Genomic DNA, 105,161 nt, shown 5'->3' on the forward strand with positions numbered 1-105,161 from the left:
TGTATCATTCTAATCCAGTGTTTCTCAACCTTGGAAGCTTGAAGATGGGTGGACTTCAACTCCCAGAATCCCCCAGCCAGCAACGCTGGCTGGGGGATTCTGGGAGTTGAAGTCCACCCATCTTCAAGCTACCAAGGTTGAGAAACACTGTTCTAATCATTGCAGTTTGGCACCATGACTGATACGATTTTGTAAGTTAAGTGAACCAAGGGAATTGTACTTTATCCAATGAAAGACAGTGAAACAAGCCATCATTTAGCACTGTGGTATTCAAACTGCATTCCAGGAAATCCTGTTGGGATTCAACTACCGTTTCTGTTTATGCTGTATGAAATTATTGCAACATTAATTGTAACATTTTCTTCAAATATTTATTAAGGGTACTGATTTTTCAGGTGAGAAGGGTTCCTCAGGTATTTCAAATTTGAAGACTATTGGTTTATTTATTTTTATCCCAACTTCATTCTTTTTGTAAATAACTCAAGGTGGCGAATATATCTAATACTCCTTCCTCCTCTTCCAGTCATTTATTTTTTTTTATTTATTTAATTTGTCAAGTACGTACTAGATAATATATATAAGTATAAGCATGAATTGAATACATAAAATGAATACAATTAAAGGGACCATTAGGACAGGGACGGTAGGCACACCGGTGCTCTTATGCACGCCCCTTACAGACCTCTTAGGAATGGAGTGAGGTCAACAGTAGACAGTCTTAGGTTAAAATTTTGGGGGTTTTGGGATGAAACCAGAGTCAGGTAGTGCATTCCAGGCATTGATCACTCTGTTGCTGAAGTCATACTTTCTGCAATCAAGTTTGGAGCGGTTCACTTTAAGTTTGTATCTATTGTGTGCTCGTGTATTGTTGTGGTTGAAGCTGAAGTAGTCATTGACAGGTAGGACATTGTTATATTATTAGACTTTCATGCCAAAGGTAAAATGGATAATTTTGGGCCAATAATTCTCTCTCAACCCATCCTACCCCATACTCGGTGCATTCAGAAATTATTGTTTTATATAGTAAACTATGAGAGCAGGAACGTTCCCCCTCCCTGAAGATCTGGTCCAGAGGGAAAACTCTGGGCTTCTTCTCTCAAAACATGCTATCTTGATGAGCTCTGGAGCCATGGCTTCCCAGTGGCAGCATCTACCCTATGAAACAACAACACCACCACCCCCGCCCCCAGATTTAGATCCTATCTATTTGGATGGCTCCCAACTCTGTTAGCCTTTTGGCTGATTCCCCAGGCATTTGAGTCATGAGGTTAGATGTTGTCTCCTGTGGTGTGGTGGGTGCAAGGAGATGAACTGGATTATTATTTATCCTTGGGTGCTAGGAATTGTATGTTGTGGGTTTTTTGTGATATTAATTCTTGTGTACCATCCAGAGTCATTTGTGTGAGATAGGTAGCTATATAAATCTAATCCAATCCAAAAAGGTCCATGCACAATATATTTACCAATGGTACAGTTGTATTTTATTAGCTTCTTATTTATTTAAAAGATTCCTGTACTGCCTTGCCAGGTAAATACCTTTGTAGACATAGTACAGAAATACAGGTAGTCCTTAACTTACAGACACAATTGAGCCCAATTGCTAAGTGAGAAATTTGTTAAGTGGGTTTTTCCCAATTTTACGACTTTTCTTGCCACGGTTGTTAAGTGAATCACTGCGGTTGTTAAGTTAGTAACACAGTTGTGAATCAAGTGAATCTGGCTTCCCCATTGACTTTGCTTGTCAGAAGGTCACAAAAGGGGATCACATGATCCTGGGACACTGCCAGCGTCATAAATATGAAGCAGTTACCAAGCATCCAAATGTAAACCACATGACCATGGGGGATGCTGTAATGGTCATAAGTGTGAAAAATGGTCATAAATCACTTTTTTCAGTGCCGTTGTAACTTCAAATGGTCACTAAGCGAATTGTCGTAAGTAATTTGTAATCCAGTGGTGGGTTTCAAATTTTTTTTATTACCGGTTCTGTGGGTGTGGCTTGGTGGGCGTGGCATGGCTTGGTGGGCGTGGCAGGGGAAGGATACTCCATTCCCACCCCACTCCAAGGGAAGGTTACTGCAAAATCCCCATTTCCTCCCGATCAGCTGGTACTTGGGAGGCAGAGAATAGATGGTGGCGGGGCCAGTCAGAATTTTTACTACCGGTTCTCTGAACTACTCAAAATTTCCGCTACCGGTTCTGCAGAACTGGTCAGAACCTGGTGAAACCCACCTCTGCTGTAATGACACATTTCACTATATACTGTATAAATACCACATATAACAAAACATACAATAGAATAGTGGTCATAACTGATCGGTCAGCATAGTGAGCTTATGAAGATTTAGCTCAATAAGAACTGTTTTGGAATGCATCTAAACCAGGGGTCGGCAACCTTAAACACTCAAAGAGCCATTTGGACCTCTTTCCCACAGAAAAGAAAACACCGGGAGCCACAAACCTTCCTGTGCCTGAGTATTTCTTGAGCGGCCACAAAACTAGCATATGTAGTTGAATTAAACATTCTGTTTTCTTCTGAAACATTTCTTTTCTTGGATTTATCCATGGTTGGGCTACCGGGGGTCGAAAAGCTCAATAAATCGTGCGCCGGCAAATGTCGCACATTGATGGTTGTGACGCCTATTTTGAGCAACAGGGAGCTGCAGCAAAGGGATGAAAGAGCCACATGTGGCTCCAGAGCCGCAGGTTGCTGACCCCTGATCTAAACTGTAAGAATGTTAGCACATGCTTTATTTTGAAAGGGAGAATACTCAAATTGGAAAACTACTACCACCGCCATCTCATCCAATAGGGAAGTTCCTTGGAATTAAGCTGATGTATTGGTGACTTCATAAATAGGTCCACGCATTTTTCTTGGGATCAGTACAGAAGTGTCATGACTTTGCTTTCTTATGAATGTGCAACATGCATTTAACATGCAAAATCCACATATTTACAGGTATATACTGTATGATCTCTTATTCCTCCATAACAGGGACACAAATCCAAATTCACAACTTCACTACTATTTTCACTAAGATCAGGATGAACTAATAATACAGTATCACAGGATCTCACTTCTGGATATGCATTACTGAAATGTTTCATAAAGAAGGAATATTTCTTTCAAATTAATAGCAATAGAAAGAAAAGCTAGCAATTTCCCAGGGCTTTCTAAAAGCAGTCCCCAGGGCAAACCCATTCTTTAGAAAAGAAAATGATAAAAAAGCCATCATGAGAAGCAATAACATCTCAAGAGAACAAAGATACACATATTATTTTTTTTAAAAGCCAAGGATTTCTACCCATATAAAGCAAAGCTATTATTGAAATTAAAATATAACTAATACAACTATAACAATTGAGCTCTAGAAACAAATATTGTTAGATAAATCCTTGCCTTGCATTCTAAAACTTTTAATAGTTATATCAGCATTCAGTGTTTTATTTTCTTAAACCAATAAATTAGAAAGATTAGCTCTAAAATGTGATATTCCTACATCTAACGAGATTTAATTCACTCAAATGCAACACAAGTTTAAACCACAGAAATCTTTTGAAATTAGAGGTAAGCACTAATTAACAAATCAACACGGATCTGATTCAAATGTGTAGTAGGGTAAAAGTGTGTGTGTGTGTGCGCGTGTGTGTGCACGCGTACACACACATCTGCACAACCCTTCAAATCAATTTGAAGGCAATTGTAATATAGAATCAGTCAGATAAAGCTAAGTGCTTCAGATGACAATGAATGAGAAATGAAGGCACACAATTTTGCTTAAAGTTTGGCTGGGCAGGGAGCCATTTTTTTTCCCCTTTGTGGTATGCATAATTTGGTTACTGTTCTCTCCTTTGTACCCAAAATTGTAGCAGCACAGGATGAATGTTATGTCAGAAGCAATAGCAGCTCGAGAGGAACTGCAGAATAAGTAACATTAAGCAGTTCCTCGATATTGTATTCTTTTAGCCAAGATTTCTGTGATTCAAATCTGCTTTTCCTGGAATGGGGTGGGGGACAGATGGAGGATAAATTGAACAATAGAGGTAGTCCTCAACTTACAGGTCAACATTCAAGTGAATGAAGGGATTTACAACTGGTCCCCAAAGTTACTACCATTGCAGTGACCCCACGGTCATATGATCAAAATTCAGATGCTTGGCAACCCACCCATATTTGAAACCAAATGCTGCTTCAATTCCCCCCACCTGCCACTCTCCCCCCACAAATACACCACCTGCACAGCAGCACTCCTCAGCAACAACAGCAGGAGTGGGGATAAAATAGATGCATTCTCAGCTAGTTGACACCATCTCCAGGCCTCTTCAACCCCAGTGCCACCACTGCCATTGAGAAATGCCCCTCAAGTCCCACAACACAGCCAGCCACCCCCAGCCCGAGCACAAAGCCCCAGTTGCCTTTGCTGCCCTGTACTCCACAGGTCCTGCCAAGCCCAGCTGACCTTCCACATGAGGCCATCTTCCTCAGGTCTCATGAGAACAGGTGTGCTATATGGAGAATGGCGTGAGCAACCTCAAGGAGGCCTGGCCTGGCCAGAACTATGGGCCAAGTGCTCCTCTTCAGAAGTGGGAGGAAGATAGTGAAGGTCAGCCACAGCGTGCAGGAAGGCAAGGGATACTCCGCCTGGGCTTTGTGCCATCCTGTTGGAAGTACCTGGGATGCTGTGGCTTTTATGTCATGCTGCTGGGCCAGTGGTGAAATTCAAATTTTTTTTACTACCTGTTCTGTGGGTGTGGCTTGGTGGGCATGGCTTGGTGGGCATGGCAGGGGTAGCATACTGCAAAATCTCCATTCCCACCTCACCCCAGGGGAAGGATATTGCAAAGTCTCCATTCCCACCCCACTCTGGGACCAGCCAGAGGTGGTATTTGCCGGTTCTCTGAACTACTCAAAATTTCCACTACCAGTTCTCCGAACTACTAAAAAAATTCCGCTACCGATTCTCCAGAACTTGTCAGAAATTGCTGGATTTCACCCCTGTGCTGGGCCAACCTGGGGCAGCAGTAACTTCCATGGAGAGTTGCAGCTTCATAGTGCACTGCAGTTCAGGGTTTCTTACAGCCTGCTAAAAAAACCCCTGACCCACGGCGTGACAAGCAGCTTATGATCTTGGAGTTGCTTTGTGCCCTACAAGGCAGGGTGTAGGGCAGCCAAAAGGGAAGAGATGAAGAAAAATAAGACAGTTGAGGGAATTTGAAAATTGGAAAAACCGATGTTCAAGGTTGGGAGGGATCAAGCCCATAATGGCTTGGATTGGGGTGGGCCCTCACCTAAAGGTTTGCTACAGAATTCGCTTACCAACAGCAATGGGGAATGGTGGGACTGTCATTGTTAAGCAATGTGATTATGTGATATCAAGCCTTATGCTTAGCAATGGAAATTCTCTTCCTAAATATGGTCCTAAATCAAGGGCCACCTGTACAGCCAAAGACTGCTGACTTGTGAACTGTGGAACCCCAGAAATGGCTCAATTTATGTAACACATTAAGCCCTGAGAGAGCCAGTTTGGTCTAGCAGTTAAGGCCCCAGACTAGAAAGCAGGAGAACTGTGTGTTCAAGTCCCATTTTAGGTATGAAAGCTAGCTGGGTAACCTTGAGCTAGTCACTCTGTTTCAGTCCAACTTACCTCACAGAGTTGTTGTTGAGGGGAAACTAAGAAGAGCAAGGTATATTGGGTAGGTTCTCTGCCTTGAGTTATTTGTAAAAAAATAAAAATAAAGGCAGGATAGAAGTTAAATACAGTAAATACCGTATTTTTCAGAGTATAAGACGCACCTATCTTTTTGGGTTGTTGTTTTTTTTAAGTTTTTTTTTATTTTTTAGACAAACACACATACAAACATACAATGTATTTTCTTTGAACAGAGTATTTGGCCGGTTCACAAATTTAAACAGTATTTAGTCATTTCAATTAAATTTACAATTTCTATATTTCCTTTTTGCCATATTTATTCCTCATCAATTTTTTTAAAAAAAAAAATATTACCCTTCATTCTCATCTCTAATCTTAATCAAATTCAATTTTCCCCTTCTATTCTATATTATACCCCTTCCCATTGTCATCTATTTTTATATCCATCCACACATTGGTTAATTATTTAATATTACAATTGTTTAATACAAATTCAACATTTTTATATAAATCAATGAGTTATAACTATCTTTTTTGTATATTAATCAATATTTATTTATTTATTTATTTTAAAATAAATATGAACATGAATATTCCAATTATTTCCATGCAATCCAATTTCTTACAAATCAATTAATTATATTTACCAATAATAATAAACCAAATAATTTTCCCCATATATTCCTCTAAACCACAACTTAACCATTTCTGCTTTCAACACAATATACAATTAATAGTATCTCAATTATTACAATTCCCTAGTTAAATAGAGCTTTTTTTCTTTTGTGTTTTAAAATCTTGAACTCTGTTCTTTTGCCCTAAATTTCCCATTGTTTGTGCCTACCTTTTTTGGTGAGGAAAAAGAAAAAGAAATCTCTCTCTGCCTCATTTTGCAGGAAACAGCCTGCTTTACTTTCAGTTTCGTTTTTTCAGCATAGCTAGGAAAAAAAAAATCTGCTCCAGCACTCTTTGCAGCAAGCAGGAGAGCCCTGCGCAAAACAGTTGAGAGCAAATCAGCTGAGAGTCGGGAGGCCGATCTAATCAACTTGTGCTAATTAACCTATGCTGAAGCCGGAAGGGGCTGTTTTTTCTTGCTGTTTGCTTGCAAGAAGGTAACTGTTGCAAGGCACAGGCCAAAGGGTAGGGGCCAGTGGGTGGGCAGGGCTACATTTGGTGTTGTAGGAAGTTAGCACCCACCCCTTTCCTAGAGGAATAAAATATTTTTTGGGAAATATTAAAAAGGCAGAATATTATATTTCCCTGGATGAGAAATGGATAAGCATGTTTCGAAGCAGCTCCCATCTTCCTGCCCCTACCCTTTGTCAATGGGCCATTAAGGCCTGGGCCAGTGTATTCTACATAACAAAGATCTACCTCCTTCAGGCAGAGCCATAGTAGGAATTGCCAAAGATCCAACAAAGATAGGATTAGCCCTCTACACAATAGCAGCAGAAACTCACCACATGTAACCTGGGAAGCACATGTGACCATCAACCAACAAGGCTAGCTAAGACCCCCACCCCCTGGGAGTATGACAACCAATCAGGATACTCTTTCGGGGGCCCAGGAAATGTAAAGCCAGCATAAAAACCCGAGGATTTACTGTATCTGCCCTTTTCTGTTCAGGAACTCAAGCCATGTGATCCTGTCCACCATTAAACCCTCTTTCCAAGCAGTCTCCATGTTTCCAGTGTCTTTTTCCCCACTTGGAGCAGAACCCAGAAGGATATTTCTTCCAACAGTGTATAAGATGCACTTAAATTTTCACCCCCTTTTGGGGGGTAAAAAGGTGCTTCTTATACTCCGAAAAATACAGTAATCACAATTTATATCACACACACACACATATATATACACAGTATATATGTATTATACACTATATAGTATCACAGTAGTCTCAACATGTAATGATAAAGCCATGAACTAATGTGAGATCCATGAACCCCAAAAGTAAGACTACAAATAGTTTATCAGCCTGAACTAGGCAAAGGTCCTCCTGCTTACAGTTTCCCGCTGCCCATCCAGCAGTAGACATGAATCCAGGACAACTCTCAAGCAATAGTAGAAGTTCATTACAGTTTCCTGAAATGCAGTGGAAAAATACTAGGCCTGTCATGATTTTAGGGATAGTTTTCCATTCACCATAAGGGAGACCTATGAGGTGAAGATGGCAGTGAAATGACATTATGACTGTTGCAAGTGACCAATGAGACCAAGTCTGATTGGCTTAGGGGTTCATTCCTCACTTACGTTAAATATCAACTTGAACTTCAGACACAGCTCTATTTTTCTTTAATATTGATTGCAAAGCTTTGCAAAAATTATTACTGGCCCATTGCAAGCCTCCCCCCATACAATTCACAAAACAGATGCTATCATCTACTTCATAATCAAAAAGAGGAAAGAAAGTCAGAGGCAACTTTCTGTGTTACTGTTGTCCTAGAAGGGGTGAGGTCTATTCCATTCTTTTTTGCTTCAGATTTTGTAAAATTTAAACCTACAAAAAAAATCATGTCTACAAAAAAAATCATTATTTTTTCCCTTTGCTTTTGTTAGTTTGTTTTATCCATCACTACTATTTTTCAGTATTGTAACTTTTATCTGTGAATAGCCAAGTCCTGCCTTGTGGAAAACTAATTACTGAACCACTGAGAGCTTCATAATGTCCTGCATTAAAGTCCTGAGCATCATACATAATGCATAGGAAGCCTTCTCTGCACTCTGATTACAGCACACTGTCATTAAGTGAGCAAATTAAAGATGTGAATAATTCACTGGCTAGGCTTATTGTCAGTGCTGCATTGTGAAATTAGAATTTCTAATAAGTACTGCAATTTTTAACCCAATTAACACAGAGAACATCTTGAGTCTGATTAGTGCAATAAAATTTATTACCTTATTCGTTGGCTGCAAAACAGCCAGGCTAAATACTGTTTTTAATTATCCAGCATTTGGAGCTTCTATTCTAAAGTCATAGTTTAAAAAAAACACTGTGGTTTTAAACACAATTTCTAATATTTGAACTACAGTCAAAACATACCTTCTATAATACATCCAAATACAGCATTATCTACAGAACAGCATAGCCAACCATTTAAGAAAAGGAGGTTTTGGTACATATGCAGTAAAGCTTGGCATTCAATTTTTGCACTAAACATGATGTCACAAACCCTGCTAACTTGACTGCTTCGTTTTCTTTGAAAAGCTGAGAAGAATCCCTGACGAAGTATTGTTTACAAATCAGGCATTCCTAATGCAAATTAAATACAGGGATCCATGAAGCATATCTAAGGCATCCTTGATGCCGCTTCCTCTTAGCATTAAGGTTGAAAAAGAAAACATTTTCAAACCCAACAAGAACACGGAAACAGTTTGCTTACCTCTGATCTCTGCCTTCTACGAAGACACCAACCCACACCAACACCTTCTTTCCTACTAAATCCAACTCCAGCACGCTGCTCCCTAGCAGACACACTGGATCTGCTGTCTAGAAGAGAATATATCAGCCGGAATGCAGCCTTTCTGTCAATATTTTCTCCCCACTGGTGGTTTTTTTTTTTTATTTTATAATGTCAAAGAGCAACAAAAGTTCAACATATCTATTCCACCGCTGGCTGTTGATATGGATTCTGTTGTCTAGATTCATCATCCAGAGGAACTTTAAAAAGCTGAGTTGGAAAAGGGGGTAATAGGAACCACCAGCTACAGTTTAGATCTTTAAGAGGGCATTTCCTTCCCTCTCCCCGATTATGCCTGAAGCAATTACCTGGAATCTTTGCTTGGGAGGTGTTTTGGCTTCGTCATGCAGAAAAGAGAGAGAGAGAGGGAGGGAGGGAGGAAGGGAGAGAGAGAGAGAGAGAGAGAGAGAGAGAGAGAGAGAGAGAGAGAGAGAGAGAGAGAGAAAGAAAGAGAGAGAGAAGAAAGGTGGAATAAAAATCAGACCGACCCAAGGTGGGGGGGGGGGAGAGAAAAAGAAGCTGTCAGTGCAGAAAAATCTGCATATGGTAATCAGTTACCCCAGTACAGATTTATTTAACCATGGCAACTTACAAATTGAAAAAGAATAAAGAGAGACAGATTGCCTTACACTCTTAGAGCAAAAGCATCTACTTAACTGTAAAAAAAAAAAAGATGGTTTTCTGAGTTGCACAACTTATTTTACTTTCTGTTGTGGAAAGAAGTAATTATTATTATCTAATCATTATTAGAAGAACAGTTTTCTTTGGTATTATTTGTATCAGTATGCCAGAAGACAGAATTAGTATTTTGAAAAGTTTCAGGATAGAAGGATTATCAAATAATCACACTCTGCTCACTGGAAATCGGAAACTTTTGGATCGTTCACAGCATAATCCTAAACGAGAGGTACGAAAGGAGTGCAAGCAACAAAAATCTGCTACTTCTCATGTAGCCACCTCTAAGTTAGATAAGGGGGAGGAGGGTATTGCTTTCTTCTGATTCTTTTTGAACACTTTTTAAAAACTATTTAAAATTATTTTTACTTCCCCCAGAAAACAATGGCAAAATGAACAATTGAGAGAATATAAAGAATCCAGGGAATCCATCGATGTAGCAATCTGACTTTAGATTCTCAACAACTTTCTGAAGTACACCATTCCATTTTTGGAAGATGCACTCTGAAACATCTAGGTCATCCAAGCAGTAACAATACCATCAACATCAGTAGAGCTCAAAATATTTTATTGTGCGGGCTGGCTTTCTGCATTGTACTAAAGCATGCTTTATCTAAAGATGGTCTTATTAAATCAGTTGGCTTGGGCCACACATCATGCTAGAGGTCTTCCAACTTTTTAGATTGTGGAGCCAATCAGTTAACACACTCGAATTCCTAGAAGCCATAATGAAGAGAGAAAGCTCTATTGAAATTGGCTAACTTTGAGTGAACTTTCCGTTAAAATGTTAAGTCTAAGAGCCCCATCAAGTTCTCAGAACACAATTTGAAAACACATGCATTTTGCCCCAAACCAAGATTGTGTTTATAAACCACAATAAACTAAAATCAAATAATCCACATTAAGGCTTGTAGCAAAGTGCATAAATGCAATCTCTTAACCCATTCAACCTTCCAGAGATGTTATCTGTGTAGGATAATTTGCAACTTGAAAGTTTACACAATTTTTTACCAGTTTTTCGGGAGAGCTAGCTGTTTCCATCTGCTGATGTGATTATACTGACATATATAATAATCTCCTGAAATATGAGACCAAATACTCACATGGCTGGCAAAATAATCCCCATGCTTGTTCAGGAGAAATTTTTACCAGTTAGGTATGCATAAAATGAAGAACTTTTCCCTCTCTAGATTTAGATGCATGACTGCTGCAAGTCTCAACAATGATTGTGTTGGCTAAGGCTGCTGCAGGTTAGTTTTGCAACATCTGGAGAGCTACCTGTTCCTCACCCCTGGATATAACACCCATTTATAACATCACATTTTAAAAATTGAAAGGACAGTTACTTGTTGATTGCACACAATACTCTGAAACATTGTTTGGTATTGTTTTAAAACCATGTAGATATTTGGAAGGCCAGCAGTGCATCACTGGCTCTTGAGTGTTGCTTCCAGGTAGCCCTCAAATAAATGGGACCTGGATAATATCTAACTTTTCTATTTTTTCAATAAGATATAGTTTTAATCACATTTGGTATGGAAAAAGAGAAGTAGACAAAATTAAATCTAAAAGACAAAAACACCTTTTTACAACCCAGTATTCCTTTAATTCGGGGTAGAATCAGGGTGACTGGATGGAGCGGAGTGTTCACTGGCCGGATGTCCCTCCTGATTCCACGTGTAGTTTGCAGCAGATATTTTTTTCTTTGCATCCTAGGATTCCAAAAGACAAAGGACTCAAGAAAATCAGGTTTGGATTCAAGAAAGCAGGGATAACCAAAAAAAGGTTCATTGCACTATTTGCTTCAACCTATATAGCCTAATTTGCTATATTCACCATGGGTTTGCACAACCTAATTTTCCTAGTTGGCTTCACACATCCACATTTGAGTCTCAATCATATTTTAGCCTAGTGTATTGTACAGACAGACAGCACTGAAAGCTGTAAACCGTGAGACAATATATAGCTGAAATTAACAGCTGTACTCATACAAGCCAAGCTAAAAGCAAACAAACCTTATTACCTGTTGTTATGCTTTGTCAACTCACTCACTGTATCTGGAATTCAATCACTCCATATTCATCAGCAAACGCATGGACTTATGTTGTATGTACAATTGCAGGACCCATGGCCAGCTAGGCATCTTTATGTCATAATTTTCTACAGAACCACCACAATTGAGCCCAAAATTTCTGTTGTTAAGTGAGACATTTATTAAGTGAATTTTGCCTCATTTTACCTTTCTTGACTCAGTTAAGTGAATCACTGCAGTTGATAAATTTGCAAACTTGGTTATTAAGTGAATCTGGATTCCCCATTGACCTTGCTTGTCAGAAGTTTGCAAAAGGTGATCACATGACTCCGGGACACAGCAACGGTCATAAATATGAACCAGTTGCCAAGCATCTGAATTTTGATCACATGATCATGGGGATGCTGCACAGGTTATAACTGTGAAAAACAGTCATGTCACTTTTTTTCAGTGCCGTTGTAATCTTGATTGGTCACTAAATGAACTGTTGTAAATTGAGGACAACCTGTACTAGGGTCAGCTCAGCATGCATACAGGTCGTCCTTGACTTACAAACAGTTCACTTAGTGACCATTCAACGGGACTGAAAAAAGTGACTTATGACCATTTTCACACTTATGACCATTGCAGCATCCCCATGGTCACGTGATTTGCATTCAAATGCTTGACAACTGGTTCATAGTTATGACGGTTGCGGTGTCCTGGGGTCATGTGATCATATTTTGCTATCTCCTGACAAAGCAAATTCAATGGGGAAAACACTTAACAAACCATGTTACTAATTTTAAAACCGCAGCGATTCTCTTAACAAACGTGGCAAGGAAAGTCGTAAAATGGGGCAAAGCCCACTTCACAGATTTCTCACTTAGCAACATAAATACTGGGCTCAACCGCGATCCTAAGTCGAGGACTGCCTGTAGTCCGAAGCATCAACCCTACCTATGATTTCCACTTTGAGAGAACAGTGTAAAGCTTGATAAACTTAGCCCCGTGTTCGTATACATCAGGTCTCCAAACTTGGCGGCTTTAAGACTTGTGGACTTCAACTCCCAGAATTCTCCAGCCAGCTATGCCAAGTTTGGAGACCACTGGTATAAACGAACGGTGAACTAAACTAACCCAACTGCTGGGATTCACACGTTCTTACCAACTTAGCAAACCGGCTGGGATCACAACTGATCACCAGCCGACCGCAATTCTCTCTAGCGTGAAAACCGAGAAATCGCTTCTTCGTGGAACTCCCGGCATTTACTGATCAGCGGAGGGAAGGAGCCACTCGGTTTCAAAAGTAACCCAGCAAGTCACCCGCGACCGGCTCCACTCGGAAACTCCCACAGGCGGAAGACGCCCGCGAAGCGAGAAAAAAAGGGAAAAAGCTTCTGAATGGAAGCTCCTCTGTCCAGTGAGAACGTGATACGTCATAATGCTCCCTCTTCCTCTGAGCACGCGCAGTAGCGCGGAGCCGGTTCCGCGCGGGAATTACGGAGCGGCGGCGGGATATGCTGCTACAATTTATTCCGCGGAAGAAAGTGGGATGGTGGGGAAGGATCGGCGTTGTGCAACCTACTCCCCCGCCCCGTTAGCCTGTGAGCAGGTTAGAGGGCGCGCGCTTTTGCCCCAGGTACTTTCGTTTTGCATGCCCGGCTTTTAGAGCGGAGTTTCGGGGATTTGTCCTCCGCCAGCGATTATTTGCAGCCCCGATTCATGTATGCTGTTTTATGGAGTGTGGGGTATGTATTATTTGCCCTTCAGTTGTCATGGACTACAAGTTCTGTGGCTCCCGATTCATATGAGGAAATAATGACTAGCAGTGACGGGAGTAGGAATCCTGTGCAGCTGTACATATATATACATTCAGATACATACATATACTTATATTGATTGATTGATTGATTGATTGATTGAATTTCTATACCGCCCTTCTCCCGAAGGACTCAGCGCGATGAACAGATTAAGATTTCATATACATATAATATATATATATATATATATATATATATATATATATATATGTACAGTAAATAATAAATTGAGTCAACTTGGTGTATCTGCTAAGACCTTGGCATAGAATTTAGATGTTTATGCTGGCCCTGCTTGTTGAAACAGAAAGGTCTTCAGGGCACGTCGGAAAGTGCGAAGACCTGGGATTATTATCTATATATATTAGCTATATAGCTGTACAGCTAGTCCTTATATATACGAAAACACATACAGATGCATACAGATGCATTTATACAGCTATATAGCTGTACAGCTAGTCCTTGACTTTACAACAGTTCATTTAGTGACCATTCAAAGTTACAATATCACTGACTGAGTGACTGATGACCATTTTTCACACTTATGACCGTTGCAGCATCCCAATGGACATGTGGTCAAAATTCAGACAGTTGGCAACTGACTCACATTTATGATGATTGTCCCAAAGGTGCTTTTTTTTCAAGAGGCAATTGGACTTTCTGGTTTTTCTTTGAAGGCGTTTTTTCACTTCTCATCCAAGAAGCTTCTTCAGCTCTGACCAGATGGTGGGGAACGGAGTCAAAGCTGAAGAAGCTTCTTGGATGAGAAGTGAAAAAACTTCACCAAAATACATTTCCTGGGAATTTCTGTATTGAGTAAGGAGTATTTCTTTATAGATATATTGTATAGAATCATGGCTCAAAATATAGGGTCTGTAATCTGAAATTTAGATTAATCTCCGAATATAAACAAGGAGAAAAATTACCTTGCTTTGGACTTCATTTCCCATACTTTCTTGCAACAGCTTTGCTGACTGGGAATTTAGTGGGCATTACAGTAGTACTGAAAGTCACTCACTATCTAAAGTTACTTAAATGGATTTCATTTTTAACCTAACAGTTTTCTGTTTTCTTAAATAATAAAAGCCCATATAAATGTTCACTGTTAGCAGTATCAAATTGTGAATTATATTACAATCTACCCAATTTAAGACACATTTAAATTTAAGGGGATAGTTTTAATAAAATATCTAGAGGTATTTTGTTGCTTTTGTCATGGAGCAAAAAGAATTAGCAAAGATATGAATATACTTTTCTGATCAAATATGTATTTTGTTCTGGTACAGAGACACTCTAGTACAAATGTGTGTGACCTGTCAAATAATCATTGTTAGTAGATATAGTAGTAGTCTTGCTCTTGGGCTCTGAACTGACAGCTGAACTGAAATCCTATGTCAGTGAAGGTAGGCAGCTACATCTATGAATCTGAAATTTTTAGTTGTTAAAAGGCACACCCAGCTTTTCAGTGTCATAGAATCACTGCCTGGAAAGATTCCAGAATGAGACCCATTAGTTAAGAGTATATCAGTTTGAAGCCTATGTAAAGATTTTTGTTCTGATTAAAATAAATTGAGAAAGGAAATATGAACAGACACTCGAAACAAAAGCAAGGCTACCCCCACTGTCCCTTATCCTTTTCATGCTGAGATTTCACTTACACCGATGGGGGAAAATTAGCATAAGATGGAACTGGTGGAAAATTTGTCTTTTAATTCCATTTGCATGTTCACTTAGAATTGCTGTCTCCCTAAAAAATAATGCCACTTCTATATGTACATTCCTAGCGGAAAATATTTATAGGACTATTATCGGTTGTTCAAATTTACAAAAGCAGAATCATGACAAACTAGTTATTATTTATGCATGTATTAAAGTAATTTGAGATTTCCTGTCAATCAAGAGATTGACAAGAAAGAATAAAAATAAATGGTAAATTTTTAAAATGAATAAGAAATTAATAGGTAACAATCCCAATAATAGAAGAAAATGTATCGCCAAGATTAAATTTGTAATGAACAAACTTGAGAAAAATGAAATGTCTCTTAGGGACAGAAAAGACAGTCAGGTGGAACCTGACAGAACTAATTGAGAACTTTTCAAGTTGAGGAACCACTGAGGAAGCCTACCTTTTTTGTAGGTGTTATCATAATCTCTGATAATGGAGACATTCCAGCAGCTCCTCCTCAGAATGTCATATCTACCTCAGTGACATAACATAAATACTGAATTATGGCATTGTAAAGAACTTGCATTTGTTGGACTTGCTGATATAGTTGATACATAACATTAAGGGTTGACGTGTTAAATCATAGTTGATTTAAGGTAAAATTGGCTAGGCTCTAAATTTATTCATTATGGCAGAAAGTCAGGATATAAACTGAATAAAAAATCACACTAATCTCAAAGGACAAACAAAAGCTGCTCAATGGCGTGACAGAATATGTAAACGCTGCGAATTGATGCTCAACTGATTAATTAAAAAGGAAATAAATGCTCATAGTCTCATGGCTATGTAAAAAGAAAAGAAGGAAACACATAAGTGCTCAGCATCAATCTTATAATTATTATGACTGTTGTTTATTTGGTTTTCCCCAGCAAGATGCAGTATGTTGTGCTATAACCTCCATTACCCAGCTAACTTGATAATCAGTTGTGAATGATGAGATTTCTACTGCAATACATCTGGAAAACAACTGTAAATATTAATCTGCAGCTAGTTTAATGTTATGTTTGAGCTGACACAATGAATTTAGTTGATAGTTTTGGGATTCTGACGTACTCAGATGCTCAGCTGATTTGAAAACTTATTGTGCCTTGACATATTTCTAAGTCCTTGTGGAAAATCTATCACGTTCTACTTTAATAGGTAAGATTTAGTTCTGATAATTCAGAAAAATAAACATGTGGAAAAATGTATGCTGCATGTTTTTATTTTTCCAGGGAGAAGCGTGAACAATGGATGATGACTCCAGCACTCACTCCATGCCTTTTTCCTTTACTGAGAGTTTAGAGGCTGCAATGGAAATAGAAGGACATTACTCCCAAATTCTTTCTTTCTCCTGTGTCTCAGACCTTAAAAGTGAAGGAACAAGCTTTTCTCCTGATTCTTATTTAGCAAGTGGTTCTCTTAAGAGGTATGTAAAACCTAAAATGCTGCTCATGGGACTTTTATTTTGAACATACTATTAGACAAGCTGGATTTTACTAAGAATGTTCCAGTATCATAATTACTTGGAATAGTATTAAAATCCCTGGTGTGTGAGTATGTTCAGAACTGAGAATTTGGAATGTTTAATTAGCTTCTTCTAACAGCTGCTGTGTGCCACTATGATCCCATTAGTGTTTTCGGCTTTTGTTTGAATAGATCTTGGGGATAATTCTTTATATTGCTGTTATGGAATATCTCTACAATATTTCTTCTACTTAGTTTGGGTTATATGTTATATAAGGAACATATTTATAATGCTGATTCTATGTCTAGTACTAGTGATTCAGACAATTATAACATTCAGGCCATGAATTAGTTTTCCTGTAGATCAGGGGTGTCAAACTCGATTTCATTGAGGGTCGCATCAGGGTTGTGTTTGACCTGGGGGGCGGGCGGAGTGGGCATGGCCAGAGTGGGCGTGGCCAGCTTGACATCACTCGTGTCAGGGATACCTGTGGTGGCCCAAGCGCTCTGCCAGTGAAAACAGGCTCCCAAGCTTTGCTTTCATCTGGGATGGCCTCCTGCAACCCTCTGCAAGCAAAACAGAGCTTGGGGGGCCCTTGTGAGCTCTGTTTTCAGCTAGGACAGCCTCCTGCAATCCTCTGCCAGCGAAAATGGAGCACGTGGCCCTCCCGAGCTCCATTTTTGCTGGCAGTGACACCGCGGGCCACTCCTTCGCTATTTCCAGGGTGGCTCCATGGGCCAGATCTAAGCACCCCGTTGTCCAGATCCAGCCCCCGGGCCTTGAGTTTGACACCCGTACTGTAGATAATTTATGTGGTTGTTCTGTATATATGCCTCCTGTTGCTTTATAGTGAGATGGGCAGTATATAAATTTAATAATCTCATGATAAGGAGGACAAAGTTCTGTAGCAACAACACTTTGTATATTGAAATGTAGAATATATATATCATGCCTTAGACCACAGGTGTCAAACTTGTGGCATCACATTACTGTCACATGATGTATGCTTTTGCAATGTTTTTTCCCTTTGTGGATCTGGGGTGGGTGTGGCCTACGTGTGATGCATCAGACCCGCGGGCTGCCAGTTTGACACTCCTGCCTTAGACAGAGTTCTCTAGACTGAATACCTTTACAGGTAGTCCTTGACTTACAACAGTTCATTTAGTGACTGTTCAAAGTTACAACCACACTGGAAAAAGTGACTTATGATTGTTTTTCATACTTACAACTGTTGCAGCATCCCCATGGACCAATTTCGGACACTTGGCAACTGACTCATATTTATGACAGTTGCAATGTCCTGGGTTCATGTGATCACCTTTGGAGGCCTTCTGAGGGACAAAGTCAATGGGGAAGCCAGATTCACTTAACCACCATGTTCATAACTGCAGTGATTCACTTAACAACTATGGCAAGAAAGATCCTAAAATGGGGCAAAATTCACTTAACAAATGTTTCACTTAGGAGGCAGAAATATTGGACTCAATTGTGGTCGTACTTCGAGGACTACCTGTATACCAGTGATTCTCAAGCAGATCTGTGATGATCCATGAGGTGCTCTTAAGCCTTCTCATGGTCACTGCCAATTAGCTGCTGGAGTTCACTCACTCATTTAGCCTTTGCTTCTTCAAATTAGCTGACCATCAGTTCCTTCAGTGTCATATGCCCCTCCAAGGTAATGTCATGCAACTTGCATTTAAATTAAGAGATCCTTCTCTATGGGACTAACAAAGTGGTGGTACTTGATTAGATATTTTTCGTATCAGTATCTGGAAGCCCTGAGACAACGCTGCTAGCAGGAAAGGGGAAGAGAGTACAATATTTTCCCCCTTCCCAACTCATATGTTGTCTTCAGAGGGGTAGGCCAGTTGTTGTTTGTGCTTTTCTGGATTACATGAGTACTTTTATTTGTACTTGTGTACCTTACCTATGTTGGGCTGTTTTTGACTGATTTTTTAAAAACGAATTACTACCGAAAGCTAGTTTATTGAAGTATAGAAGTGATCATGCAATAGCAGGAAATGAGAATTGCAATAAAATACAGAAAATAACCAAAATGCCTTAAATATAGTTATCAACTGTGCAATCAGTGTGCTAGGCTGTAGAATTGTGATCTCCCATAACCAATCCAGAAAGAATACTGTGAGACATATGACATGATCTAAAAAAATCAAGATTCCCTGAGCTGGAGATCTACTTCCTGAGATCCCTATGCATTTCATGTTAAGAAATTTGATTATACAGTACTGCAAAGCTAATCATTTATGGGGTACATGAAGTAATTCAAGCAGCAAATAAATAGTTACATTTCGATTAGATTTTTTTAATATAGTACGCAGTTTGATTTTAAAGGGCCTTCTAAAATAGAGTGAATACAAAGACATACACCAGGGGGCATATAACAATTATCTTGGTCACCAATGAGCAAGGCTATGATATATTAATTAAATACAAATTGAATAGATGTGTGCAACCTTCCAGTTGGGACAAATATTGGAATTAGTTGTAAAATGAAGTCCCAGCTTACTTGGAGGGTGCCCAGTTAAAGAATGCCTATGGATGTTGCTTAAGGAAACAAACAATATTAACTTTGTTTCTTAGGAATTTACTGGGGCTGGATCCCTTTCCACTTGATTACGAAAAGGACATTGTGGAATTATTTGATTTTCAATGGGTTACTGAAATTGCTTTAGTTGAATCTTGTACATTTCTCTTTGGATTATTGAGGTATGATATTATTTATTTTATTCATTAAACATGAAACTCAGTCAACTGAACATTCAAAAATGCATCACAAATACCATTGACTGGTGCTAGTGGTTGTTGTTGTTGTTGTTGTTGTTGTTATTTACTTAATTCATTAAACATGAAACTCAGTTAACTGAATATTCAAAAATGCATCACAAATGACTGGTGCTAATGATTGATACGGGTTGTTGCCAGCATCCTAGGTATCAACCAAGTACTTTCTTAAGATGTAAATGTTCCAAGTAGCATTATTATTATTATTATTATTATTATTATTATTATTATTATTATTCCTGTAATATATTGTTGGTTATTATATTGCTCCATATTTCTTAAAACCTACACTATTTCGTTCCGAGTATTTGTTCTGAGGACTTTCACTAACTATATTATTGAAGTGCATTGTTACTGAACTTTAATGGAAGTTAAAGCTGTTTATAAAAGAAACTCCTAGTAAAGATTGAAGAATCCATCCTCCTCTGAAAAGATGCTTTACCTAGGCTGGCAAGCTTGTTGGCATGGATGATTTGCAGAGATAAATGTTTTTTAAAAGAAAGTCTAACAAGTATAATACGTGTGCATATGCGTGTGCTGTATGTACAGTATATATGGATATTAGAATTCTTTATTGGCCAAGTGTGATTGGACACACAAGGAATTTGTCTTCGGTGTATAAGCTCTCAGTGTACATAAAAGATATAAGTGATAAATCATGGTCATAGTCATCATAAATAAATTCATCATGAATCATATTATGATCATAACATATGGTATGTCTGTGTAGAGATACATGTATGGTTTTAATACAGTATTTGGGTATATACTTTTATTTTCAATAACATCTTTTTCTTTAAATTCTGACAGGCAATTTATATACAAATTAGAAAACCTTGTTCAGTCAAGTTCATCTGACTTTGGTAAATTTTAAAATATTTTTAATTTACATGTGCCTTACAAGAGTTTGTACAATAAAATTGTGTGTGTGTTTGTGTTTATGTACACAAAGATAAATACTTGGAGCCTATCCAAGACAGTCATACATGTACAGATATATATAGATATACATTTAATATGGTAAGGCAGTGGTCCCCAACCCTTAGTCCACAGACCACCACCGGGATGCGGCCTGTTGAGAACCGGGCCATGTAAGTGGCAGGTGAGCACATGAAGCTTCATTTGCGCATGCATGGGATCTAGGTTGCGCACGCAAAACCATCCCCCACCGCCACTGCCAGTCCATGGAGCTAGAAAGGTTGGGGACCACTTGCACAGTAATTGTTCTTGTAAGAATTCTTAGACCGTTATGATAAAAAAGTTGGCATCCTATACTGATTCTGGCAATCCAGCAAAATAATCGGATACATATTTATTTTTCACTCAACACTTAAATGTGGGAGACACATTTTGACCCAGGAATTTTGAGTTGTTTTTAAGAAATTATTTTTCTGGATATATTTTTAGTTACACTGTTTTTAGCTTATTATTTGCCACGTGTGTGTGGCAAATAATGCCTTAAGGTATAATGCCTTAATATTTCTTCTGGGACAGAAAGAGAGGAAGGAAAGCAAAAGAAATATCATCTTGATGCTGTGTGGTGTACATAACAAATTTCACATCCCTATTTTTTTTTTAAAAAAAGAAAAATCTTAAAAACAGTGCAGTTATCCAAATAATCTAACAGAAAATTTGACAGCTGATTTGGTACTTCATGTTTTCAACATTGGACAATGTGAACAAAATATTAGTCATTTAAATACAATTATACTTTTTGCTTGATAGATAAAGAGGTTGCCAGTTCCTTAAAACGCATAGCATATTCTGAGTGGGCAGCCATAAAGCAGAAGCTCCATAAATGCCTTTAAAGATACGTACAACATTGATAGGCTCTGAAATGAATATGAGATTAAGAAGCTGTGATGCTCCAGATGTTGCTGAATTAAAATTCCCATTAGTCTCCCACCAATGTGGCTAATAGTGAAAGATAAAGGAAACTGTAGGCAATGGGCTCCCCAATCCTGACACAAAAACTTATTTAAACAGCTTCATCGCAACCATCAGAGAAAAATTAATGTGTATGTGTAGGTTATATAGTGTTTAAGGAACTGGCCTAGAAACCAGGACATTGTGAGTTCTAGTCCTGCTTGGGGATGAAAAACTGGCTGGGTGACTGAACCAGTAACTCTTTAAGCCCAATTCACCTCAGTTAAGTTAAAGTTATTATTGTAACTTTACAATAGAGGAGGAAGGAGGAAAGAGTATTATATATGTTCACCACCTTGAGCTACTTAAAAAGTAATAAAGGCTGGATGGGTGGGTGGATGGATGGATAGATAGATGGATAGATACATCATCTTTTCCCTTCTGTGCCATCTGGTTGGATAGTAATACTCTCATGCATACCATGACACACCATTGAGGAATTCTGGGCACAGAATGACTGAACTGCACTGTAGTCCAACAAAACTGGATACTGCCAGATTGCGGAAAGGCTAGGTTATTTAACTTTTCATATTAGGCACTAAAACAAGAAAAACAAAAAGGGCATTTCTTTATTGATTCCCAAAGCCTGGAAGGAAAGGCTTAACCTCAGTGTCTTCTTGTCTCCTAGTTGATGCCTGCTTTGATCCACTTTGTAGGTATTTTTTTTTAAAAAAATTGATTTATATGCTGCCCTTCTCCGGAGACTCAGGGTGGCTGACAATGTGCTAAGCAATAGCCTTCATCCCTTTATATATTAATACAAAGTCAGCTTATTGCCCCCACAAACTGGGTCCTCAATTTACTTACCTTAGAAAGGATGGAAGGCTGAGTCAACCTTGAGCCTTGGCGAGATTCGAACCTGCAGTAATTGCAGGCAGCTGTGTTAATAACCAGCTTAATAACAGGGTGCCTTAGACCACTGTACTACCAAGGCTCTTATGTATGTAAGAGGTATGTGAAAATGTGTAAAGGAGCCATTTTCCCTCTGCCTCTGTCTTTTTCAGCTTCTGGCTTATAAAGCTTTTCCAGGAGTTGCACAATGTATAATATGGATTTTAACTGTCTTGCCTTGGGAAAGTGGGCTGCTTGGGTTCAGGCTCCCCACTTTGGCCAAGTGAGAGTATTGGGGAAAGGAAAAGCAGCCTTGGGCAAGAAAAGGGGAGACCAAACTTGAACTCTTTGCACAGAATGTAAAGGGAGCCCAGGGATGATCTGTGAAAATTTCCAGTGACAGGAGTTGTTGCTAAGGATGATTGCCTTGACTGACATCTTCCCCACCCCTCCATGTCCCCAAATTTTTCCTTCTCCCTCAGCACTTAAGAGAAGAGAGATACTCTCTCTCTCTTTTTAACCATTTGTACTCTTGTTTAGGAAAACCTAGACTAGTGGACAATAGTCCAGATATCGTTTCCCTAGGGAAAAACCTCAGCCAGTATGTCTAGGCAGAATGGGATTCACTTCTTTAAGAAGTTCAGGGTGGGTTTCTAGCTTCGGCACACGAGCCCTTCAAAATATGCCAATTTGTTCACAGGATCCTAAGAGGTCGCAATTCACAGTTAAAAACCCTAATTGTGTTATGTCGGTTGGTGACACCCAGGGGGAGGGCCTTCTCTGTGGGAGCCCCAGCCCTGTGGAACGAACTGCCCCCGGAAATACATAAGATCTCCGACCTCTGGGTGTTTCGTTGTGCACTCAAGATCCTGTTGTTCTGCCAGGCTGGTCTATCAACATAACAATTTTAAATTGGGTTTTAAATTTCTGGGGTTTTAAATCGAGCCGAATTTATTTAATAATTTTAAACTATTTTAACTGATGTTGTCTTGTGTTTTTAATAGGCTGTACATCGCCCTGAGTCCTTCGGGAGAAGGGCGGTATAGAAATAAAATTATTCTTATTCTTATTCTTCTAATTTATGAATTGGCTTATTCTTGATAACTGGTGTAGATGATTCAACTCAGGGAGTGAATTTGGGGATCCCCAATACACAGTTAGGATAATATGTGAGGGTGAAGGTTTGTTCTCCAAGCTTGTGAGGTGGTTTCTGAATATTTTGTTACCAGGCTAGGTAATATCTTCAGTGGAGTTTAGGGGATGTCAGTGTTCTTCTGTTTATAAGGGCTTCAGGTGTGGATGTGTCAGGTGAGGATCTTGTGATTGACACACCCACACCTGAAGCCCTTATAAACAGAAGAACACTGACATCCCTTAAACTCCGCTGAAGATGTTACCTAGCCTGGTAATGAAAGGTTCGGAAACCAACCCAGAAGCTCGGAGGACAAACCTTCACCCTCGTCTTATACCCGAGCTACAGATATTCACCACTATTGCAATGATAATATGTATTGTTGTTTACCCTTAAGATGAACATCAAGTAAAATTGTGTAGTGCATGAACTCCTTAAGAGTCCATCCTTAATTTCCAATTTATTTCAGGTCAAGCTGCAAACCGTCACTTAGAAGCGCATAATACGAGACAAAAATGTGTTGAGTTCCTGCAATATGTGAAAGTTTTCATCTTCAGGTGAGATGTCAAGCATAAGTCCTGTTTCATCCATTCTGTATATTTTATGTTGTGTGGTACTATGTCTCCATGAATTTTTTCAGGTATCTGGAGCCACGTGAAACAGAAGATGAGTTGTTCCATCCATATGAGAAACAAGAAGCACAACTCCCTTCCTTGATTGTTGAAGAACTCTATTCTTTGACACTGCATATTGGCCGCCTATATGACCTCCCTGCTTGCATTCTAGAAGGAAATACCATTCTGCCTCAATCAAAGGTGGTCTGACTTTTTTTTTTCCTTTATAAGTAATATTATCAAACATGAGGATCATACAGAAATATAGAGTATATTATTTGTAAATGTTGGGACATTGATGAGAAGCCACAGGGGAATGTGATAAAATATGGCACAAAGTCACCACCATTATCAAGTGATGACGTAAGAGATAATATTACTAGGGCTTATCTCTTGGAATAGATATGGAATATCTGTAACTTGTAGGCCAGCTCCCAGGAGGTTTCTCATCTAGCCTGTTGAACTTCATACACAGGTCCTGGTCTTTCTTCCCCATTAATTCTGAATTTGGGGAAAATTTTGTCTCTAATATGCACGTGTGTGAGATACTGTACATTAGGACAGGGGTCTCCAACCTTGGCAAGTTTAAGGCTTGTGGGCTTCAACTCCCAAAGTTCCTCAGCCAGCTTTGCAAAGCTGGTTGAGGAACTCTGGGAGTTGAAGCCCACAAGTCTTAAACTTGCCAAGGTTGGAGACCCCTGCATTAGGATGTCTGCCTTCTAGAATACATGTGTCTTTAGGAATGGGTGGATTGGGGGGGTTAATGTCTCTGCTCATTATTTTCATTCAATTCCCAAAGTCCCAATCCAAGTTCAGTTTGCTCTTTGTTTTCTTCTCCTCCACTATTTTAGGAAATTTTTCACAAGTTTCTCTGTGCCTAGTAAAATGGACAATCCTACTTCCATAGGACAGTATACTCGACCTGTATAAAAGTACCCAAAGTATTTTGTATCCCCACACTTTCCCTGAATTCAGAAGAGTTGAATTGCCCATCATTGTTTTCAAAAACAAGATGGTCTTGTAGTATATTAAACCATTACTATTGGATATATAGGAAATTCAAAATATTCTAGTTTATATGTATGCTGAGATAAAAATGAAAAACATTCCTGGGGGTAAAAAGGAGATAAAAATATACTACATATACAGGGAGTTCTCATTTAGCAACTGCCTTGTTTAGTGACTGCAGTTATAATGGTGTTTAAAATGTAATTTTGCAACCAGTTTTCGTATTTATGAGCTTCACAGGTCTATAAAGCAAAGGAAACAGAAGTAAGATTGTAAGCATAGTTGAAGTTTCACTTAGGGAAACTTGCTAGTCCTAGTTGTTACTAAATGAGGACTAACCTGTAGTGGTGCTATAATTTTTAAATAACTGGATACCTATTTACACTATCGTAGTAATAACAGGGCCTTATAGTTTTTGTTATTAAAGAATTGTCTTTTCTCTTTTGAGTTCGGTCAAAAGTAACAATATTTGGCATCATTTTAATATTACATGTACCCTACTACATTAATTATCAATCTGTTTCCAACACATGGAAGGCCAGTTCATTTTAAAATCTTTATATGTCACGGTGTATTCTGCATATATGAATTAAAATATAACATGCAGTATTTTTCTTGGATATTTTTAATGTAGTTATTTCCTCCATCATGGCACTTGCTGCATCTGTACATAGACATTCACTGGTCAGTGTTGGAAATCCTCCATCTTCTTGGTGAAAAGATGCAAAGTGAGTCATTTTGTTTATATCTTTTGTGTTATTTGGAAGGATAAATAAAACACATGCAAATAATTGCTAAAGCAATAGTCTTAAGAAGAGTTCATATTCTGTAGTCTTCATAAAGAAGTGTATTTAACATTATGAAATGTGCAGATCCCAGCAGTTGTTAGCCAAGGATCTTACCTGATCCAAACTACTCCTGATTTGGTCCCTCCCAGCCTCAAGCCGTGTTAAGATAAGGTATTGCCTTCTTTTCAACTCACTCATCTGCCTATGTTATAACCTAGACCCAAGTAGTATTACCAGACACAATCAGTCCTAAATAAACATATTTTATTAGAACAGCTAAGAATTACTTCATTCTCATCTTAGTCCAAATTAAGTCCAAAACAAATTCTTCATAAACAGTCTTTCAGCCTTATCACCTTTATCTACTTTGGCACCCTGCTTTGCCAAGGCTTTTCTTGGCAAAAGTTCAGAAGCAAGAGACGCCAACAAGAACAAATGTAGCAACGTTGCTTTCCTACAAAGATCCCAAGAGCCATTGCTGCTCTTTTAAGCCTTCTGGGAGGGCCAATCATCTCCTGGCCTTACTCCCGAGTCATCCTTTTTGCTTTAGCTGCTCTTGCCTTCTGGCAGCTCTTCGCATGCGTGCACTAGGAACAGGCTCCTCTTGTTCCTCTACCTCTCTGCTATCCGCCTTTGGAGGCTCCGGAGTCCACGCATTGCTCCCAGATGGCCCTGGCCCCATCTCTGCCTCAGATGCAGAGCCCTTATCCGGGACTTTCTCTGACTCCAGGACTGGCCCGTTGTCCTCCCCAGCCTCCTCACTGTCCGACTCCACTGCCAGCTCCATAGGCTGATGGCAGACCACAACAGTCTACGTCTCCCCATCGCTTCCCTTTTGGCCACCTTACACTCCACTGCCTCTGCCACCGCTGACCTGGCCAGCACAATCTGCTTTCCAAAACCTCTCCAATAGGCTATGCACAATTTGGACAAGAGGTCACCATGGCCTTGGGAAGAAGCCTGGCACGGTCAGCAGCTGCCTAAAGAAAGAGATTAGTTGTTATTTCAACAGTGGCAGGAAGAAGACAGTGAAGGTTATCTGAGGGTATAAGGGTGGCAGGGCCAGCAGATGTGGGGGGAGATAGGTAGATGGAAGTGCCTGTGGTCATAAATGCTGGAGGGCTGCCAAGTGGTCACATTTTGATTTTTGGAGATGCTGCAACGGCTGTACGTTTAGGGACTGGGTATAACCACCAGTCGTTCAGGGTCCCTGTAAATTTAGTCTGTGAACAAATAGTCATACCTCAAGAATTAACTGTACAATTTTCAATGAGAAAATTAAGCTTTGTTTTAATTAGTGAGTTCTGGCTCTTAACTCAGATTACAGAGTTTGCTCTTCCTTTTGTGTAGGGCAGGGTGGACAAACACAAGAAAAGTGATGCAATCTACAAAAGGAAGGGGAGAAGTTGTGGGTTGCATTACTGATATCAGGGATCTTCATCCTTGACTCACTCTAAATACTGAGATTCTTACATCAATCTTCATATTTTTAAATGTGGTACTTCCATTACCTCTGGGATTTTGGCGGATCTATTAAGATTCTTAAACCAGGACTTCATTGTCCAGTTTTAGCAAGTTTACATTAAAATTAAAAATTCAAGGGGGTGTGCGGGAACTTATAGATTGTTAGTTTAGTTTAGCTTATGATTGATAAATGCTATACCCTGTATTTTGCTCTGGGAAGTTCGGGGGGGAGGGGGGGTGGTAGTGGGGGAGGGAGTAGAGGGAGAGGGGGGGATTTGTAAAAATGTTTTCTGTCTTGAAAACTTTTTAATAAAAAAAAATTAAAAATTCAAATTTTCAGATATAATGGGAAACACTCATTTAAGTATATTACAGTTTGATGAGTTTGTTTACTTTTGCTTGCAAAATTGGGATTTAAAATGCTTGCATTTATTTATTTACAGTTTCAATTTTTACAGCTGTTCATTTGCCCATAGCTCTATTAAAACCTAAGCTTACACAATGGTTGTTAAGACTATTTAGTAACAAATGAATTTTAAGATTCACGGAGGTGCAATAAAAACATTTCCAAGTAATTTACCAAGAAATAAAAGAGAAAGTGAAATATGGAAATAGATTGTGCTTCCTGTTACTTCTTGCTATTTAGGGGAAGAGTCCAAACATGTTTTTAACAATGGAAGCTAAATAAAACAGAAAAGATCAAATTACCATCTTATGTGGATATCTGGTGATTGGGAAGATCAGTCTTCCTCATCCTGATGCCTGCCAGAATATGATAAACTTAAGTTCCTGGTATCCTAAATTAGAAAAATGGCAGTGAATTATGGAGACTGAAGTCTGATATTATGTTGAAATCCAGACAATATTCTGAAGGAACCAGTTTGGGGATTCCTAAAATAGGTTATTTCTACTTCATTTCTTTTAAGTATAATCTTTTAGTCCTCAAATTATAAATTATAAACAGCCTTAATGTGATTGATTCATCTGTGCAGCACCATTTTTTAAAATCAATGAATAACTCAACTGATTTATATAATTTCACAATTATAATTATATAATTAATTATAATTTCACAGCAAAACTTCACTTATAAATCAATTAAAAGATCAATGCATCTATCCATTTATTATTTGTCCTATTGATTTAAAATCAATAAACACTTACTGTCCTTTTGATTTTGATGGAATTTCTAACTTAATTCTTTACAAATACATTTTGTTTTCATTGTATTTTGAGAGGGTAAAAGGTCCTTACACAAATTGCACACTCAACAATCTGAATGTTATAGCAGAGTTCTAAATTTAACAGTTATCTTTATCTTTATTAATGAAGTTATAAAAATATAAAAATATTTTGAAGGCATGTAGGTGTAATGTGTGCTCACGTGTGATTAGTATTTTTAAAATTATTCATGCAAGTTCTCTTAGAGTATCCAGAAAAATACAATGTTTAGAATTACTCATATTCTAAATACATTGTGGGGTCAAAAATGGCTATTCCGAGAGATCCTGGTTACTCTAGCCAATGAAGCGTAAAGATATACTCAGATTTTTTTCAAAAAACAATTCCTTGATTGACAACTCCATTTTAAAGGGATCAGTGGTAACCAGACATCATTCAGCACTGATGTAGAGTACTGTCAATCTTAGCTGCTGAATGATAGATGAATGCCCCTTATTCCTAACTTCTCTATACCTATACTTCCACAAGTTTATTTAATAATTGATAAAAAGGTATGAATTAAGTGACAACAAGGCACCCTATTCACATTTACTCAATATATGTTCTGTGTACTCAGACTACTTTACCCCTAAATATTTGTTCTTGGAGTTGCACAATATAGGGAGAGGATTTATATTCTGAATTGGGCAGACACTAAAGGTCACACATTATAGTAGGAAAAGTTTGTTCAGATTCACTGTGAGAGCTAATTTAACACATGAAGGCTGAAGGAGAAAACGTAGGTATTTTCAACCTTACATCCATTTTATTATGTTTTACAATGCTTAATTCTAGATTACTTCCTTTCTACATTATTTAACAATAAGAATTTAGAGTTTGCAATAAAAGCTAGCATGGAGTGCTTTTGGTCTGAGGAGCTGTTTACGTGGCTATGCCTTCCTTCCAAATATTGCTTTAATTCCCCCTTCTAAATTTTAGAGTTTCCTTTCAGTAGTCAGAGAGAAAGGAGGACAAAGAGCAATCTAAGAAACAGCAATGTTGGGGAAATGCAGAATTCAAACCATCTTCAGATGTACCATATTTTTTGGAGTATAAGACGCACTTTTTTCCCTCCTAACAGAGGCTGAAAATTTGGGTGCGTCTTATACTCTGAATATAGCTTTTTCGAAGCTTTTTTTCAGCCCTAACGAGGTGCTAGCAAGTGAAGCGATCTACCTCCGACTCTCAACTGTGCTTTAGAAGCTTTTTTTCAGTGAAGCGATCTTCCGTGCTTTGCCTGCTCCCTCCGACTCTCAGCTGTGAAGCTTTTTTTCAGCCCTAACGAGGCGAGTGAAGCGATCTCCGTGGTTTGCCTGCTTTTTTCATTGCTTCTCTCTCCAAAGATCAGTTGTGCTTTAGAAGCTGTTTTTTATCCCCAAGCAGGGGATTAAAAACCCAGCAAACTAATGTGCTGAAGCTGACCAGACTAAGGACGCTAGCCAGATGAATACCTGGTAGGCAGATTTTTTTTTTCCTATTTTCCTTCCCAAAAACTAAGCTGCGTCTTATACTCTGGTGCGTTTTATATTCCAAAAAATACTGTAATTCTCCTATCTCCCAAGCTCCCTTCCTACCCATGCATACAGTGGTGCTTTCTCAATAATGCTTTTCCCTCTCTTCAGTTCTAACTGAACGTTAATAGCCAAAAGCATTCCTGTTCCTTTCCAAATGTAAATAGCATTCTCGCAGAGGCCATTTGAAGCATGCACTGATGGAGGAGAAAGTAGAGTAAAGGAATTCCTATGTGTTGCAATAGTAATTTTGGACCCCAAAGTTAATTATGCTTAAAGGAAACTAACGAAGCTACAGAAATGGAATCAGCATTAATGTCATCATGACCAATTTAGTCTGTAAAGCTTCCTGTATAGATAAGTATGATATGTAATATTTAAAAAAAACCTTTTCTTGGGAACCGGGGAGGAAATGGTTTGCAATTAAATATTTTGCCCTACAAGTATCTATATCTAAAACAGGATATAAGACTCTGTTACTGAACCAGCACCGGTCATTTTCATCCAGCTGCAAAGATAGTGACATCAAATTTTTTATTTCATTTATTTATTTATTTATTTATTATACAGCCTTTTATTATTTTTTAATTAACTCAAAGTGGTGAGCATTTTATTTTCCCCACAACAATGTGAGGTGTATTATAAGTATGTTCGCCACCTTGTGAGGTGGGTTAGGCTGAGAGACAGTGACTGGTCCAAGATCACCCACAAATTATACATCAAATGATACAAATGTTGAGATTTTCTGTATGATAAATTTAGAAAATGAATGACTATAGGTTTGGTTTGCAGTTGTTTGTTTTTTGCACTGAAAACATATTTCTGTTTCTACATTCATTAATTCGATTTTCTCATTTTATTTGTATTTTCTAGGGCAAACCATATATGCTCACAGATTTACAAATTTAACCGGAGAAAATCTAACCAATATCAGTTTGTTCGAAGATCACTGTGGTAATCTCTTATATGATCTGATAAGTTTGTCAGTTAAGAGGTATTCAAAGGTATTGCAATTTTATTCAATATTATGGTAATATTGCCTAAATTTCTGAGACAGTAGAAATGTATCTATTAATATATATTAAAACAGTATTTCCCAGATAAATTCATCTTAGTGCTTTTGGTTAGATGCTACTTCTATTAATTCACCTGTGTGAGGTAGTTAAATGAAAATACAGCTTGAGAAATGCCTTTGTCCAGAAATGAAGTCTGTGAACTCTAAAAGTGAGCAAGGTCTTTGGCAAGTGGAAACTCCAGATATTCCTGTTTTCCTATGGCCCTAATGCTCTAGAGAGATCAACAGTCTTTAGAATGTGACAGGAAGCAAAAGAGCTGGTTACAAGAATTATTATATCCATTTATCTCCTAATTTTAGTTGTACATTTGTTATAAAATGTGTGGGGAGGGACATGCCGTCATGCACATACAAACACACACACACACATACACACAATTTTTAGTACTCTATTTTTTCAAAAAAAAATAAAAATGAAAAGGTTTGTTTGATAAATCATTCTTAGGCATTGTTTCCTTTCCCTTCCAAAGTTCCCAAGTGCAAAATAAATTATTCAGCTAATTAACTCTAAACTATCAAATAGGTTAGTCTTGAATTGGATAAAGGGCAAATCTACGTGACATGTAAAAAGTAAGTATTTATTTTCCAAATGCAATGCAAAATGGAATGAAACTTTTTAAATCTTAAAAGGGGAGTGGTATTCCGTTGCTATATGTGACTACAGTACCACCTGCTGGTACATCAAGGTATAACTCATTTGATTAAAGATGGCAGACTAAACAATTCAGGAAATATTGCATTGCTTCGGAACAATGTAGTGTTTTTATTCCATCATGTATGGCATTAAATTTGTGCATTTATAGGTTCTATCATAAAAATTAGTGTTGAATAATTTGAAAATATTGGTTTATTTAGCAATAACATAGTTTTATCATACCAGGAATAGAGAGTTTACAAAGGTAATGCTGCAGAAATTTCTTAAGAACTATTTATGCAGTCTATGGCTTTATTTTTTTCTTTTTCATGCTGATACTGTGGGGAGTAGAAAAAGAAGTTGTTTCTTCTGTATCCCTTTTATTTGAATTATTCTAAAACCCATGATGGTTTTCTGCATGATATAGAGTATAACAGGTTTTAACTATAATGTCAACCATCCTGAATGGTAGCCCTTCATATCTGACAGGTAACTTTAAATAACCACAGTACTTAAGAACAAGCTCTGTTGAATTCGGCAAACTGGATACTAAGAAAATATAGAGAGGATAAGGCATAGACTTAGTCTACTAGTTTTAGAAGCATTTTTCCGAAATGTATATGAATGTTAAACAAATTTGCTTATGCATTATTTAATAATGGTCCATGTGGCACTTGAAATTTCAAATATAACCAGATTATTTAAATGTGATTTTTAAGTAGGCCATTCTTCCAAAAATTGTTTTTGAGAATGGAACAGGAAGAAGAAAGTCACCAAAATTACCTTTTCTAAGTGTTAACAGTAGGACAGTTTAAACAATTTTTCACCAATAAAGAAGCAATCAATGTGTATGAATCGTATTGAGATGAACACTCCTTAAACATTTTCTTAGTATTAGGCACATAAATAATTCCTTGTGGTTTTGACAGATCTAGATAAGTCTCTTTCTATTTTTCTCTAACACACACACGTAAGCTCACACCTATCCATTTTCTTCCTTAAAGGGAGTAACTTCTGAAAAATTGCAGTAGGCGATGAAATTATAACACCACAAAGATAATGCACAGTCTTTAAATTTGGATTTCAAGCACATGGATACAAAGATGTGGCAGCTTCTTTTTTTAAGAAAGAAAGAAAGAAAGAAAGAAAGAAAGAAAGAAAGAAAGAAAGAAAGAAAGAAAGAAAGAAAGAAAGAAAGATTTATACTGTTTGTTGGATGGCTTAATCTTTTTATATTTACACTCAAGTATTTCAGTCATATTTTTCAACTGCTTCCTCCATCTCTGAAGTTTGTTCATGTAGAAATGTCTTCTATCTTCTCTGAGTTAAAATGTTATTTGTTGCAGGTTAGGCTCTCTGAAGCTCTTATTACTCACCACTATACTTGTACCTGTATAAAAGAGCTGTGGGTTCTGCTTATTCATCTGCTTGACCACAGAAATAAAGCATCTCTTACAGAGGTAGGAATTGTTACATTCCCAGCATGAATACATTTCATGAAACAGATTGTGTTGGAAACCTGCAGAAATTCATAGTTTGACAAATATATCAAACGGTTTTATCCACCTCATAGGCAAACTTATATCAAAGGTGTTGCTTTTTTCCCCCTGTAAACTTTAAAGAAGTTTATGTTAGTTGACCAGCAGGGTCAAATAATTTTCAGCATGGTATTGCTGGATATTATCAGACCAGGACTAAGGCAACCATCCATTCAGACTTAGTTGGAGAATCATTAGCACTGTAGTAGCTTAAAGAATCAATAGCACAATAAGCGATTCTTTCCACCACTAAGAATTTATAGTTAAAATTTCTGGTATTTGGCCCTGGGGAGGTCAGTCATAAATTAATACTGCATGTCCAGACAATAGTTATAGCTTCTTCATAGACTCTTTATCTTTTCCTGATGTGTGTTGTGGGCTTCACTATTCTAAACTGATTTACATTGTAACTCATAGAACTTCTGCTTTACTAACAGTACATACATTTGGAATGAAGGCAAATATATGTGTCCCAGGATAATGTTGCAGGATCCAATCTGGGTCGGTCACCAGGACCAGAGGAATGGAATGGAATGGAATGGAATGGAATGGAATGGAATGGAATGGAATGGAATGGAATAGAATAGAATAGAATAGAATAGAATAGAATAGAATAGAATAGAATAGAATAGAATAGAATAGAATAGAATAGAATAGAATAGAATAGAATAGAATCTCAGTGAACATACAAGCAATAAGTGATAAATCATGATCATAGTCATAAAAATACATTCATCATAAATCATAAGATACATCACTTAGTGATAGTCATAGGATACTAAATAAGCAATCAACATAAATCATATTAGGATACTAAATAAACAATATAAACCATAAGATACAAGCAACAGAAGATTGAATAGTCTTCCGAGCTTTCAGATTCGTGCTGGAGCCCATAATTAGGGAACTTCTCTCTAACAGAGTGTGATGGACCCAGATTGGATCCTACATACATTTGGAAATGGTTATTGATTATATTAAATAGGATAGCAAGGTATTGTATTGTTACATTATTTTACTGTCATTTATTGATTTTACTTACTTTTGGTGGGTCCATGATCATTACTATAAGGAATAAAAGCAAATGTTGGGTGTATCAATCTAGAATCCTGCTAGAATTGATTTTTTTTAATTGAACAATTTGCCTGAGTATAAGTAATCACAAAACATCACAAAACACAATCTTGGAGAATCCTGAAATCTGTCTTTATTTCCACCAAATAATAGCAAATCATTGCCCACATCTAGTTTGTCCTTCTCTTGATTATACTGAAAATATTTCCTGTTCTTTATATAATCTAAAGATATATAATCTCTTAAACTATATAGTTACAACATGAAGTTTATATCTAAAATAGCTGGCAAGCACCAGATTGCCTATCCCTACCTTAGTTGCATAATTTGGATTTTTGAATATAAAGGTTTCTTCAGAAATTGTTGATTGAGATGTGGCTGAACTTGATTTGATTCTTTTATTTATTCAGGTTTTTTGCCTCTTACAATCAAGAGACTTGATTTTGCTCTCTTACTTTGTTACAGTCCTATGTCAAATGGCCCTTTCTCCATAGATTGCCCCCAAAATGGTATACATTTATATTAATGGTATATTTTGATTGCGTTCATGGGAACTCTAAATCATATTAAGTTTACAGTGAAGGTCAAAGAATTAATATACCCTTGTCCAATTCAGAACCTGAGTTCATTAAGAAAAATATATTACCAAAAGTAGAATTACATAGAACAGGGGTGTCAAACTTGATTTCATTGAGGGTCGCATCAGGGTTGTGTTAGGCCTCGGGGGACCAAGGTGGGCGTGGCCTGGATAGGTGTGGCCAGCTCATCACTCATGTGATCAAATGCACTTTTGCTAGTATTTTGTTTTGCTAGCACTCTGCCAGTGAAAACGGAGCTCGTGAGGGCCGTGTGTGGCCCTCCTAGGCTCCATTTTCAATTGTGACAGCCTCCTGCAGCCCTCTGCCAGTGAAAACGGAGCTCAGGAGGGCTGAGGAGGCCGTCACAGCCGAAAACAGAGCCCAGGAGGGCCATACACAGCCCTCCTGTGGTCTGTTTTCACTGGCAGAGGCATAGCGAGCTGGTTCTTCGGTGTTTCCAGGGTGGCCCCATGGGCCAGATCTAAGCACCCCGCGGGACGGATCTGGCCTTGAGTTTGACACCCCTGACATAGAAAAACTAATATTTGGCTAACAGTAACTATATATAAATGAAAGTATATCCAAAGGTATGTTTAAAAGGTTAGCTAAGAAAAAGATCAGATTGTTTTCTATTTCAGCCACAAAATTTGTCCTGTGTAAGCTGCTATCTGGTGAAGCAAAAAAGCAATAGGAAAAATTCTCAAGAGCTAAGCAGTTGGCCAAAGTGTGCAGGTTTCCTTTTAAAAACTGTTGGTTTTCTTTACAGTCATTTTGGAACTGGCTAAATAAAATTCTGAAGAAACTATTCAAAAAAAACAATGGTACTGATTCAGTATCTGCCTTTGAATCAATTCCATGCAAGGATCCACTGAGCTTCAGTTGGTGGATTATAACCCACCTGGCATCACTTTATCATATTGACCGGAATGGATATACAGATGAAAAGGTAAGTTTGTTCTTTTTCTATGGGGAATATTTGTAAGGCGTTTTTAATATTTCCTTAATTTCCCCAAAAGTTTTAATACTTAATGAACAAAATGGCATATAAATTTCTTAAATTTTGAGCTTCAGGAATCTTAATCTTAGCCTACCTTTGAGTTAAAAAAATGCTTTCTATACTCTTTAAAAAGTGAAATGAAAGACACCAAATTAGTAACAAGACAATATTAACGGTCAAAGGTTACAATGTGCTTTTAATTGTTAAATTCCTGTTATTCTTTAAGCTTACTGAGCGCATATCAATATGAAAAAGAAATTTTATTGTTATGGTTGTTGATTTAGAAGGAATGTACTATAAAGAGAGTAGTCTTGAATCAAGTAGTCTTGAATGTTTTGCACAATTATGTTGTTGAAAGTTGGTGGCTGAATGCAATAAGAGTGGTAGATAAAGGATGTTTCAGAACAAATGGAGGGCTGTGCCATGTCCCCCTTCAATGTATTTGTGGAGAAATGTACGGAGAATGCTTGTGATGATGGAGTGTATGATGGGAAGGTGAACTTCATTTGCCTTTGTATATAAATAAAGCCATATTATTAGCAGAGAAATCAAATGGTTTGCTGTGAGTGTTAGACTATATGATGCATCAAGGAGGATGGATTTGAAAATTAATGCATCAAAGACCAAGGTAGTGGTGCTTGACAGGGAGAGGAGAGTGAACATTTACGAGTCATATACAAGTAGTGAAAAACAAGTGCAAGTCGATAAATTCACGTATTTGAAAGTGAGAACTTTCTAAGACGGGCCAATGCTAATGGTAGAAGGTCTGAAACAAGAAATGTTTACCAAAAGAAGCAGAAATGGTTCTGGTTTAACAACACGCTGCTGTCCTCTTTCTTATCTCGAAGTGAGAGGCATGACAGGAGAAATATAAAAGTAAGCTGAATGCAGATGGATTTAAGTGGTAAAATAAGAAGAGCTAAGGTCAAGAATGGATGGATGCTGAATATAGTAAATGTGATTTGAATGCAAAACTGAGAGATCAGTAGAGCTGATGACATCTTGGAAAAAAACACCAAGTACCTAAATATGAATGGGGTGGAAGCAGGGATGGTTTGAATGGTAGACATTTGTGAAGATATCTAGTGAACTAATTGGGCGTAAAGTAATTTTAGCTATGTAAAAATTTTAAAGAAAAAAGAAATCCAAAGCCTTTATTTTCTTGAATTTATTTCTTTTCCCTGTTCTGCATCTTATTTCTTACCCCAGAGAAAACAGTATTATAATTATATATGTATTTATATATACGGTATGTTAAGCACTGAGGGTTTGACTTCATTCAGTTGACTTGTAGTTTTTAGATACATATTCTATTTGGGAAATTTTCCACTTGTTATCATTCTTTAAGCATTGTTTTCATTCTATTTGGATTTTTCAGCTGGTCAGAGAAACTGATTAAGCCATACTACAATTTGACTTGGTTTTAGAATGGCATATAACCCCAGCCAATTGTGATTTGTTTAATGAGCTGCTTTTAATAAAAGCATCACTTTGTTTCTGTATGAACCCAGTCTATGAAATCCTAATGTCTGATAAATTATTGCTGTGAATTTACACTGACCTTGAATACCATAATGAAATCCGGGTGCTTAATATTAATACGTTTTGAAAATTAATAAAAAAAAATGGAAACCAAAATTACTAAATAATCAGCCTTACTGAGAACATGCATACTAATTTTTATAGTCTGGTTGCTTCAGCTTGGCTTCTGCAAGCAGTAAAGACTACAGCAACCACTAAATTATCAGAAGTGAAAAGCTCAACATTATGACAAACACAACTCTTGTCTTTTTTTTTTTATTTGATTTATATGCCGCCCTTCTCCAGAGACTCAGGGCGGCTTATGCGTTAAGCAATAGCCTTCATACTTTTTTGTATATTTATACAAAGTCAGCTTATTGCCCCTATAATCTGGGTCCTCATTTTACCTACCTTAGAAAGGATGAAAGGCTGAGTCAACCTTGAGCCTGGTGAGATTTGAACTTGCAGTAATTGCAGGCAGCAGCTGTAAGTGGATGTTAATTAATCTGCTGAGCGACCAGAGCTCTTTTTCTTATTTGTCTTAATCCTTTCCCAAAAAACTCGCTTTGTTATTAGTTTCCAAACCTAGCATTGTTCAAAGCAGGCCAGGACTCTGATCCAGCTTTGAGTAGGGGTATTCACAGGCTTCTGTCGAAGCAACTAAAGCTCTGAAAGAGGTAGATCTCGTAGGGCAATGTCTGTTTAGTTCTGTCCTGCCCTCCCGCCATAGACGTCCCTGGATCTTATTATAAGCTTTCCATGCCTGATAATTCTGTAGCTTTCTGCTCATCCTTTCAGATAGAACCAAGTTGTTTTCAGCCAAGTATAACCCAATTGCTTGTTTGGATCAATAATCTAGAACAGTGTTGCCGAACCTTTTCGCATTGAGTGCGGAAATGGGAGTGCATGCACATACCAGAAACCGGAAGAGCAGCCGCCCGGTGCGCATGCGCACCGGGCGGCTGCTCTTCCGGTTTCCAGTGTTCCCGCGTATGTGAAGACCAGCTGACTGGCATGCCGGAACCCAGAAGAACAACAGGCGATGGCTCGCGTGCCTGGAGAGATGGCTCTTCATGCCACTTCTGGCATGCATGCCATAGATTTGCCATCACGGATCTAGAGGTTTGAAGAACTCTCAACATTTTGTGTGATTGGAACAATATTAATAAATCAAAGCCATACATTTTTCTTCTTTCTTAATAAGAATTTCAAATTTCTTGGAGATTACCATTTGGGCAAACATTTTTGAATTTCTCTTCACTGAAAAGCATAGAGTAATTGACTTGATTTCTAGATTTGCTTCCTCTTAATAAATAAAAATGGAAAAACATGGGATTGATTGAAATTGCTAGTGCTAAATATTTTGAAGTGTTATATTGTTTTGTCATAACTAGTCTTAAGATATATACGTTTGCTATTTCTCATTAAATAATAGTTATGTTTAACTATAAGTTAAAGTGATCAAGATATAGAAGAAACATATACTACCAGCCTAAATTGCCTTACCTTTAATTAATTTATGGTAGATCTGCAATTTCCTGTGTCATATTTTAAAATAATTATTTTATATCTTTCAGATTGTCTGTTTTGGAAATCTATAGTTGAATCTTAAAGATTCAAATTATTAAAAAGAATACTGTGATACCATAACAGACTAGATTTGATACACATACTCACATGATTTCATTTTAAAAAACATTTAAGTATATTTGACGTTCATAACTAAACATATATTAAAAACAAATTTAGAAAAGATTGTGCAGCATCAAAAGTATATGACTTGTAGTATTCCATTATATACTGTAATTTATTTGGTTTTGGCTTAATGCTTAATAGAGATGTGTTTGCTACCATTTTTTTAGTCAACCTTGATATATCCATCAATGTTTATGTATATTTAGTGGTTGGATTAAAATTGGAAAGTGTCAAATTTCTCTAACAAAATATCTAACTTTAAAAATTTGTAAAACACAGATCTTAAGTATTTCTTAACACTTCTTAACAACCAAAGAATCTGCATTATCATATTCTTAAAGGCTATATTCATAAATTTCAAAAACCAAATAGAATTAGAAATATTACAACTTTTGAACATTGCAGGGGTCAATTTTAATGCTGCTCAAGGCTACCAAATATAGTTCGAATGACTTTGAGCTAAATATTCTTACCTTTGAATAGTTTAAAATACTTTCTAAGATAAGCGAAGAGTGCTTTCCAGCTGAGCAGCTTAGCAACTCAACAAGTGAACCAGAAGAAGAAACTAGATTCTTTTTGCATAGAGTTAAAAAGAAATGTTGCCTATATACTTAAAGTTGCAACTCAAGTTGTATTTTTAAGTAACATGACAAATGAATGCAAAATCATATTTCATGCTATTAGCTCAGAACTACATGTGTGTTTGTTTAGCAGATGGTATCACAAATGTTTTCCTTAGGCAGAAATGACAGATATACTAAGGGAGTGAATATTTTGCAATGCTTTATGAAAACCTATATTTCAAAGGCAAAACACTTTTTATTAAAGATAGAAAATGGTTGTCATTTCCTCACTGTTGGGGATTTTTAGTTCAAGACTTGAAGACCTTTTGAACTGTGTTTATAAACTTGATTTATGTAAATAGACAACCTTAATTTTTTATTCTTCATTGACATAGACCAAATTAGAGAAGGGAGTAATCATTTCTAGATCTTGTCATAGATTTCATTAACATCACTTGTTAATTAAGAATTTCAGGAAAACTAACTTATAACCAGGGTGGATTTGATTTAAATCGAGTCGATTTAAATCATGATTTAAATCACTAGTAAAAAGACTCGATTTAAATTGACTCGATTTAAATCATAATTTTAAAGAGCAACTGTCATCTCTGCTACTCCTTTGATCCGCTGTTGACTCACCGATAGTCCCAGTGTTGCAGAATATACAGCTTTGTGCTACATAACTAACCTCCATTTCATGCTGAATAAACTAAATTATTTATGTATCTTAAATAGAAAACTATCTTACGATAGATTTTTACCCCAAAAGTTTTTTATTAAAATAAATTCAATAAAAATCAAAAAAATCTGATTTAAATCAAAAAAATCTGATTTAAATCAAAAAAATCCAATTTTTTTGATTTTTTTAAAAAAATCATTGATTTTTATCCACCCTGCTTATAACAAATGCTGGCTATGATCTTTAGAAAAATATCTAAATGAATGAACTGCTACTTGTGATTCATATTAAATCCACTGAAATTAGCTGCATTCTTGATCCTTTAAATAGCATATATATAGCATAGTAGACACATTGAATTTAGAACCTAAAGGATAATTTAAATTATCTATATTTATGCATTCTTCCAGGTAAAAAGTGATATGAAATATTTTATTTTAACAAGAACAAAAGGAATTTGGTCTTTGTGAGGCTCAGAAATTCTAATCAGTACTAAATTAATACTAATTTTTGTACTAATTTAACAACAGGATAGAAAGAAATTTTTAGGTACTAATTTTAAAAACAGTGAAAAAGAAGATAGCCTTTCACTGTTTCACTTACTTGTCTTAAGTCAGGGATATCAAATTCAATTTCATTGAGGCCGCATCAGGGTTGTGTTTGAACTTGGGGGGGGGGGCAGGGTAGGCTTGGCCAGGGTGGGCATGGCCAGCTCAACGTCACTCATGTCGGGGGCATTTGTGGCAACCCGAGTGCTCTGCCAGCAAAAACGGGTTCCCAAGCTCCATTTTCGGCAACGATAGTGTCCTGCAACCCTCTGCGAGCGAAAACGGAGCTCGGGAGGGCTGCCTACGGCCCTTGTGAGCTCCGTTTTCACTAACAGAGGCACCACGGGCCAGTCCTTTTTGGTTTCCAGGGCGACCCCACGGGCCAGATCTAAGCACCCCGCAGACCAGATCTGGCCCCCAGGCCTTGAGTTTGACATCTCTGTCATAGATACACTCATGAGAAGAAACATGTTGGATGAGTCCCAGGCTTTAGTTGGTCTATCCATCTGTGACTATTATAGCTAACCATGGACATACGGAAAATTCATTAGTCGTAGAGTGTATTTCTCAGTAGCAGGTATTGCCAGTGATACAGGAGAGGCATTATGACTAATACCATTTAACAAACCTTCATGAATTTGTCTGCATATGATCCTCAATTTACAAATGGTTGTTTAATAAACATTCAAGGTTGCAGCCTACCTGCAAAAGGGGATTTAAGACCTGGTTCTGAAGTTCCAGCACTTCTCCCCCCCCCCCCCGCAGTCACATGACTGTGTTTTATGATGGTGTTGGCCAAACCATGCCATAGCGAACAGTGGGTTCACTTAACAACCCCCACAAAGGTCATAAAATTGGTTGCTTTTCTTATAGTAAATTTGATACTTTTTTTTTTTATACCCTTTATGAAATAGTATTTCTTTCAGAGCTGAAACTTCCACCATTCAGCTTCACTGAGTGATCCAGGTGCTACTTTTATGAAAGAGGGACATCTCCCTATTTTCTTTCTGTAAAACCTGCATATCTTCATACAGCTCTGTCCTTATGTGCTTTTACTCACTTTTTTCCCAGGTCAGCAATGTAACCTCTACATGGTTTATTTAGGCTACAATCCTGTTGATTAACTGACAGATCACTGACTTCAGTACAGGTAGTCCTTCAGTTAGAACAGTTCACTTAATGACCATTTGAAGTTACAACAACACCGGGGGGGAAAAAGTGACTTATGGCCCTTTTTCACACTTGCGACCTTTACAGCATCCCCATGATCACATGATCAAAATTCAGACACTTGGCAATTGACTGATATTTATGACGGTTACAGTATCTTGGGGTCATCTTTTGCAATCTTCTGACAAGTCAATGGAACAGCTAGATTCACTTAACAATCATGTTACTAACTTAACAATTGCAGGGATTCACTTAATTGTGGCAAAAAAAGTTGTAAAATGGGGCAAAATTCACTTGTCTTGCTTAGAAACAGAAATTTTGGACTCCACTGTGGTCATAAGTCAGGGACTACCTGTATGAGTTGCTTATGTATAGGTTTCTACAGAGTAATTGTTATTAATATTATTTATAAATTAACTCTCTCCAACTATTTTCCATTTAGAAACCAGTAGAATCCAACTGGCCTTACGTTGAAGATCTGCTGAAACAATCAGTCAACAATCAAGTAAATATTGTAATAATAACTTGCAAGTTTGATGATGGCTACTTCAAAATATAGGGACAAGGGGTTTAACGTATCTTATTCATTCAATTGCTTTCTGAAATTAATTTTGTAGCATGATCATTCTAGTTGAACTTCTAAGCTAAGGTTCTACATAGTTTCCTTCTTGATAGAAGAATATTCTCTTAAATGGTTATTTTTTTGAAGATAAATTGTCAGATAAAGTGCATGATAGAGATAATTATCCTGGACGTGTTACTTGGCTCCTTTGACAAGATATATTCCAAATAAGAACAGGAAGCTTAGAAAATGTATACTGCATCTGAGGGTATCAAGTTGAGAGACGTGATAAGGGAGATAGTCTATTGCATTGAAAATTCAGCTATATCCTCATCACAGCAGGAAGGTGACTTGACTTGCTGAGCAATTTGTCTTACAGGCTTGAATCAAACTCTTACTGATAAGGTTGTAGCTTTTGAGCATTCATTTCATACCTTATCATTTTTCTTTCTGCAGAGCTGTTAATGCAATACTTTGTGGCCCAGAGGTCAGAAGTGACCTCCTTTTAAAAATACTTTTAAGTATTCTGAACATATTAATGTGGTTTTTTGTGTGAATTTGTTCTTGGTTGCATGATATAAAATGGTAAATTAGTATCAACCATTACATAAATAATTTGTTTTGAGTTGTTTTGTGTATCTGAAATCACATAGTCAAGCAAAGGGATTGGTTTTCCTTTTGACTTTAACTAAGTCAGATTATGAATTAAAATTAATGAATTCAAAATTTAGTCAAGATTCTTTTTACTGAAATATTCCTGTTTAAGGAAGACAATTGTACTGTACTGTACTGTGTTGTTGTTCCAGTTTGTTCCCTTTCCTCATAATTGTCCAGCTTCATTTCCTGTAATAATTCAAAAGGTCTATCAGCCCTCTAAAATAAAGAGGAAGAAAATTGTGTGAGAATTTTAGCACCAATTCAATTTTAGTATGAGCAAAACTGCATATTAATGCTTTGCTATCTTATAATTAAAGTGATAGGTGTAGTTTTATATACATGTATCATAGTTTCTTTGAATTAAGTGGAACTTGCTTCTGTGACAATGAACATAAGATTGGTTTATATATATTATTAGGGTTGGAAGAAAAAATATGAAAATATAACTACGGTTAGGGAAAAACAACAATTTTAACTGTTTATATGATGAATGAAACTGCTTTTCAAACTCAAATAAGCTCAAAAATGTTTTATAATGTTTTTCTGTAGTCTTTGGAAAAATATAGGAATGGTTATTAAACCCTCCTCTCCCTCATATTTTACTGTAAAATTTAATTTCATAGCATATAGTATTTTACTCTGAAATGTAATTTAGGAAATTTAGTTAGTCTTTCTTCGCTAAAATGGTGATAGAGAGAGTAGCTTTAGTTATTGTATTTTGCTGTGACTGATATTTAAAGAATAAAAAATGTAGCAACATATTGGAATTGGGTAGAAAGTTTCCTTGGAATTGAACTCATGACAAATAAGCATATGTTTTTAAATGCTGCCCTGGTTTTGGCCTGTTCATGTAAATAATATATGATTGTATATAAAGAAGAAATAATAGTATTTTTTTCTTAAGTTAAGCAAACATTTGTATATTTAAAAAAAAGTTGTGCTTCTATATTAAGCCAAACTTTAAAAAAAGATTTTTCTTTGAACCTACTGTTGTATTTTATAACCATAATTTCTAACTTATCATGATCAGTGGCCTTTGCCAAGGTGGGAAATAATGTTCCTAAATCAATAGGCTGTTTTGCCCTTAAAAATTAATTTCAGTGGGCCAGTTCCAGTACAATTGACCAAGGATTATATTTTATTTCTGTTCTTTAAAAGGCTACATTCCTAGCTGTCTGACAAATGTGTTAATGCAATAGCTCATAGAATGCTGGCATTTAAAGTTACAATAATGAATCACTATAAGTGAACCAAATCTATCATGTTGTTTATGGTAGCTAAAAAGTTAGAATTCTTCCTTTGCTTCCAATGATGCTTCATCCAAGGCATTAGGAAGTATTTTTAGTCCCAAACAATTTTGCTGGAGGATGCTTAGATATAGCCTAGCCATGAATTAAACTTCAAATTATCTTTTAAGTATACCATATTTTTATAACTATATGATTCAAAAAAATATACATGGAGATTAGTTGATAATACTAGATAAATGATTGTACCATCATTTCTCAGATTGCTTTTTCTATTTTGCGTGTTGTTTTAACAGAATTTCCTTTTAAGACAGAAATAATAGTTACAAAACAAAGTACTTAACTATGAATCCTTCTGATTTGACTTGTGGTCAAGATTGTGTGTATAAAATAGAAACCTTGATAAATTAAACAAAAAACTAATAATATCTTAATTTTTTTGTCTGCTAGGCTGGAATTTTAGAAGAACAATTACGGATGCATCTTCAGTGTTGCTTGACATTAAGCCACATCTGGGATGTAAATCTCACTATTGTCACTATAGTTTGGGAACATTACAGCAAAAATCTGGTAAGTAAATATCTTTTTTAAAAAATCTAACTGAGGTTTTTATTTAAAAAAAAAAACTAATCCAGTGCTTTTTGTTAAGTGGTAGGATTACTAATTTTTACATTATTTATTTTATTCCAACAACAATACAAATTCACAATATTTGAAATACTTTAGCTTAAAATGGTTACATCTTATTATTATATAGCAAATAATCATTCCAGATTCTGTAAAACAAATGATCGTTTTTATGTATTCATTCAATGTACAATGCACTGTACCACAGAAATTATTTCAGATCAATAATATGGTATTTTTAAATGACATTATATTTTCAATAAATATAATAAATAAATACACATTCAGAAGGAAGGGGTGGACCAATTTCCCAAAGATATGAAATTTTTCTGCTGTTGTGGCGATGAGAAGAAAGGAGCAGCAGATCTCCAATTAGTATTCATTAGTTGATTTATGATCTAAAGCTAGAGAGCTCTTTACTTCTACAGTTATTAGACATCTGATTGGTTATGATAAAATAACTTATGGAAGAAAGGTGAAAGCATGTATCATGTTATGAAACTTTGTTTTGTTTTGTTTTGTTTTGTTTTGCAGAACAACCCCTTTACCATTCCTTGGTTTGGTCTTAAAGGTCTTGCAAATATTAGCAAGACACCCTTGTCTATGTATGAGTTGATAAAGAGTTACTGCAATGACATACATACACCTGACATGTATATATCCTGCAACAGTTTCCAATTTTTTCTTCGCATTTTGGCACAAGTAATGAAGAAAGCAGGCAAGATTAATGGTGTTCATCCATGGAAGCAGATCAAAGGAAGGTATTTATAAATAAATAAATATTTATTTATTCATTCATTCATTCATTCTGCCCATCTCCCTTATAAGGTGATTCTGAGCAGCTTAATAGTTTTTCACCTAGGATTTTTTGTCCATCATGTCCTTTTTATTTATACTTTTTGTCTTATCTTGGAAGCATCCTTCTTTTAAGATTTATATTCAGAAAGTATTCTGAAATATTCATAAAATAAAGGGTTGCAGAAAAATCAGATTTTATTTTAATATTAAAAATATATGTAATTAACAGGAATTCATGACGTTTCTATTTTTTTTTCATTTTCAGATGAATATGCGATTCATGCTGACAGTCATATTTATTTGAAGTAGATTATTTGAGTTAGAGCAGTGAGTCAGTAGTAAGATGATCCTTTCTTATATATTAGCTTTCAGAAACCCCAGTGTTTTTCCCCCAAAATTATCACTTGAAGAGAAGTTGTATTCATGCATCAATGAAAACAATTTGTATGCTAAGAATTCCAGTCACAGAAGGCATTTCTGTGTAATTTTTTGTAACTTCTTCCTATTGACTTCCACATGCTATAATCCACTCTTGGTGATCCAGACACTTTTCAGAAGTTTATGGAGCTGCAATATGGAAAAGGGTCAATAGAAACAACCGTATTTTTTGCTTTATGGTTGTTTTCTCATGATGCATTCAGTCTTAAATGTGCTTCTCAGATCCAGGTAAAAGTGTAGATCAAAGTTTTCCAAATTGTGCTCTAAAGATTTGTTTAGAACATTCCTTCATTTTTAGACCCAACAGATGATGGGAAATTTTAGTCAAATTGCTCCTAACAGGACTGGATTGTATAAGACTACCATAAATTTTATCAGTGTATAAAAGTTCAGTGTAAACAGGAAAAAAACTTCAATTGATGATGCATGAGGAAAAACTTTAGTTGATAATAATGTTTTACTAGATTTGTTCAAATCAATTTTCACTTTCTCCCCGAAGGACATCACATATGTATTATTTCATGTATTAGCTTCTGTTTGATGAAAGGTAGATAGTAGTAAAACTTTTCTTTCAAACCTCAACAGTGCCTCTTTCTCATGTGACATTTGTGATTTACATTAGCTCCATCACACTCGTCAGGCACATCTTATAGTTTCCTACTCTGTGAAGCTTTTTCCCCCTTATTCTGAATGTACTGGTATAAACAAAGTGGAATGTTGAAGAAATATGCATGCAGTAATACATTTTTAGTAGAAAGGCATTCATTCAACATCACTCATTTTCCATCAAAGAATTCTTTGGAACTGAGACTAGCTGGAGTCATCAATTCAAAGAACAATTGATTAGGAGTTGGTTAGAAGATGGGCAGGTATATAAATGCTTTAAATAAATAAATAAATAAATGAAATAAATAGATTCAAAACAAATGTTAAGGAAAAAAATTGTGGGGGGTTTCTTTTATAATGCAGAATTTATTCGAAATTCCACCAGAAAAGAATGTGTGAACTAACGGAAGTTGGACTTCAAAATTTCTTGTACCTTTTCCTGGTGTTGGCGGCCTTAGCAGAGACAGAAGATGTTGCTAGCCGCATGATGGAACTTCTGCGTTTCCTCAGTCCCACTTCTACCAGTGTTACTCAGAAAGCTCTTATCTGGAAAGGCTACTTTGCCTTCATCTTAACCTACATTGACAAGAGCATGGACATCAGAGTGCTTGCTGAGCCACTTTCAGCAGCTTTCTGTGAAAAGGCAAAAGAATTCTTAGTCGCAAGAAACGACCTCGTGCAGAAACAAAACCTTTGGATGCTACTTTCCACATATGTTGATGGAGTCCAAGAAGTTTTTGAAAGCAGCTTATACCTGAACCTTTCTGAAGAAAAGCTGATGAGTGATGGATTTAGTATGTTGTTGCCAGGTTGCCGAGGAGCTGAACTCACCGCAGTGTTAAACTTCCTGCAAGCTGTTTTGTTCAGGCTGAGGTGAGAATTTTTTTTATGTCAGTTTTCTGAAATTCCTTTTTTATTAATTTCAACACAGCTTCAGGGTAATGTATGTGGTGTACTATTTATGCATTTATTAAAATTTTACTGAACCACCCTTTTTTCTTATAACTATCTGAGTAGTGTACAAATGTGATCGAAATAATATACTAGTAATAGGATGTTATCATATAAAGTGAGAAAGAAAGTACCAAATGCAATGAACAAGAAATATGAGAGCAAAAATGGTTGTGAGGTAGTATCCAGCTAAAAAGCAGCATTCACACACATTTTGTCATCTGCAGAGACCCATTTGGCCAACATATATAGCAAGAAGCTGAAATAAACTTGGAAGCTTTCAGGTTTTTTAGTATAAAAATAGATGAGATGTGTAAGAGCTGTTAGACAAATGCATGTTCATTACTTGCTGATGAAAATGATAAATGAAGATGTGCATGTAGTGCATGTGCATGTAGTGATAGAATTAGGGAAAAAAGATATATAATATTTTAACATACTCTTTTTCAATATGGATCTTACATTACAAACCATGAAATAAATAGAGTAGAAGAGTATGAAATTTATTGTACCAATGTTTTGATCATTTTTTTTCCAGCTATCTACTTAATTCAGGTTCTTCTGACATTTGCTATATATGGCAAACATTTAACAAATGACAGGAAAGTTAACTTCCAATGTTCTCTGTGAATGGAGCAATTGTTCTTAGTGTTTAAATTTGACCCTCCGTCTTCTAAGGGACTTCCAGGCCATGTAACATAATAATTAAAACTAATCAGATCTTCTTTGCAGGAGAATAAGATAATAGAAGTAGTTTCCATTCTTCTGCTCTCTTGATGTAACAGAAGGTTTCTCAAATGATATTATGAGTTCTACAAGAGATAGACCTGATGTACCTCCTCATAGGGAGTTGGTTTGAATGGTCTCACCACAGTTAGAATAGGCTGCTGAGGGACATTGCAAAAAAAAAAAAAAAATCCTACATTAGACTGTTTGATTTCTGAGCTTGCATGCTTTTGAGGGTCTTCCTACAGTTTAGAAAGATCAAGTGCAATTTTTACATCAATTCAGTTAGATATTTTTAAAAAATCATACAATGAAAGGAAGGAACAGTGCAGTGGTGGGCTGCTCCCAGTTTGGACCGGTTCTACCGAATAGGTAGTAACTTTAGAAAGTAGTTCTCTGAACCGCTGGTAATGGCAGCCAGGCCACGCCCCTGAACCGGTTCCCCGGTCGCTGCTTGCTCGCCCACCCGAAGCTGACCGGAGCAAAGAAGCCTCTCAGCCGCCTGGCCGCAGGGTGCCAAAAAGTCCTTCAGCCAGTGAAAGCTGCGCATGTGCGAAAATGGTGGCAGCTACCGGAGGTCTTTTCGGCACTGTGCGCCAGTGGCTGGGTAGAAAAGAAGCCTCTCAGCTTCCGAGTTCAGCAGCAGGCTCAGTCCCTTCACACAGGGTAGCTTTTCTCCGCGCCAGAGAAAGATCAAAAGGCGCAGAGCAGCCTTTAATTACAAAGTCATCTAGACGAGGTAAAAGAAAAGAAACCACTGAGGGAAGGAGCCCACCGAAGCTGCCGGCGTTGCAGCCGCCCCCCCCCCCCCACTCCCCGCAGCTTGGAGCTCCAAGTGGAAGAAGTCCTCGGCTGTTGCAAAGAAGCGGCAGCTCTGGGTGAGCCATGCCCTCTTCTTTCTCTTTGAGAGTTGCTTTGCAACAAGGTGCAAAGCAGCTCTCAAAAGAGAAAGAAGCGGGCGTGGCGCACCCAGAGCTGCCGCTTCTTTGCAACAGCTGAGGACAGAAGAGTTCTCTCAGGAGCGACGCCAGCAAGGAAGGAAGCTGGGTCGGAGGGAGGCATAGCCTGAGCTCTCTGGGACAGGTAAACAAGTGTGGGGAGGTGAAGGGGAGCGGACTTGGCCCTCCACGTGTTGCATCTCCCTCCCAGCCTTTGCGGTGCCTCAGTGCCACCAGCATCTCCCAAAGACGCCGCCGTTGGAGCCGCGATAGGGACTGGGGCAGCCCAGTAGCAGCCATGAGCCGTGCTTTCTTCTAAGTGCTGTGGGCGGCAGAGGGAAACAGGTGCTTCTCTCTGTGAGACTTGGAGGAAAGCGCAGCTCATGGCTGCTAAAACACCTCAATCAGCTACAGCCCAGACGAGCTGAGGAACTGTGGGGAGCCTCCCATGTGTTGCATCCCCCTCCCAGCCTTTGCCTGCGCCTCCATGCCGCCAGCGTCTCCCAAAGCCGCCGCCATTGGAGCCGTGACAGGGATGGGGACAGCCCAGTAAACTGGGTGCCCGAAAATGGTGCGGAGGCACGGGGGGAAGGCTGGGAGGGGGTGCAACATGCAGGAGGCTCCCCACAGTTTTTTGGCTCGTCTGGGCTGCAGCTGAGTCCACTGCCCTGAGCTGGCGGAGTGGGTTGCTCCGGCTGCAATCACAAGGAAGGCCCGTCAGAGGCGAGAAGGGGCGCTTTTTGGCCAGGAAACGCAATGGAGGGAAAGCCAAGACGACTACGCCACCCCATGTGTCCCGACCTGGATATGGGGCCGGAGTGTCAAAAAAAAGTTTCAAAAAGTCCCAAAAATTTTAGCCATCTTTTCGGTGGGCGTGGCTTGGGGGGGTCATGTGACTGAATGCGTGAGTGACATCACGTCCACGCACAATCAGTCACGTCCCCCCACCTAGCCACACCCACCGAACCGGTAGTAAAAAATTTTAGAACCCACCTCTGGAACAGTGCTTAGTTTTTTAAAAAAGGGAGGTTTGTGATTAAGCCCAAATATGTTTTTCCTTGATTTGTGTGATCATTAGCAACGTCCAAACTTTCTTTTTGTGGTAAACGTATTTTTGTTCATAATTTGCATTGAAAGCAGCTCTTTTGGCTAAAAGTCACAAACTTCTTTAGGAAAGCTAGAAGTCATCTTCACCCATCATCTTGCCATGCACCATAATGAGGCAGTTATTGATTTGTCACTGTAGGGGAAGGACTGCAGAAAATACACATTCTGAGCATTGGGAAGAAACTCACCTACATGTTTACCTTAAGTACTTTGTTACTGTCTGAATAGTTTGACTTCTCCTGTCAGTGGCTTACAAATCCAAGGACAGCTGATTTTTTTCCCCCCAGGCTATGTTTAAATAAAGATAAAGTATTTGACAAAATGCAGGTGATTTATTAGGAGAGTCTTTATAAATTGGTTTAAGTTGGTATTTTAAAAACAAAAACCATCTAGAAGCTAGACCCATTCATTCTTTGTTTGTTCTGAAGTGTGCCATGCATATTACCTTAGAAGGGCTTTTGGTCTTGAATAGTCTATATGAACACAGAACAGTCTTTAAAATTAAATAAATAAACCTCTTGATTTAAGGAAGAAGAATGACCTGCAATTGCTTTAAAAAATAATGCAGATGTTAACAAAAGTTTGATTAACCATAGTAAATGTCATTTGGATAGAACTACTGCTTCTGCCTGAATTCCTTGACTCTGTGACCAAGTTGACAGTGGAGTTCCCTAGACTGATGGTTTTGGGGGACTTCAACCTGCTCTTTCTGACTCAGAGTCAGAAGCACCTCAAAGGTCCAGGGCTGCCTTAGCTATGATGGACCTAATTCATCTTATTGGACCCAATTCACAGCAGAGGCTAAATGCTAAATCTGTGTTTTGTACTGATTAAAAGGTAAAGGTTCCCTTTGCACATATGTGCTAGTCTTTCCCGACCCTAGGGGGCAGTACTCATATCCATTTCAAAGCTGAAGAGCCAGTGCTATCTGAAGATGTCTCTGTGGTCATGTGGCCAGCATGACTAAACACCAAAGGTGCACGGAACGTGTTACCTTCCCACCAAAGGCGGTCCCTATTTTTCTACTTGCATTTTTTACATGCTTTCAAACTGCTAGGTTGGCAGAAGCTGGGACAAATAATGGGAGCCCACTCCGTTTCGCGGCACTAGGAATTCGAACCGCTGAACTGCCAACCTTTCGATCGACAAGCTCAGTGTCTTAGCCACTGAGCCACCGCATCCCTACTTTTTATACTGGTTAGTGGCAATGTAATCTCGGGTTGAATTTATTTTTATTAATTAAATTTATATGACACTCATCTCACTGTCCAAAGCGAGCTGGGCAGAATGTTGACATCAGTCCCTTGTCATGATCATTCTCTCCTGGCTCTAGAACAATTGCACATTACTTTCTGTATGTATGTGTGCGTGTATGCACAGGTACGTGGGGAAATTGGATTACATTGCAATATCTTTGGCCAGATTAGTCATTTGCATTCTTGGTTTGCTTTTCTGATTTGGCAAAGGGGAAAATGTCTCACTGTAACAATCCTTTCTACTTCAAGATCCAGATGGGAATAAGATATCAACTCCTTGCATAAATGTAATATCTCTGGCAACCGCATTGAGTGTAATAGTTCTATGGCTGTCAGAATTTGCAAGTAGATAGGAAGTGAGATCATTGATTAAAGACAGAAGCAGCTCCCTATAGGCAGTTAGTTAATAATAACTTCATATGCCACTTTTCTCCTAACCCAAGATGATGGCTCACAGGAGCATTCCTTTATTGCTGATTAAGTAGCATTATGAAAATACTGACTTCGCTGTGTTAACTAAATGCCTTGGTATTTAAAGCTTAGAATGTCAAATAGTTGAACCAATCCCCTTTAACATATCATATAGACTTTTGGTAATCACATTCTACTTGAAATGATCATAGAAATCACAAGGTTTTCTTCCTTTTTTCCCCATTTTACGAAGTGATAGGTAGCCAAAATTGCAGTTTAATTATTGTCATCCTCATTGTAGTTAAAGGACTGTCAACTTTTGTACTATAGCCTCTTTTATTTTTTAGGGATTATTATTATTATTATTATTATTATTATTATTATTATTATTATTATTACTAATTAAATTTATATACCGCCCTACTCCTGAAGGACTCAGGGCGGTGAACAGCCAAAAGATAAAATGCACATAGTACAAACGTTAAAAAAACCATTTAACGTTTTTTTAAATACTTTGGCCCAAAACAAATTTAAAACACCCCAATTTATAAGACAAATTTAAAAAGCAATTTAAAAGGGAAGTTAGGCCAGGCCAGCCTGCTGGAATAAAAATGTTTTGAGGGCACGGCGGAAAGTGCGCAGATCCGGGATCCTCCATATCTCCGGGGGGAGCTCGTTCCAGATGGCAGGTGCCCACACAGAGAAGGCTCTCCTCCTGGGAGCCGCCAGTCGACATTGTTTGACTGTATAATGTACTATGAAAAATTTTTCTTGAGATAAAGTATGAGTAGAAAGGTCTTGTAAGTATTCCCTTTTTTCTCCAAAGCAAGGATTTCAAAGCTCCTTTTTCTACACACTTAACCTTTATATTTAAAACAAATATAGAGGGGGAGAAAGGAAATAGGTCTTAGACTGTTTTTTCATTGCATTTGTGTAAAAGAACTCAAGATCGTATTCACTGCTTCTAATTTATTCTCGCAACAAACTCATGAAATAGGCTGATATACTAAATGGACCATAGCCGGTCAGTAAGCTTCATAACTCTGAAAATTTGAATAGGGGGACCTTCTCAGTCCTTAATCCATACCTCTGAAATGGGTGGGTTGCATGCAGTCTTTGTTTTTTTAAAAAAATATAATCTAAAAAAGCTCCCGATGCCAAAATAAGAAGTAGAAGAGTTTAAATTGTGAATTTTTAACTTTAAATTTTTAATATTGTATGCCACCTGGAGTCACTCTGTATTGGGTGGCTATATAAATTAGATAGATTAGGTAGGTAGGTAGGTAGGTAGGTTGGTTTGATGAGTTTCTAGGCTATGATCAGAATGGTACATTGAACTAGCCTGACTTCATCCACACTCCATGACTTGGTCATTTGGTTATTTATAAGAAAACCGATAACAGCAACCAATAACAAAACAAATTGCTATTGTTCCAAAAAGTAGCAACTTTGAGGTCCTACTTCCTACTGTTATATACCAAATTTTAATTTTAGCTGAGAATAAAGTGTATTTCAACTAAAAGAGAAAGTCTTTTTTTTTATTGAAAAAGTTTTCAAATACAAGTTTTTCCCCCCTCCCCCTCCCTAACCCCCCCTCACCCCCCTCACCCCTGTGACTTCTTCATAACAAAAAACCTAATTCGTAACAGATTACTTACTCCCTCCTCTAAATACTGACCTTTACTTACTAGAGATATTATTAATATTATAACATCCCCTTTTAACCATACATTTCAAAAAAGAAAAAAAAAAAAGAAAAAGAGAAAGAGAAAAGATTCTACTATGACATTATATGATGACTTCTAATTTAACATATTTTTATAACCCCCAATTTAACAATAATCTGCCCTTTTTCTCCTCTTTCAAACTTTTATCTATATATTATTTTACAACATTTCAAAACCACCTTCCGCTTTAAAAATATATAGTAAATCCTGCTTTAACATTTAATCTTTTGTGTATATTAATATAACATTTTAAAGCGGCCTGCCCCATAAATCCTAATTTAACATTTATTCAACTCTGTCCATTTCCTCCACTCCCCTAAATATATCACTTAAACATCCCTTTTCTTAAACTAATCAGTCTGTAAACTAGCTTATTCACCCACTTTCCTGCAAAATTGCCATACACAACAATTCTTGATATCTTTGAATCACTACCCACTCTGCTTAAATATATATATATATATATATATATATATATATATATATATATATATATATATATATATATATATATATATATATATATATATATATACGTATATATTCCAATATATCTAAATAGAAAAGAAAAGACAATGACTTTAAGTTTATAGTCCATATAATATCTTCTTTGAAGTCTTTCCGCTGGATTATTAAGACCATCATCCATAATAGGGTAACATAGCTTCCTAATGCAACAGTTTGTTCAAAATCTTCAATCATATCTGCCCCCATCAGTAGTAAATATCCTCATATATATATAAAAGTAAAAGCAACCACCCGAGTGACATTATAGTTATATTCCATATAGTTGTAATTGTGGCTTTCATCAGGATTATTGATTCCCATCATCCTAGTGGGTAACAACCAGATCTTCTGCATGCCCCAACGTAACTCTCTTGCCTTGTAACTCAAGATAGTTATAATATATTTATCGGTACAAAAAAAAAAAAAAATCCAAAGTAGATGATTCAAATCCAACAGTTTAAGGCTCTTTTCACATCCCAAAATTACGGCAATGCAGAGGTCTGTCACTGTCCTCAGGATAATATTAACCAATACTTCGCCTCCACTATCTTTTCACATATTCATACATTTTTTAAAGTCACTGGCTTCACTGTTGCTTGGTTTAGAAATTTCTATTTTTGTACGACCTATTTCTTTTTTTCTTTTCTTTTTGTGGGTTTAATTTCCATCCTGGTTTCCTTTCTACAGATTGTATATCAACTAATCGGTTTTCATTCTGCTTTATAGGTTGATCTTGTTGGTTTTGTTTTTGTATCTCGTGTTTCTTTTTTGCCCCTTGTATATCATCTGGTTGGTATCCATACTTGTCTTTGACTTGATAAGTCATCACGTTAGAATCAGATGGCACTTCTCTCAAATTTGTAAATAATCCGGCTGGGGTATCCAAAAAATCCAAAGGCAATTTATCTGGTATAGTCTCTGTAATTCGATATTTTCCCTTTATTTCCAACTCCTTCTGCTTATCCTGTATTGTGCCTAAAGATGTTAAATTCATTTTCAAAATGTTTTGATAAAATTCTTCCGCTCTTTCAACAGTATTTAACTGGTATCTTTCTCCTTGATATCTCAATATAATACCAACTGGGACGTCCCACCTAAATGGAATATTTCTTTTTTTTAACTCAGTCACCAAAAAACCAAATTTCTTCCTTTCCGTTAATATCTTAGGTGGGAGTTCTTTGTAAATCCAAATCTTTCTTCCATACAATTGCAAATTAGAATTGAAGGAATTTTGCACAATGTTATTCCTAATTTCTTTATCTGTAAAATAAATCACCACATCTCTAGGCAATTGCCTTTGCTTTGCAATCCAGGAGTTTATTCTGTAAACTCTGTCAATCCTACAAAACACTTCCTCAGGTTGAACCTTTAAAATCCCAGCTAGAATTTCAGAAGATATTTTCCTTAAATCATCTCTGTTATTTTCCTGCAAACCTCTCAGTCTTATCGCATATTCAGTGAAATTATATTGTACCATTAAAACCTCTCTTTCAATCCTCTGTTGCAAATTTTCTACATTGCCAGTCTTTTGATCAGCCTCCATTTTAGGTTTTTCTTCTGAGCTATTATCTTGAATATTTATCAAATCATTTTCAATTTTTTGAATTCTATTGTCCAAATTATCTTGAGTTTCTTCCATTTTAGACTCTAGTAACTTAGTATTTGCATCCAACTGTATCATAAATTCTGAAAAGCCATTAGCCATTTTTAAAATTTTTCGCTCCAAAAAATCAAACTTAGATTTCACCAATTCTTTAATTTCCTGCTTAAATTTTTCAAGGTGCTGATTCACAATCTCATCCCTTCATACAATCTCCTCTAAGAGAAATTCTATTATATTAAAATCAGGTTTCTGAGACTGGAGACTTAAAACTTGTTCCTTTAGCTTGTTAGTGGGGGAATCCCCCCCCCACTACTTGTTTATCTGACTTTATAAGTCTCAGTGCCATGTTTCCGCCCAGGCAAGCTTTGTAAAAAAAAAAAAAAAAAAGACTTCTTTCCAACCAGAAGCAATATCCGATCCCCAGGAAAAAAAGAGAGAGAAAAAGAACACGGGAGCGAAGTTTTGTCTACAATTGTAGCCAGTGGTATTTATTCCGCTACATTGTAATAATAGAGAACGGAAGGACTTTCCCTTTCAGCCTCTTCTCAAGCCTCGGCAGACACCATTTTAAAAGTCCTTTTTTTTTTCCTCTTTCCTTTCCCTTTTTCTCTTGAATAGTTTTTATAAAATAAGTAAAATACTTGCGATTCTGTATCACAGGTCCAGCTCACATTTTCTTTAATCAATCTGTTAAATTCGCAGGCTTGCTCTTGTCGCCTGGCTCTGCATATAGCAGAGGTCTCCCAAAGCCCGGAGCAGCGGCTGGGGATATGGGGAAGCTCATCCGCTCCGTCCCAAAAGAAAAAGAAAAGCTTTTGGGACTATGCAGAGAGTTCTACCCACCCCAGCCGGCTCTATCTCCGTTTCCTCATGGAAACAGAGTTTTTTCGAGCCGCCATTCCGTTGTGAAGGCGGCTCTCACAGGCAGTGGAAGCTGACGATCCCAAAGGAACATCTGGTGGTGGCCAGCAGCAAACCGGAAGTCCGAGAAAGTCTTAAATTAGGAGAAAAAAGCATTAATTCACTTCTTGGTCATTCATGCATTTGTCAAAGCAAAGCAGCATAATTAACTATTAGCTCATTAATCCTAGAAAGAAATGTCTATTACTTCTCAATATTGCCTAATAGTAAAAGGGCACATAGTCTATATGCAAAGGAAACTCAGAACAATGTGTACATCTTTAGGGGTAAGGTTGAGACTAATCACTTTTTTAGGGTATATGAATCTAAAGCATTAGTTCACATCAGAAAATCTAGTTGATTTGATTAGATGTTTCAAATTATATTGCAGCAATTGAGTTTGAAAGGTCCCTTTGATTCAGGTATTTGAATCAAAGTTTTGCACAGGCCTAACTTTCTGAAATTCTGATAATCTATTTTCCAGGTTAGGAAGATTCCAGTCACGATAAGGCAGCTTCTTATATTTGTGTGCATAAATTACTAGAATAAAAAACTGTAGAGCTGTAATGGTGTGTGGGAATGACCTTGAGAGGCAGAAGAAAGTGCTACAGACTGCACAATTATTATGTAAAAAATACCTCAGTCCAGAGAAGGAGAGACTGCACATGGAAAGTGTTTCAGAAGGAAGGAACCTTCCTTAGTTTTCCAGACCCTAAAAGGAAAGGAGGAGAGAAACATTTTCACTCACTCTTGCAACATTCTGTTAAGGTAATCTTAAAATAAAAGTTGTATTGATTGCTGTGCTTCTTGTGTGAACTACCTCAAAGGCTTAACAGGTCATGAAACCTTTAAATATGACAACTCTTTCTGGCTTGTTCTTAACCTAGTCCTGTGACATTGGTACAGTTTAAACTCTTCCTAATCTTAATGCGTATAATCAGTCATTGAGAATCAGATAACGTACGGGTTTAATTTATGATGGTTGTTGCACGATCACCCAAAATGTTTAGACTGGATTTGGTATTTTTATCCACCAACTGATTCCTTCCCAAGGACGTGAGATAGATGCCTTCTAACATTTTTGGAAGGTTCCAAGTTTTTTGGGGCAAGGGGGGTTAGCTATTTTTCAAGATTTAGTTTTATCTTCTTTGAATAAATCTATATTGGAATATTGAGTTACTAAATCTCCTCTCCTGGCCCTTTATCCTCTTAAAGATGTGTTGCACTGAAATAGCTTGCTGGAAGATTAAGAAATACTGCTAGCCAATATGGTAACTCTGAAATTATATCATTTCCTCAGACTTCTACGGTTTCAGAACTTTCTTATATTCCTTTTCCACACTGCTGTAACCATTTTATCAGCTCTTATACTTGTTCAGCAACCTACCTGTCAGCTACACATGATTTACTGTTGTGAAAGAGTAAATTCACCAAAATATGCTTTAAGAAAAATAAGTACTTTCCATTTGAAAGTATACTGAGCACCTGCTGCTCATGGCTCATAGTTGTTTAGAAAAATATGTGATCCCTGAAGAACATCAATGTACATCTATTTTCTGGTTGAAGCACTCCACTTTCAAAGCTACAGTGTTTTTTCCCTTGAATGAACTTCCTTCTTCATACTTCTTTCTTTGCAGCTGCTGAGAGGGAAAAATGGCTCTTTATTGAAATGTGCAAGTTTCCCCCACCCCCATTGAACCAAGGCAATTAAAAAAAAAAAATCAGTTGGTGTTGAACTCTAAATTTGAATTAACCAATTCAACTGATTAACTGGAAGGATCTATGATATATATATATATATATGTATATCGTACATACATAAAACCACAAACTAGACAGACATATTTACATGCGCACATTTGTGTCTGTATTCTGTATATTGGTGTTCTGTGTATCTTGTCTTTAGGATAACTTGTCAGATTTAAGGCTTATTTAAAATGAAAGAAAGCCAAAGCAATTTTCTTTATTCCGTTTCGGTCTCCTAAGGCCTCTTTCCCCCCGGTGAGCTCGTAGCAACAGGGGGGTTTAGGAGAATTCAGCTCTCTGCAAATTAATGTCTCACATCATGAAAATTCAGGACTCCCCTTCCCCCTCACCTTGAAAAGTAATACAGTGAGTGTGAGTATTATTTCTTGCCAGCGGGTGGAAGATGAATGATTTTGTCACAGTTTTCCTGCTTGATGAGCAGTGTCCTGAGGGTCAGGCTTAAGTCTGTGTCACTATGCTACTCATTACTCTTGAGCTAAATAAGGGCTGATTGGATCTAAATTGCCTAGCACATGGGCCGCAGATGAGCTCAGTGAGTAGAGGATGCCTACTATTCAGACTGGGAGTAACCCCGGTGTGCAAATATGCTGCATTCGAACACACCGTGGGAGAACTGAGGAGAACGGGAGGCTACTCACTGCTGCCAGCAAAAGAAATCGAAATGTAAAAAAAGGGGGGGGGATTCTTTGATGCTGCAGTGTTTAGAATTTGAAATGTAGGAAGTGACAGGTTGATGGTACTTATTAGCTTTGGTCGGATTAGAGAACAGTCATCTGGCTTGTATAATGATAGAAGCAATCTCTAACTCTCGTGGCTGCAGCTGCTGACAGGATTGATGCTACGTCCTACCATTTGCTTTAATGGTGCTGATGGGAGTGGCCTGAGAACATTGGTCGTGATTGGCAGTTATTCATGGTTTCAGTATTCCAAAATTGGGGATGGGAAAGAGAAAAATGATTTTTTTTTCTTTAATTAAAAAAAAAACTAAATTGGGAGATACATGAAATAACTGCACATAGGCCTCAACTTCGACCACAATTGAGCCCAGAATTTAAGTTGCTAAGTGAGACATTTGTTAGGTGAATTTTGCCCCATTTTATGGCTTTTCTTGCCTCGGTTGTTAAGTGAATCATTGCAGTTGTTCAATTAGTAACATAGTTGTTAAGTGAATCCGACTTTCCCATTGACTTTGCTTGTCAGCAGGCCTCAAAAGGTGATCACATGACCCTGGGCCACTGCAACTGTCATAAATATGAACCAGTTGCCAAGCATCTGAGTGTAAATCACGTGACCAAGAGGATGCTGCAATGGTCATAAGTGTGAAAAATGGTCATTAGTCACTTTTTTCACTGTCGTTGTAACTTTGGTCACTAAATGAAGTCAGTGTGTAGGATGAAATAGCATATATGATGGGTTAAGATACTCTTGTCATAGATTTATTTAAAAGTTCAGCTTATTTTCTTTTCTTTTAGGAGGGGATCTTATTTCATCCTCTCAAGTATGCATTTGGCAGTTCTGAAACTACAATATCAGTGAATTCGTTTGCATCAAATTCCTCAGAATAAATACTTTGAGGTCCTCCAAAACTGGAACTAAGCAGTCAGAAAAATATAATTTTTCTTCTTCCTCATTCTCTCATGAATTCTTTGGCACAAATCTTTTGCATTTTAGACCCTTTTCCTGAAATCTCATTTGGATTTTTTTTTTTTTTAAATGCTTCTCATGCTGATTGGGTCCCTTAAAAAAAAATCTGCACATAGACATAGGGCTTGTTTTTGTATAAATATTGGTTATTTCCTGAATTATTCTTTATATATATTGTAGCGTATAACAACCTCCTTTGTGCTTTACAGTTGGACTGAGCTGCAATTCTATCATTCCCAAACAGAATGGGAATTGAGGTTCATCCTCTCTGGAGGGTATCAGGTTGGGTAAAAATGGGATCAAAGGCATTTAAGCAACAAGTTATGAACTATATGGAAATGAATTAATAAGTGGCCTTGGAGGAAGACAAGCAGCTGGGAATTGGGAAATTGAGTTGCTGTGAAAGCTAAGGAATAAGCAACAAATGCAGAATTACAGGTACTGATCCTGAAACGTGGGTTCGCTTGAAGCTTAGCCTAGAACTTTAACTTGGAACAGGCTGTTTGTCTCAAAACATTTAACTTTTTTCTATAACACCTAAGCAAACCATTTTGTATCTGCACCTGCACATTTTTTCTCTTTTCTTTTTCTAGTTGCAGTGCCTTGTCATTCATTTTTTTAAAGAGTTTTTATTAATTTATAATATAACCTACAAAGAAAATACAAAAGAAAATAGTAGAGAAAGTAGGAAAAGGAAAAGAAAAGGGAGAAAGAAAAAAAAGGCATTGACTTCCAACTCCCTTTGATCAGTGGTGAAATGCTACCGGTTCACACCGGTTCAGGCGAACCGGTAGTGATAAAAACTATAGATTCGGGCAAACTGGTAGTAAAAAAAAAACTACCAGTTCTTCTGACAATCAGCTATGTCGCACAATTTAAAATAGCTAGAAAGCAGGAAATCTTCTAGTGAATCTAAACCACGCAGCACATCCCCTCCTCACTGTTCTACTTACCTTCCCAAGCCTTTTGGCGCGTACTGTGCATGCGTGGCCAGCAAAACGATGGCAAACTGGTTCAGATTTCACCACTGCCTTTGATGCATTAGAATAATGCATTAACATCAAAACTCAATCTGCCTTATCATTCAGTTGTTTTTCCTTTCTTTTCTCTGTGCAGCCACCTCTTCCTCTTAACTAATCTCTTTTTCTTTTTTTGCTATTCCAAAAAGAGGGAAAATGTGTATACGTGTGTTTGTGGTGGATCCTTGTACATTTTTGTGTGAGAGAATGGTATATGCAAGAAATCAACTGGTATATGCAGACGAGCATCAATTACCTTTGTAAACAGATTATCGTATAGACAATTGACTTTAGTCAATAATTTAATTAGTATCAATTTATGATTTCCCTAACCCTCTTTTTGAAGTGTGACTTCCTGCAGGGGTTTATTGTGCTGGTAGTTTGGATTTCTAGATTTGAGTTCAATTGACAATCCTAATTTAAGGAAAATTGATATTGTGCAGCTTTTGTGTGCATGCCGACATGTGTATTAAACATTTCTCTCAAGTCTTCCTTAGAGGGGATGGTCATCATTAATTTCTTATCATCATCTTTTCAGGTAAGTATGATAATACTTTGTGCTTCTTCTCTGCTTTTTTTCTTCTCTTCATCTTCCCAGGGGGTAATTTTGTACAGGTAGTTCTTGACTTACAACCACAATTGAACCCAAAATTTCTGTTGCTAAGTAAGACATTTGTTAAATTACCATATTTTCCAGAGTAGAAGACGCACGTCCCCCCCAAAAAAAAGTGGGTGAAAATTTCAATGTGTCTTATAGACCGAATATGGGCTTGTTTTTGGCCTCCCAAACCCTCCATGCCTCCTGTTTTCGCCCTCACAGCCCCCCAGAAGCCCTCTGCAGTGCTCCGCATGGCCCGTTTTCGTCAAAAATGGGCTCATTTTTGGCCTCCGGAACCCTCTGCACATCCCATTTTTGCCTTCCCCAGCCCCCAGAAACACGCTGCAGTGCTCCACATGGCTCGTTTTTGGCCTTCCAAACCCTCTGCATCCTGTTTTAGCCCTCCCCAGCCCCCAGAAGCACTCTGCAGACCAAAAACGGGCACTTTTTTGGTGAAAATTGGATGCATGGAGGGTTCGGAAAGCCAAAAATGCATCTGTTTTTGGTGAAAATGGGTGCGTTTTGGCAAAAACGGGACATGCTGACGGTTTGGGAGGCCTACAAAGTGCTTCTGGGGGCCAAGGAGGGCAGAAACGGGACGCACGGAGGCCAAATATTATTTTTTTTTCTTGTTTTCCTCCCGTAAATCTAGGTGTGTCTTGTAGTCCAGGGCATCTTATAGTCTGAAAAATACAGTAGTTTTATGACCTTTCTTGTCACAGTTTTTATTGAATCATTGCAGTTGTTAAGTTAGTAACACGGTTGTTAAGTGAATCTGGCTTCCCCATTGCCTTTCTTGTCAGAAGATGATGCCAGGACACTGAAACGATCATAGATATGAGTCAGTTGCTAAGCATTTGAATTTTGATCATGTGACTATGGGGATGCTGCAATGGTCATATATGTGAAAAATGGTCATTAGTCACTTTTTTTCAGTACCATTGTAACTTCAAATGGTCACTAAACAAACTGTTATAAGTCAAGGACTACCTGTATTTCAATCAGTGGGGACCACATAATCAATTAAATGTAGGACCTCTCAGTGCAAATCCTATGTTATATGGGTAATGAAAACTTTATGAGTTAATAGAGCTTATGTTTATATCAGTTCTTGCTTACAATGCAAGTAATGTAAAATTAATCTACTGTACCTTTCTTGACATTGTATGAAGGAAATATTGAAGTCTAGAATTTGGGCTAGTAACTGTACTTGATTGTAGCATGCAGTGTCCAAGTAATCTTTATGTTGAATTCCAAGAATGTGTGACAAATAAATGAATCTGCAAAAAATTCAGATGTTTAGATCAAAACAAGTAGATCAGGTCAGATTTGGAATTTATGAAAAATTCATGAATACAGAAATGGAGCCAGTGTTACTACAGAAATAAATTCCGTGGTTCTGTGGACTGATGCTCAGCAAATCAGTTGTTTATAAAGAAATTTGACTTTTTTAATTTTTAAATAAGTATATGTCTGTACTTATAATCCTTCGCTTAATAAAAATATATCCTGTTTTTGACCCCAAAAAGGTCACTAAAGCAAGTTTATAATCCAAACACAACCAAATATGTATGTAAAAAAGAAAATCTAATGAAGACACAAATAAAAACCGAAAAGAATAAAAAATTGACCATCAGAAGGAAGAAAAAAATTCAATAACTCCTTCCATATTTCCCCTATAGAGAAGAAGAGTTTCACTGTTTGGAAGTGGATGATAGTTAAGCAAAGGGCCAGATCATTTTTTTCAGTATTGCTCACTTCATTAGCAAAACTCAGTATTTCTTTCTTTTCCCTTAAAAGAAATAAAATCTTCCTCAACTTTGTTTTAGCTTTTAAAATTCCCTTTTTATCTGTTTATATAAGCATTTTTTTTTCCATATCTCTGCTTTAGGAACATGGCAGTTTAGAAAATGCAGTTGACAGAATGCTCATTGTTATCTTTTCAATTCCACATGGGTGGAAGGCTGCATTTCATTTAATTAGAGTTCATTACAAAAGAGCGCCTTTTTCCTGTTGTATTGCTGTACCATACTGAACCTCTGGAATTTTTAATGAGTCCAGCCACCTTTTAGAAGGTCAGAAGATTGAGTGATTGGTACTGCTTTAATAAAACTTTTTTTCTCTCCCCTAAACAAGAACTGTTCTGGAAAGTCCTTAGTAGCTCCATCTCCATGTAAATGAACACTGTAAATTGTGCAGTGAGAATGAGGGTGGAAAGGAATTAAAATAATTCCAATAAATGGTTTAATTTATGCCTCAGCAGTTAAGCATGCTCCTGGTTAACAGAAATACCCTTCGGCTACACAGGATTTTGGAGGGTTGGAGGGCACTCATTTGCACATAAATAGCCATTAACTGATAAATTCCCAAAGGTCTCCTGTTGCATGCTAGTGGTTTTGACCTACTTAGCTAGCTTAAATTTGTTTTACAGAATTATTATAATTCTATCCTTGGCACTTAAACTTTGTGATTAATGCATGCCTCACAATACAATTAAACTATAATTACACAGATTTACAGTTTGCTATCATGGTGTTATTGTTATTACAAAAGAGCTGGGTTTGGCAAATATTAGAAGAATTAGGGTTCTGATACCCATCGCTTTGCAGTTATTAAGTGATTATGTTAAATGGGACTCCTTTACTTCCAAAGGAGAAGTGGGCAAGAGGTGAAACATTAACATATCAGACAGCTTTAAAGTGATAGTGCAGGAGCTATAAAGTAATTTCTGTCACATAGCTAAATTGAATTGGATGTTACTGTGTCTCTTCAAACCAGAGAGAGAAAGACACAGTGTTGAATTTTGTGACTTCAGATCATTCTATAAAGGAGTTTAAATGTAGACATTAGGTTGGCAGGGATGATTATTTTGAGCCATGTTGTAGTGAAGCTTTTAGAGTTGCCTGTGGAAGCACCTGCCAATCCTCAGTTGAATCCTGTGGTGGACCTATTCAAACAAGAACCCTGATCCACTCACTGCTAAATCAGATTGAAGAACAATCTGAATTCTTCTGACTGCATTCAGCCCAAATATACTAGAGGGGTAGATTAAGATTAATGAGAAGGGCATGTTTGCTATAGCTGTCTACAGTGGGTCAGTGGCAATTTGCAGCATCTGTAATATACATCTGACCTCACCTCTCTGCCCTTTAATATGTGTCTGGTCTACATGGCTGCTTTGTGACAGCACATGGAAATTGATATAGACATGAAGTAGCATTTGCCTCTTACTCTTTTGAGTATCGTGCCACATACTTGGATTTTTCAGCATAACTATGATTATAATTCCACCAGCAAGATTCTTCACTTTTGATTTGTATGACTTATTGCCTGCATTTGTGGGGGGAAATGTTAAGAAGAAAAAAACTGCTTTATTGTTATTGAAATGATTTTGTGCTTTATCTGCGATTGTTAGATTAGGATCTTCAGATCTCTTACTAAGCATGAAAGCACATATAATGGTGGCATCAACCATCCATTCATTTGCATATGTGTTAGAGGACAGAAAAGATGAGAGTAGCTACAACTGTGGGAATACTGATAACCATTCAGCTACGTGGAAAATATGGAGAAATTTTAGTGCCCGTTTTTAAAAATAGAGCCAAGTTAATGTGATATGAACCAGCTATTATGATTTTCTTGGCAACCGTACATACGTGATTTGTCTTTTTTTTTTTTTTCAACTTTCAAGTCTAGATTACAACTTTCAGATTTTCTGGTAATCTGCCAAATTTCTAACCAGGTCTGATACCTCTTGGTTTATTAAAAATATGTCAAAGCCAACTAGATGCAGCCACCAGCTGTGGTCTAGAGTAGCGATTTCCAAGTTTTCCAGCTTGGTGGCCTGGCCTGTGTGTGTGTGTGTGTCAGCAGGAGGTGCAGGCATGCACGCTCTCCATTCATGCAAATGAAGGGAGGGGAAAGAGAGAGATCTCAAAAATACTGTAGTATGTACCAATAGTCCTTGCGTTACAATGGCAATTGGGACCAGTATTGCCATTACTAAGCATTGTAGTTGTAAAGTGCAGTGTCAAATGACTGCATTGCTTAACAACAGCAATCCAAGCAGTCCTAGTTGCCATTGTAAACCCAAGACATGCAGGTCATTAAGCAGGGGAAGGAGAGCACGTGTATGTGCAAATGGAGGGAGGCCGAGGGAGGCACTATGTGTGCAAAGGGAAGCTATGGAAAGGAGAATCCAGTGTGCTGCAGGGGAAAACCAGGGGACAATTTGCCAGTGTTATGTGGCTTTACTTGGCACCTTCCCCACTGAGTTTGTTTGTAGAAAACTGGCAGCAAAGTTCACAAATGGTGACCAGGTGACCACAGGACACTTGCCAAGTGCCTAAATTGCAATTTTGTGATGAAGACAACGACTAGAATGGGCGGAACTTTGAGTATCAGTTGCAAACTTTGAGGATCGGTCTTATCACTTGTTCAGCACTGTTGCACCTTCGAAGAGTTTCTGAATGAGTGGTCAGTAAGCGAGATCTATCTGTAAATTAATGGTTCATCCTGAACCACAACCAAAAATAAAAAGTGCTGACTGAAAGAGGAAACGGTCACCATGTAAGATCAAGTTTCCAGAACTACCCAGTAATAAGTTGCCCTCCCATAAGTAGAAAATAGCCTGCGATAATAAGAGTACTAATAAATTCCGCAATCCATTGATTTCTTTGGCTCAGTTCAAGCTGTATGCAAACTTTTACAAAGCGAGAGGGGAATTTATGAAACATTTGTCACATCCAGCCAGCAGTGCTGCTGTTAATACATCTGCTTGCTTGGTGGTTTTCCTTGATCCTGTGGATCAAGGACAGGAGGATCAGCTCGGGTCTAAATGAGATTACAGCTAGTTCGACAGTTTATCTGGTCTAATGCCAACTAGTGTGGCTTTGCGCATCCTAAGGGGTTTACAACAGAAACTGTTTATTGGGTATCATCAGTTTACTCAACACAAGCAGGCTAATCCTCCTCAGTCTCAGCATGTTGCAAAATTGTGTGTGAGTCCAAACCAAAAGCAAGTATAGCCAGAGGCTTGAGAGCCCATTGTCTTGCTTCGTATTGATTTCCCCATCCTTTCTTTCAGATTCATTCAAAGTCAGTAAAAATAAAACCAATAAACAACCCTATCGCGAGCAAAAGGTTAATCTGACCTAAAAATCTGACAAAAGCATCCATTAACCCTAAAAAAAAGATGGTAGCTTTTCTTAGCAATTCCAAGTTTTCTTTGCAATTGCTCTTACCCCAAATTCCAGGAAGAATATATATACATATATACATATATATATAATAATAATAATAATTTTATTTCTATACCGCCCTTCTCCCGAAGGACTCAGGGCGGTGTACAGCCAATTTAAAAACACAAGACACAACAATGATTAAAATTTAAAATAATTAAATAGATTTGGCCGGTTTAAAACCCCAAAAATTTAAAATACCCCAATTTAAAATCATTATGTTGATAGCCCGGCCTGGCGGAACAACAGAGTCTTCAATGCGCAACGAAACACCCGGAGGTCGGAGATCTTACGTATTTCCGGGGGCAGTTCATTCCACAGGGCTGGGGCTCCCACAGAGAAGGCCCTCCCCCTGGGTGTCGCCAGCCGACATAACTTGGCCAATGGCACCCTGAGGAGACCCTCTCTGTGGGAGCGGACTGGCCGGTGGGAGGCTACTGGTGGCAGAAGTCGGTCTCAAAGGTACCCAGGTCCTATGCCATGGAGCACTTTAAAGGTGGTAACCAGCACCTTGAATCGCACCCGGAAGACCACTGGGAGCCAGTGCAGCTCGCGCAGGAGGAGTGTCACACGGGCACAACGAGTTGCGCCCATAACCACCCTCGCGGCCGCATTCTGGACCAGTTGGAGCCTCCGAGTGCTCTTCAAGGGGAGCCCCATGTAGAGAGCATTGCAGTAGTCCAGGTGGGAAGTGACGAGGGCATGAGTGACCGTATTTAACGAGTCCCGATCTAGAAAGGGACGCAAGTGGCGAATCAGGCGAACCTGATAAAATGCCCTCCCGGCCACAGCCATCAAGTGCTCTTCTAAAGACAGCTGTGAGTCCAGGAAGACCCCAAGTTGCGAGCCTTCTCCGTGGGGGCCAACGACTCGCCCCCAATAGTCAGTGATGGCACCAACTGACTATATCGGGATGTCGGAAACCACAGCCACTCGGTCTTGGATGGGTTGAGCCTGAGTCTGTTCCTCCCCATCCAGATCTGTACAGCCTCCAGGCACCGGGATATCACTTCAAAGGCATCATTGGAGTGGTCCGGGGTGCAGATGTACAGCTGGGTGTCATCAGCGTACTGGTGGTACTTCACCCCGAAACCACGGATGATCTCATCCAGCGGCTTCACATAAATGTTGAACAGAAGGGGCGAGAGGACCGACCCTTGTGGCACCCCACATACAAGGGGCCTCAGGGTCGACTTCTGCCCCCCTGCCAACACTGACTGCGACCGGTTGGAGAGGAAGGAGGAGAACCACCGCAACACGGTGCCTCCCACCCCTAACTCTTCCAGCCGGTGCAGCATGATACCATGGTCGATGGTATCAAAAGCCGCTGAGAGGTCTAATAGGACCAGGACAGAATAAACTTTGTTCAGAATAAAAATGTAGCATTTATCCAATATCTTCTGTCCTATTGAACAGTCCTCTAAAGAAGCATTTGGTAATAAACGTATATTGGCAGAGATTGCTGAATTTCTTCTGTCATACAAATGGGGCAAATCAAAATGTTTTTGTTTCTGGGAGACATTTCACTTACATATAGTTTCCCCGCCACCCCAAAGACAGGTCCCTAAATTGCCACAGTTTTCCCACAGATTAAGCCTTCAGCTATATTGTAACTCACAGGACCTCCATGTATAAAATCTGTGGAGTTCTTGGCATTCTCTGAGTTTGGTTGTTTGCATGCAAATGTTTCATTATCTGACCAGATTGCATCATTAGTGCTAGTCAGTGTGACTTCACTATTCATCTCTGAGTTGCTTCTGTTCAAATGTGCAAAATCTGTTTATTTTATAAAAGAAGTTGTATCATCTTAAAATATCTAGATTGCAGCAAAAAGAAAACTAATAATTCCCAGTCATATTGATGGCAAAAACTTTCTCCTGTTTAAGTGATTTAAAAGACACAAAATTCTGCCGGTTCAGTTACATTTCTTACAATTAAGATTATTTTCTGTAGTTAATTTGGATTGTTGGGAAGTGTCAGAGTGTTAAACCCAGAAGTGTTTTAAGTGATAGACAAGCTGACAAGTTTTAGAGTAACGATGATGTGGAAATACATTCATGTTTATATACTTTTAAAAATTTAAATTAGTCTAACATTTTAGATTCTACAAATATTATGCCATTTTAAAGTATATTTCCAGAGTAAATTATATACTGCTTAAACCTGTAATGTCTCTTTCATACATCTCTACTGAATACGTATCCTCTTAACTGCATGGTGAATGTGTTGTGACAAGCTGATAATATTTTTTTACATGGTATTTTAAGTTTTCTTATGCCAAGAATTTGCAAGAGGCTATATCAGTTAGTTGGCAAAGATACGTCACAATAATGCTTTTTTAATTTTCTGATCTCTGTTGGTTAGCTGAAGAGCATAATACTTATATATGTGAGTAGCAATTATAAGTTTCATCCTTTTCATTGTGAAAAACACGCAGATGACAACAAAAGTAACCATTTGTGAATAAGATCCAAAGGGTTACATGTACATTTGATGCCTGCATTAACATGTATGTATGTTTGGGTGTTTTAAGGGGCACATTCCTTAAGGTTCTCACTAAAAGGTAAAATGTTCTTTGCTTTGATTCCTGATGATACTACAGTAGTATTTAAAATAGTACAGAGATAATTCACCCGTGTCTTCTTTTGACTTCCCATTCAAATTGAAGAGGCCTTGGGCCTCTTCCATTAAAGTAATACCTAGGTCTGATTTTGCAGTACAGCTTGATTCTGTCCCTGAAGAAGTTTTTGCAGCTTCTGATACCCCTTGAAAAACCATTCCTAAAGATGGGCCAATAATTCAAAAATGCATTTTATATGATGCTGTTATGCAAAAAAAGTGCTTATGCAAATATTTATACGTATGCAGCTACCTAATGGTTAATTCTTTGCAATTTTTTCCACAGGGAAATAATATGCCATGTTTTAACAAAAATTAATAATTAATATCTCTATATATTTCTATCTATCTATCTATCCATCTATCCTATCCTATCCTATCCTATCCTATCCTATCCTATCCTATCCTATCCTATCCTATCCTATCCTATCCTATCCATCCATCCATCCATCCATCCATCCATCCATCCATCCATCCATCTATCTATCTATCTATCTATCTATCTATCTATCTATCTATCTACATCCATGACATCCATGTTACACAATTCTAAAGAGTATAAAATTTAGTCAATAGGTACATTCTGAGTTTCTTATATATTTGCTAGGAGCTTAATCGATTCTCTCCTCCCCCCCCCAAAAAAAAAGTTTAATTCAGTTAAACTGAAATTTAGGTTTTTTTTAAATCCATCATTAGATTTAGGGCTGATTTTCAATTTCAAGTACCTAAACAGCTACTGAATATAGGCCCCAAAGTGAGAGAAAAATAACCCAGAAAACAGATATTATATTGTGTGTCTCTATTTATTATTCCCTTATACATTTCAGATGGTTTCTTTATCAAGGAGGAGTCCATAATGTTAAATGTCAACCATGAGTCGTGTTTCTTTGACTGATGCAGACATGCAATGCAGCATCTGTTTTCTGTGTTTTTTTCCTTGTGATTTTCATCACGTTTTTCTTCCTTGCGGCTGCAATTTATAATTTTATTACAAAGTCTTCTGTTTCAGGCAGATTAATGCAGTTGCCACAGATGGATAGGGCAAGAAATATATACATTGAACAATCCAAAGTGAGGGAGGAGAATTAAGATAGAATGGAGTTTCCACAGGCTTTTTGCCTGGGTGCTTCCCCAGATTATTATGGACTGTGTAGACCTAAACACTGCTAGATAATGAATATAACACCAAGCAAATTATTACAACAGTTGTTGGTCCCATACAAAATAAAGTCAGCATAATACCATGTTTCTCCGAAAATAAGACCCTGTCTTATATTTTTTTGAACCCCAAAATAAGAGCTTGGCCTTATTTTCGGGGAGGTCTTATTATTTTGGGCCACATGGAGGAAACCAGAGGAAATGGTGGGGACTGGCTGCTCATGTTTAAATATTTTTGGGGAGGGCTTATTTTCGGGGGGGCTTATTTTAGCGCATGCGCTCAAAAGCCCGATTTGGCTTATTATCAGGGGATGTCTTATTTCCGGGGAAACAGAATAACAGTGGAAAGAAACACCGTTAGGATAAAATTCACAAATATGCAAGTCCTTTTCTGCTTTCAGTCTGGTTGTCAGCTACTACCAAAAGGAGTTTGAAGACAACTGCCTTTCCTTGTAGTTTGCCACTGAATCATACCTTGTCTTTCTTTGATTTTACACTGCTGTTTGTAGAATTTAATAAAGCAAATGTAATAATGCTGCTAGTACCTTAATCTACAATCTCAATTTAGCTGACCATGAGATAAATAGGAGTAGGAATGATAGTGCATTTCTACGGATTGTTTTTAATAAGCATGTTATTTAGTTGATCGTCCAAGAGCAGCAATGCCTCGCTTTCTAGTCTGCCAGACAAATTTATTAATGCTTCCTGCCCCTCCTCCAACTGATTCCCTGCAGACAAATCTCTATTGAGCCTTTAGAAAGTCACAACTTCCAAATTAGATTAAGTACTAGGAATTGCACTAGCAGAATCAAAGAAAATTGAATGTGTTATTGAATTCATGCCACATTGTCTCTGTAAAGGACTGACTTTAGATATAACAGTAACTTTAGGCCTTAGTTTGCTATGAGCAGTTGCTGCTATGTACTTGAAAAGGGTTAATCTTTGTTTGTTTGTTTTTTCATTTATCTCTACTGAGGCTGCAAAAAGAGGAAAAAAAACTTCAGTGATAAATGCTTTTGAGGGGGAAAAAATATTCATAGATTTCTGTGTCTGACCCAGTTTCTGTACATCGTGCATAGAAAATTAACAAATCATGAAAGATTTGGCATTGGAGTGTAAGCATACTTACTTGTCATTTGATAAATACATTCATTTTAGAACTGCCTGTTTCCCATTTGGGCCTGACATATTAAGAGGTGCATAATTAATGGATGACATAAATAATTAACATTAACTTTACGGTGCTTAATATGCCATCATTTATCCATCAAATTGCTTGTATGCATAAATGTCCTTCCGTCAAGTTTTGAATTACGAAAGGTGATTTCTAAATCCTTAAGTTTGTGTGTTGCACAATAATCATCCTCATGCATCTTAAAAAAAAATTCAATTACTCTTCCTCCCAGGCCAATAGACTTTATGGTCACATCACCTTTATTTCTTCTTAGAGCAGCACATGAGCAGTTAAACCAGGGACTTCGGTTAGGCAATCCAGGCCCCAATGCACAGCCTTCATCAGTGGCGAAAGAGCACCACCTTGCTGTTGCCAAAGCTCTCTGGAGAAATTTCTTTCCTTACTTGAAGGGCCAGAGGATGGTGAAGACTCCCCCTCCTCAGCTTGCCGATACAGCTGCAGGTTTGTACTCCCAACTTGACCTCGTCTTTCTTGTGACCGTGATGCATTCTTCCTGTTTCTAAGTAACTTGTTACTGGATATAGTAGAATTTACCTGCACATTGTAAGATTCCTGTAGGCAGCCTTTTGATGCATGCATACACCTCAGTGGGAAAAGAGAGAGGGGGACTCATATTTTCCTCTTAGTAGAGGGCTCACTTTATTCATAGGGTCCCTCGGATCTATAAATCGAGTGGCACTTTTTTTTTTGTTAGATGTTCATTCTATTTGAAATGTGTAGTTGTGATCTTAAGCAACGTTAATGGTTGATACGTCACCATATTCAATACCATGCATATTTTCCGTGCTTAAGTGAGTTTGTTCAGAGTCTCTTGCCACTACAAATTCCCTTCCCTCGGGTTTCTCTAAGATTATGATAATCTTCACTGTTCTGTAAATATATCAGGTAAGATTTCAAATACATTGTGTGACTTTTTTTAAAAATAATAATAATAATAATAATAACACCCGATATTCTGGAATCTTATAATGTAAGAATGCCGCTCAAAATTCTAGCAGATGGAACAACATCTTGCAACAAAACTATAAAAATGGTGATCCTTGACTTCACTGGAGTTGTGCCCACCCGATCCGATTCCTTTGTATTTTAATATAGTACTATTTCTTCCATGATATTCCTGTATACTAACTCTGTATATTTCAACTCAGTGCAAGAAGGCTTGCATTTAGTTATAATACCTCACCGAATCCATTTCAGTATTATTTGTAAAAGATAGATTTGAATTTAAATGTATTTTCCTCAATATGAATTAAGAACCGAACATATGCATTCTTAAAATCCTAATCGTTAATGGAAAAAGACCTTGCATTTCAGCAGCTTTGCAATAGTTAAGATATAATAACGGCGGAATAAAATGCAATTTCCTTGGCATGTAATGGCATATGGATGCAACACTAAAGCAGTGGCTCTAGTACCTTCTTATAGTCCATTCTAGTTTTCCTTGCATAGTTGCTTAAAAAAGTTTTTTTAAAAAAAGAACTATATAATTGATCGTCACTAACATTGAGAATATAGCAATGTTTGTGTTAAAATGCTAAAGAACAGTTAAAGTATAAGTTTCTTAATACATATTCAGTGAATGAATAAATGACAGAGCACAGTTAAGTTTTAACTCATTTTGATTGAGGAATTAGTGCCAATATCATTTTCCTTTCTACCCAAATGTCCGCAAAGATAAAAATTAACTCGGATTATAAATACAGTGGGTTGATCTATGATAGAGAGCAAGGCCGACTGATGAAGCTAATTTGACAACATTTGGCATAATCCGTGTCGCTTTATGATTCCTGTTTCAAGTTTCTTTCATTTGTAATAATAGAATTTCCTGGAAATAGAAAGCAGCTGGTGGAAACAGATTTTAAGATACAAACAGCAAGCAGGAAAAGCATATGTCTTGAAGCTCTGCTCAAGATTTCAAAGTATTTATATTCACTGGGGAAGGGGAAGGAATCTTAGTATTAAAAAAAAAACAGTGGTGTGCAAAGCATAGAAGTTTGTTCTTCTTTGCTTTTCTAACATATAGCCACTTCATTTTTTAAAAACAGGTTTGACTTTGTTAGCCTTGGATTTACCCAGCACATGTACCTCAGATCTCCAGCCTCAGCCAATTATATCTATGATGCAGTTGTTTGGATGGGATGATATGGTTTGCCCTCAGCTGGTATCAAGGTATCTAACTCACCTGATACAAAACAGGTAAGCCATACAACATCTTGGTTAAATAAAAGCAGGTGTTGGCATAACTTTGGTTTACTTCTTCTATTGCAGTAACATGTAGGGTTTTTTTTTTACTGTAGATTTTTCTGAAAGCCGGGTTGAAAATCTATTTTCTAGATTTTTTTCAGTTATACAAATAACAATGCCAATATTATCCTTCCAATACACTAAATAATCCAATTTCAAAAGCCATATTGTCATGCTTTTGTCAAGTCTGACTGAATTCTTCTCAGTCTGCTAGGAAACAGATGTATGGTAGGGAAAGAGGAATGTCAGGAAAAAAGAGGGTTGTCAGAAGATAGAATAATGAAGAAGAAAGGGAATGGATGTGTGGTGGAGAGTAAGGACACTAAATTGCATTTGCAAACAGAGATTATCATTTTTCTTCTCTCAATAGTTCAGGAGAACCAACTCCAATACATTATATTAATGTTCCTGAAAACATTGATGTTGTATTATATTTACATTGATTTTCCTAACTCCCTGGCCTATAAAAGCTGCATGGAACTTTCGAGCTGTTCTGCTAGCTGTACACTGAAGGACTATTAGAAAACTGGGAATAAGTGAGATCCTAGATCACTGATGGCTAACCTTTTCCGGACCAAATGCCTGAACCCCCAAAATGCAATGTGTGTGCACCCACGTGCCCCACCCCCCATGCATGCGCATATGCCCCCTGTACATGCCATACCCCCCACACATGCGCACAGCCCCTCTGCACATGCTCCCCCGCACATGCACACGTGGCCCCAGCATGCGCCCCACCTCACATGCACGCATGGGCCCCCCGCACGGGCCCCTCCCCACTTGCAGTAGAGACCCGATGACCAGTTGGCTGGAGGGAGGTGCGTCCGCATGCACGGCAGAGTTGAACTGGGGTGACAGCTCACGTGCCCACAGAGAGGGCACTACGTGCCACCTGTGGCACGCCTGCCATAGCTTCGCCATCACGGTCCTAGATTTTGCTACAGTTTGCATTGTGCAAACTAGGTTAAGGGTTTTGTTCTGCCCTGGTTTGGGAGAAGTCATGGTATTCTGTGCCATAGTGCATACGGGGCATTTCTTAGAGGCAGGAGTTCTTGGAATCATTTACAGATTTTTTAAAAATGATATAAATCAAGGAGAAGGAATGACTTTTCTACTTACCTAATTTGTTTTTCTTTATTGGCTTTCTTTTCTATATAGTGCACTGGCTGAAGCTCTTACTGGCATGGGTCATTCATCCTACCAATCCTTGTTTGTTCAGTCATGGTTTCGATGCATTTTACAGACGTTTATCAATCAGCCTCCCGAGACCTTGATCAGAACAGATGCTGAGCAAACTACCAGTATGTGCATTGGTTTATATGTGATCAGCAGCAATAGAAACTTAGTCTTTTCAACTATATGCACAATGTTAGTTTACTACTACCATCACTACTGTGACTTTTTTGCCTTATTATTCTTCCAGTTTATGTTTGCCTGCTTGGGTAATTGATTAGTTGCTTATTTTTTAATTTAAATTAAAGCAAGTATGTTCATTTGAAAACAAAAACAAAATTTCCCAAACATTGATGAATAATGTAATTAATTGGAAATCATAGGTTAAATCTGATCATTTATTTCAAAACATTTTAACTCGTGTGAGGGGGCATTTTGCTGTATGACAATTGAAAGTCTGTATTTATAGATATTAATACTAGTGATTTGTTTTATTATATTTTCAAGCAAAGGGCAAGACACTTGTGAAACTGGACTAAAAGATAGATGAATTAGTGATCAGATCATGTATTTTAGATTTTGATCAGAGGTGGTATTCAGCAGATTCTGACCGGTTCTGGAGAACCTGTAGTGGAAATTTTGAGTAGTTCAGAGAACTGGTAAATACCATCTCTGACTGGCCCCGCCCCCATCTATTCTCTGCCTCCCGAGTCCCAGTTTATCGGGAGGAAATGGGGATTTTGCAGTAACCTTCCCCTGGAGTGGGGAGGGAATGGAAATTTTACAGCATCCTTCCCCTGCCATGCCCACCAAGCCATGCCCACAGAACCAGTAGTAAAAAAATTTAAATCCCACCACTGATTTTGATCTTTGATGATCTCACCTGAATTGGAGTTAACCTTATGAGCTTGGTTGACTTGAGTAGTGGATAAAATGTAGAAATGTAATGGGCTTAGGTTTGTCTTTTTTTAATGTTTATTAAAGTATACAGATGTTTGCAAGGGGAAATAACAAAGATGGGAAGAGAGAGGTTAAAAGCAAAGGTCATAGCATGATTTCCAAGAAATATCTATGCTTTTTTTAAAAAAAAAAAAAAACCTTCTTTTTTACAGTCTTTCAAATCTGAACTTGGTATAGTGATATTAGTCTAGAACAAGGGTGTCAAACTCGATTTAATTGAGGGCCGCATCAGAGTTCTGTTTGACCTTGGGGGGCATGGCCAGGGTAGGCATGACCAGTTTAACATCACTCGTGTCAGGGGCACCTGTGGTGGCCCGGGCAGGGCTGGGGGCATCCAGTTTTGTTAGTAGTTTGTTTTGCTAGCATCTGTCAAGCAAAAACGGAGCTGGGGGGGGTTGGGGAGGGCACACAGTTCTCCAGGCCAGGGGAAAGGGCTACTGCACGTTTCACTGCTCCGTTTTCACTGGCAGAGGCACTATGGACCAGTCCCTCACTGTTTCCAGGGTGGCCCCAAGGGCCAGATCTAAGCACCCCATGGGCCGGATCCGGCCCACGAGCCTTGAGTTTGACACCCCTGATCTAGAATAATAAGATTCAGATTTAAATTTACCCTCTTCCATCGGAGCTCACTAAGAGACTTGACCAATTACACTCTCAACTCAACCTACCTTATAAGTTTTTTTGCAGTTGTTCAGAAGTGCTGGGTTTATTGCTTTGTGCTCCTTGAGGAAACACAATATATAAATCCAACTCACAAATACTGGTGTTGGAGTACAATTCATATCTTCCCTTGTAGAAGTTGTAGTTCACCATACCTGAGGAACTGTCTAAGGATGTATACTTGATGGGAAAAGTCCAATGCTAAGTCACATCGAATTCTTGTGTTGTGTTGATAAATAGATAAGGCTTATATGGAACAAGTGACTGAACTTACAAGATTGATATTCAAACTGCCAGAAGTAATAACTATCTTCTCAAAGGCTCACTTTGATGAGTCAGTCTACAAACAAGATCCTAAGGAGGCTGTTTTCCGGTTCATTGAGGTACGGTGTTTATTATAAATAGCAGTTTTGGAGGAATAGAATTAGAAAATACCCTATCCTATCTTAATAGGATAGATGTGTCGCAATATCAAGAATTGCTCCTATGTTTTTCTCCTATGTTTTCTTAGGCTGTTGGAAAAAACTACAGTGAGCTTCAGCAACTGCCTGAAAAATCAGCCATGGTGACAAAGGCATTGGTATATCTTGGTGACATATTAAAATATGTAAAACCCTATTTAGTAAAGAAAGGGCCTGCAGAAGGACTTCATCTCACCTACAAGATAATAGGTAATTCTCAGGCTCAGTGTTCCCCTTATCAACAATATAAGGCAAAGCCATTAGTGTCAATGCTTCCAGGCAACTTCTCCAGCAGAACTTCTAACCTACAAAAGCCCTTTGGTTCCCTTGCAAGTGTCTGTCAATAAAACCAGCCAGGAGATATAGTGCAAGTGGGGTTATGTTCATTAAGAGTTTGCTAGGATGTGCATTTGTTAGGGATGTCAGAAATTCCTTCTGTAGCACATTGAGACAAGTTGAGAATCAACCTTTGCAACAATTTAGGAAGATCTGTCCCCAGCCTGGCCCTTCAGATCTCCAGCGTTGCCCCCATTGCTGCTCGGATTGAGTCCATCAATCTTATTCCTGGCTGTCCTCTTCTCTTCTTTTCTTTCCTTACACTTTTCCTTAATCCTTAGACAGGTAGTCCTCAACTTACGACCACAATTAAGCCCTCAATTTTTTTCTTATTAAGTGAGACATTTGTTAAGTGAACTTTGCCCCCATTTTACAATCTTCCTTGCCATAGTTGTTAAGTGAATCACTGCAGTTGATAAGTTAGTAACCTCGTTGTTAAGTGAATCTGGCTTCCTCATTGACTTCGCTTGTCAGAAGGTCGCAAAAGGTGATCACATGACTTGGGACCCAGCAACAGTCATAAATAGGAGTCAGTTACCAAGTGTCTGAATTTTGATCACATGATTGTGAGAAAACTTTTAACTTTGAAAAACAGTCATAAGTCACATTTTTCAGTGTTGTAACTTTGAACAGTCACTAAATGAACTGTTGTAAGTCGAGGACTACCTGTAATTACTGAAAGTAGTTCTGCTCTTTCCTGCAGATTGTTATCTTGAGGTACTTGCAGCCTTCCTTCCTTCTTTCCTTCCTCCCTCCCTCCCTCCCTCCCTCCCTCCTTCCTTCCTTCCTTCCTTCCTTCCTTCCTTTCCTTCGAATGCTTCCCTCAGTCCTTCAGAGCTGCATACTATTACATATTTTATTAAAAGTTCTTCCCCCAGGTCATCTTTGTGTCAATATTATACATTTAAAAAGTGGAGGAGAGAAAATATTATAGTTTCAATTTTTCTTTTTTCTTCTAATAACTGACATTCTTTTTTAATCTTTGTTTTATTTTAACATTCTTACTTAGGAAATAGCATAAAATATATTAATTAAAAATATTGTAACTTATACCTGTCAGTCTTTCAGTTATAGTTATTTGGAAGAGCAGCATAAGGAATTCCAGAAAACATATCTCCATTAGAAAGAATTTCAGCATATTAAGGCTATGTTGATACCGTCATTCTCAGAATAGCCAATCTATTGATTGCCTCGTGGCATTCAAAGTCAATCGATAGTGCTAGTTTTGATTCATTTTCCTGTGCAGACCTAAAAAAATTACTGAGAAATGAAAGTGGGTCACACATTCTGTTGTAATGCAGGCTCCGTCATTCTGTGAGGTTTCTGTTGATGTATTTGAAGCAAGGCTATCCTTTTTCCCAGTGATATTTCCTATTTAGGAAAGTAAAGGGGGATTCAAAATATGTTGCTGAATGTTTTTTGCATTCATAACATTTGTTTTGCTTTATATTTATTTGTTCATTTATTAACCAACTATGTTACTGCTTTCGATGAAAACAAAAGGCAAAAGCAATTTGCATTAAAAATGATCATACCAAATAGTAAATACACAAGTACAAAAGTAGCATACATTAGCATTATTTCTTTAGTATACTATTCCCTGATGTATCTGGTTTCAGTCCAAAGTTCACAACTCTCATTTTTAGTTCACTGTATAAATGGACGTTCACCATCCCCAGGATTATTAAGCGGGATATATGGAAATGTGACTATTTGGTTGCTATAGTTACCAGTAGACATGAAATCCGGCAGAAATATTTCTTCATGCTTCCTCTCTCTTTTTGCAATTTCAACTTTTGGTTTTCTTGGTTTTATTTCGACAGGATGCCTTGTGAAGTCCTGGGCAGCCATATTGGCTACTTCCAAAGCACAACCCCTCTTGTTCCGTATTATAGATTGCTTGCTTTTGCCCCATGCTGTGCTTCAGCAGGATAAAGAACTACCTGCAGTGATGTTGGCTGCCATTCGTGAGAATCTCCCGTTTTTCCTTCAGGTGTGTTGGTCTCTCTATGTTCACTATGTTCATATGAAAACACACACACAGGGACGGACATACATACACACACACACATACACATACACATACACATACACACACACACGGAGAGAAGCACCACTTTGATGTAGTAGGTGCTGGCCTAGAAATCAGGAGTCTGTGAGTTGGGCAAGTCACACTCTCTCTCAGCCCAAGCCCACCTCACAGGATTGTTGTGGAGAAAATAGAAAGAAGAAGGAGTATTATGTCTATTTGCCGCCTTGAATAACTTATAAAAGTAATAAGGTGGGTTAAAAAAATTCTACAGTATGCGTGTGTTTGCATAATAGAGGTAATAATGAGCACATGCATATATCGTTAAATTCACAAGTACCGCAAGATTAGGGGTGAGTGCACAATGCTCAAGGCTTGATTTTAATTATCTCAAAAGTATTTGCTACTTGTTCAAATACCTGACCTAGGCACATTTCTCTCCCTTATGTGTTTTAAAAAATGAAAACTGCACTTTTGAAGCAAATGATTGGTTTTTTTTTAATAATTTTTATTAATATATTCTATACACCAATACACAAATAAAATATACAATCCTGCCACCATGGTATAATGTGATTACATTGTCCATAAATATAAAGTCATTCCTTTATACATACATACTTGCCATCATATATATACATCATCATATATCTATTCTATCCCACCTTTTCTGGACCCAATCGTACCATAATTTCCAACTGTTATAAAATTCCGAATCTTTTTTACCATTGATCAATCTAGTTAATCTATCTGATTCCGCACACTCATTAAGTGAAGCAAATGATTGTTTATGTATCATTCACTGATTATGGATATTCCTCACATAAACACCATTTGTTTGGTGGCCATCAGAAGTTAAAATGGTGCTGAACATATATTATGTAACACTGAGTTCCTGAAGTTAACAGCCATTGGAGTAACCCCCACTGTCACATGACCAAAATTTGAGAACTTGGCAGACTGTGCCCACTTACAACTGCTAAGGGGCTTCAACTCCCCCCCCTCCATCTTTGCCCTTTGGCCGCCCTGCAAAGCAACACTCCTTGGTGGCAGTGGCCGTGGCAGAGCTTCCTTCTACTGATAAAATGCTAGCTGTCACTTGATCATTTTGCTAGTGTGAATTCAATATATGATCCTTCATGAATTCTCCAATAATAACTGCATATGGTTATGGAGTCATGATTTACTTCTGTTCCTGTTAATCTTAGAAAGCGTTTTCAACAAAACCTGTTTAAGCAGATAGGAGGAAAAAATGCATAGAACAAACAAAAAGTCATGAACAGAATATTCTTTATTCTAGCTACAACAAGCATAAATTTCATATAAAATAAGAAAAAGGATCAGAAATGAATACTCCAAACCATTCATAGTTTTTTAAATAAGATGTAAAATATTGGGGTCCTTCACAAAAGGTTTCCTGACATTGCTTTTCATTTTTTAATTTGGGGAATTTAAATATTAATTCCAAATACTAAAACTAAAATTAAATTATTGGACGGAAGCAAGATAAGAAAAAAATGTTTTTAACCATAGATAAGCGATCTTCAACAACTAGTATCCCAAAAGAAGACTTTATTTTGTTTTATTCTTTTATGAATTATGCGAACACAGTTTATAATAATAATAATAATAATAATAATAATAATAATAATAATAATAATAATAATAATAATAATTTTATTTCTATACCGCCCTTCTCCCGAAGGACTCAGGGCGGTGTACAGCCTATTTAAAAACAGAATAAACATCAATTTAAAATAATTTAAAAGTATTAAATAAATTTGGCTTAATTTAAAAACCCCAAAAATTTAAAACATCCAATTAAAAATTATGTTGCTAACCCAGCCTGGCGGAACAATAGGGTCTTGAGTGCGCAGCGAAATACCCGGAGGTCAGAAATCAGTTATGTCAGTTATTCCTGCACAATTGAATTACATAATAGAATTTTTGGTCAAATACGCAAAATGTAAGTCCTGTTGTTTATTTAAGCTAGGCATTTTATATTAATGACCAAATAATATGTTAAAATTTGTTTGGAACTTTTATATGATTCTATAATAAATTGTATACCTTATTTGTATATTGTCCCATGGCTAACTTAATTTTTACATTGTCAATCTTTTAACTAAAGAAAATGTCGTCAACCAAATGTTACAGATAGGCACATGATAATGCTGCTATTCTTAGATTATGCACTGGTCCAGGGGTCAGCAACCTGCGGCTCTGGAGCCGCATGCGGCTCTTTGGGCCTCTGCTGTGGCTCCCTGTCAGGTGATCCCACCACTGGCTGGCCCCACCCCTCGTCCTCCTCTCCCAGTACTCCTCACATGGCCTGAGAAGGTAAAGGCGATGACGGGGGATGGCGAAGCGGCCAGGGCAGAGACTCAGAGATACAGAGAGAGCGGGAGAGGGGGTGGGTGGGAGGGGAGAGAGATATATATATCAAAAGGATTTTGTGGTTCCCGGTGTTTTTTAACAACTGGTTCTCTGCCCTAATGACTGGCTGGGTAGGCATGGCTAGGGGAGGTCATGTGACTGGTAGAAGTGAATGACATTGAGTTGGCCACGCCCACCCAGGTTTTGTGGCTCCCAGTGTTTTCTTTTCTATGGGAAACAGGTCCAAATGGCTCTTTGAGTATTTAAGGTTGCAGACCCCTGCACTGGTCCAATGAATATCACCACGGACTAAAGAGGGGCACACTAATCTTTATCACTCTTCTGTAGAGAGTAGCACCTGGAGTTAGACCTCAATAAAACTTAAGTATTCCTAAACAGGCTTGAAAGCCTGACATGGATCATTAATGGCTAGAAGTTCAAGCAGGTGGTACCAAGGGGTGATTTTCTACTCATCTGATTATTATAAAATAGACTTATATGGAGCCAGAAGGCTCAAGGGGCGTTTCAGAACCCAAGGGGATTTCAATTTATCCCAGCTGCTATTGGGTATTTTGTGGCTAACCCCCTGAACCAACTTCTCTATAAAGTAGAATTTGGTTTGGGAGAAAAAGGCAGTCTGCTTGAGATCATCCACACCAAGTCTCTGAAGTATTTCAAGTGCCGGATTGCATTTCAAATGTGGCATGTTTACAAGTAAACGTAGGGCCTGGATAAAGGTATTTAACATTTTGATTAATGCTGTTCGTTTGTTTTTTAATATAAAAATGGCCTGGCCCCTTTAACACTGATAGATTCTTTGTGTGCATCCTGAAAACTGATAAGCTATAGACTCAGCTTTCTACCAGAGGCTGGTGAGCTACAAGTACACTAAAGACACTGAAATAAAGATTTTCCAATATGGACAGAAAGAGTGAGGTAGAAGCCCTCAAGTTTAGTAGCAAAAACCTAGCTTCATAGTTTCCAGGTGGCATGATGTGTCAAACATCTTACCCTCCCAAGTAACATAGTGTTTTTCCTTGAAGATCTTAACATCCTCCCTTTAGCAATTCTCATGGATATTCATGATAATTCATAAGAACACTCAGTAGGTCTCTGCCCACAAGGGGCAAGCATGATTAAAACTTGGCTCCACATTTTTCAACTCTTCTGTAACGACATCTTAATATCGTGATAACCCCTTTAGTACATGATTTCCATAGCTTACTTTTGTAAGCTATTTACTTGCAGACAGAGATTGCAAAATCGTGTATATATATATATATATACATGTATGTATGTATGTATGTGTGTATGTATATGTTTGTGTGGCAGTGTCTGGGCAACTGAATGGAGCTAGCAGAGTGTTTTAATGGCCAGATGCCCTTCCTGTTGCCAATGCAGAGTTTTGTTCAGCAGATATATTCTCAGTGTTCCCAGAGATAGAAAATCTGCCTCTACTTAGGATCGAACTCACAGCCTCCTGATTGTGAGGCAAGAGCTCCACCTCTAGGCCACCGCTCTCTCTTTCTCCCCCCTCCTCTCTCTTTCTGTGTGTGTGTGTGTGTGTGTGTGTAATGAATGTTTGAAAGTCACTCAGTCAGTTCTCATGCTTAAGTGGGACTAGAACTCATAGTCTCTTGGCTTCTAGGTCAGCACTTTAACCACTACATCAAACTGAAATAGTCAGATATCATATTATTGGCTGATTTTATTTGTGTAGTATATATTTCCAAGAAATAGACTATACTTACAATATAATATAGAAAAATACATCACTATATATAAAACATTTCATTGCCTCAATTACCATTTATTTAAAACTATATCAAAAACTAAATATAACCTACCATTAAATCAAGACTATGAATACCAACATTCATTATTTTATTAATAGCAGTATTCTATTCAGTAATATAATACTAACATTCTATTTACAATTAAAAAGTTGTTCAATAATTCTCATTAAGGGACCTAACAAGAAGATTGTGATTTTGGGCCAGTCACTCTCTCTCAACCAACCCACCTCACAGAGTAGTTGTGGGGAAAATAGGAGGAGGAAGTTGTGTTGAATATGTTTTCCACCTTGAGTTAATTATAAAAATAATAAAGGCAGGATACAAATGAATAAAAATAAAATCTTTGCCCACCTATATGTGATTAAGGATAAAATGGAACAGAGAAGAACAGTCAAAAGATACTTCAAATTTCTCACTCTCAGTCACAAGAGTCACCTGGGTCACATGACCTGCAGTAAGTTAATAGGTCATTGTTACCTTTACGGCAGCCCTCCTGCCTGTCTCTAGAAAAAGACTCTTTGTCCTAGATTTGGGGCAAAGCAAGTGTAAATGACCAAGCTCCGATAGTAAATATGTTCTTGGTTTTTGTTTTTGTTTTTTTTAAATCTTATCCCCTTTTTGTACATTTTAATAAATAAAACACCCACTTGATATATTTGGAAATTTCAGATACGTTGGGGTAGTGATGCTACCAGGAATTCTCACCAGGATATTTCTAGAAGATTCTACTTATAGAAGACTCGTTGGATGTCCTGATGAGGATAGTGATGTTTTGCATTCACAATTTGAATGTGGCAAATTATTATTGTTCCCTTCCCTTCCCATCCCCCCTTCACTTCTGTAGGGCTTGTCCTTTATATGTTGCCATTGCCAGTCTCAAAGTCAGAGTGCCTATTTGAACCAATTGTTACGGAATGTGATTCGCCAGTATTTGGGACGCTTTCTTCTGTCATCTCAAGCCGGGCATCATCCCATCTTGCTGGCGTTGCACGGTTCTGCTGCCACTCCAGAAGCCATTCATCTACACAAGACATCTGTCCAAGTCATCAGGTAGCATCCAGAAAATAAAATCAACGGTTGGCATTTAAATGTTTAATAGCTAAATTGGTGGAGGAAAAAATGCATTGGTGTCTTTACTTTGAAAGCAATACAAGCATGATATTGTAGGAGGAAATGCTCAGAACTTTTTAGCTGAAAAATATCTGGATTGATTTAATTCCATCAGAACACACTGTGTATAACCTGTTTCCCTGAAAATAAGACTCAACCGTAAAATAAGCCCAGCATGATTTTTCAGGATGCTCGTAATATAAGCCCTACCCCCAAAATAAGCCCCAGTTAAGATCGTCAACCAGACAGAGGCGTTTAGTACTGTATTTCCCCCAAAATAAGACCTAACTGGAAAATAAGCCATAATGCATCTTTTGGAGCAAAAATTAATATAAGACCCAGTCTTATTTTGGAAGAAACATGTATGTAAAAAAATTTGGGTGAAAATGCAGCTGAAGACCATACAAACATATAATTCCCATTACGTATCCTAAAGAATGATAGAATGATTTCTTTTTATTTTCTTCCAGTGAAAATTATCTACAGTTCAAAGGTAATGCCCCTCCTCCTCGCCTAGGATCGGTGTTAGCTTTCACTCTTGAAGCACTGCAAAGGACCAAAAGCATTGAAATATATGATGTTGAGACGTTGCTGCCTTCTGTCTTAAAGTGCCTCATATTGGTTAATGAATCACAGGGTAAGCTTAGGAGCTTCTGTTGTTGTCTATATAGAGGTGCATTAGAATATCAGAAAGTATAAGAAAAAGATCACAGACTTCATTGTACAAGGATAATATATACGGATGGTGGTGAATACAAAGATTTTCCAATCTGGCGATAGACTTGTGAGTGATTAAAGGATCTTACAACTATAGTAGATAGTTAATGTCTTGAATCAGCCACTGGCATCATTTGATCATCGATATAATCAGACCTAAATTGATAAAAAAATTCTGGCATTTATTTCTTAAACTCCAAATGCTTAATTTACAACCCTAGCTACAGAATTAACTCGAGAAGAAATAGGTTCTGTACTGACATATAATGAAAAGCTTTCTAGCTGGGTAAGAGCCATGCAAGGACAAATATGACAAATACCTACTGGGCTGCTTTGCATATTAGTGACAGCTAACCAGTGCTCAAGGAGGCACAAGCAGTCCTCGCTTAATGACCATTTGAAGTTGCAAACTAAACAGATGGTACTTATTACTGGTCCTTGAAGTTACAGCATGGTCACATTATCAAAAATTGGGCATTTGGCAGTGGGCCAGCATTTACAACCACAATGTGCATTTCAGTTCCTCCCACCCGCCTAACACCCCCCCCCCCAAATCTGCTTTTGGCCATCCTGCACTCTGCTGCCACCTACCTTTACAGCTCCTGGCTGACATTCTGTGTTTTCTTCCTCCTTCTGCACCAGCCAGGGATATATGCAGCAAGGGTGGCAGAACCGCATCTACCAAAGGGGGCTCACTGTCCCAGCTGGGGAGGAAGGAGGAGAAGCTAGCACTTTCCACAGGCAGAAGAAATGTGAGGTCTTCTAGCAGTGCCATGGTCTTTATCTAATAACTGGGACTATCGGAATTGCTGTCACCAAGCAGCAGAATCATGTGATGTTTTGTCTAACAATCATTTTGCTTAGTGACAGAAATTCCGGTCCGAATTAGGATTGTTATGCGAGGTTTACTTCTACTACTATTTTACCTCTTCACAACTATGCAATCTGTCTTGAGCTCAGGTGATTAAATCAAACTGGATGTCATGCAGAACCTCCCCTCTACCAAACTTTCAGTTCATGTGGGTTGGCTGCTTTGCCTAGAACTGTTTCCTAGGCAGAAAAGGAACAATTCTCATTGAATGAAGTTCTCTTTAGAACAACTTTAACAGAATACAAAGTTAGGGCGAAATCCTGGTAGCAGCACTTCAGCCGCTGCTGAATCCAGGTCCTGGATTAAGTTGCTAATCAAGATTCCCGCTAGAACAGGGCTGTCAAACTCATGGCCTACAGGCTGGATGTGTCACACGCTGCCCACGCCCACGCCCAGTTTAGTGAAGGGGGGGGAGTTGCAATCGGTCACGTGACACCACTGTGATGATGCGAGTTTGACACCCCTGCTCTAGAAAGAGAATTGCTTGGTCTCTTCTGTGGTTGCAACGACTTAATTGTCATGCTTCCAGAATATTCATATAATATTAATGGTAACAACCTTGAGTTAGAGAGTACTTTTAAGATTCAAATACTTTAGTTTACCATTTCAACTATTTAGTTTATTGGGTAGAACAAAGGTGAGAGATAACGGTTTGTCTAAGGTTAATGTGGCACAGTGGTTAAACTGCAATATTGCAGGCAAACTCTGCCCACAGCCTCAAGTTCGATTCTGAGAGGGCTCAGGGTTGACTCAGCCCATTCTTCTGAGGTCAGTAAAGTGAGGACCCAGATTGTTGGGGGAAATATGTAAATAAATATGACATTGTAAACCGCTCAGACTGTAAACAGCTCAGACTGTAAACTGCTTTATATACTGGTATATAAGCATATCCTCCTATTGCTATTGTGCACACATGAGAAACATGAGGCCTGAACAGACCTACTAAAGCTGATACATTTCACATGTGCCACTTCAGGATTCTGTACAGCAAAAATTAAGAGAAATATACCTCGAAGAGGTTGGATTTTCTCAATAATTCAATAGGCCTTAAAAGATTATTATATAAACTCGGTCTCCAGCTATTTAGTGGTCATTTATTCCATTGTGCATCTTCCCTTTAAACGTTTTACATTCATTAGGCCTTGAGACACTCAGAATCATAATGCCAAAAACAATCACTCCCTCAACCCCAATCATTTCATAAACTTCCTAGGGCTCTTTTTGATGTAGCTATTCCGAGGCTCAATGCAATTTGTCTCTTGCAGTTAAAAAACTCTCAACGGAGATACTACAGTACTTGGTAGAAGGCTGCCAAACAAGGCCAGGAGGCGAGCTTGCCACCCAGCTGATTTCTGTGTTTAGGTAAGTAGAATACTAGCCAACTGGCACCGAAATGATTGCAAGCATTTGACAGAAAACATGTTCTTTTAAGCAACTAATTATCCCTAACATAATTTGATGTGGATTGTTTATATACTTTCATTCTTGGCAAGATGGTTTATTGTGTGGATTGGCCAACAAATCAGGAAGCACACGCACATCCCACCCCCTGTAGATGTTGAATACTAGGGGGGAGATTGTCATAGTTGCAGCCATGAAGACAAAGGAGTTTTAATGTGCGTTGAAGCTTCATCTTTAAGGAGAATTATATACTGCCTTGTGAAATTCCACTGTGCGTTCCTCCGTCGCTGCTCTCTCATTGACAAATATTCTTGATCATCTGCAGATTTGGTACAATAAATATTTAAAGACTTTCCAGGGTGAGAGATTCGAAAGTGGTAAATTAAAACTTATACAGTGGTCCTCAGCTTACGACCACCATTGAGCCCATAACTTCCATTACCAAACAAGGCAGTTGTTAAGTGAGTTTTGCTAATTTTATGACCTTTTCTTTTTTTGCCAAAGTTGTTAAGCAAATCAATGCAGTTGTTAAATGAATCATGTGGCCATTAAGCAAATTTGGCTCGCCCTCCCCAATTGACTTTGCTTTTTGGAAGCCAGCTGGGAATGGGAAGCACATGACCCTAGGACAGTGCAACTGACATAAATGCATGCTGGTTGTCAAATACCCAAATTTTGAGCACATGCTACAATGATCGTGTAAAAATTATGTCACTTTTTTCAGTGCCCTTGTAACTTCAAACAGTCACTAAACGATAGGTTGTAAATCAAGTTACTACATGAAATTTAAGATTGTTTTGCTTCACCGTTAATAGCTTGAGGTCTCTGACTTTTCCAAACCCCACAGGTAATGGCGGAGCCTGAAATTCATGAGAACAAATTTTGTGTAGCATAGGAATAAATGTTACTGTTTCCTAATGTTAAGGTAATGATGATTTAATAGTTACCAGCTGCTGTAAAGCTGTAAACCGAGATGATAACTGAGGATGAGTCAGCAGGGTTATTGCCTCTTTCAGACAGAATAGAAGTCAGCAGGGTTATTGCTGTTTTAAGAAGCTGGCTATATAAGGGAGGCCATTAGAGGGCATCTCTCTCTCCTCGTATATCACTCTCCTCGTTGTGTTCTATCTGCATTGTAGTTCTCCGGATAGAGTTGAAGACTGATTGCTTGCCTGGTATGTGCCTACCACGTGTATGTCTGTATATAGAAGTCTTGTATATAAACCACTGTTTATAATGACAAAACCTCTGTGTCCTGTATTTTGCTCCTGGGTTGTCTCAAAATAGTAGTCACGTTATAAACACTCTTGACACCTAATATTGAATGTTATCTTTCCCAAATTTGGTCTTTTCCAAGTATTTTGAATTTACACTCTCATCATGCCTTAAATAACAGAGGTATCTAAAGTGCTTTGGTTTTGAAACATTACAAGCTCAGAAAGGGTTGTTTACTGTAAATGTTTCAGTATTGGCTGTCCATATTGCAAATGTTTCAAGCTCAAAGCTTTCAAGATCAGAAGACATTTGATATGGTTGGAATAGCATTGCAATGCTGTCAACAAAGTTGGATCGCCTGTTTCAAATTTAAAATTAAAATCAAAAACTAGTTTGACATAGTAGTTATGGTGTGGACTAGAAACATTTTGCGTTGTCTAACACTAGCCACTAGAAACAAGAGACTATAAATTCTAGTTATCTCATAGACATAGAAACGATCTGGTGACTTTGGACCATTTACCTCCCTCTACCCAATTCTCACACCTTTCCCCGTGTGGAGAAAATAGAGGAGAGAGTATAATATTTGAAGTATTCAAAATAAATAAATAAAAATAAAAAAATAAATGGGTTTGGGCTTGAATCTGGCTGAGGGACTCTGGGAGTTGAAGTCCACAAGTCTTAAAGTTGCCAAGGTTGGAGACCCCTGATCTAAAAGATTCTTCCACCCATTTACCATCATCTTCAAGCAAAGCCATTGCTGCATGTCAGCCATGTTGTCCTCAGGGGATGATCCAAAAAGACAAGATGGATTGATTACACCATTGTGGCCACCATCTTGATTTTTTAGATCATCCTTACAGATACTCCTGATCTCAGCCATTTTATTGCTGTTCCTTCATCTATGTTTCTACATAGTACTAAACCATTCGTTCAAGTAACTGGGCAAAATAATGCATACTGGGACAACAATTGAACCAAGATACTTCACATCAGAGGTGAAATCCAGCAGGTTCTGACAGGTTCTGGAGAACTGGTAGCAGAAATTTTGAGTAGTTCGGAGAATCGGCAAATACCACCTCTGGCTGGCCCCAGAGTGGGGTGGGAATGGAGATTTTGCAGTATCCTTCCCCTGCCACGCCCACCAAGCCACGCCCATAGAACCGGTAGTAAAAAAAATTGGATTTCACCACTGCTTCACATGGGCTAACTTACAGAATGTATTCAAAATGGAATTGAAATTTGGCAAATTTTTATAAAACATTTCACTCATAGCGTAAACATTCTATGAAGCAATTTATGACATAATACAAAATGTCATAAATCATTTCCTGTGCTGATGTTTTGTGCTGTACAGTTCAACACGGGCTTTTTTTCAAAGCATATACATCTCTACATATCTTGCTGAATTTTTAAGAACTTTCCAGGTATAATACAAGCTCTGCCGTTATTGAAGGCATTGACAAATCTGAGAAGGAAATATCTCCGAAACGATGACCCAAGGGATCACGGGTTGTCTAGTTGTGAGGAAAAAAATTGGTCTCAGATTCCTTTAGATTCACCTTCTTGCCACTGCAAGACCAATTTTACCGAGATACTAAATTTAACAATATCATGGGCTTGCTACATTTATGTCATAGTAAATTAATTCCCTACATTTGGAGACCACACTTCATTACCCCATGACCAGATTACTGGAATGCTGCATTTTTAACAGTTTTGCTGAACTTGCCTGTATGTTTGCTTTTATTGCAAAAATGTGTATGCCTCCCGACTCGCCAGACTTTTTATTTAGCTGTAAATATTTAACCTAATGATGTTAACTAGTGTCCATGTAGGAATTCCTTGTGCCTGTTTCAAAGAATCCATTCCATGTTAAATATTTTTTTTTCAGACAGCTTCTAAAACACTGAGTACTCTGAAAAGTCATATTTAGATTTCTAAGAAGTATTGTTCTGTCAGAAACACTTATCTTCAATTATAACTGTAAGAGAAGAAATTGATAGCAAGTGCAAATTGTGGATAAAATCACACTTCCATTCTGAATAAAGGGGCAGATGTGATCGTTTTTAACTTGGATTCCTGATGTTCGTACTGCTGAATAGAAGATGCATTTCTTCTGGACTTTTTTCTCGTTGTACAATATCTTTTTTTTTTCCTTTGTGGTTCTTGGCTGTACACCACCACCACTATCACCCAGATCTGCTCCAGGAGATTCCCCAAATATCCAGAGCTGTAGATTGAAAACATAAATGCTTCAGACTACTATGCAAGATGGTTGGAATAATTGACACTTTCAGTGAGTCAGAGACATAGTAACAGGGTTGAGAAACAAAAGGCGGGTTTAACGTCTCTGTAGGGATTACCCTACCAAAGATCTCTAATTTCAGCAATGAATTCAGATTAGCTTAAACTAGAAAGGCTTGTATTGTCTAAGTGTTGGAAAAATTGAGTTCTAATCCTGCTTTAGGCATTCAGATAGTCCTTGACTTGCAACCATTTGTTTAAAGATAGTTCAGAGTTACAACATTCTGGAAAAATAGCCTATATAATAGCCATTATATGACCTATGACCTGTTCTTGAAGTTGCGATCATTGTACCTGTTAAGGAATTCGCAGAGCAATCCTAGAGTAGCAAGGGTGTGCACATGAAAGCGATTGAGAGCAGTTGCGAATAACCACAGCCAACACACAGATACACTGAGTTTACTTTTAGGAAATAGTAATAAGGCACAGTCCAATAAACAGTCCAGGTCATACACAGATAAAGCAGTAGATAGTAAAACAATAGTCCAGGGATATTCCAATAACAAAGTCTTCTTGCCAGTCGTTGTAGTCATACACAATAAACAGTTGCAAACAGTAGCAAACACAGCAAAGAGCAGTAACGATCAGCAAAGAGCAATAATGGTCAGCAAAGAGAAACAAACCATGTTTCAAGCTTCCTCTTAAGGACATTGACTACAGAGCTAACCAATCAGGACACAGTATGATGCAATACAGCAATACAGTCTTAAAGCTATATTGAGGGTTTATATATTGCCAACCCAACAAGTTAGGTAATTATCATTTCCTAACAGCACCACTTCTGCAGTTATCCAGTTGCAACTTGAGCACTCATCCATCCATCCATCCATTCATTCATGAAATTTATATGGCTGCTCACTCACTCTAAGTGACTCTGGGCGGCTTACAAACAATAAAAAAACCACAATATAACAGAATGAAATACAGTAACCCCTCACTCCCCTGACAACAACACACAATCAAACAAGCCACTTGATGGGCTCCATCCCACTGTGGCAACTGGCTCACATTTATGATGGTTGCTGTGTCCTATGGTGATCATGTCATCACAATTTGTGATCTTCCCAGCTAACTTCCAACAAGCAATGTCAGTGTGGAAAGCTGGGTTTACATAATGAGCATGTGATTCACTTAATGACCAAATGGTTGTAAAATTAGATCTGATCACTTGACGACTCACTTAAATACTACATTGCTTAGGGCAGTGATGGCTAACCTTTTCAGAAACGAGTGCCCAAAGCATGCGTGCATGCGTGAATCACCAAAATGCAATGTGTGCCCTCCCTTGTGCATGTGTGAGCGTGCCTGCATGTGCCCCACCCCCATGCCTGCACACGTGTGTTCCCCTGCATGCGCCCTGCCCCCACATGCACTCGCGGCCCCACATGCGTCCCTCTCCACACAAATGCACACACAGCCCCCGCATGTGCCTGCACATACACACACACCCCACGCATGCGTGGCAGAGACCCGAAGACCGGTGGGAGGCACCCATGTATGTGCGGCGGAGTTGAACTGGGGCGACAGCTCACGGACCCACAGAGAGGGCGCTGTGTGCCACCTCTGAAACAGATGCTATAGGTTCACTATCACGGGTTTAGGGACTGAAATCCCAGTAGCAATTGTGATTGTAAGTCAAGGACTATCTGTAGAAGCCAAAAGAGTGATCTTGGACCAGTCACTTTGTGTCATCCCTAGGTAAAAGACAACCACATTTCCAAAAAAAGAAAACTGCATTGATTTGTCCACCTAGTTGCCTGGGATCATAGGGGGGAAAAAAAGTGCATACAGTCAAGCAAACAGATAAAAATGCTACTGTTCTTTTCGTGATTCATGCAGAATTCACTTAAAGAATTCAGAGAGCTGTAATTTAGATTGGTTAAATAATTAAAGGTGAGCTGATAAAATGGCCATTAAAATAAGAATAGAATATTTTGGCTTGGGAATTCCATTTTAAACATAACACAGAGCTTTAATAACAATTGGTTCTGAAAGAAGTGCTTAGCGTTACTTTTGGAAAAGGCATTCCTAAGGATTCAAAAGGGCATGTTTACACAATTCTGAACAGGATTTAGTCCTTCCTTGGGATGGCTCCTGAGGATACAAGCTGGATTTTTGATAATAGCCTCAGAATTGGATGACAAAGGGACTTTTCCATCCTTGTTCTAATCTGTGATGAAGACAAATTGTGATTTCGTGTATTGCTTTCAATTATGTAATATACACATTTTATATATAATAAATTATACATATATATTTATATTATAATAAAATAATATATTTGTATATGTATGTATGTGTATGTATGTATGTATATATATATATACATACATTTGTGTGTGTCTGTGTATATATATACACACACACATATACACTGTGTATATATATACTGTATGTATGTGTGTGTGTGTGTGTCTGCACACCCATGTGTGCACACTCTCAGCTGTGTGCATTGGTTGCTTTCCTTCTGCTTCCAGATAGCATCCATTTAGATACTCCATGAATTGTTTTTCAAATAAAAGCAAGCATTTCTTGGCTGAGCCTGTTTTCTGAAAACCAAAAAGGTATCTTTGCAATAAATGCCCTTCTCTCCGCCTACAGGCAGTTTATTCAAGATTACACTACTGTGTATGATAATCAGGTTTATAGCATCTTGGAAACAGTGGCGATTCTGGACCAGTCTCTGGTCGTCTGTCTGATTCCGGCTATGACTGAGGCCCTGAGAAATTCAGAGTACAAACAAGGCCTTGGCAGAAACACCTTGCAAAGGTAAGTTTGGGGATTACTGTTGCTTTAGAGCAGGGGTGTCAAACTCAATTTCTTTGAGGGCCACATCAGGGTTGTGTTTTGTGTGGATATGGCCAGGATGGGCATGGCCAGTTTGACATCACTCGTTTTGGGGGCGCCTGTGCTGGTCTGAGCGCTCTGGCAGTGAAAACAGGCTCCCGGGCTTCATTTTCGGCTGCGACGGCCTCCTGCAACCCTCTCCCAGTGAAAACGGAGCTCAGGAGAGCTGCATGTGGCCCTCCCAAGCTCCGTTTTCGCTGGCAGAGGTGCACTGCAGGCCGGTCCTTCGCTGTTTCCAGGGTGGCCCTACAGGCCAGATCTAAGCATCCTGCAGGCCGGATCCAGCCTCCAGGCCTTGAGTTTGACACCCCTGATTTAGAGCAACAAAGAGATGTCCACTCATTCTTTCCAAAAGCTTTTTTGAAGGATGGTACATATTTCCTTCAGGCAGAAGTTATTCACAGTTCTTTTCGCTTAGTTCTTTCATATATAGAGATTACAATTTCGATTCCCTCTCCCCTCCCCCCCTCCCCCGCCACCCAATTTGATTTCCTGTTTTCAGTTTCCACACAAATGCAGCAGTAAATGGATGTCGGAATCATCACGACGCCTTTTGTTGTGTGAACTCCATAATAAGAGTTCCCTAATCAGTATGCGTTACGGGTTTGAATCTCTTGCTGTAAGAAATATGCTACCCTTAAACCAGGTACCCTAATACTGAGTTACTATGGGTAGAGATATGAAAAAATAAGCTTTCTGAACTGAAAGAAAATTGTGTGCTTTTAGTAAGGCCCTGTGATTTTAATCACAAATCAGTTGTCATTTTATTGAATATGAAATGACCCGTGCTCTAAACTGGTGCAGTTTTAATCTTTTTGAAATGATGCTGATGCTATCTTATGGAATGGAAGTGGAAAACAAAGCCAATTTAGTCTTCTATTAACTTCCTTTACTTGTTTCCTAAGTGCAGAGAAATTGATAACAACATAATATAAATATATAATTCCTGTTGCTAGTTAGCTTTCTCTGTTCTAGTATGTTTTTCTTTCTGGTTGTAAAATAATAACATGCAAACTTTGAATGATTCTGCCTCGACAAAAAGGCCATTCAACAGGTTCTTATTTGTATCCCTGCTTATTTGGGCCCTCTTCTTTTTAATGACCACCTTCTATGTGGTTGGAAATGCATATTTGGTCCAAGATGCCTTGATTAGGTGCCTGCATTATGTAACTAAAATTGGATTGAGAGTAAAGTATATGTTGCTCAAAACAAGTGGTGTTCCTCCTCAAACAACCCAAAAGGACTTGGCTGGACTTGTGAATGTATATTCTGGAAGTTCTGCATTCTTATTTTGTCGTCTCTTCCAGGTTTTTCCAATGTCTGTATCTCAGCTTAGATTACACCCTGCAGTCTTCATATCTGAGTCCTTCGGGAGAAGGGCAGTATAGAAATTTAATAAAGATAAAGATATCTACCCATACCTGTTTTTGAGTGCTCTTTAAAGTAGGGGTATCAAACTCGATTTCATTGAGGGCTGCATCAGGGTTGTGTTTGACCTCGGAGGGCCATGGGTGGCCGTGGCCAGGGTGGGCATGGCCAGCTCGATGTCACTCGTGTCGGGGGCACCTGTGATGGCCAAATGCTAAGCCAGGACTTCCCTGAGACCCTCACTCATTCTTGTTGTAAGACCCTTCCTTCTTTACTTCCTTCCCTCCCTCCCTTCCTTTTCTTTTTCCTTCCTTCTTCATTCTCCTTTCTTCTTCCTTCCCCTCTTTCCTTATTTTTCCTTCCGTGCTCTCTTCCCATCTTCCCATCTTTGTCTTTCCTCTTTCCTGCCCCTTCTTGCATTCTCAAATGCAAAAGGGGAAACATTTCTCCTTTTGTTTTGTTTTTAGTTTGTTTTGTTTTTAGTTTGTGCCCCATTTTCGGCTGCGACCTCCTCCTGCAGCCCTCTGCCAGTGAAAATGGAGCTCGGGTTGCGGGCACCCCCCCCACCCCCCATGAACCTTTTTCACTGGCAGAGGCTCCATGGGCTGGTCCTTTGCTGTTTCCAGGCCGGCCCCGCAGGAGAGATCTAAGCACCCCGCGGGCCAGATCCAGCCCAGGGGCCTTGAGTTTGACACCCCTGCTTTAAAGAGAAAAGTGGGGAAAGAATATTTTAAATAAATGAATTGGACATAAATATTTTATAAGCTGGATGGCGATCACTTTATAAGAAGAAAGGATTTCTTTTGGACTGTTCCCGATGATGATTAAAGAATGTAAATCTGGAAAGAGAGACCTGTACTCTGAAACTTAACTTAAATGGAAATTCTTTCATAGCCATTCACAATAGTGAGCCTGACTTCTGTAGCAGAACTTTTGCTAAGCTACAGCTCCTCTAATTCTAGATCAATATCAGGGGTGAAATCCAGCAGGTTTTGACAGGTTCTGGAGAACTGCAATTTTGAGTAGTTCAGAGAACCGGCTAATACCACCTCTGGCTGGCCCCAGAGTGGGGAGGGAATGGGGATTTTGAAGTATCCTTCCCCTGGAGTGGGGTGGGAATGGAGATTTTGCAGTATTCTTCCCCTGCCACGCCCACCACACCACGCCCACAGAACCGGTAGTAAAAAAATTTGGATTTCACCACCGATCAATATGCCTGAGAATTATAGAGGTGTAAACTAGGACATCTGTTAATGTAGCGACAAGGAAGAGGTTGATTGAAATAATGATTAAAATTGCCATGGACTCAAGCTGTTGCTTCAATAACTTAAAAAAAAAATCTAAAATAGTAATAATCTCATGACTTGCACTAAACAGTACAAAATTATAGGAAAAAAATATTGTCGATTTGCTTACAATAGCAAAAGAATGACATGCCTGATTCTTAAGCTCTATGACACTGGTTTTAATTAAAATGTTATATCTTTTGTTTGTTTTCCTTCTTAACAGAGAAGCCTACAAAAGACTTTTATCTCACCTCACAGAGCCTGGACAAATGGAGATACTGAAACTGGAAAATGAGTCCTATTAGCAGCATGTTGATTGGTTTGCGTGTGTGTGTGTGTGTGTGTGTGTGTGTGTGTGTGTGTGTGTGTGTGTGTGTGTGTTTGGGTGGAGAGAGAGAGAGAGGGAGATGTTCCCTAGAATGCTGGTCCTTTATGCAGACAACACATTTCCTGTGTATAGGTACATAATGTTTCTGCATATTTTTATATAAGCAGATGTGATTTAATATTTTAAAACTTCAAACAACATATGCAAAATACCCTGAATGTTTTTTCATTTCACATGAACATTGGGTGCCATTACAATCTATCAGAACTAGAAAGCTATGCCAAGAATAAAAATGTGTTATATACTAAATACTAAAAAGAAATGGGAAACACAATCTCCAACAGTATCTTTTTCCTGATCCAGTAAATCAGCTGTCAGGTCTTTCAGTTTGACATCTTGAATGTTTTGCACACCAACACTTCACATGAGCAAGGCCAGGATGTGGTGAAGAAACTTGAGTACCTTATGTTAACAGACGATCTTGTGTATGCATTGCGTGGAATGGTAAGAGCTGTCCTAGCGTTGCCCCTGTTTTAAAATCTGTAAACGTGTATTGCAGAATTCGACCTCTGACCCTTTCTATGTTATCCTTATACTTGCTTGAGCTGTGTTCCTATTCTTGAATACCAAGAACTGATTCAATAATGAAAACTGCTCACCAGGTCACTGTATTGCTGTATGGATTCTCATTCAATAAATTATGCAATTGCCACATCTGGCGTGTAGACCCTTCATTTTAAGTAGGGTGCTATATTGACTCAGTGGCAAAACGGGTGAAATGAAATTTTTCAGTTAATAACCAGAGACTCTTTTTTGTGTGTGTGTGTCCATCAATTATTGTCACAAAAACTTCCTCCTAGTCTTGTTGAGAGCATTTTCTATTATTAGGGTTTTATTATGTAAAGATAGCAGATTATCTCTTCCCTAACTCAGCTATTATTACATCAGGACCTACAGGAACTAAAAGCTTCTTTAGGCTACTTAATAGTGTGGCACCAAAACCTTTTCATTTATGAAAGAAACTTACTGAATTTACATTGTAGTTTCTTATAAGCAACTATACTTTGGAAGAGTTTAATTCAGTTCAAAAGGCCTTCATTTCTAAAAGGTTTTCTTTAAAAACCTTCAGGTGAGATTCTTTCAAAATCTGAGTCTTTACCTTTCAGTAGAAACGCGAAACAGAAATAGGCCTTTTGCATTAACTTTTTGAGTGCAAAGCCTTTGATTTGTAGGAAAATAGGAATTACATTATAACAGCTTGTTTAACCAAACAGTCTTTTATTGGAAATATAATTAATACTGAGATATTTAAAGAGTTTTATGAGTCTCCATTCATGAAAAATTACTCTTGAATGAGGAGTCAGTTGAAAGATTTATTAACACATCTTTTTAACATTGTATTATATGATCGCTGACAGTGATTATTTGCCTGTGGATTCAGGGAACAGATATCTAACTATTGCAGAGAAGCTTTATAAATCTGCATTGGCTGATTATCTTGAGAAGTAGCGGAGAAAATTTGAACAATTGCAGAGTGCACATGACATGGCAAAATATATATGGCAATAATATACAGAAATATATAAAATGTTAAAATTTAATTGGGTACATAAAAAATCCCAAGTGCTTTATGTTTATTTTATGATTCTATTTTAAATAACTGCTTTTATGACAAATTCCTTTATCAAGTTTAGAGCCGCAATATTAATTCACTTATTTCCAAGGAGATGAATTCAGTTTTAGATAGAAATGTCTAATTCTGATTTAAATTCTGTTTATTGAATGAAGGTTTAATTACTGAATTCAGTGTGACCATTCAAAGGCTTATTAGATTGTAAACCGTAGTAAATCTTTTTATCATAATGCTCAGTTATTGTTTGCGTAAGGTTATGTAGGCCATGGTTATAAATCGTAGTCAAGAAGTCCTGAGCAGAGGACTTAATGTGCAGTTAGAAAGGAGTCCTTTCAAAGATTCAAGAAAAGAAGGACATGAATGTTACATTTTCTTTACCTTGATTCCTTTGCAACCATGAAGTCTTTTCCTACACCCTACATTATAAAGATAAGTTACAAGCCTGACCTTTTTATATTTAGATAGAATATGAAAGTGTAGGTGATTAAGGCTGGCTTTTAGAGAAAGAGCTTAAGATCAATGTATTCTACCTATTCCCAAAATGAAATTTGGACTCAGACAAATTAGGCAACAGAAGCAATCCTGACCTTAGTCCTACTCAATGTATACATCTAGACAACCAGTTTGATCTAATGGTTAAGGCTAGAAACTGGGAGACTGTGAATTCTAGTCTTGCCTCAGGCATGAAAGCCAACCGGGGTGATTTGGGGCCAGTTATTCTCAGCTCAGCCACCTCACAGGATGGTTGTGGGGAAAATAAGGGGACAAAAGATTATTAGATACATTCACCTCCTTGAGCTTTTTATAAATAGTAAAGGCAGGATAAAATAAATAAGTCCTTTAAAATATGCTTAGTAGTGACGTGTACTTTCTAAACTTTGTTGAAAGCTCAGGATGATGTGGTAGGTCTCAGATTTTTTTGCCAAGGTAAATTCTACCTTCTCCCTCTTTGATAGGAACCTCCCCACTTGCACTTTCAGTAGTCAGAATGCAGATATAGAAAGCCAGTTTTAGAATTTTTGCTGCCACGGTTTTGAGGATTCAGTCCATTAAAAGTTTTCATTTCTCATTTTGGATTTTATATGTTACCTGTTATAGCGCTTCATTTGTATTTTATGTATTACAGCATGCATTTAAATGGTAGAACCTGCCTTTTCCCCTCCTTATAGGCTTTTTGTTAATGCTGTATATTTCAGTGTACTTCTAATCCCCCTGCAAATTGAAAGAATCTGGCCACCAATACGATCCACTTTCATTTTAGCAATGGAGAAGAAAGCATCCAGTACGCACATAAATTGCTCAGTTTCTTAACCATCAAACAATTTTCTATGATATTGCATAAATTGTTGAAAATTCATACTAATTGCCATCATTTACAATTATAGGCAAGTCCATTTTGTCAAATTCTGTATTTTTTTATTGTTGGAAAGATGAAAATGTGTCTTAAATTACTTGAGAGTTTTATTTCACATAAGTGATGAGGTATTTTGCCTTATTACAAAAGCTTCTGAGATCCAGGGGGTGAAAGATGTACCTTCATCATAGAATGAAGCATTTTTTTTTAAAAAAAAAATAATCTAAATGGTATTTATAAAGTCTTCCTTCCCTAGTAGGTTATTCTAGATATAACATACTCACCTAAATGGAACAGTTCAGCAAGAAAATAGGTGTCTATGCTGTACTCATATTTTTATTAATAATTTCTTTGCTAAATAAACTTGGGTGTCTATAAAGAAAGGTAGATACACCAAAATTAACTGTGACAAGCATGAAAATGGTTAGGAAGCAAACAGCTTCAGGCATTCCATGTGCTCATCAGATCTCTGTACCAAGGGCATTTGACAATGTTTGATAATGGAGTTTTATTTTCCTTGTGTGCCTTGCACAAAATTGTAGGTACAATTCCACAGAATGTGAGATTACAGACATCAGTAAAAATGTATTACATTTTTGTTGTATTTCATTAAGCTGCACTAGAAAACTCTCAGCTTTCTTCTTTTTTCCGTAGCTAGTTGATGTATGTAGTTGGTTTGTTGAAATTAGCTTGGATAAAAGCTATCATTAATGTAGATTATTCCACGTCAGCCAATTAGTTAAGTGGTACCACACTTTATTTTGGGGGTAATAGCACTACAATACGTTTTCTTTCCTTTTCCATAAGAAAAGCAAGCATACAGAGAATCCAAGAATTCCCATAACAGCCTTGCAAATCTTAACAGAAGACAGGTGCTTTGTTAAAGAGCCAGAAATAAATGTAGAAGTACATCCTTAAGGATTTTCAAGTCAATCTTTGACAGAAAAAAATTGTGTCATATGTAGACTTTGTTTAGAGCTGAATATTACTATTACTACCGGTAATAGTAATGCCATCAAAGATGTTACTTTATAACCCCCATTTTCAATTGGCTTTTCCTTGATATGATTTTGAAGTTTTAACCATCGCTGTACAGTAGTATATTTGACCAGGTCTTGATACTGTTAAAATGACAAGTGCAAAAAACTAAGAATTATCTTAGAGGGGGACTACAATTGTCCTGTACAGAGAAAATGAATATAGCTGTATATTTGAGATATTGTTAGATTCTAATACTTGCAAGGTGCATGGAGGCCACTCAAAACGATACTATATTCATTAACCTACCAATTAAACTGCTAGATTCTTGATGACAAGTTTCTTAAGAACTATAAAGCCAAAGGTGGGAACTTGCTGTAATCCAGATATTTCAGGCTCCAGATCCCATAAATCTTAGCAGGACCAATGTTCAGGTAGTTTGCAGAACTGTAATCTAAACTATCTGGAAAGAACCATTATCCCAACATCTGGGACATTTTCACGTTTGTTAAGTGGCCACTATGGCCAAAAAGATCTTTGTACTGTTAAGTTTTCCTCAATTAGCTATGACCAGAAGGCTTGGACAATTGCAACATGCTACACATGAGGGTACCCTTGAAGACAATCTGTATAAATGCAGCAAGGTGTTTCACATTACCTCCACCTGACAGAGGAAGTATGCCTTTTGTGTAGAAGCATCCCCTTTTTTTGGAACAACCCACAACTGAGATACATAGGGTTCCCATCCTTCAAACATTCCATAAGTTTCTGAAGACCAGGTCTTCATCTGAGTTTATGGTGTCGGTGGAGCCCTTGGCAATGGTTTGGATGTTATTAATGTGGGACTGTCTTTTTGGAGTCCAAGTATGAAATCTAAATAATACACTTTTGGCTGTTAATGTCAATAAAAATGCTTAAAAACTGCATATATATGCAAATTTCTTGTGATTTCCTAAGTTGGTTTACTGCATAGAGAAACAGCACCACTATGTGCTCCACTGGTCTGTTAGAAACTCAAATAGTTACTGTGTGAAAATATATTTTAAGAATATGAATATAAACAAAAAGGCACTAAAATGCAGTAAATAGTGAAAAATGTTATTTTTATTGTAGACTATGAACATATGCCAGTAATGTTGAATGGAGGCACATTTGTTTGAAATTCTTCATCTATTGATTTGTTTTATACCTCAGCATATTCAAGCATGCAGGTTACGAATTTGCAGTGGGTACACAATTATCAATGTGGTATCTCTTTCAAATAAATGTCAAAATATGTAAGAAATTGGTCATGAAGTTATTAATGATAAAAAATATTACTGTAGATACCCTGCATATATTAAAACAGATTGTGAGAAGTGTAAAATGGCAGTTTCCTATTTTTTTTTTTCTTCAAGATTCAGGCATTCGTTTTAGTTATTTTATTCATCACATTTCTATACTTCCCCTCTCACCTAAGTGACTCTTGAATGAATTAAAAATTCAAAATACATTATTTTGAACTTATAATGCCTAAACAACTGGAAATATCGTGAGACATGTATGATTTTTCAGAATGAGCTCAAGCCTCATACTAACACTTCTTGAAAAGGGGATAAATAGGAAATTACAGCCATGTTTTACCCTCTTTTTTTATAATCATCATTGCTCCTTGAAGAGAATGTGTGTCAGTTATTTGAAGATTTAAGTTCAGTCCCTGGTATCTTAAGGACTCAAGTAGTGGCATGTTTTTATATCTATGGTAGATATGATAGTTGGATGTAAAGCTGGCTGCTGTGCTTCAAGATGGGGGGAAAAAAATATCTGTCAAAGAAACTTGGGGAAAGGGGAATGTTCCATGCACCAAATGTCTGGCCAATCACAATGTTCCTGACTATAGAGAAATGTCAGGAAGTAATATGGCATTTCCCACCCTCAATCTCCATAAATTCACCCATTTTGATTTAAGTTTCAAGATTACTTCGTTTCCTGTGTTTCGTTTATGCTAAAGTTATTAATTGCTAATTATGACATTTGGCTTTCATGAAATTTCACACACACCTTGCTTGATATCAAATTATTGGTTTTGAAAAATCTAAATATATAATTGCCAAAACGTGTAAAATTGTGGATGATAATTCTACATTTTCAGGTACAGGTTACCAAAATTGCATACGATTAGCAATTTAGAAGATTGCCAACTGCTGTTGTAAATTAAGTTGGGTTTCTTCATTGTCAGAAAGCACTGGGAATGTTGTTTTCATTGCTTGTGAAGTGAATACCCAGCCAATCTTAACACTTACTGCATTTCTTGGTACACTTCTTTGGTCGTAGCTTGTTTTTTGGCTGTAATGATATATCAAACAACAGAAGCCTAAAATAATATGTAACCGAGTAACGAAAATATTGCCTTTAGTGTTTTTGGTTATGAAAACTTAAAAACTGGATCATAGATCTCTAGTAACTACACAAAATATCTTCAAAAGCTGGAAAAGAAAAATCATAATTGTCCAGCCAGATGTACTTTGAATCCTTTTGGAGAAAACTTGGAACATGCAGCAATCAGCTTTACAGTGGTATGCAAAACGCTTCACATAAAATTGAAATTCCCTGTTTTGATTTCAATTTTTTTTCCCTCCAAATTTGAAATGAGCAATTTTTTTTTATCACCCTAAAAGCCTTTGTGCTCAAATCACTTCTGGGATTGGTTGATCTAGTTCATTTCAAACTTGAAACAGATCCTCTTAAATTTACATCAATTTAAGTTCAACATCTTTGTAAATCCCTTAGTTTTACTCCTTTAAAATTTATTCTGATAAGCTTGATAAGTATTGTTTCCTAAACAAGCTTTTTAATTTTAAAAATTCAGGATATTGTTTAGGTATTAGCTGTTAAAACTAAAAATGGTAAAATTAAACTATTTTCTCCAACATGTTAAAAAAAATATGGTTTCCAGACATCACTTAGGAAACAACAATGCAAGGTAACATACATGGTCCAAGTAGCAAGTCCTGTTGTCACTCCGGCTTTATGAGACTTCCTTTATAGTGCCACATGTCTGCATTTTCTACAAGTAAACTATATCTATGTGACTCCAGTTTTTAGCCCCTGTCTGATCTGTGAGGCAAGTATGAGAAGTAGCCAGTAGGTTACAAGCACCTTTGCAAGTAAAAGTTGTTGACACAACAGTATGTATTTTCAACATTTCTAATTCCAAGGACAAAGCCCAAGAAAAAACCTTCAAGAATTCAACAGTCCAAGCGCCTTGTTGTTT

At 37.8% G+C, this 105,161-nt stretch overlaps 1 protein-coding gene across 1 annotated transcript; it reads left to right on the forward strand.

Annotated features, from left to right (window-relative positions):
- Positions 1-16,570: 16,570 nt before the first annotated feature.
- On the forward strand, positions 16,571-97,920 carry MMS22L (MMS22 like, DNA repair protein). Its single transcript, XM_070953819.1, has 24 exons — positions 16,571-16,749; positions 19,390-19,515; positions 20,401-20,453; positions 23,949-24,036; positions 24,120-24,294; positions 25,736-25,829; positions 30,959-31,089; positions 33,141-33,254; positions 35,751-35,930; positions 42,600-42,662; positions 45,074-45,193; positions 45,785-46,011; positions 47,456-47,965; positions 72,712-72,899; positions 74,504-74,654; positions 75,861-76,003; positions 77,736-77,878; positions 78,007-78,166; positions 80,116-80,285; positions 85,338-85,543; positions 86,074-86,240; positions 88,457-88,553; positions 94,716-94,883; positions 97,839-97,920. The coding sequence occupies exons 1-24, from the start codon at positions 16,571-16,573 to the stop codon at positions 97,918-97,920; spliced, it is 3,735 nt and encodes a 1,244-aa protein (XP_070809920.1).
- The last annotated feature ends 7,241 nt before the right edge of the window (positions 97,921-105,161 follow it).

This window comes from Pituophis catenifer, unplaced genomic scaffold (genome assembly GCF_029215685.1).
Source record: "Pituophis catenifer annectens isolate HBS135680 unplaced genomic scaffold, rPitCat1.0.hap2 SCAF_1, whole genome shotgun sequence".
NCBI classification, from domain to species: domain Eukaryota; kingdom Metazoa; phylum Chordata; class Lepidosauria; order Squamata; family Colubridae; genus Pituophis; species Pituophis catenifer.

Bases quoted from the DNA above. Each gene is read 5' to 3' on its own strand.
- MMS22L (XM_070953819.1), top strand. From the start codon at position 16,571: ATGGATGATGACTCCAGCACTCACTCCATGCCTTTTTCCTTTACTGAG. The intron at 24,037-24,119 runs GTGAGATGTCAA...GAATTTTTTCAG, and splicing joins GTGAAAGTTTTCATCTTCAG to GTATCTGGAGCCACGTGAAA. The intron at 45,194-45,784 runs GTAAGTAAATAT...TTTGTTTTGCAG, and splicing joins AACATTACAGCAAAAATCTG to AACAACCCCTTTACCATTCC.